The following is a 144,179-nucleotide window of genomic DNA, read 5'->3' as shown; positions in this document are numbered from 1 at the left end:
CCGATCTAGCCTGTCCAGATCCCTTTGCAGAGCCTTCCTATTCTTCAGCAGATCAACACTCCCACCCAACTTGGTGTCATCCACAAATTTACTGAGGATGCTGACTGATCCCTGTTCTTCAGAATTTAAGAGTTTCAGACAGTCATAGAATCACAGAAGCATTTGGCTTGAAAAAGACTCTTAATTTGAGTCCAACCATAAATCTAGCACTGCCAAGTCCACCACTAAACCATGTCCCTTAGCATGTGTCTTCTAAATACCTTCCCTGGGAAGCCTGTTCCAATGCTTGATAAACATTTAGGTGAAGAAATTTGTCCTAATATCCAGTCTAAACCTCCCCTGGTACAACTTGAGGCCATTTCCTCTTTTCCTAATGCTTGTTACTTGGAAGAAGAGCCCGTCCCCCACCTTGCTATATCCTCCTTTCAAGTAGTTGTAGAGAGTGATAAGGTTTGTGACAGAGTGCAAGGATACCCTCCCCTACTCCAGCAGACTCCTAGATGTTGTCTGCCTGCAGAAGAGCCTTGGGGTTTGGGTTTGTAAATGCCACCTTCTCCATCTCTGCTGCTTTCTTCTGTATTGCTACACTTGATTTTTACTTTGTTCAATCTATCTTTCACTTTCTCTCACTGCTGTTTTCCTCTTTCCCCCCTTTTATTTTTCCTAACTAGACACTTCCAAGATGCATTTTTTAATGGCCTTAGATGCTGTCTACATGGTCTTTTCCAACCTTTACCTATTACTTTGCATGCTTACTGTAGGGAGAATGTGAGCACAAAAAGATTGTGACATATCAGGGACTTTCAAAATTGACCAAACCTCCCTCTCCTAATTTTTTAAGGATTTACACCTTGATTTTCATATTCCCATTCTGTTAAATGAGCTTTTTAATTTATTTTTTGCTGTTTGTGCTTTCTAATGACTTTCTAATTGCCAAAAATTGTAGAGGAAATTTTGTTTAATAAAGCTGATGTTTGCTTGCTCAACGCAAGAGAACATATGCTAATAAGAGGGCATTTAAATAATCATCAGCACAGCCCCCAGGAGCAATACAGGAAAACAGGAAACTGCAAGTCACAGTGGATTTGTAATGAAACATTACATACGAGTGCACCATGCAAGAGGAGCACCTGAGCACTACAAAACCAACTAATCAGGGCAATGGAGGACCTAGTCCCAGGAAATAAAAATCGAGATATAATTAACTTCTTAGGATAAGCTGGGAAAACAAATTAATGAAAAAGGAAGATGTTAAGCCTGGTGCTGCAGCCTTTTCTAAGGTAAGGGCATTCATATTGTAGGGCTTCAGAGAAGATCCTGCCCCTCTGCTCTCGTGAGACCTCACTTGGAGTATTGTGTACAGTTCTGGTGTCCTCAATATAAAAAGGACATGGAGCTGTTGGAGCAAGTCCAGAGGAGGGCCATGAGGATGATAAGGGGGCTGGAGCAACTCCTGTATGAAGACAGGCTGAGAAAGTTGGGGCTGTTCAGCCTGGAGAAGAGAAGGCTGCATGGAGACCTCGTAGCAGCCTTCCAATAGCTGAAGGGGGCCTACAAGGATGCTGGGGAGGGACTCTTCCTTAGGGACTGTAGTGGTAGGACAAGGGGTAATGGGTTCAAACTTAAACAGGGGAAGTTTAGGTTACATATAAGGAAGAAGTTCTTTACTGTGAGGGTGGTGAGGCACTGGAACAGGTTGCCCAAGGAAGTTGTGAATGCTCCATCCCTGGCAGTGTTCAAGGCCAGGTTGGATGGAGCCTTGGGCGACATGGTTTAGTGTGAGGTGTCCCTTGCCCATGGCAGGGGGGTTGGAACTAGATGATCTTAAGGTCCTTTCCAACCCTAACTATTCTATGGTTCTATGACCTGTATCAGAAATAGCGTGGCCAGAAGGATTAGGTAAGTGATCATCCCCTTGTACTCGGCACTGGTGAGGCTGCACCTCAAATACTGTGTTCAGTTTTGGGCCCCTCACTGCAAGAAGGACATTGAGGTGCTGGAGTGGGTCCAGAAAAAGGCAACAAAGCTGGTGAAAGGTCTGGAGAATAAGTCTTAGGAGGAACAGCTGAGGGAACTGGGGTTGTTTAGTCTGGAGAAGAGAAGGCTGAGGGAGGACCTTATTGCTCTCTACAACTACCTCAAAGCAGGTTGTAGTGAGGTGGGGGTCAGTCTCTTCTCCCAAGTAGCAAGTGATAGGACAAGAGGTAACGGCCTCAAGCTGAGCCAGGGGAGGTTTAGATTGGATATTAGGACAAATTTCTTCACTGAGAGGGTGATCAGGTATTGGAACAGGCTTCCCAGGGAAGTGGTAGAATCACTGTCCCTGGAAATGTTCAAAAACAGGCCCTCAGTGACGTGGTCTAGTGGTAGTCTTGGCAGTCCTGGAGTAACGGTTGGACTTGATGATCTTAAAGGTCTTTTCCAACCTAGTTGATTCTATGATTTTTAATTCAGAAATTTCTAAGTCACTCCAGAGCCCTTGGGACCTCGCTTTTAAAATCCTGGCAGATGGGTTTTCTCTGTCCTGTATCCTAAACCTTGCTGAACCGGTTCTGGCAGCTCAGTGTAATCTCAGAATAGCATCACCAAGTGGAAATTCTGTACTATTTCTTATTTCATGAATAATAATTTGACAAGCAATAGAAATATTAGGATCATATCTAGCCATTATGATTCCTCCATGTATTTTCTGAGTTGACTACTAGTTAAGTTTGCATGTGCGATTAAATAATGCCTGCTCAGGAGATGGGATTCATCAATTAGTATAGATCAGTACAATGTCTTTTGAAAGCAGTGTCCAGTCTAACACTGATGTGATTGGCTCTGGACAACAAGACATTGGCAATGTTTTTTCTGACAGAAGACTGTTCTGTAATTCTGTTCCTGGTGTTTCATTCTGGTGCATCCAAATGCCCACCAGTCTCCTCCTGCATTCACTGTAAATCAAGGTTTTTGTACATAAATGAATAAATAAAAGTGCTGGCCAATATTTTGGACCTCCATGTTTTCATTTATTTTCTACTACATTAATCCAGAAGCATGGCACAGAAACTCTAGTTGCTGTGAATCATTGTCTCACTACTGTGATACAAAGCATGTGTCTGTGCTTTTAAAGAAAGCACTGCTCTTTGTAGTTGTTTTTTTCTTTTGCATGTTATAGCATTTTTTATCTCCCATGCATTAAATATGAAAGGTAAACACCATATATCAGTAAAAAACAATATGATTTTCCATATTGACAGACAATGGATATATCTTATTTATAGTAAGATCACTGTATGCATCTAACTTTTTTTGTTATTGCATTTCCAGCTGAGGCAGGAATGCGAACCCCAGTGAAATGAAGATGTCTGGCTTTTGGCAAATTAAGTGAAAGACTTTGCTACATTGGTACTGATAAGGAATCATACCACTGAAGAAACTGTGTTAATGGGCAATTTTTGAGTGAAGGAAAACAAAGTTCATAAGGTAATGATTAAACAAATAAGGACAAAGCAAAAATAAAAAGGTCTCATCATGGTTCAAAGTTATAATTAAAAATTAACAAATAGTGAGCCTTCACCACATCTGAGAGCTATTTGTTGTGTGAATTTACCAGCAACACAAAAATGCAAGTGAAATGAGAATGCAAAGGCCATTGTTCTATCTTGAAAGAAAAAAAAGGGACTTACTTATAAAGGCAGGAGTATGGAAGTGTTCCTTTACAGGACCTTAGATCATAAGCTTATGAATGCAGAGTATAAAAATCAAAATTGTGACAAGTGATATGCCACAATCATAAGCCTCCTAGGATATCATTATAATGTTTGAGGACAAGATCAAAATGGTCTGGATAGTAATTTTCAGGGTTATACTGATGGTATGCATCCAACAACCCAAGCATCGCCCAGGTTGCAAATTAAAGAGGAGCTTTCAAAAAAACTCTTATGGAATCTTAGACCATTGTTTTGTGTTAAAGGCCCTATATTTATACAAACCAAACTTTATGTCACTTTATTTTTTTCAAATGTTGAATTCTGTTGTACACGCATATCAAGCATGCAGACAGCTTTAAACTGTATTTTAGCTCAGCCATCTCTGGCGTATCCCACTCTTTTTTTTTTTTTTTTATTTTTTTTTTTGGATCAGTGGAAGAGAGGGACAAATTGATAAGATGGGTGTAAGTGAAGGCAAAATGATACCCGTAGCATATGACTCTTGTTTGGTAAATGCAATGTTGGCAGAAGAAGGAACAGAATATTTCTTCTATATTTATACTGCTACTGTATTTTCCAGTTTCAGGTGCCAGCAGTGAAAGGTAGACTACTGAATCACTGTTCTGTATATCATGTGTCCTGCATTTAAAACAATATAGGAACCATTCTGATAATTTATCTCATAAGAAACAGGTTTTTTTTATCATCACTGCTGAGCCTCCAGTTGGATGGGATCCTAGAGCTAAAAGCCTGAAACTTCCAGAAAATTAGCACATTTGGCAGCAGTTGCTGATGGTATAGCAACTTTCAGGGCAGCTTGCTTCTGAGCAATCAAACTGAAAATTTCTTCAGAGCCTGGTGGTACAGACTGTGCTTGTCTTCTGCAGCTGCCTGTTCAGCTCTGGTTTTAAACCAGCTTTTGAGCCCATGGTGCCACCAAGGAGAGGAGTACAGTGGGAAAATCTTCATTTGTCATAGAATGGTTAGGGTTGGAAAGGACCTTAAGATCACCTAGTTCCAACCCCCCGCCATGGTCAGGGACGCCTCACACTAGACCATGTTGCCCAAGGCTCCATCTAACCTTGTCATCTTGTCGTGGTTTAAACCCAGCCGGTAACTTGGTACCATGCAGCTGCTCACTCACCCCCCCCTTCCCCCTCCCCGGGCGGGATGGGGAGGAGAATAGAAAAAATGTAAAACCTGTGGGTTGAGAGAAGAACAGTTTAATAACTAAAATAAAGTATGATATAGTACTACTACTAATAATGATGATAAGGGAAATAACAAGGAGAGAGATATAAAACTAAAAGGGGAAAGAAAAAAAACAAACAACAATAAACAACAGTGATGCACAATACAAATGCTCACCACCTGCTGACTGATACCCAGCCCATCCCCGAGCAGCGATCTGTCCCTTCCAGGTAACTCCCCCCAGTTTATATACTGAACATGACGTGCTGTGGTATGGAATACCCCTTTGGCTAGTTGAGGTCAGCTCTGGCTGTGCTCCCTCCCAGCTTCTTGTTCCCCTCCTCACTGGCAGAGCATGAGAGACTGAAAAGTCCTTGATCAGGGTAAGTGCTACTTAGCAACAACTAAAACATCGGTGTGTATCAGCATTAATCTCAGGCTAAAGCCAAATCACAGCACTGTACCAGCTACTAGGAAGAAAATTAACTCTATCCCGGCTGGAACCAGGACACATCTTTTTTTACTCTTTTCCCCCTTTATACTTTATAGAAAACTCCCTTGATAGCATTTTCCATTAGGCTTACAATAGCAAATTCAAACTTAAAGCAGGGTTTTCTGTGTTTGTTTGTGCTCTTCACTGTTACGCTGCATGCTGAACATTTTGATAACAAGAAATAGAAGTTATGTTGGGATGGCAGCAGCAGTATAGTCATAGGCCACGTTTCTTCTAAGCTACTAGGGAAGCGAAAGGGAGCATAGCTATTCATGGCAAGGCGAAAGCTGGGATAAGGAAAGCTGTAATAGCTCCACTTATCTTGTTTAGCTTGGGTCTTGGAAACTGTCGTGGTTTGAGCCCAGCCGGTAACTCAGAACCACACAGCCGCTCGCTCACTCCTCCCCCCCCCCTTCTTCCTCCCCCCGCTCCCGGAGGGATGGGGAGGAGAATGGGAAGAATGTAACTCCCACGGGTTGAGATAAGAGCAGTCCCGCAACTAAGGTATAACACAAAACCACTACTGCTACCACCAATGATAATAACGATTAGTGAAATAACAAGGGGAGAGGATACAATTGCTCACCACCCGCCGACCGATACCCAGCCCGACCCGAGCAGTGATCTGGGCCTTCCGGGTAACTCCCCCCAGTTTATATACTGGGCATGACGTGCTGTGGTATGGAATACCCCTTTGGCTAGTTTGGGTCAGGTGTCCTGTCTCTGCTTCCTCCCGGCTTCCCCTCCTCCCTGGCAAAGCATGAGACTGAGAAAGTCCTTGGTCGGAGTAAACATCACTTAGCAACAACTAAAAACATCAGTGTTATCAGCGTTGTTCCCAGGCTGAAAGTTAAAAAACAGCACTGCACCAGCTACTAAGAAGGAGAAAAATGACTGCTATAGCTGAACCCAGGACAGTATCCACCCCTTATTCCATACCATTCACGTCATGCTCAGATCCCACATCTCTCAGCACACCATCACCCCTGTCCCATATATACACATATATATACACCCACACCCACACACAGAGAAAGATATCGTTCCCTAGTCCATGGACCAATCCCTGTAAAATTGCTGAACTCATCCAGTCCATGATGTCAGGTTCCATCTCTTGTAATAGTCTTTCAGGGCAGGAGGGACGGTACATAGTGTTGGGTTTTTGCCTGCTGATGATACCGCCAAACTCGTCTGGTCACTGCTGAGCTTGTCTGGTTTCCTCAAAATTCATTCTTTGTTGAGGTGATGATCGGAGGGAAGTCAGGGTCAACGGCTGGTGACCTGAAGATATCTAGCTGGTGGGCTATAAAAGTGTTATAGAGCAGGCAACAGCGTACAATTGAGTTCATTGGCTGTTTTCCCCCAAAATCAAATCCCCTTGAGGTACACATCGGACTTCCCCATCTTCCCGCATTACCCACCAAGTATATCCAGGTCCCTGAGCAAAAGCAACCCCACGAGTGGGTTTGCCTTTACCTGAAGCAGGAATAACCCAGACTGTCTTCCCCAACAAATTCTTTATGTGCACCACAGGAACTTTATCCCCCTCTACAGTACGTAAAAGTTCTGATTGGGCTGGGCCAGCCCTGTTGGCAGATCCCCTACTGTTGACCAACCAGGTGGCTTTTGGTAAATGTGTATCCCAGTGTTTGAAAGTCCCACCACCCATTGCTCTCAGTGTAGTTTTTAACAGCCCATTGTACCGTTCGATTTTCCCAGAGGCTGGTGCATGGTAGGGGATGTGGTATACCCACTCAATGCCATGCTCTTTGGCCCAAGTGTCTATGAGGTTGTTCCGGAAATGAGTCCCATTGTCTGACTCAATTCTCTCTGGGGTGCCGTGTCGCCACAAGACTTGTTTCTCAAGGCCCAGGATAGTGTTCCGGGCAGTGGCGTGGGACACAGCGTATGTTTCCAGCCAGCCGGTGGTTGCTTCCACCATGGTAAGCACATAGCGCTTGCCCTGGCGGGTTGGTGGGAGTGTGATATAGTCAATCTGCCAGGCCTCCCCATATTTGTACTTCAGCCATCGTCCTCCATACCAGAGAGGCTTTAACTGCTTGGCTTGCTTAATTGCAGCACATGTTTCACATTCGTGAATAACCTGGGCAATAGTGTCCATCGTTAAGTCCACCCCTCGATCACGAGCCCATCTATATGTTGCATCTCTGCCTTGATGGCCTGAGGTGTCATGGGCCCACCGGGCTAAAAATAATTCACCCTTATGTTGCCAATCCAAGTCCATCTGAGCCACTTTAATCTTAGCAGCTTTATCCACTTGCTGGTTATTCTGGTGTTCCTCAGTGGCCCGACTCTTGGGTACATGAGCATCTACGTGGCGTACCTTCACCACCAGGTTCTGCACCCGAGCAGCGATATCTTGCCACAATGCAGCAGCCCAGATGGGTTTACTTCTGCGTTGCCAGTTGCTCTGCTTCCATTGCTGCAACCACCCCCACAGGGCATTTGCCACCATCCATGAGTCAGTATAGAGATAAAGTACTGGCCATTTTTCTCATTCAGCAATGTCCAAGGCCAGCTGGATGGCTTTCACCTCTGCAAATTGACTCGATTCACCCTCTCCCTCAGCAGTTTCTGCAACTTGTCGCAGGGGACTCCACACAGCTGCCTTCCATCTCCGATGCTTTCCCACAATACAGCAGGACCCATCAGTAAACAAGGCATATTGCTTTTCACTCTCTGACAGTTCATTATATGGTGGGGCCTCTTCAGCACGCGTCACCTCCTCTTCTGGTGACATCCCAAAATCTTTGCCCTCTGGCCAGTCCATGATGACTTCTAGAATTCCTGGACGACTGGGATTTCCTATTCGAGCTCGTTGTGTAATTAGTGCGGCCCACTTACTCCATGTAGCATCAGTTGCATGATGTGTAGAGGAGACCCTGCCTTTGAACATCCAGCCCAGCACAGGCAACCGGGGTGCCAGGAGGAGCTGCGCTTCAGTTCCAATCACTTCTGAGGCAGCTCGAACCCCTTCATAGGCTGCCAGTATCTCTTTTTCAGTGGGAGTATAGCTGGCCTCGGATCCTTTATATCCCCGACTCCAAAAGCCAAGGGGTCGACCTCGAGTCTCCCCTGGAGCTTTCTGCCAGAGGCTCCAGGTAGGACCATTCTCCCCAGCTGCGGTATAGAGCACATTTTTCACATCTGGCCCGGCCCGGACTGGTCCAAGGGCTACTGCATGAACTATTTCTCGTTTAATTTGTTCAAAGGCTTGTTGTTGCTCAGGGCCCCATTTGAAATCATTCTTCTTCCGGGTCACGTGGTAGAGAGGGCTTACAATCAGACTGTAATTTGGGATGTGCATTCTCCAGAACCCCACAACACCTAAGAAAGCTTGTGTTTCTTTCTTGTTAGTTGGTGGAGACATTGCTGTTATCTTGTTGATCACGTCTGTGGGGATCTGGCGGCGTCCATCTTGCCATTTTATTCCCAAAAATTGAATCTCCTGTGCAGGTCCCTTGACCTTATTCCGTTTTATGGCAAAACCGGCCTTCAGCAGGATTTGGATTATTTTCCTCCCTTTCTCAAAAACTTCTTCCGCTGTATCACCCCACACGATGATGTCATCAATGTATTGCAGGTGTTCTGGAGCTTGCCCCTGTTCCAGTGCAGTCTGGATCAATCCATGGCAGATGGTAGGGCTGTGTTTCCACCCCTGGGGCAGTCGGTTCCAAGTGTACTGGACGCCCCTCCAAGTGAAAGCAAACTGTGGCCTGCATTCTGCTGCCAAAGGGATTGAGAAAAATGCATTGGCAATGTCAATTGTGGCATACCACTTGGCTGCCTTTGACTCCAGTTCATACTGAAGTTCTAACATGTCCGGTACGGCAGCACTCAATGGTGGTGTGACTTCATGCAGGCCACGATAGTCTACTGTTAATCTCCACTCTCCATTAGACTTTTGCACTGGCCATATGGGGCTATTAAAGGGTGAGCGGGTCCTGCTGATCACTCCTTGGCTCTCCAGTCTGCGGATCAGCTTATGGATGGGAATCAAGGAGTCTCGGTTGGTGCGATATTGCCGCCGGTGCACTGTTGTGGTCGCAATTGGCACTTGTTGTTCTTCGACCTTCAGCAACCCCACAACAGAAGGATCCTCTGAGAGACCGGGTAAGGTGGACAGCTGCTTAATTTCCTCTGTCTCCAAGGCAGCGATACCAAAAGCCCATCTATACCCTTTTGGGTCTTTGAAATACCCTCTCCTGAGATAGTCTATGCCAAGGATGCATGGAGCCCCTGGACCAGTTACAATGGGGTGCTTTTGCCACTTCCTCCCAGTCAGGCTGATTTCAGCTTCCAGCATAGTTAACGCTTGGGATCCTCCTGTCACTCCAGAAATAGAAATGGGTTTCACCCCTTGATACCTTGATGGCATCAGAGTACACTGTGCACCGGTATCTACTAGAGCCTTATACTTCTGTGGGACTGATGTGCCAGGCCATCTGATCCACACAGTCCAGTAAACCCGATTATCCCTCTCCTCCACCTGGCTGGAGGCAGGGCCCCTCTAATAGTGATCACAAAATTCTCCACTTATGTCTTGTAGAAAGGGATTAGTATTCCTTATCACAGGAGCTGGAGTAAAATCAGCTCTTTCGCTCCATCTGGGAAACTGCTCGCCAGAGACTGGAGCAGCAGCTTTCCTGGGAGGATCATCCTTGACCATTGTTCTCCTCTTCAGTTCACGCACCCGTTGCTCCAGAGCTGAAGTAGGTTTTCCATCCCACTTTCTCATGTCTTCTCCGTGATCCCGCAGGTAAAACCATAGGGTGGCCCGTGGCGTGTACCTCCTATATTTTCTTTCTCGAGCAGTAGGGCGCCTTCTGTTGATAGCTGAGACATGGGTTGGTACGCGTGGAGAGCTGGATAGATCGGATAAATCGTCTCTCAATTGTTTGAACTCCTGGGACAGTTTTTCCACAGCTGAAATGATGGAAGGGGTGAGATTGTCTTCGAACTCTCGGAGTTGACGAATCAGGCAATCCACTGTTGGTGATACTCCGTCATTCCAGGTCATTGATGCCAATGTGTGGGCATATGATGATGGCGCACTCCGTGTAAGTTTCCGCCACATGGGTCGTGTACATTCGACTTCATCTGGGTCTACGGATGTGTTCCTGGAATCTGGCCTACGATAGATCATCTCTATAATGGCTGATTCCCTCAGGGACTGGATGCCTTTCTCTATCGTGGTCCAGTTGGCTGAGCGATTCGTAATATCGTCTTTGTAGGGAAACCTTTCCTTCACAGCTGCCAGGAGCCGCCTCCAAAGACTGAGGGCTCGCTTCTCTCTTGCAATCGCTTTGTCAATTCCTCCTTCCTTAGCAAGTGATCCCAGCTGCTTGGCTTCCCTACCTTCTAGTTCGTGACCGTCGGCCCCATTGTCCCAGCACCGGAGCAACCAGGTGACAATGTGCTCCCCTGGAAGACGGGTGAAATCTTTTCGCATATTCCGTAGTTCGGTTGAGGTCCGGGGTCGAGAAGTGACCTCTTCTTCTTCTTCCTCTTCCTCTGACCCACGTAGTAGTAACTCTTGTTCAGATGCTGTTGCATGTAGTAATGGCACTGGGTCTTCATCTTTCTTCGCTTCGCGGGTTGCTCTTTGTGCCTTTCGTCTGCTTTTGCTTACAGGGGCAACAGACATTGTCACAAACTGGACATTTGGTTTAGCTGCAGTGTTTGTCACTGTGGTTGGAGTGGCTGCAGTGTCTGCCACTAGGATTGGAGTGGTTGCAATGTCTATTGCTGGGGTTGGTGCAGCTGTTGTGCTTGGGAGTTGAGTAACACCAACAGCTGCATTATCTGTTGCTGTCGGGGTTTGAGTAGCTACTGTGCTTGTCACTGGGGTTGGTGTAGCTGCAGTGCTTGGAGTAGCCATATTGTCTGTTGCTGTCGGGGTTTGAATAGCTACTGTGCATGTCACTGGGGTTGGTGTAGCTGTGGTGCTTGGAGTAGCTATATTGTCTGTTGCTGTCGGGGTTTGAGTAGCTACTGTGCTTGTCACTGGGGTTGGTGTGGCTGCGGTGCTTGGAGTAGCCACATTGTCTGTTGCTGTCGGGGTTTGAGTAGCTGTTGTGCTTGTCACTGGGGTTGGTGTAACTGCTGTATTTGAAGTTGGAGTAGTTGCGTTGTCTGTTGTGGTCAGGGTTTGAGTAGCTGTTGTGCTTGTCACTGGGGTTGATGTAGCTGCTGTACTTGGAGTAGCTGTGTTGACTGTTGTGGTCAGGGTCTGAGTAGCTGCTGTGCTTGTAGTTGGCATAGCTGCGTTGTCTGTTGCTTTGCCATCAGATCCAGAGACATTTTTTTCCCTTTGAAGGTGCTGGATAGTGTTGAGCAGGGCTCTGTAGGCATAGGCCAAGCCCCAGCACGTTGCCAAAATTTGTCCCTCTCTGGTATAACCAGGACGACAGCACACCTCGTTTAAGTGTTTTACTAGTTTTTCCGGATGTTGCACTTGTTCAGTGGTGAAGTTCCAAAGCACTGGAGGGGCCCACTGGCCTAGGTACTTGCCCATACTATCCCACACACCCTGCCACTCATAACTGTCCAGCCTCAGGGAAAATCTCCTGGTGGTCCTCCTATATCGTCGTCTAACCCTAGACCAGATTCGAACCTGATACTGCTGAATTTTTGACATTAAACGAAATAGGATGCTCCTACGACGGGATGGCCGTGGGTAAAACACACTCCGTATGTTTGCCAACATGCTGATCCCCAGCACAATCAGCAGGCAGGTTTCAAGTGTACTCAAAGGCCATCTAAAACCTTCAGAACTCTCAATTGCTGTTGCAAATAGGCTGGTGGGGGAACGGGGGGTGAAAGAGAATGCTTCCTTCGTAAGTTTACCCCCCGAGGAGAAAAAAAAAGATATGCAATTGCTAAAATATTTCATTATATACCTCCCAATGTATAGTGGTGATGGCCACGCTGGAAGCACAAACCAGACCAGTTTCATGATCAATGAGTCTATTGTATTACAAGTCATTACCATGAAGTACAGTGAAACAAGAACCTTAGCCCAGGCCCCCCAGCCGATAAACACTAAAACAGCAAATAGTGGCTGTAAGTAAGGTACAACATGCTGAAACTCTGAGATCAAGCGCAACACGTCTGAGAGCCAAATAATCACCATTGTGACGAGTAGTAACAATGAATGCTTATCACAAATATGATTAAACACACTCTGGTCAGATCTGTCGTTATCTCAACCTTTCGAGCCCCACGTTGGTTGCCAAAAAGAACTGTCGTGGTTTGAGCCCAGCCGGTAACTCAGAACCACACAGCCGCTCGCTCACTCCTCCCCCCCCCTTCTTCCTCCCCCCGCTCCCGGAGGGATGGGGAGGAGAATGGGAAGAATGCAACTCCCACGGGTTGAGATAAGAGCAGTCCCGCAACTAAGGTATAACACAAAACCACTACTGCTACCACCAATGATAATAACGATTAGTGAAATAACAAGGGGAGAGGATACAATTGCTCACCACCCGCCGACCGATACCCAGCCCGACCCGAGCAGTGATCTGGGCCTTCCGGGTAACTCCCCCCGGTTTATATACTGGGCATGACGTGCTGTGGTATGGAATACCCCTTTGGCTAGTTTGGGTCAGGTGTCCTGTCTCTGCTTCCTCCCGGCTTCCCCTCCTCCCTGGCAAAGCATGAGACTGAGAAAGTCCTTGGTCGGAGTAAACATCACTTAGCAACAACTAAAAACATCAGTGTTATCAGCGTTGTTCCCAGGCTGAAAGTTAAAAAACACAGCACTGCACCAGCTACTAAGCAGGAGAAAAATGACTGCTATAGCTGAACCCAGGACAGAAACACAGTTCCTAAGCTGCCGCGATTGAGAGACGGTACGCAGCTTGATGCAAGCAAGATGTCGTTTTATTACAGTTATCCATATACATTTATACTTGTCTCTACCTAGCGTGTCTCATACTGATTGGTCTGTCTTTTACAGAAGGCACACACTGATTGGCTAACGTAAGACAAACTATTAATCAAGCATTTATCTCCCCCCAGCAACATCTTTTCTTACACAAAGAGTTAGCTCCTCTCCATCAAGGTCGGCTACTCCCTTCTGTCTCGACCTTTCCAACCCGTGATTGATAAATAAACACTGGGCCATTCTTTCTCAGCCAAGTTTTTATCCTTATCTTATTCCTCCCATGGTTTACGACCGACAAGTTCCAACACGTCTCCTTCTATCAGCTGAACAGCACTGGGAGTCCTGCTGAGAATAGCCAAATCCTGTCCCACATCTCCCCCTTCCTGTTGCACAAAAAGAATTTTTTTCATGGAACGCTCTATCAATCTCTGTAGACACTGCAACAGACAGGGTAAAAGGATTAACAGGAGAACAAAGACAGCCAAGGCATAAACAATTGTCTTTACCAAACTCCTTAACCATCCTGATAGCCCCCATCCTCCAAGGAGTTTATCTAACCAATCCCAACTATCGTCTTGTCGGAGTTTAAAGACTCCTTTTTTAAGCTGTTGAATACTGGCATGGATTGATTCTGAGTGATCGGAGAGATTCATACAACACATGCCTTCAAAATCTTCACAGCCATGGCCTTGTGCTAAAAGCAAAAAGTCTATAGCAGCTCTATTCTGCAATGTAGCATGGCGAACACTATCTACATCTAATAAAAGACCAGATAAGGCATCGCTAGTAGCATTAGTTTGTTTAGCAAGCCAGCAGCCAAGTTTATCTAGAGTCGCTAATGCTCTCCCAGCGGCAAGCCCAGGTATCAGAAGAGAGGTAACAAAGCGTTGACTAAAAGACCAAAACTCCGTGCTATCATCGCAATCAGGGGTATATGCATGAATGCCACGCTTTGCTCTATGAGAAAGACGGTGTTGTAAAATCATAGATGTATTAGGAGTTAGGACAGAAAGGCGTCCGAGGCTACATGGACCTCCTTCGACCTTTTATACACTATATGAGACCAGTCTACACAACTATGTAAATAACGGCTATTTCCTAACGATTCGTGCCCTGTGACAACTAAGACTTTTGCTACATCAATTTCCTTTTCTAAAGTCACAAGTTTTACATAAAATACAAACAATTTCTGCAGTTGATATTTCTTTACACTGATTCATATGGTCCTTCCTTGCTTGCGGTGTTCAATTCATGTTGTCCTGGCTCTTCTCAGGAGATTCACCGATTTGTTGCTCGGAAGGGTGGTCCGGAGGATGATCGGAGTCCTCACCAGATGGTTGTGGTAGGGGTTCACGGAAAGGGCGTACGTTTTTCGCTGGAATCCACCTGGGGCCTCTTTCTGTGGAAACACAAGCATAACCTCTGCCCCATGTGATGAGGGGGTATCTTTTGAACCTTCTCTGGCGCAATACGGAGGCCTGCCGAGCTGATGGCAGCCGTGACAAGGGCTACAGCTTTCTCCATGACCTCGTGATGTTGTGCAGCCACTAGGATGTCATCCATATAATGGTACAATAAGACACTGGGCATTGTGGTCCTCACAGGACTAAGTACTTTAGCTACATACCACTGACAGATTGTAGGGCTGTTCTTCATTCCTTGTGGCAGCACAACCCACTGGTATCTTTGCAATGGGGCTTGCATGTTGACGCTTGGGACTGAAAAGGCAAATCCAGGAGCATCATCTGCGTGTAATGGGATATTAAAAAAGCAGTCTTTGAGATCAATGACAGTCAAATGCCACTGTCGAGGAATCATAGTAGGGGACGGGAGTCCTGGTTGGAGGGCTCCCATGTCTTCCATAGCATCATTGATTTTTCTGAGGTCATGGAGCAAGCGCCACTTGCCAGTTTGTTTCTTAATAACAAAAACAGGCGAGTTCCAAGGACTAGTGGAGGGCACAATATGCCCTTTTGTTAGCTGCTCCGTAACTAATTCCTGGAGGGCGCGAAGCTTTTCCAGTGGTAGGGGCCACTGATCTACCCAAATAGGGGTATCGGTCTTCCATGTCAATTTTAGGGTGTCGCGCACTTCAATGGCCCCTTCTAAAAATGGGTCCGAATGGACATTCCCCACTGTGATAACACATCACGCCCCCACAGAATCATAGGAACAGGTAGCACAAAGGGTTTAACAGAAGCGATATGCCCCTCTGGACCTTGGATTTGGATTAATTCCAAACTTTGGTGGCTGCTACCAGTTCCCCCAATTCCAGCCAATGCTTGGGAAACGTTAGCCAAAGGCCATTGTGGAGGCCATTTAGCCTGAGAAATTACTGTAACATCAGCTCCAGTATCGATAATTCCATTTAACACCACTTGCTGTCTTCCGCGGATAAGGGTACATTGAAATATAGGTCGCTTTTGAGAAATAGATTGCACCCATAGAATTTGCGGGTTCCCCGTAGACCCAAACCCTCCCCGCCTTTGATGAGGTTGACTAAGAATGGAGGAGTCTGTCCCCGTCGGAATCAATATTAATTGCGCTATACAACTACCTTCAGGTATTGTGCAGGGAGGAAATGGGGTCCAAGCCATAATCTTAATTTCCCCAGTACTATCAGAGTCAACAACCCCTGGTAATACAAAAAGCCCTGACAATGTGGCAGATGATCTTCCTAACAACAGCGCTTGTTTTTTAGGGGGTAAGGGCCCTGAGACATTTGTTGATAATAGGTGAACCGAAGAATCGAGTAACGTTACTGTGTGGGCGGTTGCCAGGTCCAATCCGGCACTCCCGGCTGTTGCTGGGCGAAGACTTGAGGCACTGCTGCTCCGCTCCAGGGGGTCTGGAATGTTGGCCACGGTATTTGTGTCTGCGCACGTCGCTGCCCCGCGCTCCGTGATCGGTTTCCCTGTACCGGGTGACCCTGGAAATCATACTTAGACCGGCATTGATTAGCATAATGTCTGCCCTTTCTGCATCTAGGGCAGATCCCAGGGGCTTTAGACATAGTGCCAGCTTTGGCAGACAGACAATTCTTTTTAAAGTGACCAGGTTTGCCACAACCGTAGCAATTCCCCGTTCCCATGGCTGCGAAAGCAGCAGCCATGGCTTCAAATTTATGATCTACTGTACCAATTCCATTACAAGCTTCCACCATTTCAACCAGAGTAGGGTTTGGATTAGGGAGGGATTTCAGGAGCTTTTTACAATCTGTGTTAGCATTTTCCACGGCTAGTTTTAACAACAGAATTTCCCACGCTTCCGCATTGTCTAACTGCCGCTCCAAAGCTTGCTTTAATCTATCAATAAACTGCATATAAGGTTCTCGGGGTTCTTGAGTAATCGTGGTAAAGGCTTTTTGAGGCTTTTGTGCATCAGGAACCTTAAAAAAGGCCCTTTTTGCTTCTTCGCGGACCGCTTGAAGGGCTTCTCACGGGATGTCTCGGGCTTGGGCTACTGGATCAGAGTGTCGGCCCGTACCCATAAGGTGTTCTATAGTCAAAGCAGCTATAGCCCCATCATCGTTATCCGCATAGGTTACAAGAAGTGCCTGGAGACCCCTTCTCCAGTGTGATTCCCATAAAGAGCACTGCGTCGGAGTTAGTAACAATTGCGCCAGGGATTTTAAATCATGCGGAGTCATAACATTAAGTATCAAAGACAGAAGATAGCAAGCTTGCAAAACACGGGGAAGAAAGCCCATGTTCGGTAACAGTGCGGCGCAGCTCCTTAACTACCGGAAAAGACAAAGCCTCCCACTGTGCCCCCCGGCCTTGATATATTACGGGGGCTACAATTGTCTTGGCAATTTCCAGATCTCCCTCCTTCAAGGCTTGTCATCTTATGTTAACCCATACATCGCGTGGGTCAGGGGGGTAGAGGTCTGGCTCTTTTTCAGGGTCCACCGGTCCCGGATCAAAGGGCTATTCCTCTAGGGGGTAGCCCGCGGCACAGACCTCCAAAGACTTGGGTTTTTTTCGGTTGTCTGATAACAGCGGAGGTACCGTGGGAGAGTCTGCTTCTTTCTCCGCTACATCTTTGTGGCTTTTTTCCTGGACTTTCAAAGCCTCAAAAATGCTTCTCCACCAAGGGAGCATACGCTGCGCCTCGGCATTCCCAGTTGTCGCTGCATCCCATAATTTCACCCCCACATTGTCCCAAAGTTCCTTAGTGAAAATACTAGATGCAGTCACAGTGGGTATTTTCACCTGCACCCATTTAAGCATTGCTTTAAGGTCATGACCAGGAACATTTTTCCCATGCTTTCGCAGGAGAGCTTTCATAAGCTCATATACATCTCTCTCTGGGGAAGATTCTTGATTTCCCATGTTTCCCACAGCTCACCTCTCTACTCCAGAGGGATTAGTGCTGGCCAGCTCCTGCTTCCTTTCAGCAGTTCATTCAAAGTTCTGTGGGACTCGCAGCAAGCCGCTCAGCTAGGCGGTTCGTTGACCCATCACGTCGGGGTCACCAATTTGCCGCGATTGAGAGACGGGACGCAGCTTGATGCAAGCAAGATGTCATTTTATTACAGTTATCCATATATATTTATACTTGCCTCTACCTAGCGTGTCTCATACTGATTGGTCTGTCTTTTACAGAAGGCACACACTGATTGGCTAACTAACGTAAGACAAACTATTAATCAAGCATTTATCTCCCCCCAGCAACATCTTTTCTTACACAAAGAGTTAGCTCCTCTCCATCAAGGTCGGCTACTCCCTTCTGTCTCGACCTTTCCAACCCGTGATTGATAAATAAACACTGGGCCATTCTTTCTCAGCCAAGTTTTTATCCTTATCTTATTCCTCCCATGGTTTACGACCGACAAGTTCCAACACGTCTCCTTCTATCAGCTGAACAGCACTGGGAGTCCTGCTGAGAATAGCCAAATCCTGTCCCACACTAAGCCTCTGGTGACTGTTACTATAGAGACAATGCCCTTGGCCACTCGAAGTTTTATTGCAGTCAGCAACTTGCATGAATAAACTCTGCCAAAAGATTTCTGCTGTTTCTCTGAGATGGAGGGTTTGTATCACATGTAAATATACATTCAGATGCCCTCCTTAATAATCTTTACATAGAAATTTTGCAGGTTCCTGATTTTTCAAAGCAGAATGTCAGCTCTGCTTGAATTTTTTCCTTCATGAAATTGATTTATATGACAGGTTAATACTGTACTCCCCCAACCTGTGTACAACTCTGTGCCTGCAGCACTTATTTATTTTTACTATAGCCCAATTATTGATCAGTAGCATGCTGATTTTTTTTGCCATGTAATTTTTTTTTTTTTAACTAAATGCTCTATCAAGTACAATACAAGCAAACCAACAGACCAGATAGTCACAGGTGAGAAATCAAATGGCATCTTCTGTCCCCAGCTGGTCCCTCCACTGTATTTTGCCTGACTAAGGCATGTACAGGAACAAGTTGTTAGATGGCCACCTAAACTGGTCTGTCACTGAGCCAGGCAACCAAAATTACTGTTACATGTTACAAATTCCCCTTCTGTTTGTTTGACAGCGAATTGCAGAGATTCATGGAACTCAAGCCATGTTTCCAGCTGGGTTTCAAAGGGCATGGGACTGGTGTAATCAAGCTGTCTGTCTGTTGGCTTCTCTCCTTCCTCCTCCTTGTAACTTCTGGACATATGGACAGGTTTCAACCAAGTTTGAAAGAGCAGAAGATGTCACAAATACATTTAAGTTCTTGCATATATTATGAACACTTGTGGCAGGGTAGAGAGATCCCAAATAGCACCCCCTGTTTCAGAGAAAGTAAGCAAAATGTGCTTCTTATACACAGTTTGGCAGTAATCTATGGCTAGTCCACAGCTGTATCCTGCTCAGCTGTATATATAACACTTCGCTAGACTCAGTAGGCGAACTCAAGTGGCAGCACTTGCAGAAAACATAGGGAGGGAAAGCTGAGCTCATTGTAGCAGGATCAAAATAAAGAAGGCAAGTATGCCAACAGGGACTGAAATCTTTCTTAGAATATTTAGCATTTTTTTAAAGGAAAGTGCCTGCTCCTGGAATTCTATGAATATGAGACTCCGTTTTTCATTTAAAAGCAGTTTCTAGCTTGCACATTTTTTGAGAAAATATTGGAAACAAGACTTATTAATTTCAAAAGGCAAATTAAAAAAAAAAAACACCCCACAAAAAAACCACCACCACCTTTAAAATTTTCTTTTTAAAAATCTCAAAGTATTGAAAATAAATCTCATGATCTGGAGTGATAGGACAGAACTTATTCCTAATGTGGTAAATACACTTGTTTTAACATCATAATACAGGATCTTAATCCAATGCTCTGCTGAGTATGGTAATACATCTGCAATCGAACTGTTTGTCCATTTACATCCTTGAACTAAAATCTGCTATCCTGTGTGCTGCTCTACAAGTAGAATAATTCATATCCAAGGAGCTGATCATATGAGAAGAAAAATTTAAAGCAAGTAGTGAGCTTGTTTTTCAGACAATGGGGTTCTAAAGAAACCCCCAAACACAACAGTTTAGCTGGGGGAAAGCAAGTCAATAAACCTTATACATAAAATGCTGGGATAATGCTTATGGTTATGACCTGGTTTCAGCTGAGATAGATATATTTTTTTTTTACTAGTAGATGGTAGTGTTGTGTTTTGGCTTTAGTCTGAGAATAAAGCTGATGATTGATAACACACTGATGATTTAGTTGTTGCTAAGTAGTGCTTATCCTAATCAAGGACTTTTCAGTCACTCATGCTCTGCCAGTGAGGAGGGGCACAAGAAGCCAGGAGGGAGCACAGCCAGGACAGCTGACCTCAACTAGCCAAAGGGATATTCCATACCACAGCACGTCATGCCCAGTTGTCCTGGGTTCAGCTATAGCAGTCATTTTTCTCCTGCTTAGTAGCTGGTGCAGTGCTGTGTTTTTTAACTTTCAGCCTGGGAACAACGCTGATAACACCGATGTTTTTAGTTGTTGCTAAGTAATGTTTATTCCAACCAAGGACTTTCTCAGTCTCATGCTTTGCCAGGGAGGAGGGGAAGCCGGGAGGAAGCAGAGACAGGACACCTGACCCAAACTAGCCAAAGGGGTATTCCATACCACAGCACGTCATGCCCAGTATATAAACCGGGGGGAGTTACCCGGAAGGCCCAGATCACTGCTCGGGTCGGGCTGGGTATCGGTCGGCGGGTGGTGAGCAATTGTATCCTCTCCCCTTGTTATTTCACTAATCGTTATTATCATTGGTGGTAGCAGTAGTGGTTTTGTGTTATACCTTAGTTGCGGGACTGCTCTTATCTCAACCCGTGGGAGTTACATTCTTCCCATTCTCCTCCCCATCCCTCTGGGAGCGGGGGGAGGAAGAAGGGGGGGGGGAGGAGTGAGCGAGCGGCTGTGTGGTTCTGAGTTACCGGCTGGGCTCAAACCACGACACCAGTATATAAACAGAAGGTAGTTACCTGGAAGGGACTCCTTTGAGCAATGCAGCTTGAAGGAGAAAAAGAGGGACTTAATCTTCAGTGACAAGGAGTTTGGCTACTCAAACCCCAGCAACAAGCATCAGAGCCATGTCTATCTATCTCCACAACAAGCACTGTAGCTACTCAAACTCTGATGACCAGTACCACGGCTACTCAAACTCTGGCAACAGGTACTGCAGTTATTTTTACCCCCATAACAAGCACATCAGCCACTCAAACCCCAGTGGCAAGTACGGTGGCTATTCAAACTTCATCAGCAAGTGCTGCAGCTGTTTTAATTCCTGTGACCAGTACTGCAACTACTAAGACCCCGACAACGAGCATGATCACAACTCAGACCCTGGCGATGGGTGACATAACTGAACCAGAGAACCAACCCGTGTTGGTATCAGTTGCCCCTATATGCAAGAGGAAATGGAAATGAAAAACAATGTGTTTAATGAAGGAAGATGAAGAAGGGCCAGTAGCAGTACTAGAGGGGGCAATACCAGAACTAGAGGAACCATTACAAGAAACAGAGGAAGAACAAATGGTAACTTCTTGATCCCTATCCTTGACTGAGCTGCGGAATATATAAAAAGATTTTAGCCATCATCCATGTGAGCACATCATCACCTGGATGCTCTGATGCTGGGACAATGGAGCCAACAGTCTTTAATTAGAGGGTAGGGAAGCCAAGCAACTGGGATCACTTGCTAGAGAAGGGAGAATTGACAAAGTGATTGCAAAAGAGAAATGAATCCTCAGCCTCTGGAGGCGGCTCTTGTTAGCTCTGAAGAAAAGGTATCCCTTCAAGGCAGATGTTATATGTCGTGCAGGCAAGTGAACCATGATACAGAAAGGCCTCCAGTCCCTGAAGGATTAGCCATTCTAGAGATGATTTATCATAAGTCGGACACCGGGGAGCCACCCACTGATCCAGATGAAGTTGAATGTACACGACCCATATGGTGAAAATTCACATGGAGTGCACCATCAACATATGCCAACTCATTGGCATCAATGAGCTGGAAGGATGAAGCGGTAGCGGTACCAGCAGTGGATGAAGTGGTCAATTCTGGGAGTTTGAAGACAATCTCACCCCTTCCATCATTTCAGCTGTGGAAAAAATGTCCCAGGAGTTCCAGCAATTGAGAGACAGTATATCTAGCTCCTCACATGTACAGACCCACATCTCGGCTATTAACTGTAAACGCCTGTTACTCGAAGATATAGGAGGTACACACCACGGGGCACCCTATGGTTTTACCTGTGGGATCATGGAAAAGACATGAGAAAGTGGGATGGAAAACCTACCCTAGTTCCGGAGGAATGGATACACGAATCGCAAGGAAAAACAGTGGTAAATGGGGATACCTGCAAGAAAGTTGCTGCTCCAGTCTCTGGTGGGCAGTTTCCCAGATGGAGTGAAAGAGCTGATTTTATTCCAACTCCTGTGATAAGGAATTCTAAGCCCTTTCTACAAGATGTAAGTGGAGAATCTTATGATCACTGTAAGAGGGCCCTGCCTCCAGCCAGGTGGAGGAGAGGGACAATCAGGTTTACTGGACTGTGTGGATCAGATGGCCTGGCACATCAGTCCCATGGGAGGATAAGGCTCTAGTAGATACTGGTGCACAGTGTACCCTGATGCCATCAAACTGTCAAGGGGTGGAACCCATTTGTATTTCTGGAGTGACAGGAGGATCCCAAGAGTTGACTGTACTGGAGGCTGAAATCAGCCTAACTGGGAAGGAGTGGCAAAAGCACCCCATTGTGACTGGTCCAGAGGCTTCATGCATCTTTTGCAAAGACTATCGCAGGAGAGGGTACTTCAAAGACTCTAAAGGGTACTGTCCTGGGTTCGGCTGTAAGACTCATTTTCCTCCTTCTTAGTAGCTAGTGCAGTGCTGAGTTTTTTACTTTAGTCTGAGAACAATGCTGATAACACACTGATGTGTTGCCCAGGGAGGTTGTGGATGCTCCATCCCTGGCGGTGTTCAAGGCCAGGTTGGACAGAGCCTTGGGCCACATGGTTTAGGGCGAGGTGTCCCTGCCCATGGCAGGGGGGTTGGAACAAGATGATCTTAAGGTCCTTTCCAACCCTTACTATTCTATGATTCTATGATTCTATGTTTTTAGTTGTTGCTAAGTAATGCTTACCCTGATCAAGGACTTACCAGTTTCGTGCTCTGCCAGTGAGGAGGGGCACAGGAAGCCAGGAGGAAGCAGAGACAGGACACATGACCCAAATTAGACAAAGGGGTATTCCATACCACAGCACGTCATGCCCAGTATATAAACTGAGAGGAGTTAGCCAGGAGGCCCAGATAGCTGCTCTGGTCAGGCTGGGAATCGGTCAGCAGGTGGTGAGCAATTGCATTGTGCATCACTTGTGTTTACTGTTTTTTTTTACCTTTCCACTTTAAGTTTTATATTCTTTCCCCTTGTTATTTCCCTTATAATTATTATTATTAGTGCTAGTAGTAGTAGTTTTGTATTATACCTTAGTTACTGGACTGTTCTTATTTCAACCCGTGGGATTTACCTTCTTTCGATACTGCTCCCAATCCCCCTGGGAGCGGGGGTGAAGAAGGGGGGAAGTGAGCAAGGAGCTGCGTGGTTCTGAGATACCAGCTGGGCTTAAACCTTGACAGGTACCAATGGGGCAAAGAACAAGTACTACTTGCAACCACAACAGTGCACGAGCGCCGATATCATGCCAATCGAGACTCCCTGATTCCCATCCATAAGCTGATTTATTGACTGCAGAGCCAGAGAATGATCACCAGGACCCGCTCACCCTTTAATGGCACCATATGGCCAGTGCAAAAGTCTAATGGGGATTGAAGACTGACTTTAGACTATTGTGGCCTGAATGAAGACACATGGCCACAGAGCGATGCTGTACTGGACATGCTGGAACTTCAATATGAAGTGGAGTCAAAGGCAGTGTAGTGGCTTAAGCCCAGCTGGTAACTCGGAACCACGCAGCCACTCACTCACTCCTCCCCTTCTTCCCCTCCCCGCTCCCAGAGGGATGGGGAGGAAAATCAAAAGAATGTAAATCCCACAGGTTGATATAAGAACAGTCCAGTTACTAAAGTATAATACAAAACTACTACTGTTACCACCAATAATAATAATGATAAGGGAAATAACAAGGGGAGAGGATACAATTGCCCCCGACTCGCCGACAGCTACCCAGCCCGACCCGAGCAGCCATCTGGGCCTTCTGGGTAACTCCCCCCAGTTTATATACTGGGCATGACGTGCTGTGGTATGGAATACCCCTTTGGCTAGTTTGGGTCAGGTGTCCTGTCTCTGCTTCCTCCCGACTACCCCTCCTCCCTGGCAGAGCATGAGAATGAGAAAGTCATTGATGGGAGTAAACATCACTTAGCAACAACTAAAAACATCGGTGTTTTATCAGCACTGTTCCCAGACTAAAGATGAAAACACAGCACTGCACCAGCTACTAAGAAGGAGAAAAATGACTGCTACTGCTGAACCCAAGAAAGGCAGCTAAGTACTATACCACAAATGATATCTCCAATCCTTTTTTCTCAATCTTTGGCATCAGAGTGCAGGCCACAGTTTGTTTTTACTTGGAGGGGCGTCCAGTACACTTGGAATCGACTGCCCCAGGGGTGGAAACAGCCCTACCTCTGCCATGGATTGATCCAGACTGCACTGGAACATGGGCAAGCTCCAGAACACCTGTGATACATTGATGACATCATCATGTGGGGTGATACAGTGGAAGAAGTTTTTGAGAAAGGGAAGAAAATAATTCAAATCCTTCTGAAGGCTGGTTTTGCCATAGAATGGAGCAAGGTCAAGGGACCCGCACAGGAGATTCAATTTTTGGGAATAAAATGGCAAGATGGACACCGCCAGATCCCCCCATTTATGATCAACAAGATAACAGCAATGTCTCTACCAACTAATAAAAAAGAAACACAAGCTTTCTTAGGTGTTGTTGGGTTCTGGAGAATGTGCATCCCAAATTACAGTTTGATTGTAAGCCCTCTCTACCACGTGACCCGGAAGAAGAATGATTTCAAATGGGGCCCTGAGCAACAACAAGCCTTTGAACAAATTAAACGAGAAATAGTTCATGCAGTAGCCCTTGGACCAGTCCAAACTGAGCAAGAAGTCCAGGGTAGCGAGCTCGCTGTGCACCATGCTTGCTGCCCTAAGGATCTCAAACTCCACCATTTCATGGTCACTGCGGCCAAGGCTGCCCTTGAGTTTCACATTCCCCACCAGCCCCTCCCTGTTGTTGAGGACAAGGTCCAGCATAGCCCCTCTTCTCATTGGCTCCTCTACCACTTAGAGAAGGAAGTTATCATCAACACATTCCAGGAGCCTCCTGGATTGTTTGTGCCCTGCTGTGTTTTCCCTCCAACAGATATGGGGGTGGTTGAAGTCCCCCATGAGGACCAGGGCTTATGAACATGAGGCCACACCTGTCTGTCTATAGAGGGCCTCATCCACTCAGTCTTCCTGGTCAGGCAGCCTGTAGCAGACCACACTATAATGTCCCCTGTCCCTGATTTCCCTTCACTCCTGACCCATAAGCTCTTGATCAGGTCCTCACCCATTCCCAGTAGCATGGTTGTCCTGGGTTCAGCTATAGCAGTTATTTTTCTCCTATTTAGTAGCTGGTGCAGTGCTGTGTTTTTGACTTTAGTCTGGGAACAGTGCTGATAACACACCGATGTTTGTTTTGAGTTGTTAAGTATTGCATACTCTGATCAAAGACTTTTCAGTCTCATGCTCTGCCAGGGAGGAGGGGCACGGGCAGCCAGGAGGAAGCAGAGACAGGACACCTGACCCAAGCTAGCCAAAGGGGTATTCCATACCACAACACGTCATGCCCAGTATATAAACCGGGGGGAGTTACCCGGAAGGCCCAGATCCCTGCTCGGGTTAGGCTGGGTATCGGTCGGTGGGTGGTGAGCAATTGTATTCACGCCCCTTGTTATTTCCCTTATCGTTATTATTATTGGTGGTAGCAGTAGTGGTTTTGTATTATACCTTAGTTACTGGACTGTTCTTATCTCAACCCGTGGGAGTTACATTCTTTCGATTCTCCTCCCAGTCCCTCCGGGAGCGGGGAGGGGAAGAAGGGGGGGAGTGAGCGAGCGGCTGCGTGGTTCTGAGTTACAAGCTGGGCTTAAAGCATGACAGTTCTTTTTGTGAGAGGTAGAGGGATCGATGCCCACATTGTCCACCAAGTATATCCAGGTCCCTGAGCGAAAGCAACCCCACGAGTGGGTTTGCCTTTACCTGAAGCAGGAATAACCCCCACTGTCTTCCCCAACAAATTCTTTATGTGCACCACAGGAACTTTATCCCCCTCTACAGTACGTAAATGTTCTGATTGGGATGGGCCAGCCCTGGTGGCAGATCCCCTCGTGTTGACCAACCAGGTGGCTTTTGGTAAATGTGTATCCCAGTGTTTGAAAGTCCCACCACCCATTGCTCTCAGCGTAGTATTAAAAAGCCCATTGTACCGTTCGATTTTCCCAGAGGCTGGTGCGTGGTAGGGGATGTGATATACCCACTCAATGCCATGCTCTTTGGCCCAAGTGTCTATAGGCTTGTTCCGGAAATGAGTCCCATTGTCTGACTCAATTCTCTCTGGGGTGCCGAGTCGCCACAAGACTTGTTTCTCAAGGCCCAGGATAGTGTTCCGGGCAGTGGCATGGGGCACAGCGTATGTTTCCAGCCATCCGGTGGTTGCTTCCACCATGGTAAGCACATAGGGCTTGCTTTGGCGGGTCGGTGGGAGCGTGATACAGTCAATCTGCCAGGCCTCCCCATATTTGTACTTCAGCCACTGTCCTCCATATCAGAGAGGCTGTAACCGCTTGGCTTGCTTAATTGCAGCACATGTTTCACATTCATGAATATCCTGGCCAATAGCATCCATTGTTAAGTCCACCCCTCGATCACGAGCCCATCCATATGTTGCATCTCTGCCTTGTTGGCCTGAGGTGTCATGGGCCCACCAGGCTAAAAATAATTCACCTTTATATTGCCAATCTAAACCCATCTGAGCCACTTCAATCTTAGCAGCTTCATCCACCTGTTGGTTGTTCTGATGTTCCTCAGCAGCCTGACTCTTGGGTACATGAGCACCTACATGGCATACCCTCACCACCAGGTTCTGCACCCGGGCAGCAATATCTTGCTACAGTGCAGCAGCCCAGATAGGTAGGTTTACCTCTGCATTGCCAGTTACTCTGCTTCCATTGCTGCAACCACCCCCACAGGGCATTTGCCACCATCCATGAGTCAGTAGAGAGAGAAAGTACTGGCCATTTTTCTCATTCGGCAATGTCCAAGGCCAGCTGGATGGCTTTCACCTCTGCAAACTGACTCAATTCACCCTCTCCTTCAGCAGATTCTGCATCTTGTCGTAGGGGACTCCATACAGCCGCCTTTCATCTCCAACGCTTTCCCTCAACAAGGCAGGACCCATCAGTAAACAAGCCATATTGCTTCTCACTTTCTGGCAGTTTATTATCCGGTGGGGCTTCTTCAGCATGCATCACCTCCTCCTCTGGTGACATTCCAAAATCTTTGCCCTCTGGCCAGTCCATGATGACTTCTAGGATTCCTGGACGACTGGGATTTTCAATTCAAGCTCATTGTGTGATCAGAGCAGCCCACTTTAATCCATGCAGCATCGGTTGCATGATGTGTAGAGCAGACCCTGCTTTTGAACATCCAGCCCAGCACAGGCAACCGGGGTGCCAGGAGGAGCTGTGCTTCAGTGCCCAATCGCTTCTGAAGCAGCTCAAACCCCTTCATAGGCTGCCGGTATCTCTTTTTCAGTGGGAGTGTAGCTGGCCTCGGATCCTCTGTATCCCCAACTCCAAAAGCCGAGGGGTCGACCTCGAGTCTCCCCTGCCAGAGGCTCCAGGTAGGACCATTCTCCCCAGCTGCGGTGTAGAGCACATTTTTCACATCTTGCCCAGTTCGGAGTGGTCCAAGGGCTACTGCATGAACTCTCGCTCATTTAATTTGTTCAAAGGCTTGTTGTTGCTCAGGGCCCCGTTTGAAATCATTCTTTTTCTGGGTCGTGTGATAGAGAGGGCTGTAATTTGGGACGTGCATTCTCCAGAACCCCACAACGCCTAAGAAAGCTTGTGTTTCTTTCTTGTTAGTTGGTGGAGACATTGCTGTTATCTTGTTGATCACATCTGTGGGGATCTGGCGACGTCCATCTTGCCATTTTATTCCCCAAAATTGAATCTCCTGTGCGGGTCCCTTGACCTTGCTCCATTCTATGGCAAGACCGGCCTTAGGAAGGATTTGAATTATTTTCTTCCCTTTCTCAAAAGTTCTTCTGGCGTATCGCCCCACACGATGATGTCATCAATGAATTGCAGGTGCTCTGGAGCTTGCCCCTGTTCCAGTGAAGTCTGGATCAGTTCATGGCAGAGGTAGGGCTGTGTTTCCACCCCTGGGGCAGTCGATTCCAAGTGTACTGGACGCCCCTCCAAGTAAAAACAAACTGTGGCCTGCACTCTGTTGTGAAAGGGATTGAGAAAAATGCATTGGCAATATCACTTGTGGCATACCACTTAGCTGCCTTTGACTCCAGTTCATACTGAAGTTCTAGCATGTCCGGTACAGCAGCACTCAATGGTGGTGTGACTTCATTCAGGCCACAATAGTATACTGTTAAGTCTCCATTCTCCGTTAGACTTTCGCACTGGCCACATGGTCTCGGTTGGTGCGATATTGCCGCCGATGCACTGTTGTGGTCGCGATTGGCACTTGTTGTTCTTTGACCTTCAGCAACCCCACAGGAAAAGGGTCCTCTGAGAGACCAGGCAAGGTGGACAGCTGCTTAATTTCCTCCGTCTCCATGGCAGCTATACCAAAAGCACATCGGTACGCTTTTGGGTCTTTGAAGTACCCTCTCCTGAGACAGTCTATGCCAAGGATGCATGAAGCCTCTGGACCAGTCACAACAGCGTACTTTTGCCACTCCTTCCCAGTTAGAATGACCTCAGCCTCCAGTACAGTCAACTCTTGGGATCCTCCTGTCACTCCAGAAATATAAATGGGTTCCACCCCTTGATAGTTTGATGGCATCAGGGTACACTGTGCGCCGGTATCTACTAGAGCCTTATCCTTCTGTGGGACTGATGTGCCAGGCCATCTGATCCACACAGTCCAGTAAACCCGATTGTCCCTCTCCTCCACCTGGCTGGAGGCAGGGCCCTCTAATAGCGTCCATAGGATTCTCCACTTACATCTTGTAGAAAGGGATTAGAATTCCTTATCACAGGAGCTGGAGTAAAATCAGCTCTTCCACTCCATCTGGGAAACTGCTCACCAGAGACTGGAGCAGCAACTTTCTTGGGAGGATCATCCTTGACCGTTGTTCTCCTTTTCAAGTCACGCACCCGTTCCTCCAGAACTGAGGTAGGTTTTCCATCGCACTTTTTCATGTCTTTTCCGTGATCCCGCAGGTAAAACCATAGGGTGGCCCGTGGCATGTACCTCCTATATCTTCTCTCTCGGGCAGTAGGGCTCCTTCTGTTAATAGTTGAGACATGGGTTGGTACACGTGGGGAGCTGAATAGGTCGGATATAGATCATCTCTCAATTGTTTGAACTCCTGGGTCAGGAGTTTTTCCACAGCTGAAATGATGGAAGGGGTGAGATAGATTGTCTTCGAACTCTCAAAGTTGACGATTCACTTCATCCACTGTTGGTGGTGCTGCCTCACTCCAGGTCATTGATGCCAATGAGTGGGCATATTATGATGGTGCACTCCGTGTAAGTTTCTGCCGCACAGGTCGTGTACATTCAACTTCATCTGGATCTACAGATGCATTCCTGGCATCCGGCTTCTGAGAGATCATCTCTAGAATGGCTGATTCCCTCAGGGACTGGATGTCTCTCTCTATCGTGGTCCAGTTGGCTGAGCAACACATAACATCATCCTTGTAGGGAAACCTTTCCTTCACAGCTGCCAAGAGCCTCCTCCAAAGGCTGAGGGCTCGTTTCTCTTTTGAAATTGCTTTGTCAAGTCCTCCTTCCCTAGCAAGTGATCCCAGCTGCTTGGCTTCCCTACCTTCTAGTTCATGACCCTCGGCCCCATTGTCCCAGCATCGGAGCAACCAGGTGACGATGTGCTCAGCTGGAAGACAGCCAAAATCTTCTCGTATATTCCGCAGCTTGGTCGAGGTCCAGGATCGAGAAGTTACCTCTTCCTCTTCCTCTGATTCCCGTAGTAATAACTCATTCAGATGGCGTCCCCTCTAGTGCACGCATTGGGTCTTCATCTTTCTTCGCTGCACGGGTTGCTCTTTGTGGCTGTTGTTTGCTTTTCCTCTTCCTTACTAGGGCAACTGATATTGGCACGGATTGGTCCTTTGGTTTATCTGCAGTGTCTGTCACCGGGGTTGGAGTGGCTGCGCTGTCTGTCACTGGGGTTGGAGTGGCTGCAGAGTCTGTTGTTGGGGTTGGTACAGCTGCTGTTCTTGTCGCCGGTGTTGATGTACCTGCTGTGCTTGGAGTTGGGGTAGCTGCTGTGCCTGGGGTTTGAGTAGCTGCGTTGTCTGTTGATTTGCCATCAGATCCAGGGACATCTTTTTCCTGCTCCTTACAGAACAGGGCCCTATAGGCATAGGCCAAGCCCCAGCACGTTGCAGCAAGTTGTCCCTCTCTGGTATTGCCAGGACAACAGCACACCTCGTCTAAGTGTTCTGCTAATTTTTCCGGATTCCACATTTGTTCAGGAGTGAAACTCCAAAGCACTGGAGGGGCCAAATGGCCTAGGAGCTTGCCCATACAATCCCACACACCCTGCCACTCATGACTGTCCAGCCTTGGGGAAGATCTCTTGGTAGTATTCTTAAATAGTCATTTAACCTTAGACAAGACTCAAGCCCGACCCTGCTTAGCTTCCGAGATCGGACAAGATTGGGTGTTCTCAGGGTGGTCATGCCATAGGCAAAACATACATAGAGAGCATATGCAGCAACAAGCTGGTTCCCAGCAAAAGGAGCAGAGTGTTTTCAAGGGCATTGAAAGGATATTCAAGATCTTTAACTTTTCCAGAATCTACTCCTACTGTAAATAGCCTGGTGGGGGAGTGGAGGGTGTGAGGGAATATCTCCTCCATAGGTTGACTCCCTGAGGGAAGGAAACAGAAAGATGTGTAATTGTTAAAAATTCCCATTACATGCCTCCCATAGTATAGAGGTGATGACCACGCTGAGGACACATACCAGCCCAGTTACATCATCAATTATTCTACTGCATTACAAGTCATTACCATAAAGTACAGCGAAAGGAGAACCTTAGCCCAGGCCCCAAAGCCGGTAAACGTTAAAACAGCAAATACTGGCTGCAAGTAGGGTATGACATGCTGCTACTCCGAGATCAAGCGCAACAACTCCGAGAGAAAATAAATCAACATTGTGACAAGTGACTATTAATCCGAAACAATGAATGCTTATCACAAATACGATTAGACACACTCTGGTCAGATCTGTCCTTATCTCAACCCTCGTGCCCCACGTTGGGTGCCACAAAGAACTGTTGTGGTTTAAGCCCAGTCGGTAACTCAGAACCATGCAGCCGCTCACTCACTCCCCCCCTTCTTCCTCCCTCTGCTCCCAGAGGGATGGGGAGGAGAATCGAAAGAATGTAAATCCCATGGGTTGAGATAAGAACAGTCCAGTAACTAAGGTATGATATAAAACCACTACTGCTACCACCAATAATAATAATGATAAGGGAAATAATGAGGGGAGGGAATACAATTGCTCACCACCCACTGACCGATACCCAGCCCAACCTGAGCAGCGATCTGGGACTTCCAGGTAACTCCCCCCAGTTTATATACTGGGCATGACGTGCTGTGGTATGGAATACCCCTTTGGCTAGTTTGGGTCAGGTGTCCTGTCTCTGATTCCTCACGGTTTCTTGTACCCCTCCTCACTGGCAGAGCATGAGACTGAAAAGTCCTTGATCAGAGTAAACATTGCTTAGCAAGAACTGAAAACATCGGTGTGTTATCAGCACTGTTCCCAGACTAAAGTTGAAAACATAGCACTGCACCCACTACTAAGAAGGAGAAAAATGACTGTTACTGCTGAACCCAGGACAGTCTCTCATGCTCTGCCAGTGAGGAGGGGCACAAGAAGCCAGGAGGAAGCAGAGACAGGACACATGACCCAAACTAGACAAAGGGGTATTCCATACCACAGCACGTCATGCCCAGTATATAAACTGGGGGGAGTTACCCAGAAGGCCCAGATTGCTGCTTGGGTCGGGCTGGGTATCACTCGGTGGGTGGTGAGCAACTGTATTGTGCATCACTTGTGTTTGTTGTTTTTTTCCCTTTCCCTCATTAGTTTTATATTCCCTCCCCTTGTTATTTCCCTTATCATTATTACTATTGGTGGTAGCAGTAGTAGTTTTGTATTATACCTTACTTACTGGACTGTTCTTATCTCAACCCATAGGAATTACATTCTTTCGATTCTCTTCCCCATCCCTCCAGGAGCAGGGGGAGGAAGAAGGGGGGGGGATTGAGTGAGCAGCTGCGTGGATCTAGGTTACCAGCTGGGCTTAAACCATGACAATAGAATATCCCAAATCTGCAGCTGCATGATTCAGCATTCTGGATACAAAAAAATATACGTTATAATATAGTATCATTTATTGTATATACTATATAGCCAAATAAGTTTTGTGTAGAACAGAGGTAATTCTGGAACTAAAATTCAAGGTCAATCCCATGATGTATATCATTAACAGCATGGAAATATGAATGAACTGGAGCTATTTCTTTCTGCAGGCTTCAGAGTGCACTGCCACTAGACTCAGGACTTAGGAGACAGGGCACACCCAGTGACACCTGCCAAATCAGTGGAAAAATCTTGAAGCTTTCTTTTCGCTCCTTCCTTCTTTTTTGGTGGACAGTGTATTGGAGGATTGCTCTCGTAGCAGAATGACATCCTAAGTGTAATTATTGAAAATGCAGGTTGCCACATCATTCCCTCTTCATGATATATTAAGAAATGAGTATGCATTCCACCAGGTTGTGTAGCATCACACCACTGATGTGTTATCAGCAGATGTTTTCTTTGACATGTTGTGCTGCAGTTCAGCACACGAATCCACACTTTTCAGTGATGGTACTTTCAAGATATACCAGAGAAGACAGTGAGGCAGTTATCAAGAACCCTAAATGCATTTAAGGCTCTGTTGCAAATAAAGGTTGAAAGAAGACATTTCCAGACTACAGCATACTTTCCAATGAGAAAGATTAGTCAAGCCTATATTTGCCTGACACAGAAAAAGCTTCAGACTCCCAGCGTACTTACCCAGAACAATGCACCTCAAAATCTGATCAAGGTTTTTCCCTAGCAGGCAAAATCCCAATCAGATCCTCTGATACCAGGAGCAGTGAGGTGACTTCTAATCCAAAATGCTGAATAAAAAGGCCAAAGCATTCCCTCTGAACATCTAAAACTGTAAGTGGGTGTTATGCTTAGTGGCAAGAGATAGCAGCAACAGAGCTATGCAGCAGCAACTATACGATAGAAGCATCAAGAAGAGACTAAAGAGCATTTCTTCAGAGAAAGGATGACATCAAATGTCTTGAGGGCATAAGTTTTATCTATTTGCTCTATAAATTTAAAAAATTGAATTAAATGCAGCCAATTTACTTCTGACACAACTAAAAATTAGATAGCATTAGGAAAGTGCAATGCTGAAGAGGCTCTGAATGACAAAGCATCTGCCTCAATAGTTCTCCCTAGGAGACAATGGTAGCAATAAAGATGAACAGGTCATGGTGAAGCTGGTTAGCTGTGATGAGGCAGCCCTTTACCACAGTCAGTCATGAAAAAACAATCAAGAGAAATAGCCAACTAAAGCAACAATAGTTGAGAAAACAACAATAGAGACAAGTTAAGTCTTAGCTGGACTGCTAAACCTCACCTACATAGCAAGGCTGCTACCAATCCCCCTTTTCAAGATCTCTTTCTCCCTTCTAACAATGGTAGATTTCTAATATTTCTGCTTTCACCAGCCCAAAACAAAAATATGTTACAAAATCATGTAGTGATTGAATTTAACAAACTATAGGGTCAGTGATAATTTTCTTTGTGCTTCATACCACTATTATGGCAACAGGGCTTTTTTTTCCCCCCTCTCCGTGCACACTGCAATCTATTGTATCAGAAACCACATCGAGAACTTATAAAACTGTCATTCCACTCATGATACCTTCCTGTATTGCTGTCTGTTGCACTGTTCCCAGACTAAAGTCAAAAACATAGCACTGCACCCGCTATTAAGAAGGAGAAAAATGACTGCTACTGCTGAACCCAGGACAAATGGTGACTAGGAATGACTTATTAACTTAAAGAGCAGATAGTAGAAAGAAAGAAAAGAATAGGAAAAACCTCATTAAATCATCTTTAATTTGTATTAACCTATTGGAGTGCATGGAATAGACAGATAAATATGTAGAAACCAAAGGGAAGCAAAAATCAAGCCAAAATAATGCTGCAAAAATGTACTGATAGTAATGTTGCTATAAGCCACAATATGAAGTGTAAGAAGATGGAAAGGAAGCAGATGGTCAGTCTTGCATGTGGTCTGAATGAACAACTCTGGTGTTTTGTTTTGGGAGACATACAAAAGGAAGTTAACCATTCCTCCTCTTTATTCTGTAAGCATATCACGTTCTATGGAAAAAGTATGAGGGTTTTTTTTTTTTGTAGTTCAAATAGTTAAAGAACTCGATTATCGTAGTAGTAAGACTAAAGGGTACATTTGTAGAATGACTAAAACCTGTTTAGGCAATATCCGTGTCACAATTTATTCTCATAAGAATAGGCCACATTTCATTGTATTATTACACATCTTTAGGTGAAATCCAGAGTCTCTGAAAGCGAACTAGAATGAAAGGCCACATAAATACCCCTGCAGGAATGTAGTGTGCATGCATAAAAAGTCTTGAGCAAGGGTACAGAATACCACACTACCCTGGTTGCAGCTACAGGTTACATGAAATTGATGTGGCCTTGAAGAACTGGGATGTTCCCAGTGCAGGACCATGATCTGCTGGACCTGTGCAGTAGACAGATCCAGCAGTTCCCCAGTTTCCATGTTCTCATACAAACCTGTCAGTGCTTGCCTGGATTTTTTTCTTCCTATTCTCTATGCAGTAGCAATATGGCAATTCTGTTGTAGTGTGCTCAAATCAACATGAGAAGGGACCCTTGTAAAATACTTTGTTTTAAATCCTACAGAACTAGCAGAGCTGGGCAACCTCTGCAAAGTATTTTGAGGCAGGCCTTAAAGCTTGATGAAAATATAATGTAAAATACCTACTTGCTGTTGGGTCCCCAGAAGCAGCTTTAGATGATTCAGACTGGGAGGAAAACCAAAAAAAAAATGCTCTTTGCTCTAGAGCACCTCCATGTGCTTTTGCCACCCAAGTAGCTAGGATACCGAGAGCTCATAGATATTTTTCTCCTTTGTGCCTGCAGTGAGTTACAAGACTAACACCTGGTATACAAGACAGCTGATGGTCTTCCAATGGGGTCAGTGACAGAGCGTGCTGCAAGGGCAGATGGGTTTCAAGCAGCCTGTGCCCAGGCTGAATGTAGGCTGTATGGTGGCCAATGCCACCTTGCAGGAACTCTCAGCTTCCAGCCACCCCCAAAAGTAAGCAGATGATAGTGTAAATGTAGCCATTCAAAACCCATGGCTTGATTCATCTCCCTCTTAAATTGAGTGATCTTTAAAACTGGCTTGAAAGGAAGCATATGTTGAGCCTTTGCACAGCAGTGCTCCTCAGGCTGGTGTGATAGAAATTATATTTTGTCCCTAGAAGCCAAATATAATTCTGTAACTTGTAATACTTTGACAAGAATTAAAACCCAGTAGAACCTACTGCCTTAAACCCAAGACATATCCCATATCAACAGGCAATTATTCTCTCTCTTCAGAAGGGTTCAAAACTGCTCAAAGGAAACTCAAAACTACTGCCTGATGCGGTTTCACATTCTCTTGCCATTAGTTTTGTTGATGATGATATTTTAATTATACATCCAGCTTTGTAATACAATGGATATAATTGCTTTCAATGTCTTTATTATAATTTATCACTGATTTTTAAGTGTCATCCCAACTAGTAAACAGGATCTAATTACTTAAAACTGTGCTATTTTCTCTCCAACAGTGGAGAAGAAATCTTTTTTATTTTAATGTAAAACTATGTGGTTTTCATAAAAAAAACAGGATAAATTTATTCAAAAGAATTTCTAATTTGTCTTTTTTTTAATAGTCAAGAGGAAATTCCTTTTTATCTCCCATTTCATACTCACTGAAGTGAAATAAAGTATTTTTCCACTTTCCTCCTGTTTTTACTTCTAATTTCTTTTTCCACTGAACAAAAGGGGGAAAATACTTGGAAAACAAAACAAAACCCATCAAACAAACCACTTTTTCAATTGGAAACTAAAGCAAAATGTTACTTGGTGCTATTTTTATCTGACTTCAAGAGAGAAAGTTGAAAGTGAGAGAAAATTTTATTTTTTAAAGCAATAGTGCTGCTTTCCTCAATTTAAAAAAAAATATTTAACTCCTCCTTTTCTATGGGGAAAGTGGGAGGAGTGGAAAACAGCAGAAATACCAAATGAAATTGATATTTCTCCACAAGCAAATAAAAACTTTTTTGCTTTTGCTGTTTAAAAAAATAGCCATTAAAATTGAAGTAATATAATTTAAAATACTTGAAATGAATGTCAGCTAAGTAATTTTTAGTTAGCATGTAGTTAAACATAAAGCTTGCCATCCTACAAAGTAAAATAAATATTTCCCCCTCTTAGAATGTCTTTCCCTGAGTCTGAGTCCCTTGCTGCTCAATCAGGTACAGCGTTCTCATGCCTCTGGCTTTTGCTGTATCACTGCTGTAGGAAAAGCTCCTCCAGCAGTGCCAGCTTGAGCATGCTTCTGTTATGAATGAGGATGCCTCCCTGTCTAAAAAAATGGGGGAAGGCAAGAGGAGTTGTCTTTGTGAACCACACATCCTGGTTCTTGCAGGGACATGCAGGGCTCCTGACTAATCACATCATGGCCAGTGGCTGCAGAATGACACATCTGCTCTGCTGGGGTCAGAGCGACATGTTGACTGTCCCTCTGTGCCTGTGCTGTTGCTGCATGCTCTGCTGAGTTGCCATAAAGGAGCAACACAAGGAGGTGACTCTGGGAGGTAAAGGCTGAACCATGTGGGGAGAGTGAAGCTGCTGACTGCAGGAAATTAAGAGTGTAGGGTCACATGAGGGAGTGGGAGTATTGAGTGACAATAGGTCACACTGGGAAGACAGCAGGCGAGGTACAAAATGTTATGGGCATTATTTGCTATAATATTGGTGGCATATTATTGACTTCATCATGCATCAGGAAACACTTTTTCACTGTGAGGGTGATCAAGCACTGGCACAGGTTGCCCAGAGAGACTGTGGAGTCTCCATCCTTGGAGATATTCAAAAGCCATCTGGACATGGTCCTGGGCAACCTGCTCTATGTGGCCCTGCTTGAGCAGGGTTGGACAAGATGGCCTCCAGAGGTCCCTTCCAACCTCAGCCATTCTGTGATTCTGTGATGTCTGGTCTAAGCTGGCAAAGCTTGATCTCTAAAATATGTCTTATTGCCTTTCCTTATGAAAACCTACCCACTTTATGAACCCACTTCATGACTCATTGTGCAGTCTTCAGATTAACATTTCACTCAGTGAAGACAGACTATGCAAGAGCCTTCTGAACCACTTTCATAGAATCATAGAATGGTTAGGGTTGGAAAGGACTTTAAGATCATCTAGTTCCAACCCCCCTGTCATGGGCAGGGACGCCTCACCCTAGACCATGTCACCCAAGGCTCTGTCCAACCTGGCCTTGAACACTGCCAGGGATGGAGCATTTACCACTTCTTTGGGCAACCTGTTCCAGTGCCTCACCACCCTCACAGTAAAGAACTTCTTCCTTATATATAACCTGAACTTCCCCAGTTTAAGTTTAAACCCATTACCCCTTGTCCTATTGCTACAGTCCCTGATGATGAGTCCCTCTCCAGCATCCTTGTAGGCCAAACTGTAAGCCCCTTCCGCACTCCAGAGACCAGATGCTCTTGGTGATTGAAATAAAGGCATATCCCAAAGCTATGTATTATTATTATAGTTTTATTATTAAAGTTCTTAAATTGGTCTGAAGTAATGCACGTGGAATATGTATTTTTTTTTATGCCAGGAGTAACATCTTGCCTTGGACAAAGGGCCAGGCTAAGGGTTTGTGCATCACTGAAACCTCATTTAAAACTTAAAGATAAGACTTGAACAAAACCTGAATATTAGTGGGTAACATATGGCATGCATCATCAGGAAATATGTTCTAGTTTTAGACTTCAAGCACTTTATTTAAAATCACCTGTCTACTTAAAAAAAAATACCAGATCTGGAAGAAAAATACAGCTCTATGTGTAATGTTTGACTATGTTCGATTGTGGGATACCAATTTGGTATTAAAAATACTAAAGGAACAAAACCAAACCAAAGCAAACAAAAAGCCAGACAGCAATGGGTATCATTGTCTCTTTAAAACAGCAAGACATATATCCATAGTCCACATGTGTTTTGCTATTTTTTCTACTGAAGTGGCATACTTATGTGATTTAGCTGCAGCTAGGAAGCTGATATGACTTTCAAACGTTGAGGGTCACATGACGCTGAGTCAGTTTTATACAGCATATCTCCACATTTCACCCAGCAGTGGATCTGTTGATATACTCCTTATTGCAGAATAAAATTGGATTTCCAGATCGACACAGATACAGAAAGGTGATGACAAACAAAACTACTGGAGTGAGGCTCCAACAGGGCAAGTTATAGTGTGAACACTGACCATGGAGCTGGGAACCTCCAGCTTTCTCAGAGACATATCCATGAGGTTAAAGCATCTTTTCTTGTCTGACTTCCATCTCAGATGAAGCAGCATATGCTTGTGAATACACAAGGGCAGAGGTCTGCATCCCCTAAAAAGGTTAGCATAAGACCATTTTCTTCCAAAGGCAGCCTCTTGTCCTTAAGGTTTTAATGTGTGAAACATCTCCCATCACAATACGGTTTGACTGTAACAGTTCACCTTTTATTATACCATGTTCTAGCTGCATATTCTTTTACAGAGCAATATAAATAGAGGACTACATCAGCAGGTTATTTCAATATATCTGTATTAGCTATCTGTATGTTTTCTTCTTTGACACAGTACATTAATTTCACCTTTTACTTTTAAAATCCACAGACAATTTTCCAGTTATGTATGTATTCATTTTTTCTTAAAATAAGAAAGTGCTAAAAAGCACATATGCATTTTGTATACTGGAATGCATTTCTCAGAGAAATGCATTTAACCTGCTGTGCTTGTGAGTCAAGTAATTGTTTTACCTTTATGTTCGGGAACCACAACCAGTCTATTCTGTAAACAGCCCCTAACCTTGGAAAGCCCCTTTCCACACTCCAGAGACCAGATGCTCTTGTTGGTGATTGAAATAAAGGCATATCCCAAAGCTACGTATTATTATTATTATTGCTGCTGCTGCTGCTCCTCCTCCTTCTCTGCAGGTCCCTGCCCTGCACCGTCTCCGTATAAAAGCGCCACCGCCTCTAACAGCCCTTACTCTTTCCCTCCTGCGGAGCCGCAACTGAGTGGCCCTCCTCCTCTCAGCACCGCGGAGCGGGGCGCCAGGGATAGCCAACGTGGTGGTGGAAATGGACTCGGAGCCTTCCTGTAGCATCCCCAACCCCACCTCCCTTTCGCCCAGCCTCTCGCACCGCTTCCTGGACAGCAAATTTTACCTGCTGGTGGTCATCGGAGAGCTGGTAACCGAGGAGCACCTGCGGCGGGCTATCGCCAACATTGAGCGAGGTGAGGCGGCAGGGAGCGGGGCCGCCGCAGGGAAGAGCTTCCCCCCCCCCACCCTCCCGCCGACGCCTTCCCCTCGGAAGCGTCCGCGGCGGGGCCTCCCGGCCTGGCGGGGTACTACGGCGGGCAGGCAACCATTCTCCGTTTTCTTCCCCTTCCGCGCGGAGCGAGCGGGGGTGCTGCCCGGGCTCAGCTGGCGAGACGGGGGGGTCGGCCACCTCTTGCTCGTGGTCGGGCCGATACACGCAAAACCACACACACACATGAGCTGCGAAGTCGTGGTCTCTGGTTTCTTCTTTTTATTTCACGAGGGGCTCCTCGTCCCGTCTGCGCGCACGCCCCTCCCGCCCCACCGGACTCCGCGCCCCTCCGTCGGGTGCGAGCGTAGGGTAGCTGCCCGCGGCGGTTAGCGGCTGTGGGCCGGGCCCCGTGCAGCGTCCGGAGGCGGCTCCCTGCCGCTGCCCGCACAAAGATTCCCGGGCGGCTCGGCGCGTACCGCGCCCTGCTGTCTATCCCCAGGAGCGTCTGCCCCACTGCTAGCAGCTGGGGCGGAGGGGCTGCGGTAGGAGCCGAGCGCCCGCAGCGCCGCCAAGCCCATCTGCCCGGAGACAGTAAGTGGTGGGCGTGACGCAGTCCGCACTGCGGTCCCTATGGCAGCCCAGAACAGACAAAGGGCGTCCGCGCCGCCGAAAAAATCCCAACAAAATCGCGTCTGGGGCTGGGGCGGCCTGGCTGTGGGGCGGCTGTTCGGCGTTTCCCTCGGTTCCCCAGCAAACCATTGTCCCCCCACCGCAAAACCAAACCAGCATAATTCGGGGCGTTTTCCTTCTCAGTGGCAAAGATTCCCTGAGCAAGAATGCAGCTGTGCTTATTGTGTCGAACTTTACGCAAAGAGACTTCTCTTGACTGGAGAATTTTTTCAGGACTTAAACTTTATATGCACATATATATTTAAACAAAGAAAAAGGTATGTGTAATAAGGTTAATACCTGAGAGCTCAGCCTCATTATTGTCCAGCTACGGCATGCTATGACTCACTGTTTATTTGTCCTTTTCTTTAGACAGCAATACAGGAAGGTATCATGAGTGGAATGACAGTTTTATAAGTTCTCGATGTGGTTTCTGATACAATAGATTGCAGTGTGCACGGAGAGGGGGGAAAAAAAAGCCCTGTTGCCATAATAGTGGTATGAAGCACAAAGAAAATTATCACTGACCCTATAGTTTGTTAAATTCAATCACTACATGATTTTGTAACATATTTTTGTTTTGGGCTGGTGAAAGCAGAAATATTAGAAATCTACCATTGTTAGAAGGGAGAAAGAGATCTTGAAAAGGGGGATTGGTAGCAGCCTTGCTATGTAGGTGAGGTTTAGCAGTCCAGCTAAGACTTAACTTGTCTCTATTGTTGTTTTCTCAACTATTGTTGCTTTAGTTGGCTATTTCTCTTGATTGTTTTTTCATGACTGACTGTGGTAAAGGGCTGCCTCATCACAGCTAACCAGCTTCACCATGACCTGTTCATCTTTATTGCTACCATTGTCTCCTAGGGAGAACTATTGAGGCAGATGCTTTGTCATTCAGAGCCTCTTCAGCATTGCACTTTCCTAATGCTATCTAATTTTTAGTTGTGTCAGAAGTAAATTGGCTGCATTTAATTCAATTTTTTAAATTTATAGAGCAAATAGATAAAACTTATGCCCTCAAGACATTTGATGTCATCCTTTCTCTGAAGAAATGCTCTTTAGTCTCTTCTTGATGCTTCTATCGTATAGTTGCTGCTGCATAGCTCTGTTGCTGCTATCTCTTGCCACTAAGCATAACACCCACTTACAGTTTTAGATGTTCAGAGGGAATGCTTTGGCCTTTTTATTCAGCATTTTGGATTAGAAGTCACCTCACTGCTCCTGGTATCAGAGGATCTGATTGGGATTTTGCCTGCTAGGGAAAAACCTTGATCAGATTTTGAGGTGCATTGTTCTGGGTAAGTACGCTGGGAGTCTGAAGCTTTTTCTGTGTCAGGCAAATATAGGCTTGACTAATCTTTCTCATTGGAAAGTATGCTGTAGTCTGGAAATGTCTTCTTTCAACCTTTATTTGCAACAGAGCCTTAAATGCATTTAGGGTTCTTGATAACTGCCTCACTGTCTTCTCTGGTATATCTTGAAAGTACCATCACTGAAAAGTGTGGATTCGTGTGCTGAACTGCAGCACAACATGTCAAAGAAAACATCTGCTGATAACACATCAGTGGTGTGATGCTACACAACCTGGTGGAATGCATACTCATTTCTTAATATATCATGAAGAGGGAATGATGTGGCAACCTGCATTTTCAATAATTACACTTAGGATGTCATTCTGCTACGAGAGCAATCCTCCAATACACTGTCCACCAAAAAAGAAGGAAGGAGCGAAAAGAAAGCTTCAAGATTTTTCCACTGATTTGGCAGGTGTCACTGGGTGTGCCCTGTCTCCTAAGTCCTGAGTCTAGTGGCAGTGCACTCTGAAGCCTGCAGAAAGAAATAGCTCCAGTTCATTCATATTTCCATGCTGTTAATGATATACATCATGGGATTGACCTTGAATTTTAGTTCCAGAATTACCTCTGTTCTACACAAAACTTATTTGGCTATATAGTATATACAATAAATGATACTATATTATAACGTATATTTTTTTGTATCCAGAATGCTGAATCATGCAGCTGCAGATTTGGGATATTCTATTGTCATGGTTTAAGCCCAGCTGGTAACCTAGATCCACGCAGCTGCTCACTCAATCCCCCCCCCTTCTTCCTCCCCCTGCTCCTGGAGGGATGGGGAAGAGAATCGAAAGAATGTAATTCCTATGGGTTGAGATAAGAACAGTCCAGTAAGTAAGGTATAATACAAAACTACTACTGCTACCACCAATAGTAATAATGATAAGGGAAATAACAAGGGGAGGGAATATAAAACTAATGAGGGAAAGGGAAAAAAACAACAAACACAAGTGATGCACAATACAGTTGCTCACCACCCACCGAGTGATACCCAGCCCGACCCAAGCAGCAATCTGGGCCTTCTGGGTAACTCCCCCCAGTTTATATACTGGGCATGACGTGCTGTGGTATGGAATACCCCTTTGTCTAGTTTGGGTCATGTGTCCTGTCTCTGCTTCCTCCTGGCTTCTTGTGCCCCTCCTCACTGGCAGAGCATGAGAGACTGTCCTGGGTTCAGCAGTAACAGTCATTTTTCTCCTTCTTAGTAGTGGGTGCAGTGCTATGTTTTCAACTTTAGTCTGGGAACAGTGCTGATAACACACCGATGTTTTCAGTTCTTGCTAAGCAATGTTTACTCTGATCAAGGACTTTTCAGTCTCATGCTCTGCCAGTGAGGAGGGGTACAAGAAACCGTGAGGAATCAGAGACAGGACACCTGACCCAAACTAGCCAAAGGGGTATTCCATACCACAGCACGTCATGCCCAGTATATAAACTGGGGGGAGTTACCTGGAAGTCCCAGATCGCTGCTCAGGTTGGGCTGGGTATCGGTCAGTGGGTGGTGAGCAATTGTATTCCCTCCCCTCATTATTTCCCTTATCATTATTATTATTGGTGGTAGCAGTAGTGGTTTTATATCATACCTTAGTTACTGGACTGTTCTTATCTCAACCCATGGGATTTACATTCTTTCGATTCTCCTCCCCATCCCTCTGGGAGCAGAGGGAGGAAGAAGGGGGGGAGTGAGTGAGCGGCTGCATGGTTCTGAGTTACCGACTGGGCTTAAACCACAACAGTTCTTTGTGGCACCCAACGTGGGGCACGAGGGTTGAGATAAGGACAGATCTGACCAGAGTGTGTCTAATCGTATTTGTGATAAGCATTCATTGTTTCGGATTAATAGTCACTTGTCACAATGTTGATTTATTTTCTCTCGGAGTTGTTGCGCTTGATCTCGGAGTAGCAGCATGTCATACCCTACTTGCAGCCAGTATTTGCTGTTTTAACGTTTACCGGCTTTGGGGCCTGGGCTAAGGTTCTCCTTTCGCTGTACTTTATGGTAATGACTTGTAATGCAGTAGAATAATTGATGATGTAACTGGGCTGGTATGTGTCCTCAGCGTGGTCATCACCTCTATACTATGGGAGGCATGTAATGGGAATTTTTAACAATTACACATCTTTCTGTTTCCTTCCCTCAGGGAGTCAACCTATGGAGGAGATATTCCCTCACACCCTCCACTCCCCCACCAGGCTATTTACAGTAGGAGTAGATTCTGGAAAAGTTAAAGATCTTGAATATCCTTTCAATGCCCTTGAAAACACTCTGCTCCTTTTGCTGGGAACCAGCTTGTTGCTGCATATGCTCTCTATGTATGTTTTGCCTATGGCATGACCACCCTGAGAACACCCAATCTTGTCCGATCTCGGAAGCTAAGCAGGGTCGGGCTTGAGTCTTGTCTAAGGTTAAATGACTATTTAAGAATACTACCAAGAGATCTTCCCCAAGGCTGGACAGTCATGAGTGGCAGGGTGTGTGGGATTGTATGGGCAAGCTCCTAGGCCATTTGGCCCCTCCAGTGCTTTGGAGTTTCACTCCTGAACAAATGTGGAATCCGGAAAAATTAGCAGAACACTTAGACGAGGTGTGCTGTTGTCCTGGCAATACCAGAGAGGGACAACTTGCTGCAACGTGCTGGGGCTTGGCCTATGCCTATAGGGCCCTGTTCTGTAAGGAGCAGGAAAAAGATGTCCCTGGATCTGATGGCAAATCAACAGACAACGCAGCTACTCAAACCCCAGGCACAGCAGCTACCCCAACTCCAAGCACAGCAGGTACATCAACACCGGCGACAAGAACAGCAGCTGTACCAACCCCAACAACAGACTCTGCAGCCACTCCAACCCCAGTGACAGACAGCGCAGCCACTCCAACCCCGGTGACAGACACTGCAGATAAACCAAAGGACCAATCCGTGCCAATATCAGTTGCCCCAGTAAGGAAGAGGAAAAGCAAACAACAGCCACAAAGAGCAACCCGTGCAGCGAAGAAAGATGAAGACCCAATGCGTGCACTAGAGGGGACGCCATCTGAATGAGTTATTACTACGGGAATCAGAGGAAGAGGAAGAGGTAACTTCTCGATCCTGGACCTCGACCAAGCTGCGGAATATACGAGAAGATTTTGGCTGTCTTCCAGCTGAGCACATCGTCACCTGGTTGCTCCGATGCTGGGACAATGGGGCCGAGGGTCATGAACTAGAAGGTAGGGAAGCCAAGCAGCTGGGATCACTTGCTAGGGAAGGAGGACTTGACAAAGCAATTTCAAAAGAGAAACGAGCCCTCAGCCTTTGGAGGAGGCTCTTGGCAGCTGTGAAGGAAAGGTTTCCCTACAAGGATGATGTTATGTGTTGCTCAGCCAACTGGACCACGATAGAGAGAGACATCCAGTCCCTGAGGGAATCAGCCATTCTAGAGATGATCTCTCAGAAGCCGGATGCCAGGAATGCATCTGTAGATCCAGATGAAGTTGAATGTACACGACCGATGCGGCAGAAACTTACACGGAGTGCACCATCATAATATGCCCACTCATTGTCGTCAATGATCTGGAGTGAGGCAGCACCACCAACAGTGGGTGAACTGACTCGTTAATTCTGAGAGTTCAAAGACAATCTTACCCCTTCCATCATTTCAGCTGTGGAAAAACTCCTGACCCAGGAGTTCAAACAATTGAGAGATGATCTATATCCGACCTATTCAGCTCCCCACGTGTACCAACCCATGTCTCAACTATTAACAGAAGGAGCCCTACTGCCCGAGAGAGAAGATATAGGAGGTACATGCCACGGGCCACCCTATGGTTTTACCTGCGGGATCACGGAAAAGACATGAAAAAGTGCGATGGAAAACCTACCTCAGTTCTGGAGGAACGGGTGCGTGACTTGAAAAGGAGAACAACGGTCAAGGATGATCCTCCCAAGAAAGTAGCTGCTCCAGTCTCTGGTGAGCAGTTTCCCAGATGGAGTGGAAGAGCTGATTTTACTCCAGCTCCTGTGATAAGGAATTCTAATCCCTTTCTACAAGATGTAAGTGGAGAATCCTATGGACGCTATTAGAGGGCCCTGCCTCCAGCCAGGTGGAGGAGAGGGACAATCGGGTTTACTGGACTGTGTGGATCAGATGGCCTGGCACATCAGTCCCACAGAAGGATAAGGCTCTAGTAGATACCGGCGCACAGTGTACCCTGATGCCATCAAACTATCAAGGGGTGGAACCCATTTATATTTCTGGAGTGACAGGAGGATCCCAAGAGTTGACTGTACTGGAGGCTGAGGTCATTCTAACTGGGAAGGAGTGGCAAAAGTACGCTGTTGTGACTGGTCCAGAGGCTTCATGCATCCTTGGCATAGACTGTCTCAGGAGAGGGTACTTCAAAGACCCAAAAGCGTACCGATGTGCTTTTGGTATAGCTGCCATGGAGACGGAGGAAATTAAGCAGCTGTCCACCTTGCCTGGTCTCTCAGAGGACCCTTTTCCTGTGGGGTTGCTGAAGGTCAAAGAACAACAAGTGCCAATCGCGACCACAACAGTGCATCGGCGGCAATATCGCACCAACCGAGACCATGTGGCCAGTGCGAAAGTCTAACGGAGAATGGAGACTTAACAGTATACTATTGTGGCCTGAATGAAGTCACACCACCATTGAGTGCTGCTGTACCGGACATGCTAGAACTTCAGTATGAACTGGAGTCAAAGGCAGCTAAGTGGTATGCCACAAGTGATATTGCCAATGCATTTTTCTCAATCCCTTTCACAACAGAGTGCAGGCCACAGTTTGTTTTTACTTGGAGGGGCGTCCAGTACACTTGGAATCGACTGCCCCAGGGGTGGAAACACAGCCCTACCTCTGCCATGAACTGATCCAGACTTCACTGGAACAGGGGCAAGCTCCAGAGCACCTGCAATTCATTGATGACATCATCGTGTGGGGCGATACGCCAGAAGAACTTTTGAGAAAGGGAAGAAAATAATTCAAATCCTTCCTAAGGCCGGTCTTGCCATAGAATGGAGCAAGGTCAAGGGACCCGCACAGGAGATTCAATTTTGGGGAATAAAATGGCAAGATGGACGTCGCCAGATCCCCACAGATGTGATCAACAAGATAACAGCAATGTCTCCACCAACTAACAAGAAAGAAACACAAGCTTTCTTAGGCGTTGTGGGGTTCTGGAGAATGCACGTCCCAAATTACAGCCCTCTCTATCACACGACCCAGAAAAAGAATGATTTCAAACGGGGCCCTGAGCAACAACAAGCCTTTGAACAAATTAAATGAGCGAGAGTTCATGCAGTAGCCCTTGGACCACTCCGAACTGGGCAAGATGTGAAAAATGTGCTCTACACCGCAGCTGGGGAGAATGGTCCTACCTGGAGCCTCTGGCAGGGGAGACTCGAGGTCGACCCCTCGGCTTTTGGAGTTGGGGATACAGAGGATCCGAGGCCAGCTACACTCCCACTGAAAAAGAGATACCGGCAGCCTATGAAGGGGTTTGAGCTGCTTCAGAAGCGATTGGCACTGAAGCACAGCTCCTCCTGGCACCCCGGTTGCCTGTGCTGGGCTGGATGTTCAAAAGCAGGGTCTGCTCTACACATCATGCAACCGATGCTGCATGGATTAAAGTGGGCTGCTCTGATCACACAATGAGCTTGAATTGAAAATCCCAGTCGTCCAGGAATCCTAGAAGTCATCATGGACTGGCCAGAGGGCAAAGATTTTGGAATGTCACCAGAGGAGGAGGTGATGCATGCTGAAGAAGCCCCACCGGATAATAAACTGCCAGAAAGTGAGAAGCAATATGGCTTGTTTACTGATGGGTCCTGCCTTGTTGAGGGAAAGCGTTGGAGATGAAAGGCGGCTGTATGGAGTCCCCTACGACAAGATGCAGAATCTGCTGAAGGAGAGGGTGAATTGAGTCAGTTTGCAGAGGTGAAAGCCATCCAGCTGGCCTTGGACATTGCCGAATGAGAAAAATGGCCAGTACTTTCTCTCTCTACTGACTCATGGATGGTGGCAAATGCCCTGTGGGGGTGGTTGCAGCAATGGAAGCAGAGTAACTGGCAATGCAGAGGTAAACCTACCTATCTGGGCTGCTGCACTGTAGCAAGATATTGCTGCCCGGGTGCAGAACCTGGTGGTGAGGGTATGCCATGTAGGTGCTCATGTACCCAAGAGTCAGGCTGCTGAGGAACATCAGAACAACCAACAGGTGGATGAAGCTGCTAAGATTGAAGTGGCTCAGATGGGTTTAGATTGGCAATATAAAGGTGAATTATTTTTAGCCTGGTGGGCCCATGACACCTCAGGCCAACAAGGCAGAGATGCAACATATGGATGGGCTCGTGATCGAGGGGTGGACTTAACAATGGATGCTATTGGCCAGGATATTCATGAATGTGAAACATGTGCTGCAATTAAGCAAGCCAAGCGGTTACAGCCTCTCTGATATGGAGGACAGTGGCTGAAGTACAAATATGGGGAGGCCTGGCAGATTGACTGTATCACGCTCCCACCGACCCGCCAAAGCAAGCCCTATGTGCTTACCATGGTGGAAGCAACCACCGGATGGCTGGAAACATACGCTGTGCCCCATGCCACTGCCCGGAACACTATCCTGGGCCTTGAGAAACAAGTCTTGTGGCGACTCGGCACCCCAGAGAGAATTGAGTCAGACAATGGGACTCATTTCCGGAACAAGCCTATAGACACTTGGGCCAAAGAGCATGGCATTGAGTGGGTATATCACATCCCCTACCACGCACCAGCCTCTGGGAAAATCGAACGGTACAATGGGCTTTTTAATACTACGCTGAGAGCAATGGGTGGTGGGACTTTCAAACACTGGGATACACATTTACCAAAAGCCACCTGGTTGGTCAACACGAGGGGATCTGCCACCAGGGCTGGCCCATCCCAATCAGAACATTTACGTACTGTAGAGGGGGATAAAGTTCCTGTGGTGCACATAAAGAATTTGTTGGGGAAGACAGTGGGGGTTATTCCTGCTTCAGGTAAAGGCAAACCCACTCGTGGGGTTGCTTTCGCTCAGGGACCTGGATATACTTGGTGGACAATGTGGGCATCGATCCCTCTACCTCTCACAAAAAGAACTGTCATGCTTTAAGCCCAGCTTGTAACTCAGAACCACGCAGCCGCTCGCTCACTCCCCCCCTTCTTCCCCTCCCCGCTCCCGGAGGGACTGGGAGGAGAATCGAAAGAATGTAACTCCCACGGGTTGAGATAAGAACAGTCCAGTAACTAAGGTATAATACAAAACCACTACTGCTACCACCAATAATAATAACGATAAGGGAAATAACAAGGGGCGTGAATACAATTGCTCACCACCCACCGACCGATACCCAGCCTAACCCGAGCAGGGATCTGGGCCTTCCGGGTAACTCCCCCCGGTTTATATACTGGGCATGACGTGTTGTGGTATGGAATACCCCTTTGGCTAGCTTGGGTCAGGTGTCCTGTCTCTGCTTCCTCCTGGCTGCCCGTGCCCCTCCTCCCTGGCAGAGCATGAGACTGAAAAGTCTTTGATCAGAGTATGCAATACTTAACAACTCAAAACAAACATCGGTGTGTTATCAGCACTGTTCCCAGACTAAAGTCAAAAACACAGCACTGCACCAGCTACTAAATAGGAGAAAAATAACTGCTATAGCTGAACCCAGGACAACCATGCTACTGGGAATGGGTGAGGACCTGATCAAGAGCTTATGGGTCAGGAGTGAAGGGAAATCAGGGACAGGGGACATTATAGTGTGGTCTGCTACAGGCTGCCTGACCAGGAAGACTGAGTGGATGAGGCCCTCTATAGACAGACAGGTGTGGCCTCATGTTCATAAGCCCTGGTCCTCATGGGGGACTTCAACCACCCCCATATCTGTTGGAGGGAAAACACAGCAGGGCACAAACAATCCAGGAGGCTCCTGGAATGTGTTGATGATAACTTCCTTCTCTAAGTGGTAGAGGAGCCAATGAGAAGAGGGGCTATGCTGGACCTTGTCCTCAACAACAGGGAGGGGCTGGTGGGGAATGTGAAACTCAAGGGCAGCCTTGGCCGCAGTGACCATGAAATGGTGGAGTTTGAGATCCTTAGGGCAGCAAGCATGGTGCACAGCGAGCTCGCTACCCTGGACTTCAGGAGAGTGGACTTTGGCCTCTTGAGGAATCTGCTTGGTGGAGTGCCATGGGAGAAAGCACTGGAGGGAAGAGGAGCCCAAGACGCTTAATATTCAAGGATCACCTCCTCTAACTCAGGAGAGATGCATCCTGGCAAAGAGGAAGTCAGGCAAGAACGAGGCTTGCATAGATGAACAAGGAGCTCCTGGACAAACTCCAGCATAAAAAGGAGGCCTACAGAGGGTAGAAGCAAAGATGGGTAGCCTGGAAGGAATAAAAAGAAATTGTCCAAGAAGCCAGGGATCAGGTTAGGAAAGCTAAAGCACTGACAGAATTAAATCTGCCAGGGATATTAAGGGCAACAAGAAAAGCTTCTATAAGTACATTGGGGATAAAAGGAAGACAAGGGAAAATGTGGGCCCTCTCTAGAAGGAGATGGGAGACCTGATCACACAGGACATGGAGAAGGCTAAGTTATTCAATGGCTTCTATGCCTCGGTCTTCACTGGCAAGAGGTCCAGCCATACCATCCAAGACAAAGAAGGAAAAGGCAGGGACTGGGAGAATGAAAAACTACCTGCTGTAGGACAAGATTAGGTTCAAGACCATCTGAGGAACCTGAAGGTGCACAAGTCCATGGGACCTGACAAAAATGCATCCGCAGGTCCCAAGGGAACTGGCAGATGAAGTTGCCAAGCCATTATCCATCATTTTGAGAAGTCGTGGCAGTTTGGTGATGTTTCCACTAACAGGAAAAGGTGACATATAACCCCCATTTTTAAAAAGGAAGAGCCAGGGAACTACAGGCTGGTCAGTCTCACCTTGGTGCCCAGCAATATCATGGAGCAGATCCTTCTGGAAACTATGCTAAGGCACATGGACAATAAGGGGGTGATTGTTGACAGCCAACATGGCTTCAGTAAGGGGAAATCGTGCCTGACAAATTTCGTGGCCTTCTACAATGGGGTTACAGCATTGGTGGATAAGGGAAGAGAAATGACATCATCTACCTGGACTTGTGCAAAACATTTGACACTGTCCCACATGGCATCCTTGTCTCTAAACTGGAGAGGGATGGTTTTGACAGATGGACCACTCACTGGATAAGGAATTGGCTGGATGGTTGCACTCAGGGAGTTGTGGTCAACGGCTCGATATCCAAGTGGAGATCGGTGACAAGTGGTGTTCCTCAGGGGTCAGTATTGGGACTGGCACTGTTCAACATATTTTTCGACAATATGGACAGTGGGATTGAGTGCACCCTCAGCAAGTTTGCTGACAACACCAAGCTGTGTGGTGTGGTCAACATGCTGGAGGGAAGGGATGCCATCCAGAAGGACCTTGACAGGCTTGAGAGGTGGGACTGTGTGAACCTTGTGAAGTTCAACAAGGCCAAGTGCAGGGTCCTGCCAGCAGTGTGCACTTGCAGCCCAGAAAGCCAACTGTATGCTGGGCTGCATCAAAAGGAGCATGACCAGCAGGTCGAGGGAGGTGATTCTCCCCCTCTACTCCACTCTCGTGGGACCCTGCCTGGAGTACTGCATTCAGCTCTGGGGCCCCACACATAAGAAGGACATGGACCTGTTAAAGTGAGTTCACAGGTAGGCCACAAAGATGATCAGAGGGCTGAAGCACCTCTCATATGAAGACAGGCTGAGAGAGTTGGGGTATACATCATATGTACAAATACATATTATTGTGCCACATAATGACAATATAATAGCTGCTATCTCAAAAGTGTGTATATAGGGTGACTGTAATATAATACATCAGATCTGGCTAATATAAATCTTAACTTCCTTGAGTTTTGAAGACCAAACTATAACCTTTTAAATGTGGAATTTAAAAAGTTGTGTCCTGGGTTCAGCTGTATCAGTTATTTTTCTCCTTCTTAGTAGCTGGTGCAGTGCTGTGTTTTCAACTTTAGTCTGAGAACAACGCTGATAACACACTGATGTTTTTAGTTGTTGCTAAGTAATGCTTACTCCGATCAAGGACTTTTCAGTCTCTCATGCTCTGCCAGGGAGGAGGGGAAGCCGGGAGGAAGCAGAGACAGGACACCTGACCCAAACTAGCCAAAGGGGTATTCCATACCACAGCACGTCATGCCCAGTATATAAAATGGGGGGAGTTACCTGGAAGGCCCAGATAGGTGCTCGGGTCGGCGAGTGGTGAGCAATTGCATTGTGCATCGCTTGCGTTTATTGTTTTCTTTTCCTTTTCCCCTTTTAGTTTTATATTCTCTCTCCCCTTGTTATTTCCCTTATAATTATTATTATTAGTGGTAGTAGTAGTGGTTTTGTATTATACCTTAGTTACTGGACTGTTCTTATCTCAACCCGTGGGATTTACATTCTTTCAATTCTCCCCATCCCTCTGGGAGTGGGGGGGACGAAGGGGGGGAGTGAGCGAGCGGCTGCATGGTTCTGAGTTACCGGCTGGGCTTAAACCATGACATGTTGGAACGAGCATAAACAGAAGTTCCAAAAAAAAAAAAAAAAGAAAGAAAAAGTTCAAGCTATCTTGAGTAAAACTATATGAAATATATGGAAAAGAACATTCAAATAATGCTCATTTTCTGCATTTGTGGAGATATATCTTTGTATTGGAAATCATACTTTTGAGCAACAGCTCTGAAAGTGTCACTCTACTACAATTGCAAATAACAGAGAACAAAACTTTCTGTGTTTCAGAAACATGACAGCAGCACTCTGGCATTACCCAAAGTTCTCATGTAACATCTGGCAAACAGGATACCTGACAAAAATCAGGACAATTCTTAGGAAGAAATTGTGGAGGACCCCTGTCCATCCCCTGGCATAGTTCCAGCTCCACAAGGGCTCCTGGGGTGCTGCTGTGGCAGGACCAGCAGAGACTGCCATGGGCACAAGGCAAACACTGACTGTGACCCCCTGTATATCAGAATGCACGGTGGTTGTCTAAGATTGAAGTGTCTCAGATGGATTTAGATTGGCAATATAAGGGTGAATTATTTTTAGCCTGGTGGGCCCATGACACCTTAGGCCATCAAGGCAGAGATGCAACATATAGATGGGCTCGTGATCGAGGGGTGGACTTAACAATGGACACTATTGCCCAGGTTATTCATGAATGTGAAACATGCTGCAATTAAGCAAACCAAGCGTTTAAAGCCTCTCTTGTATGGAGGACAATGGCTGAAGTACAAATATGGGGAGGCCTGGCAGAATGACTATATCACACTCCCACTGATCTGCCACGTGCTAACCATGGTGGAAGCAACCACCGGATGGCTGGAAACATACGCTGTGCCCCACGCCACTGCCCGGAACACTATCCTGGGCCTTGAGAAACAAGTCTTGTGGCGACTCGGCACCCCAGAGAGAATTGAGTCAGACAATGGGACTCATTTCCGGAACAAGCTTATAGACACTTGGGCCAAAGAGCATGGCATTGAGTGGGTATATCACATCCCCTATCATGCACCAGCCTCTGGGAAAATCGAACGGTACACTGGGGTGTTAAAAACTACACTGAGAGCAATGGGTGGTGGGACTTTCAAAAATTGGGATACACGTTTACCAAAAGCTACCTGGTTGGTCAACACGAGGGGATCTGCCACCAGGGCTGGCCCAGCCCAATCACAACTTTTACGTACTGTAGAGGGGGATAAAGTTCCTGTGGTGCACATAAAGAATTTGTTGGGGAAGACAGTCGGGGTTATTCCTGCTTCAGGAAAGGCACACCCACTCATGGAATTTTTTTCTGAGTAACCCGGATATACTTGGTGGATAATGTGGGAAGATGGGGAAGTCCGATGTGTACCTCAAGGGGATTTAGTTCTGGTGAATAAAGCCAATGAGCTCAATTATATGCTGTTGTCTGCTATATAATTCTTCTATAGCCCATCAGCTCGATGCCTATGTCCACCACTTTGGGCTTTGAAAAGAAGATATGTGCTGTCATGATCATCAGCGGAGAATAAAGTCATGGGAAAAGCCAGCAGCAGCAGCCGAACTGTCCTCAGGTCACCATCGACTGACCTTGACTTTCCTCTGAACATCACCCCAACAAAGAATGAACTTTGATGAAACCAGACAAGCTCAGCTGTGCCCAGAGGAGTTCGGCAGTGTCATCAGCAAGCAACAATCCAACACTACACACCATCTCTCCTGCCCTGAAAGACCGTTACGAGAGATGGAGCCTGTCATCATGGACTGGATGAATTCAGCAACCTTATAGGGATTGGTCCATGGACTAAGGAATGATATCTCTCTCTTTCTGTGTGTGTCATTGTATATATATGTGTGTATATCTATATGAGACAAAAAATGATGGTACATTTTAAAATATGGGATCTGAGCATGACGTGAATGTTATGGAATAAGGGGTGGATACTGTCCTGGGTTCAGCAGTAGCAGTCATTTTTCTTCTTCTTAGTAGCTGGTGCAATACTCTGTTTTTGACTTTTAGCCTGGGAACAACGCTGATATCACACCTATGTTTTTAGTTGTTGGTAAGCAATATTTACTCTGATCAAGGATTTTCGATCTCATGCTCTGCCAGTGAGGAGGGGTACAAGAAGCCGGGAGGAAGTAGAGACAGGACACCTGACCCAAACTAGCCAAAGAGGTATTCCATACCACAGCACGTCATGCCCAGTATATAAACCGGGGGGAGTTACCCAGAAGGGCCAGATCCCTGCTTGGGTCGGGCTGTGTATCGGTCAGTGGGTGGTGAGCAATTGTCTTCACTCCCCTTGTTATTTCCTTTATCATTGTTATTACTATTGGTGGTAGTAGTAGTGGTTTTGTATTATACCTTAGTTACTGGACTGTTCTTATCTCAACCCATTGGAGTTACATTCTTTCGATTTTCCTCCCCATCCCTCCGGGAGCGGAGGGAGGAAGAAGAAGGGGGGGAGTGAGCGAGCGGCTGTGTGGTTCTGAGTTACCGACTGGGTTTTAAACCATGATAAAATCCCAACTTCAGGTTCTAGGACTACTGTGTGCATGGTATGTCTAGGTTTTTTGGGGTTTTTTTTGGGGGGGGTGGGTTGGGGGAGATCGAGTCCTGTGTTTTGGACTTTGCCTGGCTCAGCAGTATGACTATGCCTAATCAGAATCTTATCTCTACTGCAAATTTGGTTTCATAACAAAAGCAGCTAGGGATGGATGGTAGACAGATCCTATCATTAGTGGCATTGCTGAATCATAGTCCATAATGCTTAGCTGACCTCTGGAAAGCTTTGTAATCTCCCCAGAAGAGCCTGCTGTCAGAGGCCAGGGAGCTGTTTATCTTCTAGCTTCTTGAAGTTCAGCACTCATTTATTCAATGTACTTCAGTTTTGTGATCAATGTCAGTTTACTAGTCATAGTTTTCATATGTGCTGTACACGTGTGGTATTATATCATCTTTGCTTTCTTTCTCTCAAATATTCCAACACCCGGAAAATGTTAAAGCCTGCTGAGCTGTATTTGTCTTCCAAAGCTATGCTCCAAAAATGCACCATATGGCCAAGAGATTTTTGAGAAATGAAAATAAGGAGACTTGCAGAAGAGACTCACTGCTTATGCCTCTGAACAATGATGCGTAATTCAGGAAGTGGAGGTGGCTGGATATATTTCAGTTATTTTTCTTTTGAGTGGTAATGAAACACACAGGCAATACTTTCAAATTTATTTTCTTTCAAATGGTAGCTACTTAATAGCTGGTAGCATATCCCAGTAAAAAGTATGCTCCTACCTTGACTGGGATGTTGACAAGGAAAAGCCCTGGATGAATTCTCCCTGAAGAGGCTTTAAGCTCTTGAAATGCAGGTGTTCATATTTGCGTGGAAAACCTACCCAGAGCTGCAATGGGAGACCATCAACACAGATCTGGTTTCTCTACACTTCCCCTTCTTTCTCCTCCTCATCCTTCAGCCCTACAACATGGCTTCTGCCAGCTCAAGGCTTGACATTGCTGCTGCCTTGAAAGAGAATAAAGTATGAGAGGCAGTGTTGACAGTAAACTTCATAGCCTGAAATCCTGGTAGAGTTACCAGCAGAAGTGTTATGGCTTGTCTTGCAGTAAGAGGTTGGCCACACACCTCTTCAGGCATCTCCTCCACCCTGAAGGTACCAAACCCCAAAATGATTTAACTTAATTTCATGCAAAGACATGGTCAGGCATGTGGGGAGGGGCCACTAGACACTTCCTCACCTGCAGTCCCTTCTGCTTTTGCCAGCTATTTTGTGTAAGTCTAATGATATATATTTTCCTTTAGGAAAAAACCCACAACCAAACCAACCAGAAATCACTATAATGTTGGTGTTCAAAATCACAGCAATGCCTGGACTTATCAGTAGTGCAACTGCCTGCTCATTATTTTCAAAACAAAAAAACTATAGAAAAATCTTAAAACATGTTCTACTGTTAATTTTTGTGGGTCTTTGTTGTTGGTTTGTTGTGGGGGTTTTTTATTCGTTTTGTGTTTTGTGGTTTTTGTTTGTTTGTGGATTTTGGGGTTTTTTTTGTGTGTGTGTTGTTGTTTGTGTTTTTTTCTTTTTTTTGTGTTTTGTTTTTTTTTTTTTAATTTAGTCATCAAAATCTTATGGTAGGAAACTATAAATTTGGTTTTGGCTGCAGTGATTTTTGGGTTTTTTCCTGATCAAATTTCAATCCTTAAAAATATGTTTCGGAAGAATACATTTTATGGTCATATATGGCTTAAGTTTCTCACTTTCTAAGTAGCTGGGGAGAAGAATGGTATAGAATAGAGATGTGATGTTTATTTTTTAAAAGAAAAAAGATCAAATGTACCCTTTTAAAATCTCAAAACTAGAATTTTGATATTTCATAAATAAAAGATCACTTAATGATTATATGATCCTATATTTTAGATTGAAATTTGAATGGTTTGGGTTGGAAGGGACCTTAAAGATCATCTAGTTCCACCCTCCCCCTGCCCTGGGCAGGGACACCTTCCACTAGACCAGGTTGCTCAAAGCTCTGTCCAATCTGGCCTTGAACCCTTCCAGGGATGGGGCATCCACAACTTATCTGGGCAACCTGTTCCAGTGTTTCACCACCCTCACAGCAATGAATTTCTTTTTTATATCTAAGCTAAATCTACCCTCTTTCAGTTTAAAGGGCTATTCCTACATGCCCTTGTAAAAAGTCCCTCTCCAGTCTTTGTTAGAAGGCCACCAAATTTGTCAGGCACGATTTGCCCTTGGTGAAGCCATGTTGGCTGCTACCAATCATCTCCTTATTTTCCATGTGCCTTAGCATAGTTTCCAGGAGGATCTGCTCTATGAACTTGCCTGGCACTGAGGTGAGACTGACTGGTCTGTAGTTCCCCGGGTGTCCTGGGTGTTCTCCCTTTTTCCCCTTTTATAAAAATGGGGGTTGTTTCCCTTTTTCCAGTCAGTGGGAACTTCACCAGACTGCTACTACTTCTCAAATATGATGGATAATGGCTTGGTATCCTGAAACCAGGACACTTGGCAACTTCATCTGCCAGTTCCCTCAGGACCCGTGGATGCATCTCATCAGGTCCCATGGACTTGTGCACATTCAGGTTCCTTAGATGGTTTTGAACCTGATCTTGTTCTGCAGTGGGCAGTTTTTCATTCTCCCAGTCCCTGCCTTTGCCTTCTGTGACCGCTTCAAAGCTTTTGAATTAAAAAGTCAACAATTCAATACTTTGTTTTTAAATATTAATTTGCAACATGATAGATGATGCTGTCTTTTTTTTTTTGTCTTTTTTTTTTTTCTCAGGGAACAAATACGGTGGTGTTGCAATAAGGCTAATGTATCCCCTAAGTGATTCACACTTTGCAGTTTTATAAATTGGTGTATTGCTATTTTAAAGTCAATTCTGGGACATCAGTAACTTATTGTAATGTGCTACTAGGATGTAGGAACCAGCAATCCTAGAGCAGAGGCCTTAAAGGATTGTTACCTTTTGGAAAGGCAGATTTCCTCTTGCTCATGACTGAACCCTGTGTAGAGTGCTGCTTCTGAGCACTCAGCACTTTGCAAATGATAGCTGCATGGCTTGAAAGGAAGAGAAGCTGGTTTTGGAATTTAGAAATATGCAAATAACATCAATGTAAATGGAGAAACAATAAATTAAAACTTCCAGTGCTTATATATTAAACTAGATGTGTGCATTTTGAATTTTAGGAATCCAGTCATGGGGCACAAACTTGATTGAATGCAACTTGGATCAAGAACTGAAACTTTTTGTGTCTCGCCATTCAGCTCGATTCTCTCCTGAAATTCGAGGTGAGTTTTTGGAAGTCTTTGACAAAGTTTTGTTTTGTTTTAAGAGCAGAATTAATAAATAAACTCAGGTATTGAATGGCCCACTTTCATTTGTGATTCTTTACAATGAATACTTTTTTCTTTCTTTTAAAATATGGCTTGAAAATTATAGCTTATTTTAACTTTCTGACAACAGGAAATGTCTGAAACTTTAAAATAATCAGCCTTTTATGTTAGCTTCATGTGTCTTAGCATGATTACTTTGGCAGTAGATGCTAGTTTTCGGGCTCCGTTAAAGTTAAGTGAAACTCGCTTTTTGACTGAACAGTTTGTTCATGTAGTACTATCAATCTAGTAGTCCTGGAGACTGAAGCTGTTCCTCACTGTGGTAGGTAGAGCACATAAAGAAAATAAAATAACCTGAAAGGTTATCTCTACAGTTTGATAGAGTCAGAAATAGTCACGGCTGTTGTATGAGTGTGGCTCAAGCCCCATGTTTGTCCCCAAGGGCTTGGACTTTTCTCCGTTTTGGTATGAAAAAGCTGAGGGGTGGAGGGTCTACCTTGACTCACAGGAACTTTCTTTGGCTTGTATGAAGAAATTTGAGTTTTACAGGGATTATGAGACTAAATCTCTTCTGCTGCCTTTTCTTCAAGCCTGTCCTTCCTTTAGAGGATTCATAAAATAAACAAAAAACTCAACAGTTTTGTGAAGCGTAAAATTTGATTTTATTCTGAGTGTATGGGAATAAAGTGTTTGGTAAGTTTTCTAACATCTCATTAACACAAATAGTGATTATGTGTGAAATTAATCTTGCTTTTCATATAAAAATATATACCCTTCTCCAAGGAGTATAGGTTGCTTTCATTGGTGAAATTATTGTGGCCATGTGCACATTGACTAGTACAAGCTAGTATTGATGAATGTTATAAATTCTGGCTTCAGGAACATCTCTTCAGTATGCTGAAAAGGGCTATGAAATGTATCATACTACTGCATCACATTCCTAAGGTCAGTTGCTATACACTGTTGACAGAGATCCTGACATCTTGCTAATATGACATCACTGACCTGATGGTCTTGAATAATGTACCAAAATGTCTTGTGTTACTAATTCTTCCTCTTGCAGCATAGATTATAGCAGATTGTGCCATATCTCCCCATATCTATAGAGAGTAAAACATTGCCAGATTTAAGAAAAAAAAAACCCCTCTATGATTCTTACCTTGGTTTGTAAAACAACAGAACCAATACAAGAACACTCAGTGTGAAGATTTAGGGTCAAGGCATGTAGTTCCTGAATTACATAGTACATAGAAGTAAACTGAGGCCTAGAATACATCTTTCATTTATATTTAAATGTCATGAAGCCAATTCAACTTCTCAGTGACATCAGTTGCCTCGTTTTACAGAGAGGGTATTCTGATAAGTGAAATTAGCAGAATTTATCTTTAAGGAATGCAATATGCAGTGCACCTCATTTTTAACATGTATGTGTTTGTTTTATTTTTAAAACATCAGGAAAAAATATCTTGTGCTTCTTGTTTAGCAAAAATATTCCAGTGTGTCTAGGGTTTTTTTTTTGCTGTCTTGTTTAGATGATATAGCTTGATAGCATTGCATGAATTAAAATAAAACAAATACTCTGCTTTTATATGATAAATGAAATAAGATTGTGCACCTCTTTTTTTCAACAGAAAGATGATAGAATCCTCTAGGGATTTTTCTCTAGGAATCGTATTTTTGGTTGGTTTTTTCCTTGTTTATCTAGATTTGCCTATTTAGTCTGTCATTGTGTTGAATTGCAGCTTAATTGCATGTGACTGGAATTCATCATCATCTCTATGACAAGCAGCAATGAATGTGTTTTTCAGCAGTTCAGTCTTTAAACACGAAGCTGCCAAAATCTATGTTGAAAGAGCATTAAGGGAGCCTGAAACTGGGAAAGAGACAACATCCAGGAATAAAGGCAACCCTTTTGACCAATTTAATTTCTCAAATTTTGTGAAGCCCATTGACACATTAAGAATCCCACTGGACAGATCAGAGGAGAATATTTTGCTTTCTCTGGTCTTTCTGTGGTTCTCTGTTGAATCTGCATGAGGCTCCTTTGTGTCTTCTCTACTGTTTGATAGGAAGCAGGGTTTCTCCTTGCCATTTGTTACTAAAATTTCAGAATGTTTGATTTCTGTTCAACAAATGTTGAATTTTGAGTGTTTAACTGGGGAAAATGGCAGCATTTATACTAAAGAGGATTTTAAGTATACATTCTCTTATGGTCCCAAACTCAGAAATTCTCTGGGATTTGTGTAACTAGGTGACCTCTTGTCCAATGAAAGTATTCATCCAAGATGATGGGATAGTCTGTGGGATTGAATTAAAAAGCCTTTTTTTTTCAGTCTTTTGAGACTGAACTCTTTGTGTGACTCAAACATAAGGACAGTTTACTCTTGGGGAAGGGTAGAGTTAAGTGTGTCTGCACAGCTCTTAGTATAGTGAGGTCTGACTACTGGTTATAATGTTTATTATTATGGTAATTGCAGTGCCAATTCAGTACATGCTTCTATGCTTCTCAAAGCAGCTTGAGGATGCACAAAGCAGCAATGTAAAAGGTAGGGCTCTTTCTCCAAAAGGAAGCTTGGAGGAAACAGGGCCAACCCTGCCCCCATAACCATATGCTTGCACTGTCGAAGGAGAGACATGAAAGAGAATGTCTGTCAAAGAATTTGTGTGCTTTCAATTGAGGAATTTGAGGTCTAATCCTTCTCCATGTGTAATGAATAGCAATTGTCATGGTTTAAACCCAGCTGGCAACTAAGTATCACACAGCTGCTCACTTGCCACCACCCCCCTTCCCCCTTCCCCGGGGAAACAGCAATTGGTCCCTTCTGGGTAACTCCCCCCAGTTTATATACTGGGCATGACGTGCTGTGGTATGGAATACCCCTTTGGCTAGCTTGGGTCAGGTGTCCTGTCTCTTATTCCTCCTGGCTTCTTGTGCCCCTCCTCACTGGCAGACCATGAGAGACTGAAAAGTCCTTGATCAGGGTAAGTGCTACTTAACACACTGATGTTTCAGTTGTTGCTATCAATCAGCATTATTCTCAGACTAAAGCCAAAACACAGCACTGTACCAGCTACTAGGAAGAAAATTAACTCTATCCCAGCTCCTCAGTACATGAAAGACAAGGAGCTACTGGAGAGGGTCCAATGGAGGGCCACAAGGATGATCAGGGGTCTGGAGCATCTCTCTTATGAGGAGAGATTGTGTGAGCTGGGCCTGTTTAGTCCAGAGAAGACTGAGAGGGGATCACATTGGTGCATATAAATATCTCAAAGGCGGGTGCCAGGAGGATGGTGCCAGACTCTTTTCAGTGGTGCCTAGCGACAGGATGAGGAGCGATGGCCATAAACTAAAACAAAAGAATTTCACCTCACCATGAGGAAGAGTTTCTTTATGTTGAGGGTGGCAGAGCACTGGAACAGGCTGCCCAGAGAGGTTGTGGAGTCTCCCTCTCTGGAGACATTCAAAACCCACCTGGATGTGTTCCTGTGTAACCTGCTCTAGGTGGCCCTGCCTTGGCAGGGCGTTTGGACTAGATGATCTCCAGAGGTCCCTTCCAACCCTAATGATTCTGTGATTCTGTGAAACCAGGACAGCAATGTTGTCCTAGGTTCAGCTGTAACAGTTATTTTTCTTCTTCTTAGTAGCTGGTACAGTGCTGTGTTTTGTCTTTAATCTGAGAACAACACTGATAACACACCGATGTTTTTAGTTGTTGCTAAGTAATGTTTACTCTGATCAAGGAATTTCAGTCTCATGGTCTGTCAGTGAGGGAGGGGCACGAGAAGCCAGGAGGAATGAGAGACAGGACACCTGACCCAAACTAGCCAAAGGGGTATTCCATACCACAGCACGTCATAGTCAGTATATAAACTGGGGGGAGTTACCCAGAAGGCCAGATCGCTGCTTGGGTCGGGCTGGGTATTGGTTGGTAGGTGGTGAGCAATTGCATTGTGCATCACTTGTGTTTATTGTTTTCTTTTCCTTTTTCCCTTTTAGTTTTATATTCTCTCCCCTTGTTTTTTCCGTTATCATTATTATTATTGGTGGTGGTAGTAGTGGTTTTGTATTATGCTTTAGTTACTGGCCTGTTCTTATCTCAGCCCATGGGATTTACATTCTTTCGATTCTCCTCCCTATCCCTCCGGGAGCAGGGGGGAAGTGAGTGAGCAGCCGCATGGTTCTGAGTTACTGGCTGGGCTTAAACCACAACGAATGTATATATTGATATTGCAGAGAGCATGACCAAATCCCAACACTCTTTTTGTGCTCTTATCAAGGGAATGGATTGTCACAGTGGTATTTGTGCATCATATGTTCAGCTGCTGGGCAATTTATGGATGATTTTTGATTCCCTGAAAAATAGGATTCAGAATGGAAATGCCAGCAGATCTTTTTTGATACCTTGTAAATCAGCTCAGTTAGCAGACTCCTTAATAATACTCTATCTTGCAGAGATGTACTGATGATAACTTCCATCTTATGTTAACTTCAGAAGGACAAAAAATTCAAACAATGAGTTGTAACATGTACATGCTGGAGAAGTAACTGTGTATATGGTAGTGAGGCACAGCAAGTGGAGAGTCTTGGAAAAAGTTCTGTTGAAATTGCAGCTGTTGATACCAATCTTAATTAAAAAAAAAAAGTTTCAACTGCATAAAGCTGAATATCCCACTTCACAAAAGACCAAGTAAAAGGATTTTGTGTGTGGATGAAGCTATTGAGGACTTTTCTGCAAGACTTCCACACCTCCTGTTTTGACCCTCAGCTTCCACCTGGGGACAGACTGTTTCATTGGTGTGTATTCAAGTCCTTATATAGATTAAAATCTGTTTTACTTCAATGGCTGTGCAGTAACACAGTAGTCACCCCAAATCTTCTAAGAAATACTGCTCAAGCAATGCACTGTGGCTACTTTGTATTTTGTCCTGTTGTTATGAAGAATGTGTATCTGTGGAAGGCATGTTTCCTATCTGAGCAGTACCAGGTCTGTTGCCCATAAGTCAGCAGTCAGTGACTACAGTCACTGTGAGTCCTTCTTTACCTGTGCCCAAGACTTTATTTTCACCAGCCTGCATGTGGCCAGGGAGGACCTTGGCAAAGTGCAAGACATGTTTGGTGTCCCCTCAGCAACTGCTTGCTTCAACAGTGGCAGTGGGCTTGCCTCCTTTGGGCTTTCTAGAGAAAGCTGTTGTTGTTTGAAACTGTCATTACCCCAAAAAGCCTTAACAGCTTTCATTCTGAAAGTTACAATTTCAAAAGTTACAATTAAGGATTGTTAGTGTCTGGGAATTTTGGTCATCAAAACCCAAAACTCCATAGTTTGCCAAAATGCTTTATAGTCCTATTGCTTTTGTCAAAGCAGATCTACGCTCAGTTAATATCATGCCTAGCAGCTTGCAATGTCAGTTCATGGAGTCACAGATAAAATCCTAAAGGGCATGGTTTTAGTGATATCTTACTGAAAACTGCAGTTAATCAAAATTTGTCAAGTAAGAGGACATAGGTAGTTGAGCAAAGCTTATAACTTACAATGAAAGACAAAAATAAAAAGAGCTAAGAAGTCAAGGCCAGATTTCTCAGCTGGTATCTGAGCACCATCATTAGGCACCTAGGAAATAATTCAGCTTAAAAACTCAAGTAGTTGTGGTGAATGGAGTTAAATCCAGTTGGCATCTGGTCACAAGTGGTGTTCCCCAGGGCTCAGTATTTGGGCCAGTTCTATTTAATCTCTTTATCAATGATCTGGCTTGAGTGCACCCTCAGTAAGTTTGTAGATGACACTAAGTTGGGTTGGAGTGTTGATCTGCATGAGGGTAGGAAGGCTCTACAGAGGGACAGTCTGGATCGATGGGCTGTGGCCAATGGTATGAGGTTCAACAAGGCTCAGTGCTGGGTCCTGCACTTGGGTCCTGGGGGTGTTGGTCAACAGAAGGCTGAATGTGAGCTGGCCGTGTGCCCAGGTGCCAAGAAGGCCAGTAGCATCCTGGCTTTTATTGGAAATAGTGTGGTCACCAGGACTAGGGAAGTGATTGTCCCCCTGTAGTAGGCACTGATGAGGCCACACCTTGAATACTGTGTTTAGTTTTGGGCCCCTCACTACAAGAAAGATATTGAGGTGCTGGAGTGTGTCCAAAGAAGAGCATCTAAGCGGGAGAAGAGTCTAGAGCACAAGTCCTATGAGGAGCGGCTGAGGGAACTGGGGTTGTTTACTCTGGAGAAAAGGAGGCTGAGAGGAGACCTTATCGCTCTCTACAACTACCTGAAAAGAGGATGTAGCAAGGTGGGTGTCAGCCTCTTTTCCCAAGTAACAAGCGATAGGATGATAGTTGCACCAGGGGAGGTTTAGATTGGATATTAGGACAAATTTCTTCACCTAAAGTGTTGTCAAGCACTGGAAGAGGCTGCCCAGGGAAGTGGCTGAGTCACCATCCCTGGAGATATTTAAAAGACGTGTAAACATGGCGCTTAGGGACGTAGTTTAGTGGTGGACTTGGCAGTGTTAGGTTTACAGTTGGTCTCGAAATTAAGGGTCTTTTCCAACCTAGTGATTGTATGCTTCTATGATTTTAGCTCATTATATGTTGGGAGAGGTTAATTTTTGTTGGCTAGCAGACTTGTTTTCTGGTTTAAAGTATTTCTGTCCTGGCAGACAGAAAATGGAGACAGATTAGGGCTTGAATAGGTAATTGAGATGACTCATGCTGCTGTGGTTGTGATTGGTGTCTCCACAGGGTGTTGCTGCAAGCGACACCAGGTTGCAGTGGAGGGGTGCCCAGCGGCACCAATGTGGGGGAGCCCGGGTATCCTTGCAAGGAGAATTGGCAGGGGAGCACATGCAGCATTCTCATCCACTTGCAAGCTAGGATTTTGGTGGCTCAGGAAGAATTACAGTGCAACGGCCTATACATTTGGATACATGAATTGTCAAAGCCTTGTCAAAGTGTTCAGTGTTCAAGGCCAGGCTGGATGGGGCCTTGAGCAACCTGGTCTAGTGGGAGGTGTCCCTGCCCATAGCAGGGGTTTGGAACTAGTTGATCTTAAGGTCCTTTTCAACCTTAACCATTTTATGATTCTATTTTCTTAGTACTAATCAAAATTCCAGAGATGGGATAATAAATGACTTTATCTTTTTTCAACTAATAAATTGTTGCGCTTGTGTGACAATCATTCTGGCACTGACTTCTATTTCTGCTTTTTTAGGAATGATCTCAAAGAATATTAGCATGAATTTACATTACTGCCAAACACCAGTAACTACTGATGCCTAGCTGTTAGCATGAATCAGCAAAATGACTCAGAGGTTATTTTTAAATGCCTTGTATCACAAGTACATGCAATGAGTTCAGTTCATTTAGAATAGGCCATATTTTATGGGAACATTTTTTTGACCCATGTGAGAGAGTTATCAGAGACATGGGATTAAGTTAGTGGTGAGTAACTGTCCTGGTTTTGGCTGGGATAGAATTAATTTTCTTCCTTGTAGCTGGTGCAGTGCTGTGTTTTGGCTTTAGCCTGAGAATAATGCTGATAACACGCCAATGTTTTAGTTGTTGCTAAGTAGCACTTATCCCGATCAAGGACTTTTCAGTCTCACGCTCTGCCAGTGAGGAGGGGCACAGGAAGATGGGAGGGAGCAGAGCAGGACACCTGACCCAAACTAGCCAAAGGGGCATTCCATATCACAGCATGTCATGCTCGGTATATAAACTGGGGGGAGTTACCTGGAAGGGATTGATTGCTGCTTGGGTTGGGCTCGGTTTCAGTCAGTAGGTGTTGAGCAATTGTATTGTGCATCACTTGTGTTTATTGTTTTTTTTTTTCCTTTCCCCTTTTAGTTTTATATTTTCTCCTTATCTCAACCTGGGGGTTTTACATTCTTTCGATTCTCCTCCCCATCCCCCCCAGGGGGGGAAGGGGGGGAGGGGAGCAAGTGTCTGCATGGTACTTAGCAACTGGCTGGGTTTAAACTATGACAGTAACAATAGAATTTTAACTCCATTATGAAATTTGAATCCCCATTCCTCTTTATTTGAAGGATAATTCAGCATACCTAATTGTATATTCACAAGGGTTATATTGTTAAGGGTTATCTAACAAATACTTGCAGAATTATACTTCTTAATTTGTCCCTTACAAGACTCCTTAATCTTTCTTTGTTAACATTTTGTCTATGTAGGATGTCTGAAACTGAATATGTAAATAATGTTTTATTTTTGACCCTTGAATGGTATCATTTACAGGTGACCTACCTCTCATCTCTTCCACCATGTATTTATAATAAATGTGTAACTGGAATGTAATTGCCATTTTTTAATCTAGTTTCTGGTTGTCATGGGCAATGTTTTTCTCAGATGTCTGTCTTTCTAAGATTTATCTTCTTTAATTTCCTAAATTTCTGTTAGTTCCTGGTACCGTTTATCAATAACTTGAGAGAATCACAGAATTGTTAGGGTTGGAAGGGATCTCTGGAGATCATCTAGTCCAAACGCCCTGCCAAGGCAGGGCCACCTAGAGCAGGTTACACAGGAACACATCCAGGTGGGTTTTGAATGTCTCCAGAGAGGGAGACTCCACAACCTCTCTGGGCAGCCTGTTCCAGTGCTCTGCCACCCTCAACATAAAGAAACTCTTCCTCATGGTGAGGTGAAATTCTTTTGTTTTAGTTTATGGCCATCGCTCCTTGTCCTGTCACCACTGAAAAGAGTCTGGCACCATCCTCCTGGCACCCGCCTTTGAGATATTTATATGCACCAATGTGATCCCCTCTCAGTCTTCTCTGGACTAAACAGGCCCAGCTCACACAATCTCTCCTCATAAGAGAGATGCTCCAGACCCCTGATCATCCTTGTGGCCCTCCATTGGACCCTCTCCAGTAGCTCCTTGTCTTTCTTGTACTGAGGAGCCCAGAACTGGACACAGTACTCCAGATGTGGCCTCACTAGGGTCGAGTAGAGGGGGAGGATCACCTCCCTCAACCTGCTGGCCACACTCCTCCTGATGCACCCCAGGATACTATTGGCCCTCCTGGCCACAAGGGCACACTGCCAGCTCATAGTCAACTATGAGCTGGCAATCATCCACCAATACTCCCAGGTCCTTCTCACCTGAACTACTCTCTAGTAGGTCAGCCCCCAACCTATACTGGTACTTGGGGTTCTTCCTTCCCAGATGCAGTACCCTACACTTGCCCTTGTTTAACCTCATGAGGTTTCTCTGTGTCCAGTTCTCCAGCCTATCAAGGTCCTGTGGAATGGCAGCACAGCCTTCAGGTGTATCAACCACTCCCCCCAGCTTTGTATCATCAGCAAACTTGCTGATGGTACATTCTATCCCTTCATCCAGGTCATTGATAAACAAGTTGAATAAGACCGGACCCAGTATTGATCCCTGGGGAACACCACTGACTACAGGCCTCCAACTGGATTCTATTCTGCTGATCGCAACCCTCTGAAATCTGCCATTCAGCCAGTTCTCAATGCACCTCACTGTCCATTCATCTAACCCACATTTCCTAAGCTTACCTATGAGGATGTTATGGGAGACAGTGTCAAAAGCCTTGCTGAAGTCAAGGTAGGTAACATCCACTGCTCTCCCCCCGTCGACCCATCTTACCATGTCATCATAAAAGGCTATTAGATAAGTCAAGCACGATTTATCCTTGGTGAATCCATGCTGACTACTGCTGAGAGAAATATTAAATGTTAAACTGGACTTTATAATGAGAAAAGAATTGATCCAAAGGACATCGAAATAACTGGAATGAGCTTTGGATCAAGCCTTAAAAATTGGAAGAAATATTATCTAGGTTTTTTAACATATGACAAAGACCAAATTTTCACATAAAGAGGGAGAAAGGGAAAATTTTAGCTTCTGTTTCTTGCCAGATAAAAATTGTGCTTTATTTGCAGTGATTTGCCTACCACTGTATTCAGTAATAGGACCAGACCCAGCCCTGGCTGGGAAGAAGAGTTTAGAAACTCCTTGTCTCTAGACTGAGTGTAATGGGGAGCGCATGTTCATCCCTGTTGCCAAATGTAGCATGAGAGGTGCCACTGTAACTGCTGCCATCAGCTTCACAACAGCATGGGGAGTTCTGTCAGGCATCTATCTTGTAGACACAAATGCAGAAAGCATTGCAAGAGATACATTAGTGCTGGCTGCAGATCCAGGTGCTCCTGTCTGTAGACTGCTGTGAGTATCCCATAGTACCTCATTGTCTGTATGAGTAGGTAGGGAAGATATGCACTTTAGTCAGTAATAGTCACAAATAGGAAGTTAGATAGTTCTGTAACAGACCCATGCTTTTGCATCAACCCCCCAGATGGTCCCACCAAAAAGACATGATGGGTACTTTTGGCTTGTAGTTGCTGATTATAATCTGTTCCTAGAGCTGAGAAGAAAAGCCAGTGCTCCTGATGACCTGGGTTTGCATGTTGTCTGTGTGGGGTCTGTGTGTGCAGCATAGAATCATAAATGTAAGGACATGACTTTTCTGGTTCCCGGTTGTTCTACTGCTTGGAATTAGTCTGTTTATGATTCAAACCCAGTTGCGGATACAAGACAAAATTAAGTTAAAATTATATGAAAATAACTAAGCACTCTATTCAGAAATAAATTTGTGTGAATTTAAGTATTATTTTGATGTTGCAACTTCGTATACTTTGGTACTTGAGAGCTTGTCTATAATGGTGAGATGAGTCACTCTCCTCTGTCCCTGTCTCCATCTCCTGCATAGCTATATGTCAGAGATTCTGCCTATCAGAACTATGGGAAGCTTAGGGTTTTAGTTAAAAAACAAACAAACAACCCCCCCCCCCCAAAAAAAAAAAGGCACCAAAACTAAAAAAAAGGCAAAAAACTTGTAAGGAGGTAAACTGAGTTCTTAGTGGTATAATCTTAGGCTATGTAATCTCTGAGTGACTTTAATGAGCTATGGAGACTTTCACCTGGGTATTAACTCCTCCTTGCTGAGATAGGCAGCCTTTGGAAGTTGTCCCAATTTTATGGCATTTCTGTAACTCTTCTGGCAAAAAGACTGATCCCAGCTTCAGCTCCCATGTCTTGAATCACAAATAAGCTTTTCTAAGTCTTGTAAGCTCTTTGTGGTTGATTGACCCTGGCCAGCAGCTAAGTACCCGCACACCTGCTTGCATCCCCCCAAGAGACTAGAAAGAGCAAAAGCAAGAAAACTCATGGGTCAAGAGCTCAGATTCCAAAAGTTCATTAGACTTGGAAAATGTAAACATTTTTCAATACTAATTAGGTTTTTGTACATTTAACATTTTCTAACAACTTTGTAAGTTTTAATCTTTCTGTCCACTTTTTCAGTAATTACATTACAGAATGTCTTTCAATCATAGAATCATAGAATCCACTATAGATGTAAAAGCTTGAAATGGTCTTTTAATTGTTTTTTTATTGTGCCCTACAATGCAAATTGCTGGATCAAATGATAATCAAAAAAACTTTCAACAGAACACGTAGAAGACATGGAAGTCACCAAGAAGAAATCCAGATAGAGATGTTGTATTATTTAAGTGACTCTTTAGAAGTAAGGATAGGATCCTTTGATCTCAGTACTGTCTCAGGTGCATAAATAGTTTGCACCAATTGTATTCCAGTGAAGAGTCCCTAGTGGGAGTAGTTGCTCTGCACCTAACAACCCTCTATACCTATTAAAGCCTGTAATTACAACAGGAATTACAATATTTACAGGATTATAATGTGGAAGGAGACTTTGCTGACATTCTTATTTCATGTTGAACAGGAGGATCTGGGAACTGAGGTTGTTTAGTCTGGAGAAGAGAAGGCTCAGGGAGGACCTTATCACTCTTTACAAATACCTGAAAGGAGGATGGAGAGAGGAGGTGGCTGCTCTCTTTTCCCAAGTAACAAGTGATAGGAAAAGAGGTAACGGCCTCAAGCTGCATCAGGGGAGGTTTAGATTGGATATTAGGACAAATTTCTTCACCAAAAGAGTGATCAGGTATGGGAACAGGCTTCCCAGGGAAGTGGTGGAATCGCCGTGCTTGGAAGTGTTCAAAAACTGTGTAGATGAGGCCCTTAGTGACATGGTTTAGTGGTGGTCTTGGCAGTTCTGGGGTAACAGTTGGACTTGATGATCTTAAAGGTCTTTTCCAACCTAGTTGATTCTATGATTCTATGGTCTGATTGTATTAATCTGTTAAGAGGAGCTGTTGCCTTGCCGAGGTGAGTATCTCCAGAGAGGACGCCTTTAACACCGGAGCGGGGGGAAGCACAGCGTCCAGGAGCCTCAGTTCAGAGCGGCAAGAGCGACCGAGGGAGCCTCAAGTCCTCGACAGGACTTGCCCAGGAGCCGGCAGCTCAGCTGACACGAGCAGCTGACTCACAGGGGGCGGCGCCAAGAGTGATGGTACCAGCCCTCAGTGGGTAAAAACCCATCCCAGGGAGCTCGAGCGACCAGGGTGTGGTGTGGCAGTTTGCGCAGGCAGCGAGCGGGATGGTGAGCACTCGCCTCAGGACCAGGGCCCGCTCTGGGAGCTCTGCCCCGGTGGTGGCCAGCGTAGGCACCCAGACAGAGCCGATGAGAGGGGAGGCTGTGGCGCAGACCTCGGAGTGTAGAAAGTGCCTCGACTGGCCTCTTGAGGCAAGGGTGCACAATGGACAGGGCTGCACTCGGTGCGCCCTGGTGGAGGTCCTCCTGCAGCAGGTGGCTGAGCTGCAGGAGGCTGTTGGAGAGCTAAAAGATGCCAGGGAAGCTGAGAGGAAGCTGAGCTGCTTGCTCCAGGCCCAAACTGTACAGGGGCTGCAAACGTCCAGCATTGCTCATATAGGAAAGAAGGAGGGCAGCAACCCAGGAAGCTGGGAATTAGTTACGAGAAAAACTAACAAAAAAAGGAGGAAGAGGACAATTAACGACAAGGGGCTTCCTCCTAAATCTGAAGTCCCCACCCAGAACCGCTTCGCAGTTCTGCAGGGGGCTAACGAGAAAGCACCCACCACACCTAATGAGCATCCTGCTGATGCACCAGTAAAGAGGATCACTACTGGTGCCTCCAGGAAAAAGCGGAGGGTCATAGTAGTAGGGGACTCTACTTTGAAAGGCACAGAGGCACCCATCTGCCGGCCTGATCCAGTCTCGAGGGAGGTGTGTTGCCTGCCAGGGGCTTGGATCAGGGATGTTGCTGAGAGGCTGCCTGCTCTAGTAAGTCCTGCTGACTATTACCCCCTTCTAGTGGTCCATGTGGGTGCTAGAGATATAGATAGCAGTAGCCTGGAGAACATTAAGAAGGACTACAGAGCCCTGGGAGAGGTGGTTAGGGGCTCTGGAGCTCAGATAGTTTTTTCATCGATTCTCCAGGACAAAGGGGAGGACCTTAAAAAAGCTAGGTGCATTTGGCAGGTTAATAAATGGTTAGAATGGTGGTGCCATAGTCAGGGGTTTGGCTATTTAGAACATGGGGCTCCATTTGGGAGGCCAGATCTACTGGAGGCTGGTGGAGCTGGTCTGACAAAGAAGGGGAAGAGCTGTTTTGGTAGGAGGCTTGCCAGGCTGGTCAGGAAAGCTTTAAACTAGATGTGTTGGGGGAGGGGAGCATTGATCCATCCCAACACTCCTGGTCAGTTGCCAGCACCTGTAATAAGTGCTTGGAGGAATGTAGAGATGTTCCAGCTGCCCCAGCCATTGAGTCGGCTGCATTTGGAGCTCAGCTAAGGTGCCTCTATACAAATGCCCGTAGTATGGGGAACAAGCAAGAGGAATTAGAGATGTGTGCAAGGCTACAGGAATATGATGTCATTGGTATCAAAGAAACATGGTGGGATGGCTCCTATGACTGGAGTGTCGAAATGGAAGGTTACAGGCTGTTTAGAAAAGATAGGCCAGGCAGATGGGGAGGGGGCGTTGCTATCTATGTCAGTGATAGGCTAGAGAGTATGGAACTCTGTCTGGGGACGGGTGATGAGGTAACAGAGTGTTTGTGGGTCAGGATCAAAGGGAGAACAGCGATGGGGGACATTACAGTGGGGATCTGTTACAGGCCGCCTGATCAAGAGGACTCTGTGGATGAAGCGCTCTACAGACAGATAGGAGCAGCCTCACGCTCGCAGGCCCTTGTCCTCATGGGGGACTTCAACCATCCTAACATCTGTTGGAGGGACGGTACGGCCCAGCACAAGCAATCCAAGAGGTTCCTCGATTGTGTGGAAGACAACTTCCTCTTTCAAGCAATAGAGGAGCCGACAAGGAGAGGTGCCATGCTTGACGTCGTGCTCACCAACAGGGAGGGACTGGTTGGAAATGTGATGCTCCAGGGCAGCCTTGGCTCTAGTGATCACGAGATGGTTGAGTTTGAGATCCTCAGGACAGTGAGAAGAGCATGCAGCAAGCTCACTGCCCTGGACTTCAAGAAAGCAGACTTTGGCCTCTGCAGGAACCTCCTTAGTAAGGTTTCATTGGATATAGTCCTAGAGGGCAGGGGGGCCCAAGACTGCTGGTCAATATTCAAGGATCACCTGCTATGTGCTCAGGAGTGTTGCATCCCGACTAGAAGAAAGTGCGGCAGGAGGGCCAGGAGACCTCCATGGATGGACAAGGAGCTGCTGAGGAAACTTAGAGGGAAAAAAGAAGCTTATAGAAGGTGGAAGCGAGGACAGGCGGCCTGGGAAGAATATAGGAGCATTGCCCGAGAAGCTAGGGACCAGGTTAGGAAAGCTAAGGCCCAGCTAGAATTAAGTTTGGCAAGGGATGTAAAAGATAACAGGAAAGGATTCTATAGATATGTAGCAAATAAAAGACAGACTAGGGACAACTTGGGCCCTCTCCGGAAGCTATCAGGAGAACTGGCTACCCTGGATTTGGAGAAGGCTGAGGTTTTTAATGACTTCTTTGCCTCAGTCTTCACCAGCAAATGCTCTGACCATACCATGAAAGTCTTGGAAAGCAAATGCAGGGACTGTGAAAATGAAGACCTTAGGCCCACTGTAGGAGAGGATCAGGTTCGAAACCATCTTAAGAACCTGAATGTGCACAAGTCCATGGGACCTGATGAAATCCATCCATGGGTCCTGAAGGAGCTGGCGAATGAAGTTGCTAAACCACTGTCCATCATATTTGAAAAATCCTGGCAGTCAGGTGAAGTTCCCGATGACTGGAAGAAGGGTAATATAACCCCCATTTTCAAGAAGGGGAAGGTGGAAGACCCGGGGAACTACAGACCAGTCAGTCTCACCTCTGTGCCTGGCAAAATCTTGGAACAGTTTCTCCTGGAAAACATGCTAAGGCACATGAAAAACAACGAGGTGGTTGGTGACAGCCAACATGGCTTCACTAAGGGGAAATCCTGCCTGACCAATTTGTGGCCTTCTATGATGGAGCCACGGAACTGATGGACAGGGGCAGAGCAGTTGACGTCATCTACCTGGACTTGTGCAAAGTGTTTGACACTGTCCCGCATGACATCCTTGTCTCTAAATTGGAGAGACATCAATTTGATAGATGGACCACTCGGTGGATAAAAAACTGGCTCGATGGCCACACGCAAAGAGTTGTGGTAAATGGCTCGATGTCCCATTGGAAACCTGTAACGAGTGGTGTCCCTCAGGGATCGGTGTTGGGACCGGTCGTGTTCAACATCTTTGTCGGCGACATGGACAGTGGGATTGAGTGCGCCCTCAGCGAGTTTGCCGATGACACCAAGCTGTGTGGTTCGGTTGATACACTGGAGGGAAGGGATGCCATCCAGAGGGACCTTGACATGCTTGTGAGGTGGGCTGATGCCAACCTTATGAAGTTTAACCAAGCCAAGTGTAAGGTCCTACACCTGGGTCAGGGCAATCCCAGGCACTGCTACAGGTTGGGTGGAGAAGAGATTCAGAGCAGCCCTGCAGAGAAGGACTTGGGGGTGTTGGTTGACGAGAAGCTTAACATGAGCTGGCAGTGTGCACTTGCAGCCCAGAAAGCCAACCATATCCTGGGCTGCATCAAAAGAAGCGTGACCAGCAGGTCAAGGGAGGTGATCTTGCCCCTCTACTCTGCTCTTGTGAGACCTCACTTGGAGTACTGCATACAGTTCTGGTGTCCTCAACATGAAAAGGACATGGAGCTGTTGGAGCGAGTCCAGAGGAGGGCCATGAGGATGATAAGAGGGCTGGAGCACCTCCCGTATGAAGACAGGCTGAGAGAGTTGGGGCTGTTCAGCCTGGAGAAGAGAAGGCTGTGTGGAGACCTCATAGCAGCCTTCCAGTATCTGAAGGGGGTCTATAAGGATGCTGGGGAGGGACTCTTCCTTAGGGACTGTAGTGGTAGGACAAGGGGTAATGGGTTCAAACTTAAACAGGGGAAGTTTAGATTAGATATAAGGAAGAAGTTCTTTACTGTGAGGGTGGTGAGGCACTGGAATGGGTTGCCCAGGGAGGTTGTGGATGCTCCATCCCTGGCAGTGTTCAAGGCCAGGTTGGACAGAGCCTTGGACCACATGGTTTAGTGCGAGGTGTCCCTGCCCATGGCAGGGGTGTTGGAAGTAGATGATCTTAAGGTCCTTTCCAACCCTTACTATTCTATGATTCTATGATTCTACAGTGGGGAAACCCATTTACTGGGCTATGTTTTGCACAGCATGCTTTAGGTTTGCAAAGTTGATGTTCTAACTTTCAGTCCATTCTGAACTTGATACTTTTTCCCTGCTAATATTGGGCACAGGTGGTCATCTATGAAATTATCTGTGTCTTCCTGTGCTTTTCAGGCCTTCCTAAGTACTCTGAGAGTCAAATGAGATTTTAACACAGTGCCTGCTGCTTTCCAGGGACGTAGTAGTTAGTGTGGTGTGTTCGGCCCAGAGCAATGTTCAGTCCTGGCTTGGTAATGCTTTCTCCCTTCTTGTCTTCACTTGTAGTCACAAAAAAGCAGGGATGACTTTAAAAAGAAGGGGCTTTTTTTTTTTCTTTTGATATTGGAAGTAAAAGAGTACTGGTGCAAGGCAGCCCTATGTAGAGCTACCCTACCAGCAGTAGATGATCTGGTACCTCTACCCAGGACAGTGCAGCCCCAGATTTCAGTCTCTGGGAACAGAATGATCACATCAGTAATGAGATCTCTCAGAAGACCATCAGGATCTTCCTCATCACACCAGTATTTAGCTTTGCCAGAGCACTGTGTGGGTAGGGCTCTACTGCCATGTTTCAGACAGATTTGGTGTCTCTGCAAGGGGAGTTTTTGCATGGACAAAGCATAGATCAAAGACTTTATTCTGTGACACTGATATCCAAAACTATTTTTCCAATTTTCCTGATTTATTTTGTTATTTCTTCAGCTTATTTTAGAAGTTGTATCCTATTCCCTTCTGTTTTCCTAAAATGAGTGAAATTCAGAGTTTTGATATTAGTAGATGTTTTCAAGACTTACAGGGAAGCTTGTGTTCATCCTAGATGACACTTCCTCTTCTTCCTTTCCCTGTTGCTGTTCCTCCTGCAGTCTTCCTATATTTCACAGTAAGTCAAGGTTATTTAGTGGTAAAATGTGAATGGCACCTTGTCAGTACTGGCACTTCCAGGCTTGCTTCCTTCCTTGGAATCATGCTGCAGCTAAAACCAAAGGAATTTTAACTTTTTTAAGAGATGAGTTTAGAAAAAGCTGTGGTCAGGAATGTCTTGGGTCCCAAATGATGTTTTGTAGTCATCTGCTACTACTCCTGGCTTCCCTCTGCTATTAAATACATTGGAGGCTACTTCTGGCAATTCCAACTTGTTGTTGTTGTTGTTGTCGTCATCTTCCTTTTGAGCAGATTGCTGTCTTTCTGTCATTTATTGTTATTTTATTAGGCAGTGATAGATTAGATTTAGACCAAAGTCCTTTCTGAAACCCACCAAATATTAGTCCCTGTAATATTCTCCCACCAAATATTAGCAATACACTCCCCACCAAATATTACTCCATACTTCATATTAAAACATTGGTGTGTTATCAACATTATTCTCAGACTAAAGCCAAAACACAGCACTGTACCAGCTACTAGGAAGAAAATTAACTGTAGCCCAGATGAAACCAGGACACTTTTTTTTTTTGCCAGTAGATGGCATTCTCAATGCCTATACTCATTGCTGTGCAGTAAACAAGTACATGCTAAAATCGGTATGAATACTTCTCTACTGTTTTTAGGTCTAAGTACTTAATGTGATACCTATGTTTCTATTTTGCTCTGAGATCTTGCTTGGAGTTTAAATTTCAGACAATTCAGATCTGTAGACTTTGAAGTACAAATCTCTCAATGTGAAATGAGCTCAGAGAACTTCAGATTTCTTATTGAAGCAGAATATAGCTCAGGCAGGGTGAGAGCTCTCACAGTTTGAAGACCACAGATAGTGATAATTTATGAAAATGCTTAACATTACATTAAGTCTGCAGAGCCAGTAGGGAAAAAAGCAAGGCCATTATATATATATGGCTATATTTGTGCATAAATAAATTAATGCATGCTGAGGAAATACTTGTTCAATCATTTATTCTCTGTATTGTCAGAATGCCTCTAACAGACCTGAGCTTCCCCTGTTTTGAAGCTGCAATATAACTGCACCAAGATGTATAGTAGTGCCTCTTCTCCCTTGCTGAATTTAGATCATAGCATTAAACAAGACCTGAGACCTAAGCAAGTAGACTCTGACTCACTCGTCAAGTTTAGTATATCTCAGTTTTCTCTTCTGTCGCAGTCTGTGGTATGACTTTCTGTTGGGAATATAGGAATACACTAGCATGTAGTTTGACAAACAATTTTGGTACTATCTACCTGAAAATACTTGTTAATACAAGTTAAATCCCAGTGTGGCCTTTTGCCTTTCTTAGGGATGGAAAAAAATTCATGGCTTTCTAAGTGACTGTAGAACACATGATATATCCTAAATCAATAGACCTAAAGTTTATTTCTTAACTTTGCCCCTCAACTACATAAAGAATATCTGTGACTGTCAAAATCGGATGTTGTAGACAAGCCTTGATCTAGATTATTCAGTTGCAGAGATGCTTCACTAAGGGCAAATAGTGCCTGTCAAATTTGGTGGCCTTCTATGATGGGGCCATGGCATTGGTAGATAAGGGAAGAGCAACTGACATCATCTACCTGGACTTGTGCAAAGCATTTGACACTGTCCCATATGACATCCTTCTCTCTAAACTGGAGAGGCATGGATTTGATGGATGGACCACTGAGTGGATAAAGAATTGGCTGGATGGTTGCACTCATGGAGTTCTGGTCAACAGTTTAATGTCCAAGTGGAGATCAGTGACAAGTGGTGTTCCTCCAGGGTTGGTATTGGGATCATCACTGTTTAACATCTTTGTTGGTGACATGGACAGTGGGATTGAGTGCACCCTCAGCAAGTTTGCTGACAACACCAAGCTGTGTGGTGCAGTTGACACACTGGAGGGAAGGGATGCCATCCGGAGGGACCTTGACAGGCTCAAGAGATGGGCCAGTACAAACCTCATGAAGTTCAACAAGGCAAACTGCAAGGTCCTGTACGTGGGTTGGGGTAATCCCAAACACAAATACAGGCTGGGCAGGGACTGAATTGAGAGCAGCTCTGAGGAGAAGGACTTAGGGGTGGTGTTTGACAAAAAGCTGAACATGAGCTGGCAGTGTGCACTTGCAGCCCAGGAAGCCAACCATATAACGAGCTGCATCAAAAGAAACAGAACCAGCATGGGACTGTATGCTGGGCTGAATCAAAAGGAGCGTGGCCAGCAGGCTGAAGGAGATGATTCTCGCCCTCTACTCCACTCTCATGAGACCCCACCTGGAGTACTGCATTCAGCTCTGGGGCCCCCAACACAAGAGGGATGTGGACCAGAGGAGGGCCATGAAGATGATCAGAGGGCTGGAGCACCTCTCCTCTGAAGACAGGCAGAGAGAGTTGGACTTGTTCAGCCTGGAGAAGAGAAGGCTCTGGGGAGACTTTATAATAGTCTTCCAATACCTAAAGGGGGCCTACAAGAAATCTGGAGAGGGACTTTTTACAGAGGAATGAAGTGACAGGACAAGGGGGAATGGCTTTAATGTGACAGAGGGGAGATTTGGATTAGATGTTAGGAACAAGTTCTTTACTATGAGGATCGTGAGACACTGGAACAGGTTGCCCAGAGAAGTTGTGGATATATATAGGTCCTCACTTTTTTTTTTCCAACTCAGAAATCTGAAGTATTTATATAAATTGGTGAATGGTTAATGTCAACTTCTCACTTTTGTGTTATTTTCAAATCAAGTAGAGTGATCCCTGTACATTCCCTCTGTAGTGATAGGACAAGATTCTGCCCCTCTACTCTGCTCTCGTGAGACCCCACCTGGAGTACTGTGTACAGTTCTGGTGTCCTCAACATAAGAAATACATGGAACTGTTGGAACAAGTCCAGAGGAGGTCCACGAAGATGATAAGGGGGCTGGAGCACCTCCCGTAAGAAGACAGGCTGAGAAAGTTGGGGCTGTTCAGCCTGGAGAAGAGAAGGCTGCGTGGAGACCTCATAGCAGCCTTCCAGTATCTGAAGGGGACCTACAAGGGTGCCGGAAAGGGACTCTTCATCAGGGACCGTAGTGATAGGACAAGGGGTAATGGGTTCAAACTTAAACAGGGAAGATTTAGGTTGGATGTAAGGAAGAAATTTTTCACTGTGAGGGTGGTGAGGTACTGGAACAGGCTGCCCAAGGGAGTTGTGAATGCTCCATCCCTGGCGGTGTTCAAGGCCGGGTTGGACAGAGCCTTGAACAACTTGGTCTAGTGGGAGGTATCCCTGCCCATGGCAGGGGGGTTGGAACTAGATGATCTTAAGGTCCTTTCCAACCCTAACCATTCTATGATTTTATGATTTCTGAAATGCATTGCAGTGTTGGTATCTTGGACTTTGTAGCCCTGCTTTAGTACATAAAAGAACAGATATTGACCAGTACAATGAGACAAAATGATATATTTTCATCATCCAAGTTCATATGAAAAGTACAGAAATAGTGAGAAGTATTTTTAACTATCTATCTATCTCCAGTCTTAATCGTTGTCCAAGGTCTTTTCTTAAGTGCCTTTTTCGAAACTTTCTCATAGTAATGGTAATAGCAAAAGTACATAATGTAGAAAATAGCAGAATGAAAACTGAGGTTTTGTTTCCTTAAAAATTACTAACATTTCCAGTGATTTCATCTTACTTGTTTTTTTCTCTCTCAGAGTAATACTTATGAATATATTCTTAATCCAAGATATGATTTCTATGAGAAATCTACATCTCACATGTTTAACTTTAGAAGTATATAGTCATTTTGATATTTGATCTCATAAGCCAAATACATGCTAATGGATGAAAATATGTTTCCATTTCAAACAAATATTTGGAAAATGCTACCTTTGGACTGTTCCCAGTCTAGAAATATAACATATTGCTGTGCAAGGATTCGAATCAATTTATGCTCCATTGCAAAGTGCAAGTATATAAACTGAAATGAAAGCTTAAATCATGAGAAGGATATTGGATCGCTTTTTCTTATCTCTTTTTATGTTGACAGCAGGCTCAATATGAGTCAGCAGTGTGCCCTGGCAGCCAAGAGGGCAAACCACATCCTGAGATGCATCAAACAGCAAAACTAGATGGTCAAAAGAGGTGATTATCCCAATGTATTCAGCATTGGTGCAGTCTCACCTTGAGTACTGTGTGCACTTCTGGGCCCCACAATTTAAGAAGGATGTTAAGGTACTCAAATGCATCAAGAGAAGGGCAACAAAGCTGGCGACAGGGCTGGAAGGCGTGTCCTATGAACAGCAGCTAAGGATTCTGGATTTGTCTAGTTTGGAGAAAAGGAGGCTGAGGGCCAATGTCATTGCTCTCTACAGCTTCCTGAGGAGGGGATGTGGAGAGGGAGGTGCTGATCTCTTCTCCCTGGAATCCAGTGACAGGACACATGGGAATGGTTCAAAGCTGCACCAGGGGAGATTCAGACTGGCCATTAGGAAGCATTTCTTTACTCAGAGGGTGGTCAAACACTGGAACAGGCTTCCTAGAGAGGCGGTGGATTCCCCAAGCCTGTCAGTGTTTAAAAGGCATTTGGACAATGGCCTTAATAACACGCTTTAACCTTTGGTCAGCCCTGAAATGGTCAGGCAGTTGGACTAGATGATTGTTGTAGGTCCCTTCCAACTGAGAATACTGTATTCTATTCTGTTCTATCTCAACCCTATGCAAAATATGTCAAATGTGCCTGTTTCTTTAAATCAGATTTCACTTATTAGTAACAGCCAGACAGGAGACAGCCTCTTCTTTTCACATTTGTTAAGGTCATATGGAAAAAGAAAGCAAGAAATGGATTTAATTATGTAAAAAAGAAGTCCTTTTGTGTTGTTTGGGGTTTTTTTTTAGCATTATAATGAAATACTGATTTTTCTTTATATTTGCTACAGCTCTTAGTCCTCTGGTAGACGAACTAGAGAGTTTATGCTGGGATTGCTGCTGCATGCTTATGTTGCAAAACACAGTCCACAGGAGCAGCTCAGTTACTAAAGACGTTCTTGAGTAGAATTTCTTAGGCCTATTGATGAGTGCATGCTAAACACAGAATAACTGTAAATTCGCTGTTTCTACACCAACCTAGGTGGAATCTGAGCCAGGGGCAGGAGTAATTTCCATGTAACATGTAGATGGGATCAAAAGAGACTTCAGGGCCTTGGAATGACTGGTTAAGGGATCAGGAGCACAACTAGCATTCTCCTTTATCCTTCCAGTTGCAGGGAATGGTGAGGGAAGAAACAGGAAGATCCAGCAGATCAATACCAGGCTCCAAGCCTGGTGTCACTGGCAGAATTTTGGGGGTTTTGACCATGGGTTGGTCTAGGTGACACCAGGCCTACTGGTGACAGATGGGGTACACCTGTCTCAAAGGGGAAAAAGGATCTTTGATCAGGAGTTAGCAGGGCTCATTGAAAGAGCTTTAAACTAGATTTGAAGAGGGAAAGGGATAAAACCAGGTTCACTAGAGATAAGCCTGGGGACGGCATGCCAATGCTTGAGAGATGGTGTGCTAGTGAGGTTCTTCAGCCTGCTCCACAATGTACTGAGTACACTGAAGCACATTTGAAATGTCTTTATTCTAATGCATGCAGCGTGAGGAATAAACAAGAGAAGCTAGAAGCTTTGGCCCAGTCCCGGAGCTATGATATCCTTGGCATAAGTGAAACCTGGTGGGATGACTCCTGTGCCTGGTATGTCGTGATGGATGGTTACAGGCTCTTCAGGAGGGATAGGTAGGGCAGGTGAGGTGGGGGGACGCCGCGATTGAGAGACGGGACGCAGCTTGATGCAAGCAAGATGTCGTTTTATTACAGTTATCCATATATATTTATACTTGTTCCTACCTAGCGTGTCTCATACTGATTGGTCTATCTTTTACAGAAGGCACACACTGATTGGCTAACTAACATAAGACAAACTATTAATCAAGCATTTATCTCCCCCCAGCAACATCTTTTCTTACACAAAGAGTTAGCTCCTCTCCATCAAGGTCGGCTACTCCCTTCTGTCTCGACCTTTCCAACCCGTGATTGATAAATAAACACTGGGCCATTCTTTCTCAGCCAAGTTTTTATCCTTATCTTATTCCTCCCATGGTTTACGACCGACAAGTTCCAACACGTCTCCTTCTATCAGCTGAACAGCACTGGGAGTCCTGCTGAGAGTAGCCAAATCCTGTCCCACATCTCTCCCTTCCTGTTGCACAAAAAGAATTTTTTCATGGAACGCTCTATCAATCTCTGTAGACACTGCAACAGACAGGGTAAAAGGATTAACAGGAGAATAAAGACAGCCAAGGCATAAACAATTGTCTTTACCAAACTCCTTAACCATCCTGATAGCCCCCATCCTCCAAGGAGTTTATCTAACCAATCCCAACTATCGTCTTGTCGGAGTTTAAAGACTCCTTTTTTAAGCTGTTGAATACTGGCATGGATTGATTCTGAGTGATCGGAGAGATTCATACAACACATGCCTTCAAAGTCTTCACAGCCATGGCCTTGTGCTAAAAGCAAAAAGTCTATAGCAGCTCTATTTTGTAATGTAGCATGGCGAACACTATCTACATCTAATAAAAGACCAGATAAGGCATCGCTAGTAGCATTAGTTTGTTTAGCAAGCCAGCAGCCAAGTTTATCTAGAGTCGCTAATGCTCTCCCAGCGGCAAGCCCAGGTATCAGAAGAGAGGTAACAAAGCGTTGACTAAAAGACCAAAACTCCGTGCTATCATCGCAATCAGGGGTATATGCATGAATGCCACGCTTTGCTCTATGAGAAAGACGGTGTTGTAAAATCATAGATGTATTAGGAGTTAGGACAGAAAGGCGTCCGAGGCTACATGGACCTCCTTCGACCTTTTATACACTATATGAGACCAGTCTACACAACTATGTAAATAACGGCTATTTCCTAACAATTCGTGCCCTGTGACAACTAAGACTTTTGCTACATCAATTTCCTTTTCTAAACAGTCATCGCACCAGCGTTTGGCAAGCGTCGCTCAGCGCCACCATTCCTTTTCACAAGTATAGCATATACACAAGACCCAAGGGTCACAAGTTTTACATAAAATATAAACGATTTCTGCAGTTGATATTTCTTTACACTGATTCATATAGTCCTTCCTTGCTTGCGGTGTTCAATTCATGTTGTCCTGGCTCTTCTCAGGAGGTTCACCGATTTGTTGCTCGGAAGGGTGGTCCGGAGGATGATCGGAGTCCTCACCAGATGATTGTGGTAGGGATTTTAGATCATGCGGAGTCATAACATTAAGTATCAAAGACAGAAGATAGCAAGCTTGCAAAACACGGGGAAGAAAGCCCATGTTCGGTAACAGTGCGGCGCAGCTCCTTAACTACTGGAAAAGACAAAGCCTCCCACTGTGCCCCCCGGCCTTGATATATTACGGGGGCTACAATTGTCTTGGCAATTTCCAGATCTCCCTCCTTCAAGGCTTGTCGTCTTATGTTAACCCAAACACCGCGTGGGTCAGGGGGGTAGAGGTCTGGCTCTTTTTCAGGGTCCACCGGTCCCGGATCAAAGGGGTATTCCTCTGGGGAGTAACCTGCGGTACAGACCTCCAAAGGCTTGAGGTTTTTTCGGTCCTCCGATAACAGCGGAGGTACCGTGGGAGAGTCTGCTTCTCTCTCCGCTATGTCTTTGTGGCTTTTTTCCTGGACTTTCAAAGCCTCAAAAATGCTTCTCCACCAAGGGAGCATACGCTGCGCCTCAGCGTTCCCAGTTGTCGCTGCATCCTATAATTTCACCCCCACATTGTCCCAAAGTTCCTTCGTAAAAATACTAGATGCAGTCACAGCGGGTATTTTCACCTGCACCCATTTAAGCATTGCTTTAAGGTCATGCCCAGGAACATTTTTCCCATGCTTTCGCAGGAGAGCTTTCATAAGCTCATATACATCTCTCTCTGGGGAAGATTCTTGATTTCCCATGTTTCCCACAGCTCACCTCTCTACTCCAGAGGGATTAGTGCTGGCCAGCTCCTGCTTCCTTTCAGCAGTTCATTCAAAGTTCTGTGGGACTCGCAGCAAGCCGCTCAGCTAGGCGGTTCGTTGACCCATCACGTCGGGGTCACCAATTTGCCGCGATTGAGAGACGGGACGCAGCTTGATGCAAGCAAGATGTCATTTTATTACAGTTATCCATATATATTTATACTTGCCTCTACCTAGCGTGTCTCATACTGATTGGTCTGTCTTTTACAGAAGGCACACACTGATTGGCTAACTAACGTAAGACAAACTATTAATCAAGCATTTATCTCCCCCCAGCAACATCTTTTCTTACACAAAGAGTTAGCTCCTCTCCATCAAGGTCGGCTACTCCCTTCTGTCTCGACCTTTCCAACCCGTGATTGATAAATAAACACTGGGCCATTCTTTCTCAGCCAAGTTTTTATCCTTATTCCTCCCATGGTTTACGACCGACAAGTTCCAACACGTCTCCTTCTATCAGCTGAACAGCACTGGGAGTCCTGCTGAGAGTAGCCAAATCCTGTCCCACAGGGGGATGGTGCTGTATGCAAGGGAGGGATTGGACTGTATGGTGCTTACAGTTGGTACAACACAGCTGAGAGTCTCTGGGTAAGGATGAAGGGGAAAGCAAATAAAGCAGATGTTGTGGGAGTCTACTGTCAACCACCGAGCCAAAACAACACCACTGATTAATTATTCTACAAGGAATTAAGGGATATCTCTAGAACAGCTGCCCTTATCCTTATGGGTGATTTTAACTTCCCAGACATCAACTGGGAATATCATACAGCAGACACAAACAGGTCCAGGAAACTCCTGAGGCATGTCAAAGATAGATAACTTCTCGCTGAGGCAATTAGCTCTGGTGCAGGCACATTCTGCAGCAAAGAGGGGGAACACAGTGGGGTGGGGTTCCTGAGGTGGGGAAACCCCAGGGGAGCCCAGAGCTGGCAGCTCACACAAGAGTAGATGATGAGGTGTGGGTGGGGCCAGGAGTAACAGCAGCCACCCCCTGCTCCCACAGAAGGCAGCCCTAGTGAGTGGGGCAAACAGGGTGTGGTGCATCAGCCAGGGCATGGTGTGGCACTGCAGTTCCTGCAGGAGGGCATGCAGGGAGGGCACCTCTTTGTAGGAGGGACATTCCACTGGCCAAGTGGAGAGACTTGAAGTCCACATAACCCAGTAATCAGGCACTGTTCCATGGTCATCTGCACAGGTCAAGGGCACTCATCCTACCTGACCCTCAAGGCAAAGTGGTGGGCACTTGTCTGAGAGCAAAGGCTGCAGATCTGGCTGGAGGGTCTGCAACATCCACCCCAGCGGTGGCTAATGCCTCCACCCAGGTGGAGCTGCTGTGCAGACCTTGGACTACGAGAAGGGCCTAGACTTTTCTTCAGGGGCCTGCCTGCAAAAAGTGTGCACAGGTGGTGGACACCTGGTGAGAAGGCTGTGTGGCATCAGAGAGGCTAAGAAGAAGTTAGAAAATAAGGATGTGATTAGTGAAAGCCAACATGGCTTCACTAAGGGGAAATCATGTCTAACAAATTTGGCAACCTTCTACAACGGGGTTGCAGCATTAGTGGATAAGGGAAGAGCAACTGACGGCATCTACCTGAAGTTGTGCAAAGCATTTGACAGTGTCCTGCACGACGTCCTTGTCTCTAAATTGGAGAGGCATAGATCTGACAGATGGACCACTCAGTGGATAAGGAATTGGCTGGATGGTCACACTCAGGGAGTTCTGGTCAGTGGTTCCATGTCCAAGCGGAGATCAGTGACAAGTGGTGTTCCTCCAGGGTCGGTATCAGGACCGGTGCTGTTAAATGTTTTTGTCAGTGACATGGACAGTGGGATTGAGTGCACCCTCAGCAAGTTTGCTGACAACACCAAGCTGTGTGGTGCAGTCGACACACTGGAGGGAAGGGATGCCATCCAGAGGGACCTTGACAGGCTCAAGAGATGGGCCAGTACAAACCTCATGAAGTTCAACAAGGCAAGCTGCAAGGTCCTGTGCATGGGTTGGGGCAATCTCAAGCACAAATACAGGCTGGGCAGGGACCGAATCGAGAGCAGCTCTGAGGAGAAAGATGTTGGGGTGTTGGTTGACAAAGAGCTCAACATGATATGGCATTGTGTGCTTGCAGCCCAGAATGCCAAGTGTATGCTGGTTGCATCAAAAGGAGCGTGGCCAGCAGGTTGAGGGAGGTGATTCTCCCCCTCTGCTCTTGTGAGACCCCATCTGGAGTACTATGTTCAGCTCTGGGGCCCCCAACACAAGAGGGACATGGACCTGCTTCAGTGAGTCCAGAGGAGGGCCACAAAGATGATCAGAGGGCTGGAGCACCTCTCCTCTGAAGACAGGCAGAGAGAGTTGGACTTGTTCAGCCTGGAGAAGAGAAGGCTCTGGAGAGACTTTATAACAGTCTTCCAATACCTAAAGGGGACCTACAAGAAATCTGGAGAGGGACTTTTTACAGAGGAATGAAGTGACAGGACAAGGGGGAATGGCTTTAATGTGACAGAGGGGAGATTTAGATTAGACATTAGGAAAAAATTCTTTACTATGAGTGTTGTGGAATGGGTGACTGCCTTAGGCAAGTGGGCAAGATGTGTTAGGGAGATCCTCCTGTTGAGTCACAAGGTACAGAAAGGATCCCCTTGCTTTCCAGCTGATCCTCAGATATTAGAGGGGCTGGGTGCAGCTGCATCCAAACCTAGTGTCAGACTTGGTCAATGGTTTATGTCTAAAGGATTGTGTAGTGTTTGCACCATGTTGTCCAAATTTTTCCTGCATGCTAACACTGTCACAGTACAAGGGGGGTTTCCTCAAACCCTTTATATTTGACCAGCATTCCAGTTTCCCAAGAAAGATGAGACCCTTGTGCCCGACCAGCCTGTCTGCGTTACATTACCAGACAGCCCACCGAATGAGAGTGTGATTCGACTAACCTATTCCCAGAAGTTACAATGGAGTCTTGTTTTGCTAACCGATGGGGGCAATAGAAAGGACACAGACACCAACGGAAAGAATGGTCTTATTTTACTATTAATATTAAGGTAATGTAGAAATAAAATGATACATTTAATAAAACAATTAGCTTATTATGCTGTAGGTTTAAACAACAAACAAGATAAGCAAGGTAATGCACCTAATCATTACTACATGATAAAGAGAATAGTGATTAAGAAAAAGATACATCACCAATTGCCTAAATACATTACCATCATCCAGATCCGCAGTCGCTGGGGAGCCCCTGTTGCAGCGAGGATTTGGAGAACCTTTCCCAGTAATTGGGAAGTTCTACGCAGTGCGTCCACTCGTAGATGAGGCCTCCAAAGTCGCTGCAAGAGGGTCCAGCTTTTTATAGACTCAAATTAGCAAGTCAGGGTAACTTGCATATCCTTTTGTGCAGAAACATCTGGTGGTACACCTCCCCCGACCAACCAAAACCAGGGCTTGTCCAGAGCCCGGGGCACAGTTGATAGGGTTTCCTAGAATACTTTGCAAATAATTGCACAAGATCCTTGCAGAAGTATCTGTTGTGGTGTTAAGACAGTTAGCATAAGCAGTTTGTTGAGTCTTTATACAAGGTTTATCTATTTTAAAACATTAATGTCAGCGGTTTGTCATTATGTCTTGACATATCTATTTCAAAACATTAGCATTAGCAGTTATGCCTTAACATATCTATTTTAAATATTAGCATCAATGGTTTATTGTTATGTCTTGACATATCTATTTTAAAACATTAGCATCAGTGGTTTAGTGTTAAAACAGCTAGCATAAGTGGTTTGTCATTATGTCTTAACATTATATCAACTAGCACAAAGGGCATTGATCACACTACAGAATTCATCTATAAGTCAACTCTGGCTTGGGCCTGTTGTCCAAGCCCTGGCACTTCAAGTCTTCCCCCATCCCTCCCCTCTTTTATTCACTTTTATACTTTTCTTTACTTTCAGGTGGAGCTTGAGTGACTCTAGTCATACATTCTTTTATTATTGATTGGTGTAAAATTCTTTTGCTTTTCTCTTAAAGATATAGCTGATAAAATATAGACCTCATGCTCAGTGATGAGTGGTTGTACCTTGGAGGTGGGTAACTTTGGGATGGAGGTGTGCACCACAGCTGCTGGGTCAGCAATGGACATCTCATATTTTCCATTTGACAGCTGCTATGCATCTTATCAGCTGTAGGGTACCATCAACTTTCCAATCCTGCAGGGAGTACACCACCTGGTTGTGGTGTCTCCACTATGCTCCACCCTCCCCTGATCCTCTAAGATGGCAGGTTGTGTTACCTAGGGATCCATGGTGGAGGAGAGTCTGTGCATGCCAACCATCCTGAAAGTGGCAACTGTATTTCACCCTAAAAAGGTTTCCGTAATACTACAACTTCTGTTAGACCCCAGTTTTCTCTAATTTGCCTCCCCCCCAAGTGATTTTCCCACAATGAGGGTGGTGACACACTGGAACAGGTTGCCCAGAGTTGTAGCTGCCTCATCCCTGAAAGTGTCCAAGGCCAGGTTGGATGGGGCTTTGAGCAATCTGGTCTAGTGGAAGCTGTCCCTCCTGGCGGGGGGGGTGTTGAATTAGATAATCTTTAAGGTCCCTTCCAACCCAAAACATTCTGTGATTTGTGGTGCAGGTAGTAAGGGAGCAAAATAGGAAAGGTGACCTCCTGGATTTGCCATTTGTAAACAAGGAATCATGAGCAAAGTAGTGATTGATGGCTGCCTCGTTCACTGTGGCCACAAAGTAGTTGAGTTTCAAAACACTGGTGATCGATAGGAGAAAAACCACCAGCAAAACTTCGATCCTGGATATAGGGAGAATGGACTTCAGGCAGGTGAAGGAGCTAGTTGGTAAGGTCCCCTGGGAATCTGCTTTTGAAGGTATTCAGGTACATGAATGCTCATAATTTTAAGAGCTATCTTTAAAGAGTACAGGAGCAGGCAATTTCAAATTGTCAAAAGTCAAACAAGTGGGGCAGAAGACCAACTTAGCTGAGCAGGGATCTTCTTCTAGAACTTAGGCAGAAAAAGAAAGTGTATGGACATTGGAAGCAAGGTGTCGTGGTTTAAGCCCAGGTGGTAACTCAGAACCACACAGCAACTCGCTCACTCCCCCACCTTCTCCTCCCCTGCTCCCAGAGGGGTGGGGAGGAGAAACGAAAGAATGTAAATCCCACGGGTTGAGATAAGAACAGTCCAGTAACTAAGGTATAATACAAAACCACTACTACCACCACCGATAATAATAATGATAAGGGAAATAACAAGGGGAGAGAATACAATTGCTCACCACCCACTGACCGATACCCAGCCCAACCCAAGCAGGGATCTGGCCCTTCTGGGTAACTCCCCCCGGTTTATATACTGGGCATGACGTGCTGTGGTATGGAATACCTCTTTGGCTAGTTTGGGTCAGGTGTCCTGTCTCTGCTTCCTCCCAGCTTCTTGTACCCCTCCTCACTGGCAGAGCATGAGACTGAAATTCCTTGATCAGAGTAAACATTAATTAGCATCAACTAAAAACATCGATGTGTTATCGGCGTTGTTCCTAGGCTAAAAGTCAAAAACAGAGCACTGCACCAGCTACTAAGAAGAAGAAAAAATGACTGCTACTGCTGAACCCAGGACAGTATCCACCCCTTAATCCATACCATTCATGTCATACTCAGATCCCATATTTTAAAATGTACCATCATTTTTTGTCTCATACGTGCACACACACACACACACACAAAAAGTGAGATATCATTCCTTAGTCCATGGACCAATCCGTATAAAGTTGCTGAATTTATCCTGTTCATGATGTCAGGCACCATCTCTTGTAACACTCTTTCAGGGCAGGAGAGACGGTGTGTAGTGTTGGATTGTTGCCTGCTGATGACACTGCCGAACTCCTCTGGGCACAGCTGAGCTCGTCTGGTTTCATCAAAGTTCATTCTTTGTTGGGGTGATGATCGGAGGGAAGTCAGGGTCAGTCGATGGTGACCTGAGGACAGTTCAGCTGCTGCTGCTGGCTTTCCCATGACTTTATTCTCCGCTGATGATCATAACAGCACATATCTTCTTTTCAAAGCCCAGAGTGGGCATCTAGCTAGTGGGCTATAAAAGTGTTATAGAGCAGGCAACAGCAGACAACTGAGTTCATTGGCTGTTTTCCCCCAAAATTAAATCCCCTTGAGGTACACATATGACTTCCCCATCTTCCTGCATTACCCACCAAGTATATCTGAGTCCCTGAGCGAAAGCAATCCCATGAGTGGGTTCGCCTTTACCTGAAGCAGGAATAACCCAGACTGTCTTCCCCAGCAAATTCTTTATGTGCACCACAGGAACTTTATCCCCCTCTACAGTACGTAAAAGTTCTGATTGGGCTGGGCCAGCCCTGTTGGCAGATCCCCTCGTGTTGACCAACCAGGTGGCTTTTGGTAAATGTGTATCCCAGTGTTTGAAAGTCCCACCACCCATTGCTCTCAGTGTAGTTTTTAACAGCCCATTGTACTGTTCGATTTTCCCAGAGGCTGGTGCATGGTAGGGGATGTGATATACCCACTCGATGCCATGCTCTTTGGCCCAAGTGTCTATGAGGTTGTTCCGGAACTGAGTCCCATTGTCTGACTCAATTCTCTCTGGGGTGCCGTGTCGCCGCAAAACTTGTTTCTCAAGGCCCAGGATAGTGTTCCAGGCAGTGGCGTGGGGCACAGCGTATGTTTCCAGCCATCCGGTGGTTGCTTCCACCATGGTAAGCGTACGGTGCTTGCCTTGGCGGGTCGGTGGGAGTATGATATCTGCCAGGCCTCCCCGTATTTATACTTCAGCCAACATCCTCCATACAAGAGAGGCTTCAACCGCTTGGCTTGCTTAATTGCAGTACATGTATGTTTCACATTCGTGAATAACCTGGGCAATAGTGTCCATTGTTAAGTCCACCCCTCGATCACGAGCCCATCTATATGTTGCATCTCTGCCTTGATGGCCTGAGGTGTCATGGGCCCACAGGGCTAAAAATAATTCACCCTTATGTTGCCAATCTAAGTCCATCTGAGCTGCTTCAGTCTTAGCAGTTTGATCCACCTTGCTGGTTGTTCTGATGTTCCTCAGCGGCCCGACTCCTGGGTACATGAGCATCTAGGTGGCGTACCTTCACCACCAGGTTCTGCACCCGGGCAATGATATCTTGCCACAGTGCAGCAGCCCAGATGGGTTTACTTCTGCGTTGCCAGTTGCTCTGCTTCCATTGCTGCAACCACCCCCACAGGGCATTTGCCACCATCCACGAGTCAGTATAGAGATAAAGTACTGGCCATTTTTCTCATTCAGCAATGTCCAAGGCCAGCTGGATGTCTTTCACCTCTGCAACCTGGCTCAATTCACCCTCTCCTTCAGCAGTTTCTGCATCTTGTTGCAGGGGACTCCACACAGCTGCCTTCCATCTCTGATGCTTTCCCACAATAAAACAGGACCCATCAGTAAACAAGGCATATTGCTTCTACTTTCTGACAGTTTATTACATGATGGGGTTTCTTCAGCACGCATCACCTCCTCTTCTGGTGACATCCCAAAATCTTTGCCCTCTGGCCAGTCCATGATGACTTCTAGAAATCCTCGATGACTGGGATTTCCTATTCGAGCTTGTTGTGTAATTAGTGCGGCCCACTTACTCTATGTATCATCGGTTGCATGATGTGTAGAGGAGACCCTGCCTTTTAACATCCAGCAACCGGGGTGCCAGGAGGAGCTGTGCTTCAGTGCCAATCACTTCTGAAGCAGCTTGAACCCCTTCATAGGCTGCAAGTATCTCTTTTTCCTTAAGATCCCTAGACCTTACTCTGTTTTATGTCAAAACAGGCCTTCAAAAGTATTTGTGTTATTATATTTCTCAAATACTTCTTCAGCTGTATTGCCCCACTGTCTTTGGTGGTCCCAAATGGAGTGGAAGAGGTGATTTTACTCCAGCTCCTATGATAAGGAATTTTAATCCCTTTCTACAAGACCTACGTGGGGAATCTCATGATCGCTATTAGAGGGGCCCTGCCTCCATCCAGATGGAGGAGAGGGACAGTCAGGTTTACTGGATGGTGTGGATCAGATGGCCTGGCACATCAGTCCGACAGGAGTATAAGGCTCTAGTAGATACCGGTGCACAGTGTATCCTGATGCCATCAAGGTATCAAAGGATGTGTCCTAGGTTCAGCAGTAGCAGTCATTTTTCTCCTTCTTAGTAGCTGGTGCAGTGCTGTGTTTTCAACTTTAGCCTGCGAACAACGCTGATAACACCGATATTTCTAGTTATTGCTAGGTAATGTTTACTCCGATCAAGGACTTTTCAGTGTCATGCTCTGCCAGGGAGGAGGGGCACAGGAAGTCAGGAGGAAGCAGAGACAGGACACCTGACCCAAACTAGCCAAAGGGGTATTCCATACCACAGCATGTCATGCCCAGTATATAAACTGGGGGGAGTTACCCGGAAGGCTCAGGTTGCTGCTTGGGTCGGGCTGGGTATTGGTTGGCGGGTGGTGAGAAATTGTATCCTCTCCCCTTGTTATTTCCCTTATCATTATTATTATTATTGGTGGTAGCAGTAGTAGTTTTGTATTATACGTTAGTTATTGGTCTGTTCTCATCTCAAACCGTGGGATTTAGATTCTTTTGATTCTCCTCCCCCATGCCTCCAGGAGCAGGGGAAGGGAGAAGGAGGGGGATTGAGGGAGCGGCTGCATGGTTCTCAGTTACCAGCTGTGCTTAAACCACGACAGGGTGCAAAGCATTTGTATTTCTGGAGTGACAGGAGGATCCCAAGAGTTGAATGTATTAGAGGCTGAAATCATCCTAACTGGGAAGGAGTGGCAAAAGTACGCTGTTGTGACTGGTCCAGAGGCTTCATGCATCCTTGGCATAGACTATGTCAGGAGAGGGTACTTCAAAGACCCAAAAGGGTACCGATGGGATTTTTGTATAGCTGCCTTGGAGATGGAGGCAATTAAGCAGCTGTCCACCTTGCCCGGTCTCTCGGACCCTTCTGTTGTGGGGTTGGTGAAGGTCGAAGAGCAACATGTGCCATTCGTGACCACAAAAGTGTACCAGCTGCAATATCACACCAACCGAGACTCCCTGATTCCCCCATATGGCCGGTGAGAAAGTCTAATGGAGAGTGGGACTAACGGTAGACTATCGTGGCCTGAATCAAGTCACACCACCATTGAGTGCTGCCGTACCGGACATGCTAGAACTTCAAGATGAACTGGAGTCAAAAGCAGCAAAGTAGTATGCCCCAATTGATATTGCCAATGCATTTTTCTCAATTCCTTTGGCAGCAGAGTGAAGGCCACAGTTAGCTTTCACTTGGAGGGGTGTCCAGTACACTTGGAATCAACTGCCCCAGGGGTGGAAGCACCTGCCATGCTGTCTGCCATGGATTGATCCAGACTGCACTGGAACAGGGGCAAGCTCCAGAACACCTGCAATACATTGATGACATTATCTTATAGGACAATACAGGGGAAGAAGTTTTTGACCCACCTGATCTCCTTCTATGACAAGGTGACCCACCTGGTTGATGAGGGAAAGGCTGTCCACATCGTCTATTTGGACTTAAGTAAAGCATTTGACACTGTCTCCCACGGCGTTCTCTTGGAGAAATAGGCTGCTCATGGCCTGGGTAGGTGTATTCTTTGCTGGGTAAAAAACAGGCTAGATGGCCAAGCCCAAATAGTGGTGGTAAATGGCATCACATCTAGCTGGCAACTGGTCACTAGTGGTGTCCCTCAGGGTTCCGTGTTAGGGCCAGTATTGTTAAATACCTTCACTGATGATCTGTATGAGGGGATTGAGTGCACCCTCAGTAAATTTGCAGATGACACCAAGTTGGGTGGGAGTTTTGATCTGCTGAAGAATATGAAGGCTCTGCAGAGGGGTCTGGACAGGCTGGATTGATGGGCTGTGGCCAATTGTATGAGGTTCAACAAGGCAAAGTGCCAGGTCCTGCATTTGGGCCACAACAACCCCATGCAACACTACAGGCTTGGGGAAGAGTGGCTGGAAAGCTGCTCAGCAGAAAAGGACCTGGGGGTGCTGATCGGTGGCTCATGAGCATCAGTGTGCCCAGGCAGCCAAAAATGCCAATGGCATTCTGGCTTGGTGGAATGGACCATCCCAGACCGGGCCAGGTGTGAAAAATGTACTCTATACCACAGCTGGGGAGAATGGTCCTACCTGGAGCCTCTGGCAGAAAGCTCCAAGGGAGACTCGAGTTCTTTTGGAGTCGGGGATACAGAGGATCTGAGGCCAGCTACACTCCCACTGAAAAAGAGATACTGGCAGCCTATGAAGGGGTTTAAGTTGCTTCAGAAGTGATTGGCACTGAAGCACAGCTCCTCCTGGCGCCCCGGTTGCCTGTGCTGGGCTGGACATTCAAAGGCAGGGTCTCCTCTACACATCATGCAACTGATGCTACATGGAGTAAGTGGGCTGCACTAATTACACAACGAGCTCGAATAGGAAATCCCAGTCATCGAGGATTTCTAGAAGTCATCATGGACTGGCCAGAGGGCAAAGATTTTGGGATGCCACCAGAAGAGGAGGTGATGCGTGCTGAAGAAGCCCCACCATATAATGAACTGTCAGAAAGTGAGAAGCAATATGCCTTGTTTACTGATGGGTCCTGCTGTATTGTGGGAAAGCATCAGAGATGGAAGGCAGCTGTGTGGAGTCCCCTGCATCAAGTTGCAGAAACTGCTGAAGGAGAGGGTGAATCGAGTCAGTTTGCAGAGGTGAAAGTCATCCAGCTGGCCTTGGACATTGCTGAAAAAGAAAAATGGCCAGTACTTTATCTCTATACTGACTTATGGATGGTGGCAAATGCCCTGTGGGGGTGGTTGCAGCAATGGAAGCAGAGCTTTAAATAAAAATTCAGAAAACCCAAGTGATGCACAATGCAATTGCTCCCCAGGCAGCAGTTACTGGTGGCTCCCTGACAACTCCCTCCAGTTTCTATACTGAGCATGATGTTCTATGGTATGGAATATCCCTTTGGCTGCTTCGGGTCAGCTGTCCTGACTCTGTTCTCTCCCAGACTGAATAATGAGTTCTCCTGTGTTTTCAAAGCACTGCCCAGTTAGTACAAGGAGCTTGTGTCTTGCAGCATCTGTGATCATTAAGCGCACCTAGAACGAAGGAAGCACATCAGTAATGGGAGTTACCATGTGTTTTTACATTCCTCTGTTGTGGTTTAACCCCAGCCGGCAACTAAATACCACGTAGCCACTCACTCATCCCCTGTCCCCCATGGGATGGGGAGGAGAATCGGAAGAAGGTAAAACCTGTGGGTTGAGAACAGTTTAACAATTGAAATGAAGTAAAATATAATAATAATAGAAATAATATTGATAATGATAATAACAGGGAAGAACAAAAAGAAAAAGCATAAATAAAAATTCAGAAAACCCAAGCGATGCACAATGCAATTGCTCCCCAGGCAGCAGTTATTGGTGGCTCCCTGACAAGTCCCTCCAGTTTATATACTGAGCATGATGTTCTATGGTATGGAATATCCCTTTGGCTACTTCGGGTCAGCCGTCCTGACTCTGTTCTCTCCCAGCTTCTTGTGCACCTCCTCACTAGCAGAGCATGAGAGACTGAAAAATCCTTGATGAGGGTAAGTGCTATTTAGCAACAACTAAAACATAGGTGTGTTATCAGCATTATTCTCAGGCTAAAGCCAAAACACAGCACTGCACCAGCTACTAGGAAGAAAATCAATTCTAGCCCAGCCAAAACCAGGACAGTGTGCCAGCCCAAGACCCTTTTCAATACACAGTAATAAATTATGTAGATGCCTGATGGCTCGAAGGAGCTTGCTACTGAGAATAAACTTCTGCATTTTGAAATAACCGTTAACTATTTAAACTAGATCCTTGTTATTTACTTTACCCTCACTTTGGCTAGTAATAATTCCCATTTCCCCCCCAGGGGGACATTTACTTGCATGCTAAGAAAAATCCATATATTCAGTATACTTCAGTTGGCTGAATTCAACTTAAACTGAAGAACAAAACCTTTGTATGATTTTATACTGTTGAGTAAAATTTTGCAAATGTGGTGGGTTGACCTTGGCTGGCCAACAGGTGCTCACCAAGCTGCTCTATATCACTCCTCCTCCTCAGTGGGACAGGGGGGGAAATAAGATGAAAAAAACTTATGGATTGAGATAAAGGCAGTCTGATAAAGAAAAGCAAAAGCTGTGCATGGAAGCAAAAGGAAAAAAAAAAGAAGTTATTCTCTACTTCCCATCAGCAGGCAATGTCCACCCACTTTCTGGGAAGTAGGGCTTCAATACACATAGCAGTTGCTTTGGAAGTGTCCTGGGTTCAGCTGTAGCAGTCATTTTTCTCCTCCATAGTAGCTGGTGCAGTGCTGTGTTTTTTAACTTTCAGCCTGGGAACAATGCTGATAACACCGATGTTTTAGTTGTTGCTAAGTAATGTTTACTCTGACCAAGGACTTTCTCAGTCTCATGCTTTGCCAGGGAGGAGGGGAAGCCGGGAGGAAGCAGAGACAGGACACCTGACCCAAACTAGCCAAAGGGGTATTCCATACCACAGCACGTCAAGCCCAGTATATAAACCAGGGGGAGTTACCTGGAAGGCCCAGATGGGTGAAACCCATTTATATTTCTGGAGTGACTGGAGGATCCCAAGAGTTAACTGTACTGGAGGCTGAAATCAGCCTGACTGGGAGGAAGTGGCAAAAGCACCCCATTGTGACTGGTCCAGGGGCTCCATGCATCCTTGGCATAGACTATCTCAGGAGAGGGTACTTCAAAGACCCAAAAGGGTATAGATGGGCTTTTAGTATCGCTGCCTTGGAAACAGTGGAAATTAAGCAGCTGTCCACCTTACCCGGTCTCTCAGAGGATCCTTCTGTTGTGGGGTTGCTGAAGGTCAAAGAACAACAAGTGCCAATTGCCACCACAACAGTGCACGGGCGACAATATCGCACCAACTGAGACTCCTTGATTCCCATCCATAAGCTGATCCGTAGACTGGAGAGCCAAGGAGTGATCAGCAGGACCCACACACCCTTTAATAGCCCCATATGGCCAGTGGAAAAGTCTAATGGAGAGTGGAGATTAACAGTAGACTATCGTGGCCTGAATGAAGTCACACCACCATTGAGTGCTGCCGTACCGGACATGCTAGAACTTCAATATGAACTGGAGTCAAAGGCAGCCAAGTGGTATGCCACAATTGACATTGCCAATGCATTTTTCTCAATCCCTTTGGCAGCAGAATGCAGGCCACAGTTTGCTTTCACTTGGAGGGGCGTCCAGTACACTTGGAACCGACTGCCCCAGGGGTGGAAACACAGCCCTACCATCTGCCATGGATTGATCCAGACTGCACTGGAACAGGGGCAAGCTGCAGAACACCTGCAGTACATTGATGGCATCATCGTGTGGGGTGATACAGTGGAAGAAGTTTTTGAGAAAGGGAGGAACATAATCCAAATCTTGCTGAAGGCCGGTTTTGCCATAAAACGGAATAAGGTCAAGGGACCTGCACAGGAGATTCAGTTTTTGGGAATAAAATGGCAAGATGGACATCGCCAGATCCCCACAGATGTGATCAACAAGATAACAGCAATGTTTCCACCAACTAACAAGAAAGAAACACAAGCTTTCTTAGGTGTTGTGGGGTTCTGGAGAATGCACATCCCAAATTACAGTCTGATTGTAAGCCCTCTCTACCACGTGACCCGGAAGAAGAATGATTTCAAATGGGGCCCTGAGCAACAACAAGCCTTTGAACAAATTAAACGAGAAATAGTTCATGCAGTAGCCCTTGGACCAGTCCAGGCTGGGCCAGATGTGAAAAATGTGCTCTATACCGCAGCTGGGGAGAATGGTCCTACCTGGAGCCTCTGGCAGAAAGCTCCAGGGGAGACTCGAGGTCGACCCCTCAGCTTTTGGAGTCGGGGATATAAAGGATCCGAGGCCAGCTATACTCCCACTGAAAAAGAGATACTGGCAGCCTATGAAGGGGTTTGCGCTGCTTCAGAAGTGATTGGAACTGAAGCGCGGCTCCTCCTGGCACCCCGGTTGCCTGTGCTGGGCTGGATGTTCAAAGGCAGGGTCTCCTCTACACATCATGCAACTGATGCTTACATGGAGTAAGTGGGCTGCACTAATTACACAACGAGCTCGAATAGGAAATCCCAGTGGTCCAGGAATTCTAGAAGTCATCATGGACTGGCCAGAGGGCAAAGATTTTGGGATGTCACCAGAAGAGGAGGTGACGCGTGCTGAAGAGGCCCCACCATATAATGAACTGTCAGAGAGTGAGCAAGCGGCTGCATGGTTCTGAGTTACCGGCTGGGCTCAAACCATGACAGTTCTTTGTGGCACCCAACGTGGGGCACGAAGGGTTGAGATAATGACAGATCTGACCAGAGTGTGTCTAATCATATTTGTGATAAGCATTCATTGTGACTACTCGTCACAATGGTGATTTATTGGCTCTCAGAGTTGTTGCGCTTGATCTCAGAGTTTCAGCATGTTGTACCTTACTTACAGACAGTATTTGCTGTTTTAGTGTTTATCGGCTGGGGGGCCTGGGCTAAGGTTCTTGTTTCACTGTACTTCATGGTAATGACTTGTAATACAATAGACTCATTGATCATGAAACTGGTCTGGTTTGTGCTTCCGATGTGGCCATCACCTCTATACTTTGGGAGGTATATAATGAAATGTTTTACCAATTGCATATCTTTCTTTTTCTCCTCGGGGGGTCAAACTATGAAGGAGGCATTCCCTTACACCCCCCGTTCCCCCACCGGCCTATTTGCAACAGCATTTGAGAGTTCTGAAGGTTTTGGATGGCCTTTGAATACCCTTGAGACCTGCCTGATGATTGTGCTGGGGATCAGCATGTTGGCACACATATGGAGTGTGTTTTACCCACGGCCATCCCATCCTGGGAACACCCTATTTCATCTGATCTTGAAAGTTAAGCAGTATCGGGTTCAAATCTGGTCTAGGGTTAGATGACGATATAGGAGGACCACCAAGAGATTTTCCCTGAGGCTGGACAGTCATGAGTGGCAAGGTCTGTGGGATAGTATGGGCAAGTATCTAGGCCAGTGGGCTCCTCCAGTGCTTTGGAACTTCACCAGTGAACAAGCGCAACATCTGGAAAAACTAGTAAAACACTTAAACGAGGTGTGCTGTCGTCCTGGTTATACCAGAGAGGGACAAATCATGGCAACATGCTGGGGCTTGGCCTACGCCTACAGAGCCCTGCTCAACACTAACCTTCAAAGGGAAAAGAAAGTCTCTGGATCTGATGGCAAAGCAACAGACAACGCAGCTACTCCAGGTACAGCAGCTACATCAACCCCAGTGACAGCAGCTACTCAAAGCCCAGCAACAGATATTGCAGCCACTCGAATCCTAGTGGCAGACACGGCAGCCACTCCAACCACAGTGACAAACACTGCAGCTAAACCAAATGGCCAGTTTGTGACAATGTCTGTTGCCCCTGTAAGCAAAAGCAAACGAGAGGCACAAAGAGCAACCCCTGCAGTGAAGAAAGATGAAGACCCAATGCCATTACTACAGCGGACGGGATCTGAAAAAGTGTTACTACTACATAGATCAGAGGAAGAGGAAGAAGAAGAAGAGGTGACTTCTCGACCCCGGACCTGAACCACAATACCCTCATAGTGCTGTGCTTTGTATTGGTAACTAGAAAGATGTTGTTAACACACCAGTGTTTTGGATACTAAGTGCTCCCACAGCATCAAGGCTGTCTCTCCAACATTCCCCCCCTCCCCTCAAGGCTGAGGGTGGGCAAGATCTTTGGAGAGAACAGAGGTGGAACAGCTGTCCCAAACTGACCAAAGGGATGTTCCAGATCATATGACATCTGCTCAGAAATAAAAGCTAAGAGAAAGGGGGGGAAGGGGGGGGGGCAGCCATCTGAGCCTTCCGGGGAACTCCCCCCAGTTTATATATATACTGGGCATGACATGCTGTGGTATGGAATACCCCTTTGGCCAGTTTGGGTCAGGTATCCTGTCTCTGCTTCCTCCCAGCTTCCCCTCCTCCCTGGCAGACCATGAGGCTGAGAAAGTCCTTGATTGGAGTAAACATTACTTAGCAAGAACTAAAAACATCGGTGTTATCAGCACTGTTCCCAGACTAAAGTCGAAAACACAGCACTGCATCAGCTACTAAGAAGGAGAAAAATGACACACGAAAGAACTCTCACGGGTTAAGAACAGTCCAGAAACTAAGGTATAATACAAAACAGCTACTACTACCACCAATAATAATAATGATAAGAGAAATAACAACTGAAAGGGGAAATGAAAAAAACCCAATCAACACAAGTGATTCAGAATACAATTGCTCACCACCTGCTGACCGATACCCAGTCCGACCTGAGCAGTGATCTGGGACTTCCAGGTAACTCCCCCCAGTTTATATAACTGGGCATGAAGTGCTTGATCAGCCTGAAAAGATCAACTGTGTAAGTTAGAAACCTGTTCAGTCACTTCTCCAGAAAATGTTACTGACACTGTCGCAATCTCAATAATTCTACCATAAATGTCATCAATACTTGGCTGAGTAGGTGAGCAGTGGGATTCTATGGCTGTGGGAACTAGGATGATGCATGTGGAAATCACCCTTTAAGCAACTGTCACATGGTGTTTACTTCTTCTCTCTACTGGACTGATTCTGAATCAAGCAGCTGCCAAGCCTCTCTTTGTTCATATCTGTTTTTAATTTGAAGCTTTACTTAATTAAAACGAGGATGAGCATATACCTAGATTTCTTCCAAACAGGATAAATATTTATTTCCAGAAGTCTTTAGATAGGATTTTGACCTACTTTCCAGAAACTAGAAGCAGGCAATATCTATCTACCCAACCACTTCTGTGCAACCTGGAAAGTTTCTTCCTTTCTTCCTCTGACACATCACAAAAATGTTCTGTCCAATGTATAGAGATATGCTGTAAAAATCTGGTAGAGTTAATTTAAAGCAACCCCAGATCTTCTACATGAGTCTCAGATTCTCCCACTTCATCCGTAGTTTAATAAGTCATAGTCTCTTGCCAGTTTGTAAAATGCTGTTGCTGCTTTCTGCTCCCACACTGTGATACTTCATTTCTGTTTGATAAAACTCTTCCCATGGGAGGCTTTCCTTCATTCCAGATGAGCATCTGAGTATCGACCTGAGCAGTAAGCCTGTGTCGCTCTTACAAAATTGTCAACGGCTTTAATAAATGAGGCGGGGTATTTTTGGTTTCTCAAGCAGTTGACATAGGACCGTGTTACTGATACCAGCAAGTAGAGACCTTTCTGAAGTTTTACATGGGATAGGAGCCCTCATAGTGACTCACACCCTACCAGAGCTGGGTCCCACCCTGTAAGATAAGCAGTAACGCTTGTTGATGCCAAGGACTTGAAGATGGAGACAGTCGCATACACAGCTCTAAACAGGCACGTGTACATGGTGCAGACTGCTAAACTTGCCTCTGGAAATCAATCTCAAGTGCATGAAACCATGCAACCACTGGAGCTGGGCATCTGGCCCACGGGAGCATATGAAGTAAGTAACTACCATCAGTGCTGGTCAGCATGAGTTGCAACTCTACATGTCAAATCCCTTCCAGCTACGCAGCTAAGCAACTTGGAGTAGTTTCAATAAAGTCCAGAGTCGATGCTTTGAGTCAAGTGGACACTATGTATCTTTGTCTAACTTTGCATGTGGATAATTGTAGGAGAGGATGGAAACTATTTGATTATTGCCCAAGTGAAGAGAGACGACAATGGACCCTACACAATTCAATGTGAATCAAGCAGAAGCCACTTTATTGTTGCCATGATCCCTCTATATACAGAGTTTTCTATCTCTACATGCGGTCACATGCCTTTTGATTGGTAAAAGCCCTCTTGCACGAGGCAATCATGCGGCTCGGTAAGTGTCCTTATTGGTTCATCTAATTCCTGGTGTTCTTCCCATGTATCCGACTGCAGATGTTTTCTTCCTCTTATCTTCTTCTTGGTATGCGGCTACGTGTTTAGAAGAAGCTCTCTGAAAGCTGGTTCACATCCTCTTTTCTTCTTGGTATGCAGCTGCATGCTTAGAAGAGGCCCTCATATGGCTGGCTCATCACATGTCCACTGTCCTCCAAATACGACCTCACAATTCCCCCTTTTTCTCTTTGAACCAGCCAAACTTTCTTCAAGGAATTAGTAATCATGTTAGACACTCCCTTTAAGATACAGGGAACAATTAACAATACAATCACAATTATACTTAAAATTACAATGCCTTGTTTACAAAGATCTAAAAGCCATCCCATTCTGCCCCAACCCCTTAACCACTTATCTAAACCTGAATTGACCACCATTAGTTTGTTCATGTTGTCTTTTATCTCCTTGAGACTTTTATGAATTGACTCTGAATGGTCAGACAGATTCATACAACACATCCCTTCAAAATCCTCACACCCGTGACCCTGTGCTAAAAGCAAAAATCAATTGCAGCTCTATTTTGCAAAACAGCATGTCTTGTGCTATCTACATCATTAAGCATTTGTGTAAGTACTTCTGACGTTAAATTTATCTGCTTTGTGGCCCAACACCCTAACTCAGTCACGTCTCCTAATGCTTTTGCTGCAGCTACTCCAGGTGCAAACAAGGAGGCGATAACTCGAGACAGCACATCCCAAAATTGTACCTGATCATTACAATCAGGCCTCAGTTGTATCCTTGTTGACAAGTAATATTGAGCTCTAACTTAAACAATATGTCATTTGACACATATCCCTTGAACCATTGTGACTGATAACCTTCTACCCCGCACGTGCTCTAGAACTTCGACAATACCATCTGACCCCACAATACTCGCAAACACACAAACTCCAAGGCTCCCAAGTTCCACAGTTATGGCACGGAGTCCTTAGGTGCTGGGGTGTTTTCGGGTGGGTCATGCAACTTTTCTTGCCATGGCTTTACCCACTTGGCTGGTATCCATCTGGTTCCTGTATCTGTAACAACACATGCATATCCTCTTCCCCATGTGATTAACTTAACTGGTCCTTCCCAGGCCCCTGTTATCCCGTTTTTAATCATTACCTTGCATTGTCTGCTCTTAACTTCTTCCAACCCTCCTTGTAGACCAGCCCCATGTTTTACCATTGGTGGCACCAAGCTATCTTGCGGCAATTGTAAGAAATTTAACACATATAGGACTTTGTTTAATCTATCTGTTGGTGATATAGCACTTTCTCCCCCTTTTTGTTTTTGAAGCAAACGCTTCAATGTCTGATTCATACGTTCGACCATAGCCTGACTGGTAGGTGAATGGGGCGTACCTGCCACGTGAGTAATGCCCCAGAGCTGGAAAAATGCTTGCGTGGAATGAGCTACATAGCCAAGGCCGTTGTCAGTTTTGATTTCTCGTGGCACGCCAAGGGCCGCTATAGCCGAACACGTGATGCTGCACATGTTTGCTAGATTCGCCAGTCTGAGCTGTAGCCCAAACTGCAAGAGAAAAACAATCCAAGCAGACATGCACATATTTTTGTTTACCGAATTCTGGGACATGCGTAACATCCATTTACCAAATTTCTAAAGGTCCAGTACCATGAGGATTGACTCTAGGAGCCAAGCCTCCGGTATACTGTTGACAATTGGGGCATGACTGGACAATGCCCCTGGCATCTGATTCAGACGGCCCGAATTGGCGGCGCAGTACTTTGGCTGACTGGTGGAAAAAATCATGAGACCGTCTGGCTTGCACGAACCGGTCTGTTGAGGGAGCTGCCCATAGCGGCACTACCAGCTTGTCGGCTCTCCGGTTGCCTTCCACTAAGCCTTCGATTATTCCTATGTGACTCCGAATATGGGTGATAAAATATTCACATTGTCTTTCTGACAGCAATAGCCACAACCTCTGAAATAGTTTGTACAATACCTCATCGTTTATCTCTTTCAGCAATGCTCGTTCTATACGTGATACAACTCCTACTACATACAGTGAATCACAAACAACATTAACTGGTGTTGTCTTCCATCGAGCAAACACTTCTACCACGGCTCGCAACTCCAAATGTTGTGTGGAGCCTTGACAGTCTGTTAAAACTACATCATGCCATTGCCCGTTGGCCTGCCACGTGATGGCAGCCTTTTGAGATCTTCCTCCTGCGTCTGTAAAGACTGTAGCACCGTCTACCGGACGTGCAGAGCGTCTAGGTCGCTCTTCTATTTGACAGGAATGTAGTACACTAAAAAACTTGTGCGGTGGATAGTGCACCTTTACTTCACCCAAATAATCCAGCAACACCACTTGCAATAAAATACACTGGCACAAAGCCCAAGCTAAATATTCTGCCACTAAAGGTATTATGATAAAAGATGGTTCTTTCCCTGCTATTTCAACAATTCAATTTCGCCCCCTCATGATTAATTGTGCTAGTGCCTCCATTCTTGTTGTAACTGTCCGCTTTGACTGTGCCGATAAAAACACCCACTCTAATAACTGCAAAGGATCTCTTCCAGGAATCCATTGCAGTATTACAGCAAAAGGGTGTTGTTCACTATTGATTATTGCTAAACCTATCCCATAATCAGGGTTCCAGCAATGGGTATAGGCCTTACTAACTTTTATGCTAATCTGCTGCAAAGCCTCTTTGGCCTCATTTGTCAACATCCGGGGTGCGTTTCACATACCGGAGTAAGTGCCCAGGCCACGTAAACCTGGCACATGGTTGGTGAATTTTTCATGCCCTGCGGTAACACTACCCAGTGGTACCTTTCCATAGGTTCACTTTTGTTTACGCTCGGTACAGAAAAAGCGAATTTCTGATAATCTTCTGGATGCAGGGGAATGGTAAAAAAGCAATCTTTTAAATCGATAATTAAAATGTCCCAATTTTTCGGAATCATATTTGGGGAGGGTAATCCAGGCTGTAACGCCCCCATATCCTCCATGACCTCATTAATTTTCCTCAGATCATGCAATAGGCACCATTTGCCACTTCTCTTTGGAATTGTAAAAATTGGGGTATTCCAAGGGCTTGTGGTCGGTTTAATGTGACCTTTCTCAAATTGCTCCTGTCCCTTTCCAAAGCTAAAATTAAGGGATCTGGCAGAGCTCTCTTAATTCCACATTCCTTCTGCCACTCCTGCTGGTTTCTTAACGTGAAAAACATATCTGCATACATTACTTCGCTCTGTTGATATCCCATTATTAATTTTACACACACACACAAGGGATCCCACAAACACACTCCACACAACTACAATACCTAAAACACAAACAAAATCCAATTAGACAAACAACTATTAATGACACAACCACAACATACAGTTGCAGCCTTAACCATATTATATCGTCAACACCAAAATCATTACCGTGATAATCCACAAAACTAGGTCAAATACCAGCAAGTCGCAAACAGAAACAAATCCAAATGTATACCAATCGAGTGCTAGCAGCCGGGTATATGCCTTTACCTATGAGATTTCTATATCTCGATTTACGGAAGGCTCCAAACAAAAGGTTAACCCACCAAAATCCAAACTTCAAACAGACTCCTGCGCAGGACGTCTCCTACGACTTACAGAATGTTAACCAAAACAAAACAATATTTACAAAAGAATACCTTCTTGAAGATGGTCCTTGTCTGCTCCCACAGTGATCCGAGTGAGTCGAGGGGTCCCTCCAGGAAAATTCCCCGGGGGCCCTAGGGAGCCCTGTTCTCAGCGGGTCCTGCAGCTGAGCAGAGAGGGTCCCATCTGGGTCACCAAATTGATTTGTAGAACTCGTTAAGAACTTGCCAACTTAATTAGTTCGGTAACACTGCTGGCATAAATGAGTGATTTCTCCTTGTCCTTCTACTTATCAGTTAACTTCGCTACATCACCTCCTGAACATCTGCTTATTTTCAGCTACTCCTTAGCTACAATCCTGTTTTGGTTACAATAAATTTTGTGCGAAGGTCATAAGGTTCCACAACTATGTCAGCTACAATGATTCATCTTAGACAAGGACCCTTATTGTGTTCTTTTGGTCAGGCCATTTTAGGTTTGGAAAGTTTTGTTGTTATATACAAAGCCACCAAGCTTAAAGTTACTTAGAACTAAATTTTCTTATTTACAAAAGATTATATTTCATTTTGTACTTCCTTGTCTCAAATCCCCCTTTTTTCTATCCTTTTGCAAATTCTTTTGCAATTTTTTTTCTCTTTTTTTTTTTTTCCCCCACTAATGCATTCTGAATAATCCCTCTCCATCGTCGTGTTGGGTCCCCGTCAGTTTTAGCAGTTTCGCCTCTCGCCTCCCCCCGCCCTCTGGAGCTTCCCGCAGCTTCGCCTCTCACCTCCCCCCACCCCCTGTGTTCTTCTCGAGTGATCTTATCTCTTTCCAAGTCCTCCAACATTCGAAGCAGTTTCTGCGCCCAGTCCAGTTCCCTGTGGGGCTCGAGCGTGGATGATTTTCACGGAGACGTTGGTGGGGGAGGCATGGACGGAGGGAGAGGTGGAAAAAGCGATGGCTGGCTCTTGGAGTGAGATGGGTCAGGTGGGACGGGTGGCGACTCTCCCCTGGGTGGCTTTTCTACGCAAGGGTCGGGAGGCAGCAGTACGGACCAGGATTCATCCACTTCCATCCCCTCGTCTTTCCAGGGATCCATCTCATCCTCTATCGGAGGTGCCGACGGGGCAGTGGGGGAAGGGACAGGGAGCCGATCGAAAACTTTGATCTTAGATGATGGGGGCTGTAAAGCTATAAAAGCTCCGGCAGCAGCTGATTGCTCCGCCCTCATCGCTTGAAGGGTCGTTAGAATCAGCTTCCAAGTTGTTGCTGGTCCCTTAGCTTCTTTGTTGCCATCGCTTATGGCACCCCATAACTGTTCCCCAACCTTTTCCCAAGTTTCGACCTTAAAAGCAGCCTGTGGATCTGGGGGGAACCTGTTCTCTCTGCACCATATTAATAAGTTTCGGAGCACAAGCTCATCATGTTTAATTCCTCTCTTAGAGAGTATATGTAGGAGCAGTTTCACAATTGCACTTTCTTCCTTTGTTACACTCTGCCCCATCTCTTATTACCGGCTGCTCACCTCTAAGGGTGTCCCATTGCAACGTACATTCTTTTTCTTCACGGACCGTCCTCCGATCCGTCCCGACTCCAGTCCCGCTGGCTCGGCTCTCCAGCCGGTCCTCTCCTTCGGGGTTGCTCCCGGTACTATCATATGACGATCACGTTGGGGTCACCAACTGAGGAGAGATGACAATGGACCCCACACGATTCAACGTGAATCAAGCAGAAGCCACTTTATTGTTCCCACGATCCCTTTATATACAGAGTTTTCTATCTCTACATGCGGTCACATGCCTTTTGATTGGTAAAAGCCCTCTTGCACGAGGCAATCATGCGGCTCGGTAAGTGTCCTTATTGGTTCATCTAATTCCTGGTGTTCTTCCCATATATCCGACTGCAGATGTTTTCTTCCTCTTATCTTCTTCTTGGTATGCGGCTACGTGTTTAGAAGAAGCTCTCTGAAGGCTGGTTCACATCCTCTTATCTTCTTCTTGGTATGCGGCTGCATGCTTAGAAGAGGCCCTCATATGGCTGGCTCATCACATGTCCACTGTCCTCCAAATACGACCCCACACCCAAGAGAAGTAACTGCTTGGCTTGAGAAGAAAGAGTTAAAGAAGCAGCAAAGTACACTGTGTGATTAAGCAGAGCAACCCAGCTGGACAGGAGCAGGAGAACAGAAAGATAAGGAACTGGTTATTCTGGGACTGTTTGTGAAACGATGACAAAGAATGTGGAAAAAACAAAACTGTAAACCAGGAATGAAACATGATGTGCTAAAACTATCTTGGTATAAAAGGTAGAGCAATAGGCTAAAAATATCTTTTGCTAGAATGGTATAAAAGCTAGAGCAATAGGCAATAAAGTGATTCGCTGCATGAAGATGCTCTGAGTTCATGCCTTTCATACGCCACAGATAATTGTATTTCTTTGCTATCTATCTATGTATAATGTGTTAATATCTAATCGTATATGAGGCTTAGTCTGTCCTGAAGCAAAGTTTATGTTCCATGTCACCAACTATAAAGTGAGAAATTTCTGTGGCAACTGAAGGGTGATATTGTCTTTTTTTTTTCTTTACGAATGCTAAAACCTAAATAAACTGCCTAATATCTTTATTTGAGGGAAACCTTCAGAATAACTAAAATATCATATCACAGAGCATCTTCTGAAGGAATCTGTGGTAACAGAGCCATCTGGATGTTTTATTGAATGCAACATTATATATGCATTTCTGTTAGGCAAGGAAGCAGAGCTATTAAATTGAATTACAAAGGGTGATGCCAGAACTGAATGCTGCAGAGGGAGACTAGCCCTCCTCCCCTTTCATAATATAAAGTCTGTCTCCTTCTTCCAAGTAAGTACAGCAAAAAGAATATGTGTTAGGAAAACTAGGTTTCTTCACATGAATTAGATTATTATTTTCCACAAGTCTGTAGGCATTTTCATGCACAGGAGAGTAATCTACAACTCCATCTCTCATTTTACTTGAGAACATTATTTTTTTCCTTCTCCTTCACTGTCCATTATTTAATTAAAAACTCTTATGCTTCCTGGGGCCCACTGCCTGGGGGAGGGCCTTCTGGGGGAAGGGTCCAGGGCAGCAGCGAGCCTGCCCCAAGTCCAGGGAAATGCAGAAAAGGCTGGCTAACCACCCTCCCAGACTGCCTCCACACAACTCTTATGTTTTCAGGAACGCAGAGCTCTTTTCACCATTGAGATTCTCATCCTCATCTCTTTACAGGGGAATTTTTCTAAGTTGGTGAATAGGTGACTTGTTCTGTATCTCTCGTACTTCCTTTTAAGTGTACTTAATTATTTTAATTGATTATTATTACAGTTTGCTCGGAAGGGACAGCTCTTCTCATTTTCGGACTAATTACCAATCTGGATTTCTGAATGACAATAGAGCTGCTAATTAAACTCACTGCAGTTCTTACAGAAAGAGACACCGATAAGAGCTTGCTAATTGCCATAGCTGTATTTTGTACATCCGTTCACTCTTATTGCCAAACATTGATTGCTATATTTTTTGTAAGCAGGAGAAAGATGAAGCAGGGGAGCATGGCAAATGTTCAACCATCCTGACAGGGAATTTCTCACAGTGTCCCGGTGTTAATCATTATTAGTAGAAGGCTGAACAGGGAGTTTTGGAAGGGCAGGTCTTAACTTTCACCTGGTTCGTTTGGTGTAGCCATGGATCTGTGATCTGCGTGGGGGTGCTGCCTGACTTGAGAGTGCTCCCACAGTGTGTGACGGGGAGCACGTGTGTGCTGTGCAGGACAGTGGTGGTGGTGGTGGTGAGCAGGGACATTGCTGGATTCCTTTGCTTGTCTCGCAAATTGTGCTTGTTAGCCATGATGGGCAACGACAGCATACAGCCCAAGTATTGTCTTTGCTTCTTGCAGGGGATATTTGCAGCCCATGCTGACTTTACTCCTGCTGCAGATAAGCTACCAATAGTTCCTGTAAAAGCTCATTTAAAACCACCTAGGCATGTTACAGGACTGTGTAACCTTAGTTATCATAGAATAGAATAGAATAAACTAGGTTGGAAAAGAACTTTAAGATCATCAACTCCAACCATTACCCCAGGACTGCCAAGACCACCACTAAACCATATCACTGAGGGCCTCATCTACATGATAGTTGTATCTGTGGTGGAGATATGTCCATGAAAATCCAGGGCCAGATACTCAGATGGTGACAGTTACTCCAGTCCCTGATCCACACCACCTCAGTAAGACCAAGGTGACAGGGACTCCTGCCAGGGGGAAGGGACAGGACCCAGCGTTGTTGTCAATTTGTTTTCATTACCTCGAATTTTCTGGAGCAGTGTTTCTGGCCCATAGGACCACATGCCATGGGTATTTCTGAAGACATAAGCCAGCACAGCAGTTGCTGTGGCCGGTATGTGCTGCCCTGTGTAACCAGAGGGCTGTCGCATAGTAGAATGCATAACTAGCTCAGGGAAAACACTGGTTTAAACCATGCTGGTTGAATTTAAAGTTGTTTGTTTGTTTATTTTTCTTTCTGTGCTTACAGGTCAGAAGATTCTTCACCACAGAAGTGATGTCTTAGAAACTGTAGTCCTGATCAACCCCTCAGATGAAGCAGTTAGTACTGAGGTAAGTCAGTCAGAAATACTTCACTGGATGTGTCATGAAAGTTTGATTAATTGGACAGTTTGAGAGCAGCTCCTAACTGTGGATGTGTCCTGGGTTCAGCTGTAGCAGTCATTTTTCTCCTTCTTAGTAGCTGGTGCAGTGCTGTGTTTTTTAACTTTCAGCCTGGGAACAACGCTGATAACACTGATGTTTTTAGTTGTTGCTAAGTAATGTTTATTCCAACCAAGGACTTTCTCAGTCTCATGCTTTGCCAGGGAGGAGGGGAAAACAGGAGGAAGCAGAGACAGGACACCTGACCCAAACTAGCCAAAGGGGTATTCCATACCACAGCATGTCATGCCCAGTATATAAACCAGGGGGAGTTACCCGGAAGATCCAGATCACTGCTTGGGTCGGGCTGGGTATTGGTTGGCGGGTGGTGAGCAATTGTATCCTCTCCCCTTGTTATTTCACTAATCATTATTATCATTGGTGGTAGCAGTAGTGGTTTGTATTATACCTTAGTTGCGGGACTGCTCTTATCTCAACCCGTGGGAGTTACATTCTTCCCATTCTCCCCCCCATCCCTCCGGGAGCAGGGGGAGGAAGGGGGGGGGGGGGAGTGAGCAAGCGGCTGTGTGGTTCTGAGTTACCGGCTGGGCTCAAACCACGACAGTTCTTTTTGGCGCCCAACGTGGGGCACGAAAGGTTGAGATAACGACAGATCCGACCAGAGTGTGTTTAATCAGATTTGTGATAAGTATTCATTGTTACTACTTGTCACAATGGTGATTATTTGGCTCTCAGAGTTGTTGCGCTTGATCTCAGAGTTTCAGCATGTTGTACCTTACTTACAGCCACTATCCGCTGTTTTAGCGTTTATCGGCTGGGGGGCCTGGGCTAAGGTTCTTGTTTCACTGTACTTCATGGTAATGACTTGTAATACAATAGACTCATTGATCATGAAACTGGTCCGGTTTGTGCTTCCAGCGTGGCCATCACCTCTATACATTGGGAGGTATATAATGAAATATTTTAGCAATTGCATATCTTTTTTTTCTCCTCGGGGGGTAAACTTACGAAGGAAGCATTCTCTTTCACCCCCCGTTCCCCCACCGGCCTATTTGCAACAGCATTTGAGAGTTCTGAAGGTTTTAGATGGCCTTTGAATACCCTTGAAACCTGCCTCCTGATTGTGCTGGGGATCAGCATGTTGGCACACATACGGAGTGTGTTTTACCCATGGCCATCCCATCGTAGGAACACCCTATTTCGTTTAATCTCAAAAATTCAGCAGTATCACGTTCGAATCTGGTCTAGGGTTAGATGACGATATAGGAGGACCACCAGGAGATTTTCCCTGAGGCTGGACAGTTATGAGTGGCAGGGTGTGTGGGATAGCATGGGCAAGTATCTAGGCCAGTGGGCCCCTCCAGTGCTTTGGAACTTCACCACTGAACAAGTGCAACATCCAGAAAAACTAGTAAAACACTTAAACGAGGTGTGCTGTCGTCCTGGTTATACCAGAGAGGGACAAATCATGGCAACGTGCTGGGGCTTGGCCTACGCCTACAGAGCCCTGCTCAACACTATCCAGCACCTTCAAAGGGAAAAAAATGTCTCTGGATCTGATGGCAAAGCAACAGACAACGCAGCTATGCCAAATACAAGCACAGCAGCTACTCAGACCCTGACCACAACAGACAACACAGCTACTCCAAGTACAGCAGCTACATCAACCCCAGTGACAAGCACAACAGCTACTCAAACCCTGACCACAACAGACAATGCAACTACTCCAACTTCAAATACAGCAGCTACACCAACCCCAGTGACAAGCACAACAGCTACTCAAACCCCGACAGCAACAGACAATGCGGCTACTCCAAGCACCGCAGCCACACTAACCCCAGTGACAAGCACAGTAGCTACTCAAACCCTGACAGCAACAGACAATATGGCTACTTCAAGCACCGCAGCCACACCAACCCCAGTGACAAGCACAGTAGCTACTCAAACCCCGACAGCAACAGACAATGCAGCTGTTGGTGTTACTCAACTCCCAAGCACAACAGCTGCACCAACCCCAGCAATAGACATTGCAACCACTCCAATCCTAGTGGCAGACACTGCAGCCACTCCAACCACAGTGACAAACACTGCAGCTAAACCAAATGTCCAGTTTGTGACAATGTCTGTTGCCCCTGTAAGCAAAAGCAGACGAAAGGCACAAAGAGCAACCCGCGAAGCGAAGAAAGATGAAGACCCAGTGCCATTACTATATGCAACAGCATCTGAACAAGAGTTACTACTACGTGGATCAGAGGAAGAGGAAGAAGAAGAAGAGGTGACTTCTCGACCCCGGACCTCAACCGAACTGCGGAATATGCGAAAAGATTTCACCCATCTTCCAGGGGAGCACATTGTCACCTGGTTGCTCCAATGCTAGGACAATGGGGCCGACGGTCACGAACTAGAAGGTAGGGAAGCCAAGCAGCTGGGATCACTTGCTAAGGAAGGAGGAATTGACAAAGCGATTGCAAGAGAGAAGCGAGCCCTCAGTCTTTGGAGGCGGCTCCTGGCAGCTGTGAAGGAAAGGTTTCCCTACAAAGACGATATTACGAGTCGCTCAGCCAAATGGACCACGATAGAGAAAGGCATCCAGTCCCTGAGGGAATCAGCCATTATAGAGATGATCTATCGTAGGCCAGATGCCAGGAACACATCCGTAGATCCAGATGAAGTCGAATGTACATGACCCATGTGGCGGAAACTTACATGGAGTGCGCCATCATCATATGCCCACACATTGGCATCAATGACCTGGAATAACGGAGTATCACCAACAGTGGATTGCCTGATTCGTCAACTCCGAGAGTTCGAAAACAATCTCACCCCTTCCATCATTTCAGCTGTGGAAAAACTGTCCCAGGAGTTCATACAATTGAGAGACGATTTATCCGATCTATCCAGCTCCCCACGCGTACCAACCCATGTCTCAGCTATTAACAGAAGGCACCCTACTGCTCAAGAAAGAAAATATAGGAGGTACACGCCACGGGCCACCCTATGGTTTTACCTGCGGGATCACAGAGAAGACATGAGAAAGTGGGATGGAAAACCTACTTCAGCTCTGGAGCAACGGGTGCGTGAACTGAAGAGGAGAACAATGGTCAAGGATGATCCTCCCAGGAAAGCTGCTGCTCCAGTCTCTGGCGAGCAGTTTCCCCGATGGAGCGAAAGAGCTGATTTTACTCCAGCTCCTGTGATAAGGAATACTAATCCTTTTCTACAAGACATAAGTGGAGAATTTTATGATCACTATTAGAGGGGCCCTGCCTCCAGCCAGGTGGAGGAGAGGGATAATCGGGTTTACTGGACTGTGTGGATCAGATGGCCTGGCACATCAGTCCCACAGAAGTATAAGGCTCTAGTAGATACCGGTGCACAGTGTACTCTGATGCCATCAAGGTATCAAGGGGTGAAACCCATTTCTATTTCTGGAGTGACAGGAGGATCCCAAGCGTTAACTATTCTGGAAGCTGAAATCAGGCTGACTGGGAGGAAGTGGCAAAAGCACCCCATTGTAACTGGTCCAGGGGCTCCATGTATCCTTGGCATAGACTATCTCAGGAGAGGGTACTTCAAAGACCCAAAAGGGTATAGATGGGCTTTTAGTATCGCTGCCTTGGAGACAGAGGAAATTAAGCAGCTGTCCACCTTGCCTGGTCTCTCAGAGGATCCTTCTGTTGTGGGGTTGCTGAAGGTCGAAGAACAACAAGTGCCAATTGCCACCACAACAGTGCACGGGCGACAATATCGCACCAACTGAGACTCCTTGATTCCCATCCATAAGCTGATCTGTAGACTGGAGAGCCAAGGAGTGATCAGCAGGACACGCTCACCCTTTAATAGCCCCATATGTCCAGTGCAAAAGTCTAATGGAGAGTGGAGATTAACAGTAGACTATCGTGGCCTGCATGAAGTCACACCACCATTGAGTGCTGCCGTACCGGACATGTTAGAACTTCAATATGAACTGGAGTCAAAGGCAGCCAAGTGGTATGCCACAATTGACATTGCCAATGCATTTTTCTCAATCCCTTTGGCAGCAGAATGCAGGCCACATTTTGCTTTCACTTGGAGGGGCGTCCAGTACACCTGGAACCGACTGCCCCAGGGGTGGAAACACAGCCCCACCATCTGCCATGGATTGATCCAGACTGCACTGGAACAGGGGCAAGCTCCAGAACACCTGCAATACATTGATGACATCATCGTGTGGGGTGATACAGCGGAAGAAATTTTTGAGAAAGGGAGGAACATAATCCAAATCCTGCTGAAGGCAGGTTTTGCCATAAAACGGAATAAGGTCAAGGGACCTGCACAGGAGATTCAATTTTTGGGAATAAAATGGCAAGATGGACGCCGCCAGATCCCCACAGACGTGATCGACAAGATAACAGCAATGTCTCCACCAACTAACAAGAAAGAAACACAAGCTTTCTTAGGTGTTGTGGGGTTCTGGAGAATGCACATCCCAAATTACAGTCTGATTGTAAGCCCTCTCTACCACGTGACCCGGAAGAAGAATGATTTCAAATGGGGCCCTGAGCAACAACAAGCCTTTGAACAAATTAAACGAGAAATAGTTCATGCAGTAGCCCTTGGACCAGTCCAGGCTGGGCCAGATGTGAAAAATGTGCTCTATACCGCAGCTGGGGAGAATGGTCCTACCTGGAGCCTCTGGCAGAAAGCTCCAGGGGAGACTCGAGGTCGACCCCTCAGCTTTTGGAGTCGGGGATATAAAGGATCCGAGGCCAGCTATACTCCCACTGAAAAAGAGATACTGGCAGCCTATGAAGGGGTTCAAGCTGCCTCAGAACTGATCGGAACTGAAGTGCAGCTCCTCCTGGCACCCCGGTTGCCTGTGCTGGGCTGGATGTTCAAAGGCAGGGTCTCCTCTACACATCATGCAACCGATGCTACATGGAGTAAGTGGGCTGCACTAATTACACAACGAGCTCGAATAGGAAATCCCAGTGGTCCAGGAATTCTAGAAGTCATCATGGACTGGCCAGAGGGCAAAGATTTTGGGATGTCACCAGAAGAGGAGGTGACGTGTGCTGAAGAGGCCCCACCATATAATGAACTGTCAGAGAGTGAAAAGCAATATGCCTTGTTTACTGATGGGTCCTGCTGTATTGTGGGAAAGCATCAGAGATGGAAGGCAGCTGTGTGGAGTCCCCTGCCACAAGTTGCAGAAAGTGCTGAAGGAGAGGGTGAATCCAGTCAGTTTGCAGAGGTGAAAGCCATCCAGCTGGCCTTGGACATTGCTGAATGAGAAAAATGGCCAGTACTTTATCTCTATACTGACTCATGGATGGTGGCAAATGCCCTGTGGGGGTGGTTGCAGCAATGGAAGCAGAGCAACTGGCAACGCAGAAGTAAACCCATCTGGGCTGCTGCATTGTGGCAAGATATCGCTGCTCGGGTGCAGAACCTGGTGGTGAAGGTACACCACCTAGATGCTCATGTACCCGAGAGTTGGGCCACTGAGGAACACCAGAATAACCAGCAAGTGGATAAAGTTGCTTAAGATTAAAGTGGCTCAGATGGACTTGGATTGGCAACATAAGGGTGAATTATTTTTAGCCCGGTGGGCCCATGACACCTCAGGCCATCAAGGCAGAGATGCAACATATGGATGGGCTCGTGATCGAGGGGTGGACTTAACGATGGACACTATTGCCCAGGTTATTCACGAATGTGAAACATGTGCTGCAATTAAGCAAGCCAAGCGGTTAAAGCCTCTCTGGTATGGAGGACGATGGCTGAAGTACAAGTATGGGGAGGCCTGGCAGATTGACTATATCACACTCCCACCAACCCGCCAAGGCAAGCGCTATGTGCTTACCATGGTGGAAGCAACCACCGGATGGCTGGAAACATACGCTGTGTCCCACGCCACTGCCCGGAACACTATCCTGGGCCTTGAGAAACAAGTCTTGTGGTGACACGGCACCCCAGAGAGAATTGAGTCAGACAATGGGACTCATTTCCGGAACAAGCTTATAGACACTTGGGCCAAAGAGCATGGCATTGAGTGGGTATATCACATCCCCTACCATGCACCAGCCTCTGGGAAAATCGAACGGTACAATGGGCTGTTAAAAAGTACACTGAGAGCAATGGGTGGTGGGACTTTCAAACGCTGGGATACACATTTACCAAAAGCCACCTGGTTTGTCAACATGAGGGGATCTGCCAACAGGGCTGGCCCAGCCCAATCAGAACTTTTACGTACTGTAGAGGGGGATAAAGTTCCTGTGGTGCACGTAAAGAATTTGTTGGGGAAGACAGTCTGGGTTATTCCTGCTTCAGGTAAAGGCAAACCCACTCGTGGGGTTGCTTTTGCTCAGGGACCTGGATATACTTGGTGGGTAATGCGGGAAGATGGGGAAGTCCGATGTGTACCTCAAGGGGATTTGATTTTGGGGGAAAACAGCCAATGAACTCAATTGTACGCTGTTGCCTGCTCTATAACACTTTTATAGCCCACCAGCTAGATATCTTCAGGTCGCCAGCAATTGACCCTGACTTCCCTCCGATCATCACCTCAACAAAGAATGAATTTTGAGGAAATCAGACAAGCTCAGCAGTGACCAGACGAGTTTGGCGGTATCATCAGCAGGCAACATCCCAACACTACGTATCGTCCCTCCTGCCCTGAAAGACTGTTAGAAGAGATGGAGCCTGACATCATGGACTGGATGAGTTCAGCAATTTTACAGGGATTGGTCCATGGACTAGGGAATGATATCTTTCTCTGTGTGTGGGTGTGGGTGTATATATATGTGTATATATGGGACAGGGGCGATGGTGTGTTGAGAGATGTGGGATCTGAGCATGACGTGAATGGTATGGAATAAGGGGTGGATACTGTCCTGGGTTCAGCTATAGCAGTCATTTTTCTCCTGCTTAGTAGCTGGTGCAGTGCTGTGTTTTTTAACTTTCAGCCTGGGAACAACGCTGATAACACTGATGTTTTTAGTTGTTGCTAAGTAATGTTTATTCCAACCAAGGACTTTCTCAGTCTCATGCTTTGCCAGGGAGGAGGGGAAGCCGGGAGGAAGCAGAGACAGGACACCTGACCCAAACTAGCCAAAGGGGTATTCCATACCACAGCACGTCATGCCCAGTATATAAACCAGGGGGAGTTCCCCGGAAGGCCCAGATCACTGGTCGGGCTCGGTATCGGTCGGCGGGTGGTGAGCAATTGTATCCTCTCCCCTTGTTATTTCACTAATCATTATTATCATTGGTGGTAGCAGTAGTGGTTTGTATTATACCTTAGTTACTGGACTGTTCTTATCTCAACCCGTGGGAGTTATATTCTTCCGATTCTCCTCCCCATCCCTCCGGGAGCGGGGGGAGGAAGGGGGGAGGAGTGAGCGAGCGGCTGTGTGGTTCTGAGTTACCGGCTGGGCTCAAACCACGACAGGTTGAAAGGATATGTTAGGAGCAAATATTATTAAAAACATCAGCCATCCCTTTTTTTCCTTCCTGGTTTGCTGGACTCCTGATAAAGCGTCAAAGGCATAGGACAGAAACATATCACTTATTCCAGCACTCATTTCCTTGTAACACAACAAATTCCTTTTTTGATGAAGTGAAGGAAGCTGTGGTGAAACTGCATCTGCTTTTCTTCTGCTCCTCCATTGTTTGGTAGGTCTGGATGCCTATTTTACATATTAAAAAGTGTCTGAAAAGAAATCATGTGCCCTGAGATAAATTTAGGTCTTTGAGAAGAGTTGCCATCTAAGTGGTGGTGACTCTAGGCTGATTTATGTGATCTGCCCTTCAAAAATCATGTTGCTTCTGTCATTGTCATTTGTCATTCCTTTGATGGATGACCACATGGATAAACATGGACGGAGGCTGATTAATGCCTTCTGACCCCTGGCTTTACTCCTTTGGCTTTAGATGATGTTTGTCTAGGTTCCTGTTAATTTCCTCTCGCTAGAATGTGAGAGGCAATCTTTTCTTCACTTTCATCTTGCCAGATTGGTCACAACCAGAACTTACAAACTGAGATTTACCTTGGCTGGCTAAGCAATACTCTTACTGGACAAAAGCGAGAACAAGCTGTGTGGTGCAATTGACACACTGGAGGGAAGGGATGCCATCTAGAGAGACCTCGACAGGCTTGAGAGGTGGGCCAGCGAAAACCTCATGAAGTTCAACAAGGCCGAGTGCAAGGTCTGCACCTAGGTCGGGTCAAACCCAAGCACAAATACAGGCTGGGCAGAGACTGGATTGAGAGCAGCCTTGAGGAGAAAGATGTTGGGGTGTTGGTTGACAAAGAGCTCAACGTGATATGGCATTGTGTGCTTGCAGCCCAGAATGCCAAGTGTATGCTGGTTGCATCAAAAGGAGCATGGCTAGCAGGTTGAGGGAGGTGATTCTCCCCCTCTGCTCTTGTGAGACCCCATCTGGAGTACTATGTTCAGCTCTGGGGCCCCCAACACAAGAGGGACATGGACCTGCTTCAATGAGTCCAGAGGAGGTCCACGAAGATGATCGGAGGGCTGGAGCACCTCTCCTCTGAAGACAGGCAGAGAGAGTTGGACTTGTTCAGCCTGGAGAAGAGAAGGCTCTGGAGAGACTTTATAACAGTCTTCCAATACCTAAAGGGGACCTACAAGAAATCTGGAGAGGGACTTTTTACAAGGACATGTAGTGACAGGACAAGGGGGAATGGTTTTTAACTGAAAGAGGGTAGATTTAGACTACATATTAGGAAGAAGTTCTCTACTGGGAGGGTGGCGAGGCACTGGAACAGGTTGCCCCAAGAAGTTGTGGATGCTCCATCCCTGGAAGTGTTCAAGGCCACATTGGATGGGGCTTTGAGCAACCTGGTCTAGTGGAAGGTGTCCCTGCCCATGGCAGGGGGGTTGGAACTAGACAATCTTTAAGATCCCTTCAAACCCAAATCACTCTATGTTGATTCTAGGATGATAAGAAAGTGACAGAAGAATTAAATCAGAGTTTGGAATAGACATGCTTTCCCCATTATGACAAATAGAAAACTTAGTTCTACATATCAAGATATATCCAGGTTGCAGCTGGGGAGACATTTATATACCATGGAGCTTTGACTTTCGCCAGAAGAGGAAATTGAATCTATCAGTTCAGGAAAAACAAAGGCAAAATATATTACAACAAATTCCTGATAATCTGGCTGGTAATAGCTATACTGGTGGTAGTCTGAGCATAGTTCTGTCCAAAGCTCCTTTCATGTTCTCTCAGCTGCCAAATGCCTCTCAAAAGAGAGAAGCCTAAAGGGAGAGACCACAGTTGCCCAAAGGAAACAAGTTTCTGAAAACCCTATGAAATGTTGCTTCCTTAAGAAGATCTCACTCCACCGCTCTAAAACTTTGTCATCTGTACTTTAAGTCTTGGAAACTGCTTATCTGCTCACGCTCCTGTCTTAGTTCACATTCTGTCTTTTACTCTGTTTTGACTAAGGCTAAGTCTTGCTATTCACTTTCTTCAAACAATTTGGGACTTCAACCAAGGGTAAAGCTGAACAGAATCATCACCTCTTAATATTTAATATTTCCATAGTAGTCTTGAAATAAGCAGACAAAATTCTGGCAGTCCCTTAGGAAACCTTGATTATACTCAGACACAGAATTTGTGTATCTCTTGAAGTTCTTTCATGTGTATCATACATTAGGGTCTGTAATCTGGCAAGCATTTATTTACTTTTTTATTCTTGTCATAGTTTTCTTGCTCAGTAGAACCTATTTCACCATCCAACGATAAAATAGATCGAAGGGGAAATATGTGAAAGTTGCATATCAGTGAATCACAAGTCAGGAAATAATTTTTTTTGTTGGAAAACCTGGTGAGTTTATACATAAATTGCAGACTGCCCAGAACTGCTGCCAGCAATGAGAGAAAACATATAAGAGGAAGCCAGTTCTTTTACGGTTTTAATACAACTGAACTAGACAAGATTTCAGCCACAAATCAGCCAGTCAGCTGCACTTACCTATACTTTTTTCTGAAATAACAATGAATAGCCGTGATCCAGCAAGGATATTGCTGAATTTATAATCATTTAGTGCAATTAGTGCTAGACCAGCATTAGTCCTGCATTTAATCAAAGGAACTTTCTGGTGCTCAAAGTCCAGACCACTTATTTAATAACATAACAATGAAGATGTGTTAGATTTGGGATCTTCTTTCAGATACTCTTCAGTGGTTCTTTTTTACTTGTAGTGAAAACATGAGTAGCTCAGCAGAGATTTAGGTCAAGCCTTCCTGGCACAGCCTCCCTGGCTGAAAGAATGGCTCGTTAGGACAGATGAGGTGATTATTTCATCTCCATGGATATGGAATTCGCATGCAATATCTACATGTGGAGTTATTTCAGATGGACTCTTTTCATTTAGTGTAATATGTAGACAGTCTTATTCTGGAATCACTATTCTGGTTTAACTTAATTCTCCCTGAACAGAGGAATTAGTGCACTTCAAATTCATACCTTATCTTAATTTGAATTGATTTTTTTGGTGTTGAGCAAGACTTTTGAAATATTTGCTGTATAGGGTTTGTCTGAGATAGAGTTAAATTTTCCTCATAGCAGCCCTCTGTCCTGGGTTCAGCAGTAGAAGTCATTTTTCTCCTTAGTAGCTGATGCAGTGCTGTGTTTTCGACTTATTCGGAACAGTGCTGATAACACCGATGTTTTTAGTTCTTGCTAAGTAATGTTTACTCCAATCAAGGACTTTCTCAGCCTCATGGTCTGCCAGGGAGGAGGGGAAGCTGGGAGGAAGCAGAGACAGGATACCTGACCCAAACTAGCCAAAGGGGTATTCCATACCACAGCACGTCATGCCCAGTATACATAAACTGGGGGGAGTTCCCCGGAAGGCTCGGATGGCTGCTCGGGGCAGGATGGGTATTGGTCGGTGGGTGTTGAGCAATTGTATTCTCTCACCTTGTTATTTCCCTTATCATTATTATTACTGGTGATAGCAGTAGTGGTTTTGTATTATACCTTAGTTTCTGGACTGTTCTTAAACTGTGAGAGTTACATTCTTTCGATTCTCCTCCCCGTCCCTCTGGGAGCAGGGGGAGGAAGAAGGTGGGGGAGTGACCGAGCGGCTGCATGGTTCTGAGTTACCGGCTGGGCTTAAACCACAACACCCTCATAGTGCTGTGCTATGTATTGGTAGCTAGAAAGGCGTTGATAACACACCAGTGTTATGGATACTGCTAAGTGCTCCCACAGCATCAAGGCTGTCTCTCCAACATTTCCCCCCTCCCCTCAAGGCTGAGGGTGGGCAAGATCTTTGGAGAGAACAGAGGTGGAACAGCTGTCCCAAACTGACCAAAGGGATATTCCAGATCATATGACATCTGCTCAGAAATAAAAGCTAAGAGAAAGGGGGGGAAGGGGGGTGGGGCAGCCTTCATTATTAAGGTGCTTGTCTTCCTGTCGTGGTTTGAGCCCAGCCGGTAACTCGGAAACATGCAGCCGCTCGCTCACTCCCCCCCTTCTTCCTCCCCCCGCTCCCAGAGGGATGGGGAGGAGAATTGGAAGAATGTAACTCCCACGGGTTAAGAACAGTCCAGAAATTAAGGTATAATACAAAACCACTACTGCTACCACCAATGATAATCTTGATTACTGAAATAACAAGGGGAGAGGATACAATTGCTCACCACCCGCCGACCGATACCCAGCCCGACCCGAGCAGCGATCTGGGCCTTCTGGGAAACTCCCCCCGGTTTATATACTGGGCATGACGTGCTCTGGTATGGAATACCCCTTTGGCTAGTTTGGGTCAGATGTTCTGTCCTGTCTCTGCTTACTCCTGGCTTCCCCTCCTCCCTGGCAAAGCATGAGACTGAGAAAGTCCTTGGTTGGAATAAACATTACTTAGCAACAACTAAAAACATCAGTGTTATCAGCGTTGTTCCCAGGCTGAAAGTATAAAAAACACAGCACTGCACCAGCTACTAAGAAGGAGAAAAATGACTGCTATAGCTGAACCCAGGACAGTATCCACCCCTTATTCCATACCATTCACGTCATGCTCAGATCCCACATCTCTCAACACACCATCGCCCCTGTCCCATATATACACATATATATACACCCACACCCACACACAAAGAGAAAGATATCATTCCCTAGTCCATGGACCAATCCCTATAAAATTGCTGAATTCATCCAGTCCATGATGTCAGGCTCCATCTCTTGTAACAGTCTTTCAGGGCAGGAGAGACGGTGTGTAGTGTTGGGTTGTTGCCTGCTGATGATACCGCCAAACTCGTCTGGTCACTGCTGAGCTCATCTGGTTTCCTCAAAATTCATTCTTCGTTGAGGTGATGATCGGAGGGAAGTCAGGGTCAGTTGCTGGCGACCTGAAGATATCTAGCTGGTGGGCTATAAAAGTGTTATAGAGCAGGCAACAGCGTACAAATGAGTTGATTGGCTGTTTTCCCCCAAAATTAAATCCCCTTGAGGTACACATCAGACTTCCCCATCTTCCCACATTATTCACCAAGAATATCCAGGTCCCTGAGCAAAAGCAACCCCACGAGTGGGTTTGCCTTTAACTGAAGCAGGAATAACCCAGACTGTTTTTCCCAACAAATTCTTTATGTGCACCACAGGAACTTTATCCCCCTCTACAGTACGTAAAAGTTCTGATTGGGCTGGGCCAGCCCTGTTGGCAGATCCCCTCATGTTGACCAACCAGGTGGCTTTTGGTAAATGTGTATCCCAGTGTTTGAAAGTCCCACCACCCATTGCTCTCAGTGTGGTTTTTAACAGCCCATTGTACCATTCGAATTTCCCAGAGGCTTGTGCATGGTAGGGGATGTGATATACCCACTCAATGCCATGCTATTTGGCCCAAGTGTCTATAAGCTTGTTCCGGAAATGAATCCCACTGTCTGACTCAATTCTCTCTGGGGTGCCGTGTCGCCGCAAAACTTGTTTCTCAAGGCCCAGGATAGTGTTCCGGGCAGTGGCGTGGGACACAGCGTATGTTTCCAGCCATCCGGTGGTTGCTTCCACCATGGTAAGCACATAGCGCTTGCTTTGGCGGGTCGGTGGGAGTGTGATATAGTCAATCTGCCAGGCCTCCCCATATTTGTACTTCAGCCATCGTCCTCCATACCAGAGAGGCTTTAACCGCTTGGCTTGCTTAATTGCAGCACATGTTTCACATTCGTGAATAACCTGGGCAATAGGGTCCATTGTTAAGTCCACCCCTCGATCACGAGCCCATCCATATGTTGCATCTCTGCCTTGATGGCCTGAGGTGTCATGGGCCCACCAGGCTAAAAACAATTAACCTTACGTTGCCAATCTAAGTCCATCTGAGCCACTTCAATCTGAGCAGCTTTATCCACTTGCTGGTTGTTCTGGTGTTCCTCAGTGGCCCGACTCTTGGGTATATGAGCATCTACATGGCGTACCTTCACCACCAGGTTCTGCACCTGGGCAGCGATATCTTGCCACAGTGCAGCAGCCCAGATGGGTTTAGCTCTGCGTTGCCAGTTGCTCTGCTTCCATTGCTGCAACCACCCCCACAGGGCATTTGCCACCATCCATGAGTCAGTATAGAGATCAAGTACTGGCCATTTTTCTTGTTCAGCAATGTCCAAGGCCAGCTGGACGACTTTCACCTCTGCAAACTGTTTCGATTCACCCTCTCCTTCAGCAGTTTCTGCAACTTGATGCCGGGGACTCCACACAGCTGCCTTCCATCTCTGATGCTTTCCCACAATACAGCAGGACCCATCAGTAAACAAGGCATACTGCTTTTCACTCTCTGACAGTTCATTATATGGTGGGGCCTCTTCAGCACGCGTCACCTCCTCTTCTGGTGACATCCCAAAATCTTTGCCCTCTGGCCAGTCCATGATGACTTCTAGAATTCCTGGACCACTGGGATTTCCTATTCGAGCTCGTTGTGTAATTAGTGCAGCCCACTTACTCCATGTAAGCATCAGTTGCATGATGTGTAGAGGAGACCCTGCCTTTGAACATCCAGCCCAGCACAGGCAACCGGGGTGCCAGGAGGAGCCGCGCTTCAGTTCCAATCACTTCTGAAGCAGCGCAAACCCCTTCATAGGCTGCCAGTATCTCTTTTTCAGTGGGAGTATAGCTGGCCTCGGATCCTTTATATCCCCGACTCCAAAAGCTGAGGGGTCGACCTCGAGTCTCCCCTGGAGCTTTCTGCCAGAGGCTCCAGGTAGGACCATTCTCCCCAGCTGCGGTATAGAGCACATTTTTCACATCTGGCCCAGCCTGGACTGGTCCAAGGGCTACTGCATGAACTATTTCTCGTTTAATTTGTTCAAAGGCTTGTTGTTGCTCAGGGCCCCATTTGAAATCATTCTTCTTCCGGGTCACGTGGTAGAGAGGGCTTACAATCAGACTGTAATTTGGGATGTGCATTCTCCAGAACCCCACAACACCTAAGAAAGCTTGTGTTTCTTTCTTGTTAGTTGGTGGAAACATTGCTGTTATCTTGTTGATCACATCTGTGGGGATCTGGCGATGTCCATCTTGCCATTTTATTCCCAAAAACTGAATCTCCTGTGCAGGTCCCTTGACCTTATTCCGTTTTATGGCAAAACCGGCCTTCAGCAAGATTTGGATTATGTTCCTCCCTTTCTCAAAAACTTCTTCCACTGTATCACCCCACACGATGATGCCATCAATGTACTGCAGGTGTTCTGCAGCTTGCCCCTGTTCCAGTGCAGTCTGGATCAATCCATGGCAGATGGTAGGGCTGTGTTTCCACCCCTGGGGCAGTCGGTTCCAAGTGTACTGGACGCCCCTCCAAGTGAAAGCAAAATGTGGCCTGCACTCTGCTGCCAAAGGGATTGAGAAAAATGCATTGGCAATATCAATTGTGGCATACCACTTGGCTGCCTTTGACTCCAGTTCATATTGAAGTTCTAGCATGTCCGGTACGGCAGCACTCAATGGTGGTGTGACTTCGTTCAGGCCACGATAGTCTACTGTTAATCTCCACTCTCCATTAGACTTTTCCACTGGCCATATGGGGCTATTAAAGGGTGTGTGGGTCCTGCTGATCACTCCTTGGCTCTCCAGTCTACAGATCAGCTTATGGATGGGAATCAAGGAGTCTCAGTTGGTGCGATATTGTCGCCCGTGCACTGTTGTGGTGGCAATTGGCACTTGTTGTTCTTGACGTGCTGTGGTATGGAATACCCCTTTGGCTAGTTTGGGTCAGGTGTCCTGTTCCTCCCGGCTTCCCCTCCTCCCTGGCAAAGCATGAGACTGAGAAAGTCCTTGGTCAGAGTAAACATTACTTAGCAACAACTAAAAACATCGGTGTTATCAGCATTGTTCCCAGGCTGAAAGTTAAAAAACACAGCACTGCACCAGCTACTATGGAGGAGAAAAATGACTGCTACAGCTGAACCCAGGACACTTCCAAAGCAACTGCTATGTGTATTGAAGCCCTACTTCCCAGAAAGTGGGTGGACATTGCCTGCTGATGGGAAGTAGAGAATAACTTCTTTTTTTTTTCCTTTTGCTTCCATGCACAGCTTTTGCTTTTCTTTATCAGACTGCCTTTATCTCAATCCATAAGTTTTTTTCATCTTATTTCCCCCCCTGTCCCACTGAGGAGGAGGAGTGATATAGAGCAGCTTGGTGAGCACCTGTTGGCCAGCCAAGGTCAACCCACCACATTTGCAAAATTTTACTCAACAGTATAAAATCATACAAAGGTTTTGTTCTTCAGTTTAAGTTGAATTCAGCCAACTGAAGTATACTGAATATATGGATTTTTCTTAGCATGCAAGTAAATGTCCCCCTGGGGGGGAAATGGGAATTATTACTAGCCAAAGTGAGGGTAAAGTAAATAACAAGGATCTAGTTTAAATAGTTAACGGTTATTTCAAAATGCAGAAGTTTATTCTCAGTAGCAAGCTCCTTCGAGCCATCAGGCATCTACATAATTTATTACTGTGTATTGAAAAGGGTCTTGGGCTGGCACACTGTCCTGGTTTTGGCTGGGCTAGAATTGATTTTCTTCCTAGTAGCTGGTGCAGTGCTGTGTTTTGGCTTTAGCCTGAGAATAATGCTGATAACACACCTATGTTTTAGTTGTTGCTAAATAGCACTTACCCTCATCAAGGATTTTTCAGTCTCTCATGCTCTGCTAGTGAGGAGGTGCACAAGAAGCTGGGAGAGAACAGAGTCAGGACGGCTGACCCGAAGTAGCCAAAGGGATATTCCATACCATAGAACATCATGCTCAGTATATAAACTGGAGGGACTTGTCAGGGAGCCACCAATAACTGCTGCCTGGGGAGCAATTGCATTGTGCATCGCTTGGGTTTTCTGAATTTTTATTTATGCTTTTTCTTTTTGTTCTTCCCTGTTATTATCATTATCAATATTATTTCTATTATTATTATATTTTACTTCATTTCAATTGTTAAACTGTTCTCAACCCACAGGTTTTACCTTCTTCCGATTCTCCTCCCCATCCCATGGGGGACAGGGGATGAGTGAGTGGCTACGTGGTATTTAGTTGCCGGCTGGGGTTAAACCACAACAGAGGAATGTAAAAACACATGGTAACTCCCATTACTGATGTGCTTCCTTCGTTCTAGGTGCGCTTAATGATCACAGATGCTGCAAGACACAAGCTCCTTGTACTAACTGGGCAGTGCTTTGAAAACACAGGAGAACTCATTCTTCAGTCAGGGACCTTCTCCTTCCATAACTTCATTGAGATCTTCACGGATCAAGAGGTGTGTTCAGAAAACTGTCTTCCATATATTGTTATGTGATAGCACAGGGTTTTAGAAGAATAAATGTGGCCCTCTGTGTTGTTAGAGTTAGCTAACTAATGCTGATGCTCTTTACTCTTCATTATAGGCTTTTTTTCAAGACATTTATTTATTTTACTTCAGTTTTGATGTAAATTTCTTAACAAAGGAATTACATTTTAATTTGGGGAATTAAATTGTAACTTCAAGAAACAGAAAACCAAGAGACATTTTGACAATTGAAGGAGATAGTGTTGTGTTTAAAATATACAGAAATATACAGCTTGTTTATCTAAGGTGCACATTCATGAATAACCTTATTATTTCCCTTATCTTTATTATTATTTGTGGTAGTAGTGGTAGTTTTGTCTGGTGCCTTGGTTACTGGACTGTTATCTCAACCCATAGGATTTACATTCTTTCGATTCTCCTCCCCATCCTCCTGGGATTGGGAGGAGACGAAGGTGGGGGGAGTGAGCGAGCAGCTGTGCTGGTTCTGAGTTACTGGCTGGGCTTAAACCATGATATCAAACACTGTCAAAATTAATGGAATTATTGTAGATTTTCACTTTTGTGGTCCATTGAGTTTAAACTCAAAATAATGACAAGAGCATTTTGAACCTTAAAATTTTTTCTGACTCTTTCTTTAGCCCTGAGTTTATATTTTTATTTATAGAGGTACATATTTACAAATGATTATAAATATATCATATTGTATAATATTATATAATATGTATTTTTTTATAAATTTTTTGTGTTTTAACCGCAGCTGACAACCAAGCAACACACAGCCACTCATTCACTCCCCCTCCAGTGGGATGGGGGAAAGAATCAGAAGAGTAAAAGTGAGAAAACCCATGGGTTGAGATAAAGACAGTTTAATATGCAAAGCAAAACCCATGCACATAAGCAAAGCAAAACCCATGCACATAAACAAAGCAAAACAAGAAATTCATTTACTACTTCCCATTGGCAGGCAGGTGTTCAGCCATCTCCAGGAAAGCAGGAGTCCATCACACTTAATGGTTACTTGGGAAGACAAATGCCATCACTCCGAACCTCCAACGTACCCCCTTCCTTCTTCTTCCCCCAGCTTTATATACTGAGCATGACATCATATGGTATGGAATATCCCTTGGATCAGTTGGGGTCAGCTGTCCCAGCCATGTCCCCTCCTGACTTCTTGTGCACCCCCAGCCTCCTTGCTGGTGGGGTGGTATGAGGAGCAGAAAAGGTCTTGATGCTGTGTAAGCACTGCTCATAAGTAACTAAAACATCCCTGTGTTATCAATCATCAACACTGGTTTCAGCACAAATCCAAAACATAGCCTCATTCTATCTACTACGAAGAAATTTAACTCTATCCCAGCCCAAACCAGCACAATAGAACATATATAAATATGTGTATCTCACTATCATCTCACAAATACAAAACTTGAAACTGTTTGGATTTTTCATGCAATAAATCAGTTTTTAGTGTTCTGGAAAACTGGCCTGCAGTCTGGGAGTCAGGAGCCAGCCTGCAGAAAGAACTGTATTAATGATGGTGTCGTGGAATACATCCTGTGTGAGGAGGGTGTGAGGAAGGCAGCTGCCCCAGTAGGATGCTGGCCTCCTCTGGGCTCCAGTTATTCTGTCTGTTAAGAGGATGTGCTGTTTCCCTTGGCTGGCTTTTCTGGATGGGCAAGGGCAGCAGGGAGACTCATGAGCCAATGGCAGAGATAGTGGCAGCTCTGGAAGCATTAGCCTCATAGTCCTCATCCCCTCTAAATGTAAAAGCTTGTACTGTCCTCCTATAAAGGGTGGAAGAGAGAAGGGAGAACCTTGGGATACTTTTCTCCTTTGGGCAATGAGGAAGGGACTTTTCCTCATAAGATGCACCTTTGTATTTAAAAAAATACAGTAATAAACTCATTGTGCTAACAGGTTCCTTTAGCTTCTAAGATGGGTACTCAACAGTCCAGAAGTGAATGAAAAAGGTTTTATCTATCTGATCAGGAAATATTATGTTCTGACATTGATTGTCATTAAAAAAATAATTTACACGCATCTTCTTGTGTTTTTGTTTTACAACCCTAGATTGGTGAATTATTGAGCACCACACACCCTGCCAACAAAGCCAGCTTAACTCTTTTCTGCCCTGAGGAAGGAGACTGGAAAAATTCCAACCTTGACAGACACAACCTTCAAGACTTTATTAACATTAAACTCAACTCAGCTTCCATATTGCCAGAAATGGAAGGACTCTCTGAATTCACAGAGTATCTGTCAGAATCAGTAGAAGTGCCATCGCCCTTTGACATTTTGGAACCTCCAACTTCAGGAGGCTTCTTGAAGCTCTCCAAACCCTGTTGTTATATTTTCCCGGGTGGAAGAGGGGACTCTGCGTTGTTTGCAGTGAATGGATTCAACATGCTTATCAATGGAGGATCTGAAAGAAAATCTTGCTTTTGGAAACTTATCCGGCACTTGGACAGGGTAGATTCCATTCTACTCACTCACATTGGAGATGATAACCTGCCAGGAATCAATAGCATGTTTCAGCGAAAGATAGCTGAATTAGAAGAGGAACATTCCCAAGGGTCTACTACCAACAGTGACTGGATGAAAAATCTGATCTCACCTGATTTAGGAGTTGTATTCCTTAATGTACCTGAGAACCTGAAGAACCTGGATCCTAACTTTAGAGTGGAAAAGAGTGCAGAGGAAGCTTGGTTTACTCTCCAGTATTTAAATAAATTGTCTATGAAACCAGAACCTCTTTTCAGAAATGTAGGAAATACCACTGACCCCATCATTTTATTTCAGAAAATGGGAGTTGGCAAACTTGAGATGTATGTGCTTAATCCTGTCAAAAATAGCAAAGAGATGCAATATTTTATGGAACAGTGGAGTGGTACTAGCAAAGATAAAGCTGATTTTCTGCTACCAAATGGCCAAGAACTAGACATTCCATTATCCTATTTCACCTCTGTCTCATCCCTGATTGTGTGGCATCCAGTTAATCCTGCAGAAAAAATAATCCGAGTTTTATTTCCTGGAAACAGCACTCAGTATAATATTCTAGAAGGACTAGAAAAACTCAAACACTTAGACTTCCTTAAACAACCAATGGTTACACAAAAAGACCTAACTGGGAACACTGCTAGTCCGGCTGTGAAACAAGCAAAGTTGAAACAACTAACAGACAGCAAGGAGAGTCTGAAGCCTGATGCAAAGACACCAAGCAAGCCTCTCAGAAAGGAAGCTAAAGAAGAAACATCAGAGCCTGCAAAGCCTAGTCCAGCACCGGAAAAGCTTCAGAAATTGGAAAGCAAAGAAAAAGTTCCAATTAAAAAAGAGAAACCAACAAAAGGGGAGACCAAACCTATAGTGTCAGAAAAAGACATAACAAATAAAGAGCAATTAGTAAAATCTGAAACTTCTGAAAAACAAGCTACAGATGTAAAACCAAAAGTGGCAAAGGAGAAGGCAGTGAAAAAGGAAGTCAAAGGAAAACGTGAAGAAAAGAAAGAGGAAAAAGAAAAAACAAAGAAAGAGGTTTCTAAAAAAGAGGAGAAAACACCCATGAAAAAAGAGGAAAACCCCCAAAAAGATGAGATCAAGCAAGAAGTTAAAAAAGAGGTGAAAAGGGAAGAGAAGAAGGAAACTAAGAAGGAATTAAAGAAAGAAGCTCCACCAAAGGAAGTTAAAAAAGAATGTAAAAAAGAAGAGAAGGAAATTAAGAAGGAAGAAAAAGGAGCCAAAAAGGAAATAAAAAAGGTTCCTAAAGAAGCAAAGATGACAGCTGTTCCTTTGACTGAAGTCAAAAAGCCATCAGCAAAGCCTAAACCTCAAAAGAAGGAGGAACCTGCTAAAAAAGAAGCAGTACCTGCTGGAAAGACAAAGGAAAAAGGAAAAATGAAGACTGTGAAGAAAGAGATCAAAGTCAGTGGAGCACAAGCTACCCTTGCAGCAGTTGGAGCCACTGCTGCAACTGTAGCAGCTGCAGAAATTACAGTTAGTGGAAAAGAACTTGAAGTGGATAGATCCCTTATGTCTTCACCAGAGGATTTAACAAAGGATTTCGAGGAATTAAAAGCTGAAGAAGTAGAAACAATAAAAACCCCAAACCCTCAAGTTGCACTTACAGAGGATGAACTGAAACTCACTGGCACAGAACAAAAAGAGGCCTTTGAAGTCCCAAAAGAAAAATTAGATAATCAAGGACATGCCAAGTCCTCTGATGAAGGCATAACTACCACAGAGGCTGAGGGTGAGTGTGAACAAACACCTGAAGAATTGGAACCTGTGGAAAAGCACAGGGTTGATGACAATGAAAAGTTTGAAGATGAGGGAACTGGCTTGGAAAAATCATATGAAGCAGGAGATTATGAGGAAAAAGCAGAGACAGAAGAAGCTGAAGAACGAGGTGAAGATGAGGAAGTAAAGACACCACTGGACACCACAAAACCGTATATGAAGGAAGCAAGAAAAATGAAAGACAGTTCAGAAGAAATAATGGCTGAAGCAGATGCTAACATTAAAGCCGAAAAATATATTGAAAAGGCAGATGATAAGGCATCAAATGAATGGGCTGAGGAAGATAGGGAAGAAGCAGTAGAAAAGGCAGAAACTGAAGAGACTGAACAAGAAGAGGAAGACAAAGCAGAAGACATCAGAAATGAAGAGGAGACTGTAAAAATAGAAGCTGAAGGAGATTATATGATGGCTGTGGTAGACAAAGCTGCAGAAGCTGGTGAAGCTGAAGATAAATATGGCCTACTCATAATTACACCAACAAAATTCTTGAAGCCTCAGTCTCCAGCAGTTGAACTGGCCTCTTCTATCCATGATGAAACATTACCTGGTGGTTCAGAAAGTGAAGTCACTGTTTCTGATGAAGAAGATAGAGAAGATCAACCTGAGGAATTCACTGCTACTTCAGGTTATACACAGTCTACCATTGAAATATCCAGTGAACCAACTCCAATGGATGAAATGTCTACACCCCGGGATGTCATGAGTGATGAAACTAACAACGAGGAAAACGAGTCACCTTCTCAAGAGTACATAAACATTGCCAAGTATGAGACATCACTGTACTCTCAAGAATTTACTAGACCTAAACTTTCTCCACTTTCGGATGCTTTCAATGGATTATCAGAAGGATCCAAAACAGAGGCCACAGAAGGTAAAGACTATAATGCCTCAGCTTCTACCATCTCACCACCTTCTCCATTAGAGGAAGACAAATTCTGCAAATCTGCATTCCAAGATGTATGTTGGCAAAAAGGAAGTGAAATCCAAGGCACTGCCAAATTAGAAATCAAAGAACCCTATCCAGAAGATGGTGGAAAACATAGTCCAGCCAAGAGTCCAGCTGAGAGTTTGTCCCCTCCATCACCCGTTGCCAAAACACCACTGAGTGAACGTAGTGTGAACTTTTTGCTCACTCCCAATGAGATCAGTTTCTTGGCTGAGCCTGTCCCCATTGCTACATTACCTGATGTACATCAAGAAGTTGCCAAAGAGCACTGTGCAAGCCCTGAAGAGAAAATGTTAGAAGTAGCATCTCCCTCACAGTCTGCTTCTGGTAGTGCTGGCCACACACCTTATTATCAGTCTCCCACTGATGAAAAATCCAGTCAGCTTCCCTCTGAAAGCAGTGAAAAGTCAACAGAAACTCCTGTCAGCTTTGAACTCAGTGAATTCAAAGATGAGTCTGCAAAACCGAGAATAAGCCCTATGGATGAGCCTGTGCCAGATTCAGAATTTCCTATTGAAAAGGTTCTATCACCTCTACGGAGTCCACCCCTGATAGGTTCAGAGACCACTTATGATACATTTTTGAGTGCTGATGTAAAGTCTTCCACCAGAGATTATGGTAGTCCTGAGGAGAAACCTGAAAAAGAAAAATCACCCAGTCAGATGAGCCCAGCTTCTGAAGCCAGCTCTGTGAGCCTTTTCCAAGAAAAACAAGATGGAAAAAACATGGAGTTTATGGTAATTAAGGAAGGCTTCAGCCTAGAAAAGAAGATGGAGGATGCAGAACCCAGCAGTCCCCAGTCTTCACTGCTTTTGGATGAGTGCAAGTTAGCAGGTGATCTCTCACCTACTCAAATAGATATCAGTCAGTTCAGTTCCTTAAAAGAAGACACCAAAATGTCGATTTCTGAAGGCACTGTTTCTGACAAGTCTGCAACTCCAGTTGATGAGGTTGTAGCAGAAGACACTTATTCCCATATAGAAGGAGTAGCTTCTGTCTCTACAGCATCTGTTGCTACTAGTTCATTTCCAGAACCAACTACTGATGATGTATCTCCTTTGCATGCTGAAGTTGGATCCCCCCACTCTACTGAAGTTGATGATTCCCTTTCAGTATCAGTTGTACAAACACCAACAACATTTCAGGAAACAGACATGTCTCCATCTAAGGAAGAATGCCCAAGGCCCATGTCAATTTCTCCACCAGATTTCTCACCTAAAACCACAAAATCAAGAACCCCAGTGCACAATCATAGATCTCCTGAGCATTCAACTATGTCAGTAGAATTTGGTCAGGAGTCCCCTGAGCAGTCTTTAGCAATGGACTTTAGTAGGCAATCTCCAGACTATCCTACTGTAGGCACTAGTATACACCATATATCTGAAAATGGACCATCAGAAGTAGATGATAGACCTTCAGATATACAGGAGCCTATTTTTGCATGGAAGATTGCTCCTGTGGAGCAATCATCTTACTCTCAGGAGAAGGATATTTCAGAAATTATTTCAGTTTCTCAAACTGAAGCTTCATCCTCAACTTCATCAGCTCATACGCCTTCCCAGTTAACTTCACCACTGCCAGAAGAAACTTTTTCAGGTGCTGTTCCACCTAGAGATACGTCACTACATTCTTCTTTTACCTCAGAAAAGGTGCAGAGCCTAGGAGAAAAGCTGTCACCAAAGTCTGACCTATCTCCATTAACTCCAAGGGAATCTTTTCCTCTGTACTCTCCTAGTTTTCCAGATTCACCTCCTGCAATCACAGAAGTGGTGTCAGCTAGTCACACATCTTTGCTGTCACTGCAAGTGTCTTCTGTCAAAGCAGTTGCTTACCAGGAACCCCTAACAAAGCACAGTCCAGAACCTTTAATCAGCCCAGAAAAAGAAGATTCAGAGAAAAACAGCAAGTCACCAGAAGAACTTAGCTATTCTTACAAGGCCACAGAGAAAACTACTAAGTTACCAGAGGATATTAACTACTCCTATGAGGCAGTTGCAAAATCTAGATCACCTCAGGCCACAGATTATTCCTATGAGATAACAGGAAAAGCTCCTAAGTCACCTGAGGCCACAGATTATTTTTATGAGATGACAGAGAAAACCACGAGGTCACCAGGAGTCACAGATTATTCCTATGAGATAATTGGGAAAACCACATCGCTTGAGGTCACAGATTATTCCTATGAAAGACTTGGAAAAGCTACCAGATCACCCGATGCTATGGATTACCCCTATGAGACAACAGGGAAAGCCATCAGCTCACCTAAAGCCACAGATTATTCATTTGAGACAACTGGGAAAACCACCAGGTCATCTGAAGCTACTAGCTATTCCTATTTAGCAAGTGCACATTTTACTCCACGAAAATTGTTAGCAGAATCCCATCAAGATGTTCACTTATGCCTTGTGTCCTCCTGTGAATATAAACATCCTAAAACTGAACTTTCACCCTCATTTATCAACCCAAATCCCCTTGAGTGGTTTGTAAATGAAGAACAGTCTAAAGATGGAGAGAAGCCGCCTTCTGGGGGAAAGCAGCAAGGGCGACAGTGTGACGAAACCCCTCCCACATCCATGAGTGAGTCTGCCCTATCTCAAACTGATTCAGATATTCCCCCTGAGACTGAGGAATGCCCTTCCATCACTGTAGATGCTAACATTGACTCGGAAGATGAGTCAGAAACCATTCCAACGGACAAGACAATTACATACAAACAAATTGACCCATCGCCTGTCCCGATGCAAGATCACAGCCCTTCCCCTAGGCACCCTGATGTCTCCATGGTTGACCCAGAGACTTTGCCCACTGATCAGAATTTGGGTAAACCTTTGAAGAAGGACTTCAAAGAAAAGACAAAGACAAAAAAGCAGGGTACTAAGACCAAGTTGTCTTCTCCTGTTAAAAAAAGTGATGGTAAATCAAAACAAATGGCTTCACCAAAACCAGCTGCAAAAGAATCCTTAGACAAAATTTCCAAAACAGCTTCTCCAAAAAAGGAGTCTGTGGAGAAGGCAACCAAAAATATCTCTAATCCAGAAGTAAAGTCTCGAGTGGAAGAGAAAGATAAGGACACCAAGAATGCAACAAATACAACATCCAAGTCATCAAAGACTGCAACCACAGGTAAAGACAGATAGGAGTTCCCTAATGTTAAGATTTTGCAGTGAAGTTAGGCTGCCTAATAATCTTTACATCAGCTGAGATTTTGCAGTGAAGTTAGGTTGCCTTTATATCAGCTGAGAATGTGATTTGTAGCAAACCCCCAAAGGAAGTCCATGTTTTAAATATAAATCTGGTGTGTAAGGCCAAATTTAAATGAATGAAATTCACTGTATTAACTTTTGTAATCTGAGAAACTTGATGTGTCAGTTTGCTCAGATGTAAAGAATTAGAGAGTACATCAAATATAAAGAACTTAATATTAGCTATCTGAATTGTTAACCAACTAATAGAATTAAAAGTATCATCTTGGTAGGTGAAGTGAAATCAGTAGTAAAGTGAACTACTTTATTCATTGTAAGAATCATGCAGGAACAGTGCTCAACATATGCGGGAGATAAACGGACAGCATACCAACCAATGTGATTAAATGCTGACCTTTTATTGAGCCCGAATAGTTGTTTATATATTCTTTCTGAGTGTCCACGAGAGCTTTATACAATCCGGATTGGTTAAGTCTACTAACACACGTGCATAGCTACAGCTCATGATTGGTTAATACTTTCAATTCACGCGAAAGCCTTATAAGTCCATAAGTTTGTCAAGTTCCTTGTTCCACATCCGGGAGTTGTTTGTCCCGAGCCAACTTCCTCATTCTGCTGTCTCAATTGTCCTTTCGTAACCTTGTCGTTAGGCCGCAATGCCTAACTCAAACTCTTGCCATTGACATGAGTCCTGGATCGCTCATGTGTCCATTTTGTTCCAAATAATCTTCCACAAACATAAAATAATGCAATTTAATATTGTGAGAGGCAAAGGTACTACCAGACATTATATGTTTTTATTTCTTTGCTGGATTAATTTTAAAAAGTATTTTAAAAAAATTATAACAGTAGTAAGAGCACTTTAGATGAGCTGAGCATGTATATCACATGCCATCAGTGATGACTAAATATACAGAAAATTAATGTAATTTTGAATGACTGTTGTGTATTCTAAATAGTAAAATATGAATTGCATTACTGAAGAAGGCATTGTGCTAATATGCTGTTTCTGGCAGATCTTGTTAGAGAGTGTTTAGGGGAATACTTTGATTTTACTGTTGTCAGGACTGATGTTCTATTGAAAGCTTTTTACAAGGAGCAGGTCTAGGATTCAGTACAAGCAAACCAGCATTCAGTTATCTATCTGTAGCTTCCCCATTTTAAATGGTCCACTGTTCCTTTCTTACACCATCGTTTGCATGTCTCTGTTAATAGATGCTTTTCAAAGCAGCAGTATGGTTCCTCATGCTGTACATTTCTCCAGCACTTTAGCTTTATATTAGATTCTTCTTCCTTGAAGCATACTTCTCAGGTATACACTAGAGCTGAAGACAAGACTCTATTTAATAATGCCATTTAAGTGTAAAATGTAATGTCTAATATTTTATCCAATGTTTGTATCCATAATTCAGAAAGATGTATCACAGATTTTTTATGATAAAAGATGATAAAAGTATTTTTAACAAACACAATAGTTAAAACCTCTCTAATTTAGGAAATCTTATCATCTTATGATGCTTATTTGGTATATTGCCCTATGATGAATGGCAGGTCACACTAGACAATTGTATTGGACTTTCCTGGCTTTACAACATGTGATCCTAAATTGCTCATTGCTCAGATAATTTAGTTTAACAAACTTCATACTCTGTAACATCATGAGAAAGCAAATAAAACATAAATGGTGATCATCTGGATACAATTACTGATTGAATCCTGATTGTCAGTTCACACCTTGATCCAATATGTAGCAAAACCAGGGGGTTTTTGGTAGTATTTTTAATGTGAGTGATCAAACTTTGTACTTCCTTTTGACTGAACGTCTTCTTAGAACAGACACTGCTTTATATGTATATACATTATATGTATAGCAGCAAAAGCATGCTTCCCTCTACTTTTTGTGATAAGTGGCTAGTTTGTGTATGCAAATAAGGATACAGCAGGCAAACAAATGCTAGTTCTCAGTTTCCTGAAGTAATTGCTTTAGGAAGTTTCTCTGTTCTCACGAGTTCCTCTTTGCCCCTCTTTCTGCTCACATGTAGTAGCTTCCTCATGCACCTGTAAGACAGTCTGAGCATATCAGTAGCTACCATGTCTTGGCATGTGCTGATACCCCAAATCTCAGGACCACTTCTGCATGGCTCCCTGTGTGACCCTAGCTTTTATAAACATGCATACCTGAGACTTTTGAAAAGCTGTACTTCTTAAGTTGGAAAATAATACTGCCATTTATTGAATGGTAATTCAGTAATCACAGCCCTGCGTAGTAATTGTTGGATAATAGTAGTATATTACTGGGAAAAGTTCAGTCACATGTTGGTTATGTGTTAGGGAGTTTTTATTGCATTATATAGTTAGTTACTTTTATTCAATTTTTTTCCTCCCAGTACAATTGTAATTGGCATACAACAAAGCTGGAACATGTCATTAGATGTAGGAGGGCAATACCATAATTGTTTCAGGGGACACAGAAGTACAATTGTAGCTATGTAATGCTAAACCAACACTAGCAATTTTCAGAATATAATCTCAGCAGTTATAATGGTAATTAATAAATGCATGTTTTTAACCAACCTCTGATATATACTTTTGTTGTTTGATTTCCAAAGGACCCAGGAATAATAAGTCAGCAAAATCTACAGTGGTGCCTCCAGGACCTCCAGTGTATTTGGATCTGGTGTACATTCCTAACCACAGCAATAGCAAGAATGTTGATGTTGAGTTTTTCAGGAGGGTGCGGTCATCCTACTATGTAGTGAGCGGAAACAATTCTGCAGCTGAGGAGCCAAGCAGGGCTGTTCTGGACTCCCTGCTGGAGGGCAAGGCCCAGTGGGAGAGTAACATGCAGGTAGGGTATGCTAGTATGGCTACCTGGAAATTTAATCTCTGGAAAGCAATTACAGGAAGCCAGAGTGCCTCTGAAGTGGGCAGCAGCTGCTGGGGACAGGAGTTCCCAACCTGGGCACCTTGTTTCACCAGTGATGTGAGAGGACACCCAAGTGAAGCACAGAGCTGCACCATACTCAGCTGCTCCCCCATTTCTGGCCCTTCTGACATGTCTCTGGAGAATAAAACAGTTGGGAACTGGTTTACAGGGCCATTTGGCTATTTCATCTTGTCGCTATACCATATATGATCCAAGTTTGGAAACCTTACAGATTATAAGTAGGAAAGAAAAGTGAACATTTCACGATTTATACTGTAATCATGTACACTTGTAAACTTCATGTGCCTTTCTAACATGATAAATAAGTAAACAAAATATTTGGCCATAATCTGAAGAGCAGACTACAGACTGCTACTTCTCTGGAAAGTTGCATCTCAGCACCTTAGTATTTTGATAAACTGCTTCTTTACAGTAATTTATCTTATCTACATGTTTATTTAAGAATTTATTGCATAAAGATCCACTCTTTCCAAGAGGGAATCATACTTGTTGGCCAGGACTTCTTACAAAGACATTTATCTTATCAGTTGTTCCTGTTCTTCATTCTTCAGTTCTGTTTTGTATTGCAGGTGACCTTAATCCCAACCCATGACTCAGAAGTGATGAGGGAATGGTACCAAAACACCCATGAGAAACAGCAGGACCTCAACATCATGGTTTTGGCAAGCAGCAGCACTGTCGTTATGCAAGATGAATCTTTTCCCGCGTGCAAGATTGAACTGTAAGAACAAGACCATGCACCACAAAATTTAATTTTGTTTCCAGAAATTCTTCAGTTTGATGGCACCTTTTCTAAAAATTCAACCCATCTATTTCAACTGCTGAACTGTATACCTGCAAAATGCTATATTGTATCATTGTGATTCAAGTCACTAATATTTTTCAGTCTTTGCTGATTGCTAAGGAAAATAACAGCATTCCCATACTAGGGTTCCAATTTCTGCAAAAATACAGATCCAGTTTCATCTCTGCTTAACGTTTGGAAACCATGTACTAGCAACCCCAACTGACTTCTGCCAGGTATAGGCATTTGCTCTCTAAAGAAATACAAAGAAAGAGAGAGAGGGGTAGGAGGAGAAAGTAATAAATAATTAGAACTCCAGTAGTCTCATGGCAATAGCTGTATTGCTTACTGCAGTTTGTTTATGCACTCACATGAAAATGAGGTTTTAAATTTGTATCAATCTGAGCTATTGCCAAGGAGGTCCTTACTTTACAGAATTAATTTAGCTGGAAAATAAGAAGCAGCAGAATGTGGCTAGGAAGGGATGTACAACCTAAATGTTCATTAGCAGTTTTCCACTTTAATTTGAACCCTGCATACTCACATACCATAACAATCGTAGGCCAAATATGCATGTAGTCTGAACCCCCCCCCATTCAGAATTCTAAAACCTTTCTTTCAACACGTAGAATTGTTGGTCTAAGGCATTTTCCTAGTGAAAATCTGCTCACTCCAGTCAGAACGGACCAGTCCACATACTTAAACACCCATGTCCACTGTCAATTAACTGAAGCAAAACCAAAGCATTTGGGAGTACATACAGTAGAGAATTTGCCTTAGAAAGTAACTTGAATGTACAAAGAAACTTGATGCACTTATTTTTTAATGTCGAGACAGCAAATTTATGAAACGTCTGTGTAGGATCATAGTTAGACCAGTAAAGAAGTATGAGTGTGCATGTGCGGTACTAGAAACCTATCTGACTGGTCAAACAGCTTGGTGCTATGAATTACGTATGTTAGTTCTGTGAACAATTCATTGATGCATCAGGACAGCTCAACAAGACAAGATGAGCATTTTTTAAAGCTTCTTTTGTACTGTGGAGACAAGATTGGTGTCTGGTATCAGAGTTGCAAAACTTAGTGAAACATTCAGGATGATGAAAAAGGTTACCTGCAAGTCTGTACAGTATTTAACCTTCCTTTGTCTTACTTTATTTGTTTAGTTTAAGAGTAAATATGGGAACAAATGTACAGAAACTTTTTTTTTTTTAGTGCTGCATGAACTTTTAATAGATTTTTAACAAAAGTTTTAATTTTACAGAAAAATGCAAAGAAACATTTTCCAGGTGAAGGCAATTTTTTTAGTAGTTTTATAGGATAAATTAATGTTGTTTAAGGTTCTAGTGAGAATGGATATTGAGGTAAGATTTATTGAAAATAGTCAACTACCAATACCTTTTTGGGGGCGGGGGGGTGTGTGTGTGCACGCGCGCACCCTGATGGTAAAATTCACCAATTGACGATGACAGAAAATGGGATTTGAAATGTTGATTGCCTAATATTTACAAGGGTGTAACCTACATTCTCAATCTCATAAGGTCTTGAAAAAATAATAAGCAATAAGCTAAAATAAGTCTCCTTTCCATTCCCCCTTCCACTCTCTCTTCCATTCCCCTTTCCTTATCTAGACCGATTGCAGCTGAACAGCATGTAGAACGGTTCTGTCATTTAAGACAGTTTGGATTTTTTAGTCTCAGAAGTTTTATCCCAATAAAAATATCTTGTTATATTGTAGGTTTGCAAATCTGAATTTAAAAAGGTATAAAGGCCTCCAAAATCAAGATATATGCTGGTCTATATGATTCACTATTATGGCTGGTATTAAGTTTCACAATGTAGTGAACTATGACCTCATTTTATTTTCTTTACTTATAATTTATTTAAATTTTACATTGTTAAGATATTTTTTTTTAATAGGTATATGTTTGCACTCCTATTTTTTCTGAGGGTTTGGTTATACTGCTTTAGGACCCTTTAAATGTGGGCTCCTGAGGCCTATTTAATGCTGTGAATTACTGTTTGTTGGGGTTTCTGATTTACTTTTAATGTCTTTTTTTTTTTATGTATCTCTAGCAATGCTGTTTTATTTATTTACTTTTTATTATTTACTTTTTAGGTTGTTAAGAATAACTCAGAATGACTATGATAGAAAAGAGATGGAAATGCATTGTGAAAACAAGCATGTTTGCTGGGCTCATAATCATTTGCTTAAAATTGCTTTTGTAATGCATAGTCTTCAAAGTTATAGGCAAAATGTTTGGCAGAACAGTTTTACTATTTCTACAATTCTGCTTTGTCTACTTTTTTACACAGGTCAGATTTCAAACTTTTTGAGTAGGTGGGAACAACTTTTCTGATTTTCTGACAATATCTGAAATGGTTTGTACCTCTGCTTTGGTAGAAAATAAAAGTACAGCAGTGGTCCTGAGACTAATCTCACTTATGCCACTTACTCTTGTGAATCAGGAGCAATTTCACTACAATCAATCAGGGAAGTTAGTCATTTGGTCTTACTGTAAATTAAATTAGAATTGAGCCTTAAATCTCCCCAAGCAAGTATGTGATGTCTCAAGCATTCGTTTTACTTTAATAATAATTAGGCAGTTAAAGCCAATCTTAAAAACGTTCATTCTTTTTTTTCTGCTATAAGAATATTAAAAACCCATTCTGGCTATTCTGAGGTATTGTGATGCCTGTTCGATCCGTTGTTACACCTGGGTGTAACACAGCAATGAACTCCTCCATTACCTCCTCTTGCCCTTAATGTCTTTCCTGCCTGTGGAACTAATCTAACTGCTAATCATAATACTACAAAATTAGTTTAGTAACAGTCATCAAAATGTACCATGTACATTAACAATCAGTGCCGTTGATCAACATAGATTTCTAGGAGCATGGTATTTTATTGATTAATTATAAAGATTCAGTAGGAAACTCCATTTAAATAATGGTATTACCCATAACAGCATCCCCAGTCATGATCTTTACGCTTATTACTACACTGCTTCATAAAATTCAATGAAGAATTGACTTTAGAAATCGCACCCCACTCCTGAACTTGGACAGGGACTCTCGCATACCTTTTCAAAGTCCTGGGGCGGGCCTGACTTCACTGAACTCTACTTTTCACCCCATCTTTCATAGAATTCACTTTTGATTTTTTTTTTTATTATTATCTTACATGCTATGGTGAATGGAGCTGTGTATATGAATGTTGGGGTTTTTTTAATTGTCTACAATAGTTTATGCATTTTAGGAGAGTTCTGGTACTCATTTACTAAGATTTAATCAATTTGTTAATTGAATTTTCAATCCTTTCCACCACAAGCAAGTCAGCTCCAAAGAGCACTTACTGTGCATTTAGGACATTTATGTCATATGCTCAGTAGTGATGTTTTGAGAGAAATAGTAATTTTGTTGGTCTGGATTTATTAGAAAAGGAAAAAGTATAATGTTAACACTTAAGAAACTGTAAGCATTCATCTTTTCACTTAATTGAGCAAAACACTAAAAGCAACTAGGGGTAAGCATTTCTTAGTATGCAATTATATTATTCAGCTGGTTTAAAAAATGTTTACCATTTAAAATAAAAGAAAAAAGTCTTGTGACTTTAAAAAATATCTAAAAAAATAAGTAACTAAACAATGGCATAAAAATATTGAAAAAAAGAAGAAGGAAAAAAAAAAAAGCACTAGACTAGCTAGGAGCTCCAAATAGCAGAACTGCCTCTTCAAGACTGGGCTGTAATCACAACTGTAAAGGAGGAAATCTGAAATATGCTTTCATTCATTTGCATGCAGCCATCATTTTCCAAACTATGGAAGGAAACAGTCTTGCTGCTAGCTGAGAAGCACCTCACACACCTCCTCTCTCTTGTTCTGAATGGTGTTTGTGTTAGTCTGCAGCTGTGTATGGTATTATGTCTTATAATCCTGCATCACTTCTATCCAGTCATATCTAATGTAGAAAATTAGCTTCCAGTGAAAGTAATATGTAGTGCTTTTATGATATTTGTGTGCAATGTCCTTTCTCCCACTAAGGTTATTTAATGTAAAGGAAACAAACTCAGATCCACAATAAAATACAAAAGTGGTAAAGTGGTGTTGACATGTCTTGTCTTTGTGTATGTGTGTATTTGTAAGTTTTCCCTTTCCTTCAGTCATGATTACCTACTATATGGGCTTTTTCTCAAAATATCAATGACTATTTAAACGCTAGATAACAAACAATCTTTACTTAGAAACCAAAAAATAAATGTTGAAGATTACTTTTATCTCTTGTGGTGTAAAATGCCCCACGTTGGGCGCCACAAAGAATTGTCATTTGGGGTGATGATCGGAGGGAAGTCAGGGTCAGTCACTGGTGACCTGAAGACATCTAGCTGGTGGGCTATAAAAGTGTTATAGAGCAGGCAACAGCAGACAATTGAGTTCATTGGCTGTTTTCCCCCAAAATCAAATCCCCTTGAGGTACACATATGACTTCCCCATCTTCCCGCATTATCCACCAAGTATATCCAGGTCCCTGAGCAAAAGCAACCCCACGACTGGGTTTGCCTTTACCTGAAGCAGGAATAACCCAGACTGCCTTCCCCAACAAATTCTTTATGTGCACCACAGGAACTTTATCCCCCTCTACAGTACATAAAAGTTCTGATTGGGCTGGGCCAGCCCTGTTGGCAGATCCCCTACTGTTGACCAACCAGGTGGCTTTTGGTAAATGTGTATCCCAGTGTTTGAAAGTCCCACCACCCATTGCTCTCAGTGTGGTTTTTAACAGCCCATTGCACCGTTCAATTTTCCCAGAGGCTGGTGCATGGTAGGGGATGTGATACACCCACTCAATGCCATGCTCTTTGGCCCAAGTGTCTATAAGCTTGTTCCGGAAATGAATCCCACTGTCTGACTCAATTCTCTCTGGGGTGCCGTGTCGCCACAAGACTTGTTTCTCAAGGCCCAGGATAGTGTTCCGGGCAGTGGCATGGGACACAGCCTATGTTTCCTGCCATCCGGTGGTTGCTTCCACCATGGTAAGCACATGGCGCTTGCCTTGGCGGGTCAGTGGGAGTGTGATATAGTCATTCATATGCCAGGCCTCCCCATATTTGTACTTCAGCCATCGTCCTCCATACGAGAGAGGCTGTAACCGCTTGGCTTGCTTAATTGCAGCACAAGCTTCACATTGATGAATAACCTGGGCAATAGCATCCATTGTTAAGTC

The 144,179-nt window shown here is 44.9% G+C and overlaps 1 protein-coding gene and 1 long non-coding RNA gene across 2 annotated transcripts; one reads left to right on the top strand and one right to left on the bottom strand.

Moving 5' to 3' along the window:
* The first annotated feature begins 39,537 nt into the window (after positions 1-39,537).
* On the top strand, positions 39,538-138,898 carry LOC115619168 (microtubule-associated protein 1B-like). The gene is made up of 7 exons (XM_030511216.1): positions 39,538-39,728; positions 58,052-58,153; positions 109,866-109,948; positions 126,617-126,757; positions 128,855-135,146; positions 137,836-138,074; positions 138,743-138,898. The coding sequence occupies exons 1-7, from the start codon at positions 39,572-39,574 to the stop codon at positions 138,896-138,898; spliced, it is 7,170 nt and encodes a 2,389-aa protein (XP_030367076.1). The 5' UTR covers positions 39,538-39,571.
* LOC115619169 lies at positions 88,870-100,062 on the bottom strand. Its single transcript, XR_003994941.1, has 3 exons — positions 100,028-100,062; positions 98,609-98,612; positions 88,870-88,943 (listed from the first exon to the last, which is right to left on the bottom strand). It is a non-coding gene; the product is annotated as an uncharacterized LOC115619169 (long non-coding RNA).
* Positions 138,899-144,179: the final 5,281 nt, after the last annotated feature.

This window comes from Strigops habroptila, chromosome W, assembly GCF_004027225.2.
Source record: "Strigops habroptila isolate Jane chromosome W, bStrHab1.2.pri, whole genome shotgun sequence".
NCBI classification, from domain to species: domain Eukaryota; kingdom Metazoa; phylum Chordata; class Aves; order Psittaciformes; family Psittacidae; genus Strigops; species Strigops habroptila.
This window is presented reverse-complemented; position numbering and strand designations above follow the sequence as displayed.

Coding starts and splice junctions, on each gene's coding strand:
- LOC115619168 (XM_030511216.1), top strand. CDS start 39,572: ATGGACTCGGAGCCTTCCTGTAGCATCCCCAACCCCACCTCCCTTTCG. Junction 58,154..109,865: donor ATTCTCTCCTGAAATTCGAG/GTGAGTTTTTGG, acceptor CTGTGCTTACAG/GTCAGAAGATTCTTCACCAC. Junction 135,147..137,835: donor ATCAAAGACTGCAACCACAG/GTAAAGACAGAT, acceptor TGATTTCCAAAG/GACCCAGGAATAATAAGTCA.